Here is a 144,179-nt window from a genome sequence, read left to right as displayed (position 1 = left end):
ATGTATATTTTGCAGAATTTCTGCTTTCTAATTATGCTCTCTGTTGCGACTATAATTTCGGTGCAATCACAATACATGGCCAGTAACAGCTGCTCCTGTGCAATACATTGGAACGAAGGACAGCATCGTTGAGATTTTTCCCTGGCTGTTGGATATGTACAAAAACGTAAACAAGGTTGTTGAATGGCAAAGTTTCATGCAAATCTTTGTCCCCAACTCATTCATGTCATGGCCTTTATATTTTTCATATCAGTAGCATGCACTGCTTTGCTGGTTTGTAGCTGATACAGTTCTAAAGTTCGTGCGATATTTTCTTTATTTATGAAGTAGACAAAAAAATGGAAGCATTGATATCAGTTATTTCTGGCACAATTTTTGGGACACACAAATATCTTCTTTTATGAAATAATACATATTTTACTTGTCTTGATAGTGCGTAGCAGCGTTCAAGAATTCGTTTGCAGCATCTTTGGCAGAGGCAATGCAGTTATCATTCATGTATTTGATCCCTCGACAAATTCTATAAGGGGGAGGCCGAGCCACAAAGTGAGCCCCCCGAAATTTCTGGCTACGCCACTGCTCCAGCTTGTAATAAAATGCAATTATTAAGCTCATCCAACGCCTTTAGCGCAACAATATATATTGGGAGCGAGCTCCATCACTGGTGCAGCTGGCACCGCCGTCGGCGTGACGGTGTATGAGGGATCACGTCGACACAGCGACCGCGTCTTTCGGAAACTCCCGAAACGAGCTGAAAACGAAAGTTCCCCCAGGTGTTCTATGGTTCCACCTGCGCTGCGCTTCTGATTAAGTGGGGAGGTTTTCCCGCCTCGGTTGTGTGCTTGACAACACTTGGAAGCCATATAGTAGATAGGCGTCCAACATGATAGGCTACTGCTCGGCGCCGCAGGGCCGGACGTACTCAACAGCGCCCGGTGTCAACCTTACTATAGCCGCACGACAAGCCACCGGACAAGCGCTCGCAAAACTTAGAACTGGCAAACAGCCATCGGCTACAACTCGGGTATGCAGCAAGCACAGACGCGAGGAATATTTCTGCTACGGCGTCGGGACTATACGAGGTTGAGTGAGTTGCATAGAACGCGCACTGAGACGCTCGCCCGCGCCCGCTGCCCGGAGGCGGAGGAGTAGAAAATAAAATTTGTTCTGGTGCTGTACAAGGTGTAGCCACCTGCCTGGCTAGTCCCATGTTGGGACGGGGAGGTCAAGGCTGCTAACCCTATCACGGGCGTACTGGGAAGCCAGGACTTGAGGGATATGATCGTGGGATCTAATCATTCCTAAAAACCGATTCCGGGAAATGCCAGGGCCGATCGACCTACACTCCCAGAGCATATGTTCAAGCGTGCATATCTCTTTTTTGCATGCTTTGCATATAATATTCATGTCTGCAATGTCATACCATTCCTTTATTTGTGCAGGTGAATAATATGACTGAGTTTGTAATTGCCTAAAGCGTAACTGCTTGTGCTCTGTTTAGCCCATAGTGAGGGGGCGCAAACTCCCTCCTTCCCATGCGGTATTGTTTTGTAATTTCATTGTATGTAATGAGCGTATCTCTATGTACGTTCTCCAATCCAGCAGAATAAAAACCATATGTAAAAGCGGCCCGGTCTTTAAGTTCGCGGGCGACGCTGTTGGCCGATTCATTTGGATTGACAGTAATGTCATCAAGTGAACCAAGGTGCGCCGGGAACCAATATATGTAACGTGTAACATTTTTGTCTTATGTTAAATATTCTCGTAGCCTGTGCGGCAATCTTTCCCCTATTGAAAGATGTAATAGCCGTTTTCGAGTCACTATATATTTCTGTAAATTTATCGTCTGTTAGTGCCAATGCAATGGCAACTTCTTCAGCGACTTTAGGTTTGCTAGTGTAGACCGTGGCGCAGTTGGTGAATTTGCCATGATGATCCTTCATGAATTTACCGTCCTGATCGCTTCAGTCAGTGCGTCCTGTATGCGCCCTTCACTGCCACCAGCCCACCATACAGTGAGATCATCAGCATATATGATATGGTCAATACCCTTAATGTTGCCCAGTTTTCAGGACACACCGATCATGCACATGTTGAGAAGGCCGGCAGAGATCACGGATCATTGAGGGGGTTCCTCGATGGCCGAGCTCAACCACTTCCGAGTTTGTGTCTCCGACCTTTATCTTCGCCGTGCGTGCTTCGAGAAAGGATTTGATGTAGTTAAACATCCTCAACCCGAGTATAATGTCTTCTATCGTTTTGAGGATGTACTCATGCTTGATGTTGTCGAACGCTTTTTCCAAGTCTAATCCAAGTATGGCCTTGGTATTTCTAGAATATCCGTCGAGTATGTGGTCTTTGATTTGCTTCATGGCATCCTGCGTGGAAAGTGCGGACCTAAAACCCAGCATATTGTGAATGTATATACTAGTGTCCTCTAAGTGGTCTTTCAGCCTATTAGGGATTGCGTGTTCAGCGACCTTTCCCACGCATTATGTAAGTGATATCGGCCGTAAGTTGTCCAAGCTTGGAGGTTTACCCGGTTTCGGTATTAGTATAACTTGTGAGGTTTTCCACTCTTCTGGGACTTCGCCTGAGAGCCATCCTCCATTTATGAAGTCTGTCAGCTATTCAATTGACGACTCATCGAGATTGCTAAGTGATCTGTTTGATAATACATCAGGACCGGGGGCTGACTTTCGATTTAGTTCACTTAACAGCCTCCGAATTTCGTATGTGCTGAAGGGTTGGTCGAGTTCAAGTTGAGCGGCTCCCTTGTATTCTGATGGAAGTGGTTGGTCCTGCTCATTTCTCACTGGTATGTATTTGTGAATTAGTTGTTTGGTAACTGTTTGGATGGGCTGATCCTTAAGCAGGCTGATCCCGCTGCCCGGCTAATGTCATGACGCTTTGGCCTATAAATTTGTTGATGGTAGATACTGGCAAGTTCCCTGGCATGGAAAGGGAGTGGTAAGAAGTACATTAAAAAAAAGCATGCCATATGGTCATGTTTGTCTTATGAATGAATCTACTGGATTACCAAAAAGAAGCAGCGGGAAATCGCACGCGGAGAAGACCGATAAGCACTGCGACGCAACTTGACAAATAATATTGAAACGTCCAAGAATTTAGAAGAAAAAAAAAAGATTGAATGGTCGCGAAGGCATATCACAGTCGCAGTACACTCTAAGAAGAAAAAGAGGAAATGGAGCATTCAGGTCGCTCCTTTAGGGGTGGAATTGATCTGCCACAACCATTCCTCCCTTTAGGGGATAAGTGCGAGGGGATGAACTGTTACTCCCTATGCCCTTACTCCTCCGAGGACTAACAGTTGCTCTTTTCCGATGCTCCTCAAAGGAGTAACCATGGTTATTTCCGATGCTCCGCAAAGGTGGAATTAATGAAATTAGGCATTTATACCTTGATAAAAAATATGACCAAGCTAAAAGAAAGAGCGGTGCCTGAAAGTAGGATTTGAACTCACATAGCGCCCACAAGTCAGGTACGCTAACCATTGTACTACGCCAGACTTCTGTTCTTCGTTCTTTCGTGGTATTTATTATAGTAGTATTCAATTCGACATTCACCCGTTCTGTATAGTCAGATGATGGAGGGCACAATGAAAGTCATGTACCACGCCAGATCTGTGGACGGGACAGGAAACTGAGACAGGTTAAGCATCGGAACGCAGGCGCGGCAATATAAAAGCGACTCGGCATTTCGTGTATGCTGTGCGGGGAGAGTGTAACGTTGAGTGTACTTGCAACCATAAGCGAGTGCGAAAACAAATCTACTCGAGTATTAGTATGGTGATTTAAACTGAGCCTAGGCACTACGCGATGTAAACGTGTAGCGAGCTCAAACGGGGCACCCAAGACGACATAGAAGGACAATTTCTCTGTCGCTTAGTGTGTCCCGTTTGAGCTACACATCGCTTCAGTTAAGTTCGTAATCTCCTTCGAACGGAAGGAACTTAGTTACTATAGACCAGCAAAATCTGGCAGTCTATCAATGAGTTGCGCGTTTTAATGTGTATCCGCTAACTTATGGTGTGCGCACGAAGGGCATGGCTCTTCACATTACAGCTTTCAAATTTCACGCAATTTTCTCACGAAGAGGCAAAGTGATGCTCTGCACGTATAATTCAATAGACAGTGCACGAACTTCGAACTATTCACGATTTATAGACAATACCGCTTTTGCCGCGTCACTCCACGACACGGACGGAAACAGCGGAGCGCATCGTTCGTCCTCCCGTTTGCCCTATTTCCGACCAGGGACTAAACACTTACTCTCTGAAATTTGCACACGGCACGCACATTCATGCAGTTACTCCCTTCAGGGACGAAAGCACCCTTTTTAGGACTAACTGCCCAGTTACTCCCGTATTCCCCGAGATTTTTCTTAGAGTGTAGGCGTCGAAGTCTCTATAACGAAATTAGTTTGGAACAGCTATGATAGTGTCCACGAAGCAATGATTGCTTGTGTACTGTCAAATGCTCATACTCTGCGGCCCAAATCTCACGGCACGGTGCAAAAATGCGCACGCAGCGAAAGCGAAACATTGTGCGTGGACATGCCTGCAAACACGCAGTCGGTCGCGGCAAACCGTGCGATCGCACAGAATCACACAGAATCGTAGACTTTACACATCTGCCAGGTGAGCACGACTCTGTAGAAATTCCCGGAAACCCGGAAGTAGAAAGCGGAAGTGATTACGTCGCTAAAGACGTCACACACAAGAAGGTGGCATGATATTTAACCGGGTAATTAATTGAAAAGAGTTGCCTGGCATAGACTGAACATCTGCCTAGCAGAGCGGATGTGACGTCACTCCCTCCTCTCACGCTTCCCCTCTTTCGGCGCTCAGCTGCTCGCTTGCTCGCTCGCAACAGCTGCGCGCACGCGCTCGTTGCATGCTCTGACGTCAGCACAGGAGAAAGAGTGTAAGGTGTGCTTACTGCGCCGCTCGCTAGGGGGCTACGCCCCGCCATGTGGCGGGTGCTGCGCTTCCGCCTCGCCCGCATATCGTGCCAGGGGAAAGACGTTCGCTCGCTTAACCTAACGAACGCCAACGCCGAGGTGTGAGTGCCACTAAGAGACACCAAAGTCAAAGATTAGGATAGCCTACCATTTTTTTTGAAGACGGGAATTATTTTATCAGCTTTAAATCAGTTGGAAAATACACCAGTTGGCAAGATTTTGCCAACAATACCAGTGAGGAACGGTGAGACATCAGTGGAAAAATGTTTCATGTGTGGTGACGGAAGAAGTTCACAATGTTATTTCTTCCCTTAAATCGACTTCGCCAGTTTCGAGATATTAAATGTTAAAGTGTCTGACGAATTGCATTGGCGTTCCAGTTACTTTTGTACTTCAATGCATAAAACAGCGTTTTCTTAGAAAACTAAGTGGAAGAACAGTGAATTTTTACAGCAAGTTTTACGGCGCACCTCTCGAAACCGGTGCCGTCCTCCGAAATCGTTTCAAGTCGATTTGCCTTCAATACTCACTAGCTGCAATTCGTAGATTGAAATAAGGGCCGTAAAATACTTGATTAAAGTTTTCATTAGCCTAATTATGTTAATTGTTCAATAAAGCATTTTTATTTCTTGTAGAAATGATGATCGCCTCGTCGAGTAATCTAGATCAAGGGTTAGAATTGTAATGTCTGCCACCGACAATTTCTAAAACTTGGTGCAGCTAAAAAAACTCCCTTATATATTACCTGTTCGTATTTACTTCGTTTTGCTGCCCCTTTCTAGGTACTCTGCGGCGAGCAAACAAGATCACATCATCTGGGTCATCTTTAAAGGGCCCCTGAAACGGTTCGGACAAATTTTGTAGACGCGTAGGGCACAGCTGAAGTAGAACATCTGCACCCCAATTTAAGTGAAGTGTTACGTATTAATGAAGCTACAAGCGATCACAAGTTACCCTCCTCCCTAGCCATGCTTTTCCTCCTCAACTCGTTCGCCGAGTGGTCGGGGCTAAGCTCCGCCTTCACCGGTTCTGCGTCACGATGCGACGTCACATCGTCCACTTCCGGTTGTGTTGGAGCCCGCCCCCGCCCGCGCGAAACGTCTCTGCTAGCGGCTTGGCCGTCAACCCCAAGCGAGAGCTATAGAAGCAGCGTGCGTTGCGAGCATTCTGTCGTAGCGCCGAACGTGTCATGTATTCCGGTAATCACACTCCACCAGAACGTTTCGACGGAACGGTGGAGGCGTAAACTCAAGCTGATGAAGGAACTTTAGGGTAGGCGTACGCAGTGGCGTAGTTAGGTCGTCTGGCACCCTGGGCCCATAGGTCTTATGTCAGCACCCCTGGGTGTAACCGGAGGAAAGAAGGGTGTCTTCAGACGTATATGACACCCCCCCCCCCTCAACTGGGCCCTAGCACCCGGAGCCCGGGGCCCACGGCCCCCCGTTGCTATGCCACTGCACGTACGTGAGCCGCCTGATCGGTCTCCACGGTCCAGCCACTCGTGGGCGCAGGGCTTAACCAGCCAAAGAAATAGCTAATATTGCTCTAACCAAGTGTAAAACATTTTAAACGTTTACAAAAACAACGTGTTAACGATTACACTCCTGCGAAAAATTTACACCAGCAGCAAAGAAGAATACATTTTGTTATTGCTACTGTGTGTGGTTGAGCTATATGCCACCAGGCGGCTGCACCGTGAAGACCATTCACATTTGCGCTTCTGTTCATCCCCTGAAACGACACGCAAGGGGACACGGCCAGGCCCTATCCCCTTGCACTTGCGTTTACCCTAATACCGGACTCGCGAAACGCTATTGCGTTAGTAATCTTCCGTTGTAAAGTGCCGGCCGCAATGGCGCAAATCCTGGCGCCCATCGGATAGCGGCTGTCCAATGCGCTGCAGTCAGTCCGCTCGTCTACTGGCTTGCAGAAGGACACGATGTCGCAGCTTAACATATTGCCAGTCGCAACGTTTGGAGTCCACAACGCAACAAAGTCGAGCCATAGCGCTCGCGAAAAGACAGACCGACACTGACTGCGGAGTTCTCGTCAATGACGGAGCACGTTGTAGCACAAGCAGACGACACTTGCTGTGTGCCGGAAGTGCTTAAGTGTACTGAAAAATTGTTCTTGTGCATTCTCTTTATGTTACTTTCTCTTTATAAAAACAATTTAACTAACATTGCAACTATTACTACAAACATCATTTGTTCACCATAAAGTTGGAAAAATTATCGATCACGCCCCCTGGTCAGCCAATCGGATACCTCGCCCCACTGACGTCATGTGGGCGATTTCCGTCATATGGGTAGGGGCGGCTTCGAATTCCGCCGAGCCGTATGCTGCGATCGGCAGCGATCGCAGCACACTGCTTTAAAAAAAAACCTTATAATATATATTAAAACCTTATAATATATTACACGCTTGACGCGGAGCACTTAGATGTGTCAATTAATGCTCAGAAGGACCTACTCTAACGACTCAGTACGTTTGTAGACAATCGTCAAAATCGTTTCAGGGTCCCTTTAAGTCATGAAAGCTGAGTATCGAAGCTGATTGAGGACTACCCCCATGGCGTGGAAGCATGCTGTCGTCAGTGCTGATGATATACACAAAACTACGACATCTTTACCGGCTTTTAATGGGCCGAGAAGGTTTCAGAATTTATTCCGAAGATTTCGGCTGGTATGTCCAGCAAACATGAGAATACCAGCAGTCAGCGATATATTTCTTAGTCAAGTAAACCGTTCTATTAATGGTGATACTAGTGATACTGTATGAAATATTTTTCAATATGTCCATGATAATTTAGTTTTATTCAAAAGGACAATGAATTACAGTTTTTAGTGAACGTGTATTTCACGCTTCTCATGTTTGCTGGAGCTACAGGCCCACATCTTGAAAACCCTATCCGACTTCATGCGGCAGCTATTTGTTTGTTTGTTTGTTTGTTTGTTTGTTTGTTTGTTTGTTTGTTTGTTTGTTTGTTTGTTTGTTTGTTTGTTTGTTTGTTTGTTTGTTTGTATTGCAGCCCACATGGGCTTTATATATAAAGCAGGAGTCTGGAAGTTACAGACAAAATGTGAAAACATATTGTGCAAGCATTATAGAAATTGCTTAGAACGTACGAACAGTAAACACAAATAACGACTATATAGCGTAGAATAATAAATAGTAGATATTCCATAATGATAAATCTACAAACTGTGGGGCACAGCAACAAAGTACCAGAAGAAACGAAGTGTAAGTATATGCACTATAACAGCACAAAGCGTCTCAGATTGTGTGAACTAGCTGGCACAAAGGCAACGATAAACTGCTACCGATGCTAAGTTCCGGTGTGGAACAGTGCTCTGGAAAAATCTGTACCTGAAGATGTCAGTATTTGAGAAAAAATGTCTAATGTTAAGAGCGTTATGGCTTCTGGTTATGCGCTCATTAGCAAAAGTAAGGCTGCATGCTTTCAAAAAGGTGACAGAATGAATGCACAAAATGGCAGTTACCATGAATCGCCTTTCGGACTGTAGTACAGTCGACTCCCGTTAATTCGACCTGAGTTAATCCAACTTCTCGCTTCATTCGAACGCACTGAAAAGTTGCGGTAGAAAAACCATATGGAAGAAAAACTCGTTTAGTGCGAACTCGATAGCAAGCTGCTCCGGTTAATTGGACTCCCACCGGTGCCTCCTCAGGCGCGCAACGCTTAGCTTGAAAACACAAGAAATTCAGCAGACCGCTTCTCTAGGCGTGAAGCTGTTTCATATGAATACATGTCTATCTCTTAGTGGCTCCTTCTGCCGTGAAGCAACCAGTCGCCGCTTGTCTTGCGCCACGTCACGCTGAGCCAGTGTTTAAACATGCCGGCGCTCTTCGCTTGATGCTGGTTGAGTCGCTGCTGCTAGGGCAATAAACAAAGACATGAGAGACTTCAGGCAATACGAAAAATTTAATTCGTTCATTTCGCTGCTAATTGCACCTGTTCATTCGACCAAATACTGTGGCCCCGCAAAGGTCAACTTAATGGAAGTCGACTGCGTCAGCGAGCACACAGATAAAGTCGACAAGTCACGGTCGTAACGCCTACACATGACTTTTCTCTGGACTACTTCAACATCACTTAAATCACATTGCTTATGATGGTTTCAAACTAGAGAAGGATGTTCGAATATGGGACGAATCAATGTTAAATTTAGTTTCTGCAGAGGCTGAGATTAACGTTTCACGTATGTAATCTAGCTTTTTAAAGCAGCAAATGTAGTGCATGCGATTGGACCGACGTATTTGTAATTATGGACGTTCTTGAGTGATAGATCCACACAAAAATTTCCAAACCTGCCATTGATTGCTTCGTTGTAAAATACATTGCGACTATTTCTGCTAGGTTTATCTTCCTTTGCCAAGTGTCGCAGCGCTTACGGAAGCATTGAAAAGATTCATTAGGATGTAAATGGACAAACGGGTGTTCATTTCGCACAATATGCGGTCGGTTACAAATATCTGCGAATGAATGATTTATGGATTTAATGTCCCTAAACCCCACAGTGGGCAACGAGGAATGCCCGGATTAATTGTGGCCAGCTGGAATTATTTACCTTGGCCCTAAGCAAAAATTTGGAGGACGCTTAAGCTTCGCCTTTAAGAGTGGAACGCGAGACCATTCAAAGATCCCTGACTTCTCATCAAGCTTCCCAGCAACTGGAGCGCATGTAACCGTTATGCTTACCGAGAAACGCTGGCCGCGAACGCTATGCATGAAGGCGGCCTTTGTGGTAGAAACGCGGTTTCTTGAGTGGGGCGCGGTGCGACAAAGGCGAGCGCCAGCTGGAGCCAAGGAACCGGGAGCGCCGCTCCGTGGCCCCCAGGACACCCGCGTGCCGGCGCGCGCAAATGGCGGACGCCGCGGCTGTTTCGTGGATAGTCGAAACGCTAGAAAAGTGGTTTCTTTGAGCTTTCGAGCAACAGAATTATGTTTTCTCGTATAGTCAAATTACAATCCGAGAGCTATCATGCCTGTAGGTTTTGTGTAAGTCATAGTTTACAACTTTTTCAGGTATTTTAGCTTGAGAAATTAAATTAGTTCAGTAAATTCCTTGCCTCACATGGAGGGCCTGGGTATGGGTGGTTCGAAAATCTATTTGCCTAAACGACGTACGACGCGGAACGCTGGACGCCGGCGCCGGATTTTCTGCGACTCGGGCTCCTTAACGCTTTTGCGTTAAAAGAGCATCCGGCCGCCTCGCCCGGAAGTCCAACGAGCGACCTAGCGTTCAACGACAGAACTTCATAGCCACTGCGACGGGCAACGAAGCTGTAAATGTCTGTTTTAGTCAGCAGACACGAAGGCCAAGGAAATCATATGTAGAGCGAGTTACTTGTTTTCATTTTAATTCAGAAATGATAAAGAGAAATGAAAGTGGGCTTAAAAGACAACTTGCCACCGGTGAGATCTGAACCCCCATCCTCCCCATTACGTGTGCGATGCTGTTCTCAAGTCCACATTCTTTGGTAACGTACGTGTACACGATCTCAGACTGGGAACAGTGTTAGCCAGTGGATGTGGAGGGAACGTTTCATAGCTCGGTTGCCAGAGCATCACATGAGAATATTTCGGTTTGTAGTGTTCGTAGTGTCTTTTTAATGGAGCAACAAGTTAAGCAATTATAATTCACCATTGTCATGAGCACGGTGGAAGAACAGATAAGGTGTCTGAACAAGGCTGCCGCGGGGACGATCTTTTCGGTCGTGGTTTACGTCTGTCACGGCAGATGGTGCGGATCATTGCGGTGTCATCCGGTTGCCTAAGGACAAAACCGTACTGGAGGCAATATTCGTAATTAGATGAGGCATGTGTATGCTGCAGCAACGATCTGGAGACCACTCAGCACATCCTAATGGAATGCGAAGGGATTCACCCAGCGAGACCAGTACGTAACGTACAACTTCCAGAAGCGCTTGGATTTAAAGTGACGGAAGTATCAATTGGTCAGCAGTCGAGATAAGCAAGAAACGTTTGAGGTATTGGTGGAAACAAAGCAGGGAAGAGACTGACACGACGACATCCGTTACAGACGTAGGCAACAGTGCAAAATAGAGACGATTAAAGAGATGTATACAAGTTTGCTAGAAGGGGGAAAAGCATTCATAGCATACCTGAGTAAGTCAAGTAGGCTAGCTAACGATTTGTCCCCGCCCTGTCTCGAAGGGGATGCTAATAAACCATCACCATCAACAACAACCACAGCAGCTGGTCCGGCGCGCACGGTTCCTCAAACAATGGGCTCCTCCTCAGTATAATCGCTAGTAAATTGACCCATATATGCCTGTGTACCAGTCTAAGCGTCTGGCGACCCTTTGAGAAGCAAGTTTGGGTATATTCTTCTAAATATGTAAGCTTAGTAGCACTGTCCAGGCTTTATTGTGCCTCGCAAATCCTGATAGTCCACTGTAGAGACAGCGTGCTTACTAGTGCTCAACTTTGGTACAAATGCAAAACCATCCGGTTATTACAAAGTGCAGTGTTTTTCAAGATGTGCATACAAGGCGAGAAACTACGGCTTGCAAATTGCAGCGATGTTCGTGATTAGTAGGCATGCCAAGCACGCACATTGCTACTAGCCGTGCAAACACGGGGAAGGCGGGAGATGGAAATTCAAGACGATGAGCAAAACGAGAACAAGGTGAAAACCAGAACCAACGTTCCAACAAGTGGACTTGTCTTTTTCAAGGCGACATATGCTTTCCTCGGCACAATATATATAGGTACGAGTCATCTAAAGGGGAGAGGGGGATAAGACGAATGGATGAGGCAACTACCGAAGGTGTACGTGTTTGCGGCGAGGGTGTAGAATTGAAAGGAAAGGTGTCCTATTCAACGTCGGTAGAGGAATGTGAGGTAGCGTCATGGTGTCAGCTGGTTGACGCGTCAATATAGGCTCATTTTTTCGCGGAAGGGTTCTGGACGATGAACAGTGGGGAGGGGGAAGGGGGGATTATCTCCTCTGTTGGAGGTCAGTGAACTATCGTCTCTCTGAAAGAGGAAATAAAATTAGCGGCAGAAAAGGGTGCTCGTGGAAAAATGTACATATAAATAAAAAACGAAATAAAGGAAGGTAAAAAAATTAAGCAGCCCGATTAGATTTATAGATAACTACGTGATGTTGTTTATAGTTTGCAATTTAGCATAACTAATAGATTGTAAGGATCCCGTTGAAACGTTTATGCTTACTGGCTGTAGTGTATTGAGCTTATGGATGAGGAATGATTCTCTGTATCTTCTATCTCACGCAGAACGGAAATTTGACTGCAGTATGTAGAGATTAAGTTGATCAAAGTTGTGACCTGGTTGGTTGAAATTCTCGGCGACAGCCTTGGGAAGCTTTTTAGCTCTCTCCGAGCGATGTCCGTTTAACCTGATATTCATTAATTGTCAGTGAACCGCGCAAGTTATTTTTAAGGTTCGTTATTTTAATCCTGAGTATCTTGCAAGTTACTGTGCTCTAACCTTTTATGCACGCCGAGTAGTGTCCACCTAGTCTATTGAATCCTAACACAGCACGCTGGGGCGAAACTTCAAGAACCGCAAATACATGACTGTACAGATGTTTCCCAACGGGATATATACTAATGTCTGAGTTATGCACGCGAAAGCTAGAATACTGCGATAACCATTTTTCGTGACCAAAACAATGTTTAAAAGTATGCAGAAACTTCACTACAGTTGTCTATGTATGCGTAAGCATACCCCAAATTGAGTTGGCCCACCCACAAACTTAGGTTGGGTCACCCCCAAATTTCAAGTTGGCCCACCCACAAATCTAAGTTGGTCTACGCCTACAATTACTTTCACATGCATTTTCTTTGGAGTCCTATCCCTATCGGTATTATTTCTGATCAATTTTATTTCCTTTTTTCTTAGTTTCGATTGTTCCTTATCGCTATAAAGCTACCAATAATGTACAGTTACATTATTATAACGACGAAATGTCTTAATTTTGCGAATTACGTATTTATGTACAGATACAAGACATGGCATTTTTTGCGTGACAGGCTGGGGTGGCAGACGACAGGAATGGTGAGCCCCCAACACTGCAGCACTCCTGCCGGCAGATGGATGAACCGCGAACAGAGTTGTAGTCGGCTCGCTCTCTTTAGATCGCTCTCTGTTTTTCGACTGCGTGGTCATGAGCATATTGAAGGAGGCCGGCGAGCAATATTAGGCATAAATATTCGAGCCTTCTGTAGACATAAAGCACATCGAGAATGTTCAAACTAGGAATATCACACGCTTCGCGCTAAATATGTGCAAGTTAATGTTGTCGCTAAAAACTGCAATAGGCTTGCAACTCGTCAACCTTGTGGCAAGTTCTCGCTGCAGTTTTCATAACCGGCGCAATAAAGTGACTTTGCTCTTAACTGCGCCGATAAAAAAAATATTTGCCGGCTTGCGCAGACACGTACTGGCAACAGTTACTGAGTTGTGCGAAACGAAGGTCGATCTGATCTATTACGTCTGTAAACATTGTTTGACTCACATATCAGGGGGTTGGAAGATATACAAAGCGGTCCAGGATATTGCTGCTGGTTAGCGCAATCATTGGCTCTTGGCCACGGAGTCTGTTACGTTCTGTACTTTATATGACAGGCGATTGAGAAGTGCGCGACGCAATGGGTGTACAAAAACCTATATTTATTAAAAACTGGTAATCTGTTCCATCAAACCGAAGATACAAAGCGTAAACACGTAGCGCTATCGGTGATCTGCGCCAATGTCTCCTTACTACTTTGCAGCGGCGCTACAGGTGATTTGGCCGTGAGTCACATAGCAATTGCGCAAAAAGTCACGAATGTATCGAAAAATATTCCCCACGTGCGATCAGTGAAGAGGATGCGGTGCAAAATTCCCTCAGACATAGGCGGTGGTATCACTTTCGACGCAGCGGTGGCAGTTCCCAGCTCCGAGCGGCCGAGAGAAATGCACCCTATCCTGCAGGCCTCTTTTTGTGCTAATGGTTCATCACGATATCAGACTATGAGGTTTAACAGCACAATGAGTTTGAGAGACATTGCGGAGGGGGATTACTTTTGACCACTGGAGCCTTGTTTCTTTTTTGGCGTACTATTAAAGGAATCTAAGTACACGAACTTTCTTTTCCTTTTTTTTTCATTGCACCCCTAACGCAATGCGGCTGCAGCGGCCAGGTTTAGAACCTGCGACCGTTTGTTCAGCAACAGAACGAATGACACAACCACCACGGGGGGTAATTGGTGCATCTGGTGCATTGCACACGTCTTGTGTGTGTTCTCGTGTCTAGTAATAATAACATGGGCAGCTAATTAGTTTATGCATCAGATTTATTTTTTCCATGGCAGAGGGACGGGAAGCAGGCGCAGCCCTACAATTTTGTGGAAAGAACCCTCGAGGATTCATTATTTGAAAATATAGGTTTCAGTTTTCGACTGTGTGCAGGAAGGAATCTAATGTGCTTGAATCAAGATAGATAGAATAATGCTCGACCGTGGTGAATATCTGTTATAGACTGATTGGCATACACTATGCACTCAACTATTATTGCGAACGTGGAATAGTGAATAAACTATAAAATTAAGAGTTCTACGGAAACCCATCTTGCGAGGGAGAAAGGTGAAATCAGATAAACATTACCTAAAATGTAAAACAGAGATGACCTGTGCCGTCGTTGTTGGCCCCAAGAAGCAGCACGAAGCACGGGCTGCCTGTCAAGAATCGCTGCTCTCCGGCCAACAAAGGCAATGCTACAGCCGCTCTCGACCATACAGGATACGTCTGGAAAATGCAGAATCGGCTTCAGGACGCGGAAACATACACCATAATCACACTGGAATGATAGAAGGTCAGAGCTGCCGGCCTTCAAGTTGGTCGCATCTGAGAGCAAGCAGCTCTATGTCCAGCTGCTTCGCTCTGCCCCAGCAATCTATCCTGTGCAGATGGTGCATAAGCCGAACTTACCTGTGACACCGATTCAATTAATTAACAAAAAATAACTTATTCGCTTATTAATCACGTCACGACACATTGCAATTAATGAATTGTAGCCAGTGAGTTTGCAAGACGTATGTACTTTGATTGAATCTTCAGGATGGCACCAGTTTCGAGGTATTTCCCAAAGTGTGGGACGAAATAAACAGGCGCGCCAGTTACTTTTGTGCTTTACTGCATAAAAGACCCTTTCGTTAAAAAAGTAAGCGCAACAACAGTGCATTTTTGCGGTGAGTTTGATGACTCATATCTACAAACTGGTGTTATGAAAATTCATTCCAAGTGGATACGCATTGCTAACTCACCGGCTACAATTCGTAAATTTCAATAGCTGTTGTAATGTAATTAATTAACAAGCTATTTCTTATTCGATTATTGCTTGTTTCGACTTCTCGTGCAAGCAATGTCCACCTGTATGAATAATCCAGCTCAAAGTCTACAATTATGTTACCTGCAACAGGCGATTTTTAAAGATTCTGGAAAACTGAACAGTTATCGTATAGTTAACACCGTATAGTTTCGCGACATCAAGCCCCGCGATTATTGTTTTTTTCTTTTCTATTGCATTACCATCATATGACAGTTACAAGCATATTCCAGTGGGGGACAGATCGGTAGTTTATTGCCACCACGGGCATTTCGAAAATGGGTCTGCGCTTGCTCTGCAGCACTTTTCCATGAAAAAAAAAATATCGGAGTGAATTACTCTATAAAAGACGTAAGAAGAGAGACGAACGTGAGCACTACAGCTCTTTATTGACAAAGAGCGCCGCGCTGACCTCTTATCACGCATGCGCACAGAAGGACACCCAATCAGGCGTGTGCACCACAGCCATGGCGAGCGAAGCGCTCTCGTGTTGGGTTTACTTGTCCTGCGCCCATTCAAGTCGTGCAAGACCAACTAGGCCAATCCTCCTTTTTCTCGAGAAATGCGCGCTCTTGTGTTCATCGGAACATAGGCTGGGCTGTCTAGCACGTAGCATGTGCTGTGCCGCCAGTTTCTCTGTAGGTGAGACGACTCTTCTGACCTCTTACGTACAATGCTCACAGGCTGTGGCCCCATGAATATTTTAGAGGAGAAACCATACTTCCAGACGAAATAGCAGTTGGAAAAAGTTAGTCAGTACAAGTGGCACATTTTGCTTTTGAGGTCAGTTACCCTTGCCAAAGAAGATGCGCGAAAATTCAGGCGCTGTGTTTCTTTTTGTTGATACGTTAAAGGTCACGAGCTGTCTTGGACTGCGTCCGTTGGCGTCCATTTGCTCCTTTCGCTTCTCCCAGCCAGCGACTTGTCCCCCGGGGCCTCGCTCGGGGCGCCTTTCTAATTGGCGGGCCCCTAATGCCCCCCCGGGGAGCTGCTCGCGCGCCGCTATCCTCACTTTTTCTTGATGCAATCTAATTGACTTTTGACAGTTTTTTTCCGGTACCGTGCCCGGTAACGACTGCTGGGGGACTGCGGCGCCGCCGGCGCGCCATTAATAATGCGCCAGTGACAGCGCGGGCCGCGCGCGAGCCAAAAAACAGTGCCGCCGGACCCCGGGGCGCGGGCCTCCTCCTCGGCCACTAATGGCCGCCGCCGATTAGCGTCTTGGCCTTCATTTGTTTTGCCGCTGAGAAATGGAACGGCGCGCGATCCTCTCGAGGCCGCTAATGCCGGCGCCGAGGAGGCGACCGCACTGCAGATCCTGCGGTGCGCCGCACTGCAGGTCCCCACACGTCTTCTCGCGCTCGGCTCTGGTTCTTGAGCTGGGCGAAGCCGCATCCCTCCCGCGATGCACCAGAAAGAAACCCAAGCAGAACACGCGCACCGTTTACCCGTGTTGTCGGTGGAGCGCACCACGCGTCTTGTGGACTTGGTCCAAAAGTGGCCCAACGGATGGCAAGAAAGTTCTCAGTCCTCCCTTTCACAACGGTGGCGCATATCTGCGTCAGCCATGGCAACAAAAAGGACCAACAGGCGTACGAAAAAGGCGGCATGACAGTTGCGACAGCGGTTGAATTTCAGTGTGCTCCAAGTATGTCGATGAGCAAGCCAACCACAAGTTCCACGAAGCCGGGCAGCTTCTTCCGAGAAGTCCTTACTCAGATTGTCTCAGCGAATGCCCTTTGTAAGACCTGAGCGAGTACGCACCGCTGCGCAGTGACCTGTCATGTGCCACGTGGCTGGGTATAAACTGTGACGTCCAGTCTCGAACTATAGCAGCGCGACAAATCTTGAGCTGGCTTACGTGGCCAAGTTTTCTGCGTACCGGCAGCTGCAGGCTCCGCCTGCTTCGAAGGTGTCGTGCGACGACCTTGTGTGCTGTCTAGTTTAGCCGGGATGACACTGCGGGCACGTGTGGGCATACTCGCGCGATCTCCATATGAGACATGCACCAACGGCACTGTTTAACTTTGTCGTATCTGGTGAAGAGCGATTAATCCTTTTCGCAATCACCGGAGTGGTGAACGCACATCAGGATATCAGGCCACAAGGGAGACAAAGGAAGATTATGATTTTACCGAAGGGGCATAGTTGATTGATAAGCAGCTTTGATGAGGCTGCAAAAATGTGGAAAGTGTGGTTCGATGGTATCGTGTAAGCAAAGAAACTAGGTGAGTTTGTTCGCGAAAGTGTCTTTTTCTTTAGCTTACTCTACGCGTGTGCAAGCTTCCTAATTTTTCGCTGCTACTGTCGCTGCAGCAGAAGTCCAAATATAAAGAATCGCTAGAAGAGTGCTTTTCAGCCTATGCATTTAAGGAAGCGAAATAAGTCGCTTCGGATAGAGAGGCCTCTGTCGACCACGGCACACAAGAAGCGGTAAGTGCGACGCAATGTGCCTGCACGTAAAACAAGCGAGCTTTTCGATGGGCGCACTTGGCTTTGGCCCGCGGTTGCCGACCACGAGGGCACAAACACCGTCGCTCGGGTACCCATTGCGGCGCAGCTTTTTATTGCGACTAAACTCGAGGCGCGTTTTGGGCGTCGGCACCGTGCCGTCACGGCCTCCTCCGCGTGGACGGTTAGGTGCCCAGAAACGCGAGGGACGTGCTTTCCTGTAAAAAAACAGGGCAGGTGGACGCACCACCACGCTCTGCAGCGAAGCCAGGCACGAGCTGCAAACACACGCGTTCCAGCTTGTGTACACACCGGTCTGAGCGGACTGCAACCGTGAAGCGGCCTCGTGCACCATCGAGGTGCGCATCGTGTGCGTCATTTCAAGATTCTCACGTCTGAGGAGCGTCAGCTCAACGCTAAACATGACCTTCAATGCTTCGCCCGGCCAAAAGCTGGGCTTGCTGGTTATTCGTGACTAGAGCAAACAATTCATTAAAACTTCTTTCTGGGCGAGTTGGTGCATACTTGACATAAAAAAATTGTTACAGCGCAATCACATGCAACCACAAAGTATGAAGGACGGGACCCAAGCGCTGTGTCCCGTCCTTCATACTTTGTGGTTGCATGTGATTGCGCTGTAACAATTTTTATGTCAAGAGCAAACAAGGCGGGACGTGCATAGCGCAGGACAGTCTGGGCCCAAGAGCATTGGCAAGACACGTTGCAAGTGTCCACACTTTGAAACATCGCACCAGCCCCGTATCAAGCGTGTTAGTACATCGACACATATCCTAGTGTACCCAGCCCAGCTCACCAACAAAACTTTGCAGTCGTCAAAATCACTTGTTTCTTCCCCACGTGATGTTCAAAACTAGGTTTTCTGTGGTGTTAAACTGAGGAATTATATTTTTTCTTCGTTGCTTGCCATTCAGTCATCGCAGTACAAAACTGCTCCGGACTTGCGACTTGTGGTGATATCATTCATTCATTCATTCATTCATTCATTCAATCTTTATTTTCTGTACATTCATTCAATCCTTCATTTTCTGTACATGCCCCCTCACACAATACTCCTATTTGGAGCCTGTGAGTATTTTGAGAAAATAAATAAATAAATAAATAAATAAATAAATAAATAAATATTTTACAAAATACAAAAGCATTACTGGACCCATAGCCATTGGCTATTCCCGGGTCCATAGTCAACTTAGGGTATACAACGCAGCACGCGAGTAATCGAAAACAGCAGACATAATACATAATAGTAATAATACCATACATAACTCAGACACGAAGGTAAATATAAACTCAGTGTTCTTTTATCCGGTCACCTGGTCTGACATCTGGCCTGTCATGGTGAGGAGGTGCACATGTCAATGGTGGGCTTTGTAAGCTTAGCGTGTTTCTTTTATGCACGAGTGCGAGGTAGTGACTCTTCCAACACCTGACAAAACCACATAACACGAACGCACTTTGCAGGCTGACGTATGTTCCAAACAAAATTTTGCCCCCTTTCTTCCCCCCCCCCCCCGAGGGGAGGAAGGACCCAGCGGAGTTTGCGAGGCCTCACCAAAGCGCACACCCTGCAGAGAGCCTGGCGCCTGGCCGGGGTAAACCTGTACCCATTTTTACCGGTGGGTGTCCGGCGGTGGTTTTCGAACAAACCACGTCCGGCAGCGGAGTAGGACGCCTTGACCGTTAAACTTGGTGAATTTAATTGCTGCGGTCTTATTGTCATGCCTGGACGTGACATGAGCTCTGACAGGCATGCCGCGTACTGACTGCTTCCACCGATCTTTTCTTGGGAGGTTTTACAAAAGAGTGGAGTTCATAAGCATTCCACGATGAAGACATAAAACAAATTCATTAACAAACCAAGTTAGTGACCTTACTATTTGGCTTTATGCGTCCGATCCTTGCTCACAAGGAAAGACAAAATAAATTAAGAATTTTGGCCTAAACAGAGCGCACGACGTAACCGACGTGCCAGCTTCCGTCGCTTCCATTTGGAAAACCCGCAATGGCTTATGTTATAGCGGTTTCGGATAAATGCGCACAAACACCTTTGCAGATCAGTTAGTGTATGACAGCCTGACAAGTCACATTGTAAGCGTGCACAGATATTCGGCATCATCGAAGCTGCTTGCCAAACAACGTGCTATGGAGTCATTGGCTCCTATATATATATATATATATATATATATATATATATATATATATATATATATATATATATATATATATATATATATCCTCCGTGAAAGAAACGAGATTTTTGGAGCAGTGAAATTTAAGCAACAGCTCGTAATAGCGGAAAGAATGACTCGGCAAACTATGGCGTCTCACCGCATTGTCGCCGCCGTCCAGTGACCGATCAGTGCTTACAGCGGCGACACGCACTTTTGTTTAACATCTGAAGCCACTCCGTAGAATATTTCTTCAGAGAACGGAGCGCAGGCAGTGCGATCTTTTTTCAAGTTACGAAACTATTGTCTGTCATTGCGCTATCAGTCTTATATGTACGTTTCAAGATATGTTTTGCCGCGACGGTGGATGTTGAATGTTGGACATTCGAGAGCCAGTTCCGCGATTGCACAGCACCGCGCCCATCTTGTGCCAGTATGGAAGTGCATACATAGCAGTGCGTTGCCGCGGATAGCAGCTCAATCGGAAATTCGCAGGCAGCGCTCCAGTGCGAAAGAGGTGCAAAACAAAGGAAAATTGCTCGCAGACTCGTTGTTTCAAAGCACGCATAAACATGGCAAGGAGAAAGGATGGCACTTTCCGTTGAAAGCACGAGTATGGAGAAGAAATAAAAAATGAGCTCGCAAGGGAGCTCTAGCGACGAGGTGCTTACCACCCGTGCGAGGCGAGAGAAGAGCTCTCATCTGTCTGCTGCAGTGTCGCGTGGTGTGAAGACCTCCCTAGACGCTCTTACCCCACCTCATTTTTCCCCCAGGGCTCGGGGAAGGCGCGCAAATCGAATCGCCCTGCCGAGGCAGCGGCAACGGGGAGTTTTGATCTTACAAACCTCGGGTCGAGGCATTCCACTTGGAACGAAACTCGCCCCACTATGCCCCTGCTCTTTTTCTCCGTGAATCACTAGGTTGTGTGTGTATTCTTCTTTCTTGCCCTTTCTTTCCTAACGTGATATTTTCAAGTGTGACACGCCTTAAGCCTCTCCTTTCGACTGCAAGCTGAAAATGTAGCTGAAAACGATGCAACAAAATCAAAATGAGAATAAAAAACACCAAGTCATCATGCACCTCAGTCGTGACGAGTTGGGCGCTTTCGTGTGAGTTTATTACCAGGGCTGCGCAGTAACGTGTACATCGCCCCTTTTTCTTTCCTGCTCCCTAAAATAAAGAGAAAAGAAAAACATTCTACTCACAAGCAACGTAGCATTCTTCTCCACTATGCTGACGGGGCTTGTTGACATGTGTGGTGCAAAATAAAAGAGAAAGAAAGTCGTGTCCCCATTTATACGAACCTGGGAACAAAGAAAACAGTGAAATTATGTGCTACAAACAAAGATCTGGCTATTCTAGAACGTCTCAGAACTCCAACTCGATTCGAGGAAGCAGCGATGACGACGATTTACTAGCATCCCCTTTGAAACGGGTGGTGACGAAACGCCGCCCCTCAGCCGAAGTCGTAACTGCTCTGCACTGACGCTCCACGGCGATTCTTAAAAGCACAGCGTCTTTTTCAGTTCCGGGGCGGCGCTGTGCTCAAATCGGTCGACTCGTTTGATAATACGGTGGTTAGGGTAGACGCTACACAAAGCGACAGTAATGAGCTCAAAGTTAGCAGGGTTCAGCAGCGTGCCTGGTGGAAGAGGCCGCTAGCACCGAAGTTTTTCCTGAAGGAAAGAGCATGCAAGACGGGAAATTAGAGAGAGACAGAGACAGGTTTAATGATACGAAATGCAGAAAGGTCGGCCTGAGCAACATTCCTCTAGTCAGCTACTCTGTTCTCGGAGAAAGGGAAGAGGGAAAGAAAGAAGGAAGAAAAGGTGCATGATGGGTGGAAAGCATATAGTAAGCTATTTAGACTACTTAAAGTCTACAGTCAAGGCTTGTGCTTTTTGAAAAATCAAGTAAGGCCTGGATAGCCTTAAAACTTGATTTAACGTCTGTCCAAGGGAGTAAAATAACGTCCTCTGACAGACGTGGGCTGCCAAGGTGCGTAAGGGCATTGTTCAACTTCTGACGTTGTTCCACGTAATGAGGGCAGTCACACAGCAAATGAGTCTCTTCCACATTGCACAGTCTGCAGACTCACTGCGTCGCATGAGGTGCACTTTCCCATCGCGAGAGAGCAATACCGTATATGCGGAAAAGCGTCTCGCATCAGTACGGTAAAAATCTTTCTGCGTGGCAAAGCAGATTGTTATTGCGCGGCTGATACGCGCCACGGCTCCGGATTGTGCGCTGTGCATGCACAATGGGCGGCACTGTAGACACTTGCTCTCGTCCTGCCGCCTGTGAACTATTGCATAGCTTGGAAAAAGGCGGTTCAACGCATGAAGCTATTTCCCACTAATAGCACAGAACACTTGGCTGACGCTACTACTAGTGCTCATCTGTTCAGTGAACGGTGTGCACATGCGCAAAAGTAGTGCTGTGCTATTCACAAAAGCCGTGCGAGGTTTACTCCCTTTTCGGCTTCCGGGGCGCACTGACGACTGTTCTGTGGCCAATGCGCCCACAAGCATGTTTCCAGTTAACGTTTCTTTGGGCCGAGCAGTTCAGCGTGTTGTAACCATCCGATACGGTAAATTTTTCCTTGATAAGCATTTCTATTTTGTCTTCGATTCGCACTGTTGCAAATATGCTCGGCGCGCTTAGCAAGCATAAACTGTAGCAGCATTCTTGAATACTGCAAACTTACGCTTCTCCCAAGGAGTAGGTTCTACAAATAAATCTACATAGTATCATGCAAACACCACAAATTTCGCACAAGGTATGTCTAAAAATTTGTTTACGCGCTTTGTGTAACTACAGGAACAATGTCGAGCTGTAATGGCATTTTATATCAGCGATAATACATTTATTCAGAAACCACTGAACATACATAACACAGAAATAACTGCTGATGCATTTCATGCAATATTTCGAGCACGTGTTCCTCAAAGAAACGTGCACATTGCTTCGTAGGTTTAAGGACAAGTAAGAAGAGCCTGCAATATAACTAGCACGTGGCAACAGCCACAGGTGAAAACCGGGCTGTGTTACATCGACGAGCGAGCGTCTGCGCGTGTGCTATATCTGGCGTGCGCGCTTTTTAGCGACACTATTTAGTTTCTTGCGCAGCACTTCCGGTTCGCCGCAGTCAAAATCAAAATAAATCAAAATTCAAAATAAATCAGACAAAAACACTACAGTACAAATTTAATCCGTTTCATTATAGATATATCAGAGCGCAAGTTTAGTTGCAAGTTGAGTTACAGAAGTGCCTGAAATAATTCGAATTAATTAGGAATCACTGACTACCGAACACCAAAGCACAGAAATTGTAGAGATTAGAGACCGGCCACGTGCGCACGACTTTGGCGAATTTCCTGGAAATCCGGAAGTATAAAGCGGAAGTAATGACGTCACTGATGGTGTCCAACACAAGGTGGCATGATATTTAATCGGGTAATTAATGGCAAACAGTTGCCTGGCATCATGGAGGAAGGAAGCTGAGGAGAGGCTTGTGGTGTTCTTCCAGGCAGCAGGAACCAGGCGGTTGCAGTGAAAGGTACGCAAAGGCAATTGCTTTATTCCATTGACAAGGTGACTGGCGAGCGCCAGCACCGCTGGGCCGCCGGCTGGGATAAGGTGGGAAGAAGTGCGCCGGTTACACTCGGCGCCGCGGTATATAAGCTCTTATCAAAGGGGCGTGTCGCAGTAGCGCACGTGTAAGTTATCGGTAGACGTGCAGCCACTACAAGGCTCTACCCCCTCCGCGCGCTAGGACAAAACTGTGGAGGAAATGACGTAGTAGGTTCTCGTTTATTTTGCTGTTTTTTTTCTTTGCTCTAGTGGCCACAATGGCGGCTTTGGTATGCTTCTGTGCGCTGACACGTGCTGTTCCGTAGGTTTCGTACCGTGGCAAAAATGCCGTGCGGGCAGGATTGCGTTGGTCTCCGTGTTTTGTTGCGCTGTGTTATCTGGACCGTGCTCTCCCGGATGTTGCTGTGGCCAGGTGGGACAGGAGGAACTAAAGTTCGTGTAATGAATGCAACGCTGTACGCAATGTACCGCGCCACGGCAATGGCAACGGGAGAATCCCCGGGAAATTTTGCCCTCTTTGGCGGAATCATGCTAACGTGCCATCGCAGGCCGAAACCGATGCGTTCCAGAATCTGTACAATGAACGCCTTGCAAGTCAGTGATTCCTGCTTTTGACCACGTGGTGCATTTGCGGCACGTAGAGCGTACGTTATGAATACATATAATTCGTGTTCAGTAACAACTTGCTTTTGTGAATATTAAAGCAGATGCTGCTTAACTGTTGCTTGCTCCTCGCAGTACTCGCGACAGCACGAAGTCTTTTAAGCAGAGCGCGTTCGAGCTTCATGGGGCACACCTGCACAGGTGTGCCTCAATACACGTGCTCATAGAGCGTTACGCAGAATATGTGCATTTTGCTGCCCTCGGCACCGTGCGCCGGCCAGCCGACGCTTCATCCTGGAAGATGGGAAATAAACGGCTAATTTGACTAATTAAGGAACGAATCCTCCCTACCGCAGGCGTATCTTATCTGTGCGCGAGAGAAGCGCAGGGAAGTGAAGGTTAGCGGATGCGCGGCAAGAATGAGCAAGGCTCCACAGAACGTACGCTCGCGAACACATCAAACGGCTGTTCCTTGGGCGCACGTAGGCCCGTTCTACGCGCGTACTGTTCTGCACCGTGCGCCGGCTATCGCAAAACTTTGGTGCCATGAAGCTTCACTTACAGTGGGAAGAACGTGCCTCACGTCGCAGTCAATGAATCTGAACGCGGAGTCAGAAATGACATTCCGCTTCCTCGCCGGCGCGCTGTCATAGTGATGCGCGGCCACCGGAAGTTTGTTCAATAAACTACGACGATTCCTCAAGCCCCAGCGAGAATATGTGTTTGTGCTCATAAACTCCAAAGGGATCGCAAATAGGTCCGTGTGTCGTATACGTGTGTACAGTCCGTTCTTGCAGTGCAGTGAGAATGCGTGCATTTTTTTTCGTATCGCCAGACATCTAGCTCGAGAGACCGTCTGAGAGCCCCAGGAAGCCCAAGCACAGAAAAGCGAGTAGAAGGCAGCGATAAAAGTCACCTTCTTTTAAAAACACGCAATAACTGGGCAGCGGTCAGTAATGCGGTTGATGAGAACAGTTCAGTTGGCTGGCCTTATAAGGCATGTTTATTTTAATAAAAGCCGGTAAAAGCAGTCGATTCGACCTCACAGCCCAATTTGAGAAGTTCGTTATGAACTTCTTTCAACATGACTTCGGAAACGGTAATGCATTGAGACATCGCGATTGTTTAGTATTGCTGCGGAGCGCGCGCCCGGATGGGTGGATGGATGTTATGAGCGTACCCTTTGGACTGCGCCGCGAAGCTCTTGCTATTATACTGCCTAATGTCCTACCTAGGTTAAGAAAGAAAAAAAAATTGGAGGACGCTTAAGCTTCGCCTTCAAGAGTGGAACGCGACAGCGTTCCCGTCGACCCTCCAAGGGGTGTAAGACAATGGGCTACGGCGTAGCGACTACGCGCCCGCATCGGACGCGGTGAGCGTCGAGCAACGCAGCGTTCGGCGCGACAACGATATGTGCGCCTGAGCAAGCGACGCACGCCTGAGCCTTAAACAGCTCGTTTCTAAGGCAACACCGCGTTCACTAGAGGCGCTTTTGTACCGCTTTGAAGCATCGAACTCGTGGCTCAGTGGTAACGTCTCCGTCTCACACTCCGGAGACCCTGGTTCGATTCCCACCCAGCCCAACCTGGAAGTTGCTTTTTATTTATGAAGTGCCTGCCATGATTTATCGCTCACGGCCAACGCCGCGGACGCCGACGCCGACACCGACACCGACGACACCGGCTTTTCTGCGACACGAGCTCCTTAACGCTATCGCGTTAAAAAGAAAAGAAAAACCACTATGGGAACTCCCACAACCAAATTTTCTGATCCCCTATTGCGAACTATGTTTTTGTACGTCTCCGTTTTTTGTCGTTTCATTACTTTTCTTCCACCAATCCTCCAATCGCCTCTCACTAATCCCTATTGCGGAAATGTTTACTTTTCCACTGCTCTCGCTGAACCCAAGGGCTTCAAGCAGTCCAGTGGTGCCTAAATCGACCGCTGGGTAGACGTCTTCACATTCTAATAAAACATGCTCCATAGTTTCCCTAACTTTACCGCAGCAAGCACATGCTTCTTTTTCTTTCTTATATATCGCTTTATAGGTGCGTTTTCTAAGGCATCCCGATCGCGCTTCGAAAAGTAATGAGCTTCCCTTTGAGTTATCATTAATTGTTTCTTTCCCGATTTCTTTTTTGCCTCTTAAGTAGTTGCTCATGGCAGGTTTCTTTGCCATTGCCGCCACCCATGAAATTATTTCAGCCTCTCTGAATTTCCGCTTGACGTTCTTTGTTGCTGTGTTGCCCACCCTACAGGCCGCGTACTTGCTGGTAAGATTCCTAGTTCCTTTCCTCCACTGTGAATCAATGTTTTTCCTGTACAGATACCTCAACCCTCTCCCAGCCCATTTATTTTCTTCCATATTCCTTTGTCCTTCTTCATACTCAATTTTACTGCGAGCTTCCCTCACTTCAAAACTATTCCAGCCCATATCACCCTGCAAAGCTTCATTTCTAGTTTTCCCGTGAGCGCCCAATGCGAGGCGACCCACTGACCTTTGGTTCCCATCGAGTCCTTATTGTACCCCTGATTTAATGCACACAACCGCATTTTCAAAAGTAAGTCCTGCAACCATTACACCTTTCCACATACTTCGGAGCACCTCGTACCTATTGTATCACCATAGCGCTCTGTGCTTCATTATGGCTGCTGGCTATGGTGTTGGGCTGCTGAGCACGAGGTCGCGGGATCGAATCCCGGCCACGGCGGCCGCATTTCGATGGAGGCGAAATGCGAAAACACCCGTGTGCTTAGATTTAGGTGCACGTTAAAGAACCCCAGGTGGTCAAAATTTCCGGAGTCCTCCACTACGGCGTGCCTCATAATCAGAAAGTGGTTTTGGCACGTAAAACCCCAAATATTATTATTATTATTCATTATGGCTGCCATTACTCTTCCCCTTTAACGTTATTGTTTTTTCCTGTGTTTCCGCATATCTACTGCCTTCGTTTATCCATATACCAAGGTATTTATATTCTGTTACCCGAGGTATATGTTGGCCCTGTATCTCCACTGTCTGTTCACTGTTTTCATTGAATACCATAACACCTGATTTTCTAACACTAAATTTGAAACCTAAATTGTTGCCTTCCTGTCCACAGATATTAGCCAGACGTTGCAAATCACTTTGCTTGTTAGCTAGGAACACAATGCCGTCCGCATAAAATAAACCTGGAAGCTGCTGTTATACTACTGTACCCGCCTGTTTGTGTGAGAGATTAAAGCCGATATTACTTCCTTCTAGCGCCCCTCTCCATCCTCACCATGTACATCATAAACAGCAGCGGGGATAAAGGGCACCCCTGTCTCCGTCCCTTGTTGATGTTAATTTTCTCCTCGCTCCTCATCCCTTCCCATTCAACGCAAATGGTATTTTCTAGGTAAATCTCTCTCAAAAGCTGTAGACAATCGTCACCTAAGCCTTCCTCTTCCAGAATATCCCACAAAATGTTGCGGTCTACGTTGTCATAGGCTCCTGTAATGTCTAAAAAGGCCACATATAACGGTCTGCTTTCTACTTTTGATGTTTCAATACAGTGAGTAAGAACAAATAAGTTATCATCTAAACGCCTACCTATTCTGCAACCATTCTGAAGTTCTCCCAAAATGTCATTATTCTCTGCACACGCTTGAAGCTTTAATTTGATTGCCTGCATTCCTAGCCTGTATATTACCGATGCTATGGTCAACGGTCTATACGAGTGAATTCTATCTTTCTCCCCTTTACCTTTATAAATTAAATTCATTCTACTTTGTCGCCAACTGTCTAGTATTCGTCTATCTTTTCAAGTTTTTTCCAGTGCTTTCACCATAGCTTCCTTACTTTTTGATCCCAGTTCATTAATCAGCCTAACGGGAACATCGTCTAGCCCGGTGGCTGTGCGCTTAGGAATTTCCTCTTCGGCTTTCTTCCAGTTGAAATTTGTCAGCACCAGCTCTTTTTCCCACCTGGATCTCTCTCATGCTCGTTTTTCCTCAAATACAACCTCATCATTGCCTTGGAAAGATTCGGCTGTTATTTTTCGGGTGTAATTTATTGCCGTCTCTCCTTCCAGTCTGCTTTCATCTTCGTCTAGGATGTTGTAACGTTGTTGATTTCCTGCCTAATAATTTTATGTGGTTCCAAAGTATTCTAGGGGCGGCCTTCTTTTTCTCACGCATTTCTGACAACCAACGTTTATTTTCACCTTTTAATTTTGCTTGCACCAGTATTTTAACCATAGACCTTTTCTCCCGGTATATTTTCCATTTACTGGTTACTTCATCCTGCGGCAACTGCGCCTTCTTTGCCTGCCTGTGCTCTCGGGATTCTTTCTGTCGTTCGGCCATCGCTTCTCGTATGTCCCTGTTCCACCAGCTTTTCGGTTTCATTTTTTCCTTTCCAACGAACATGTTGTTACTCTTTCCATATTTCTGTCCTTATTACACTTAGAAGCTCACTATATTCCCACTCTTTATTTGACCATTTGCTAAGTTCTTCCTCGACTCTAGTGACTATATTTGTTATTTGTTCAGCGTTCAAACTTTGACTGGCCATTTTACACTCCTTGCACTCTTTCCCAACTACATATCCCATTTTCAAAATGATGCGTTTATGGTAACTCCCTATACTGCTATACCCTTCGTCATCAATGACCATTTCTCTCAACTTATCATAAATTCCTTCTGTCATCAGACAGTAGCCCGAGCAGCCCGGTTGCGCGCAGCGCGGCGTGGTTTCGCGATAAATGTAAACAAGAGAGGAGAGCTGGCCCGATAGGCGGAGCAACGCCAACTTCCGGCTTCACTTAGCTTCACAAAGAGTGACGTCAGGGCCCCTCCTGAGTTTCCTTCCTCGATGCCTGGCATAGACTGAACATCTGCCTAACAGAGCGGATGTGACGTGCTGACGTCCCTCCCTCCTCTCGATTCTCCCTTCCTGGCTCTCACGTGCTCACTCGCTCGCTTGCTCGCAAACAGCTGCGCGCGCCTGCTCGTTACTTTTTCTGACGTCATCATTGGAGAGGGAGCGTAAGGTGCGCTTACTGCGCCGCTCGCTAGGGGGCTACGCCCTGCCAGGTGGCGCGCGCAGCGCTTCCTCCTCGTCCTCGCTCGCTCCTCGCCCGCATATCGTGCCATGGGAAAGACGTTCGTTCGCTTAACCTAACGAACACCAACGCTGAGTTGCGAGTGCCACTAAGAGACACCAATGTCAAAGATAAGGGTTGCCTACCATTTTTGCATGTCAATGGTTGTCTTGCTGTGCGATCGTTTCCGATCTTGTTGCGAACTCCGTGCTGGCGAGATGTTTTACTATTTCTTACACAATCCACACAGACTGTTTCCGTTATTGAATAAACATTGTCGGAGCCATATTAGCACAACAGAATTTCTTGTGGAGTCTGAGTATGACTTATTTTAAGTGCACCTGTTATCTAGCTATTGAAGGAATCGAAATGGTGCGCTACAGCCTGCACGAAGTGAAAGTTAAGCTTTAAAAAATAAATTATTGAGTTTTACGGGCCAAAACGACGATTTGATTATGAGGTACGCTGTAGTGAAGGTCTCCGGAAATTTGGACCACGTGGGGTTCCTTAATGTGCACCGAAATATAAGTACGCGGGTGCTTTCGCATTTCGGCCCCATCGAAATACTGACGCCGTGGTCGGGATTCGATCCCGCCGACCTCGCGCTCAGCAGCCCAACACCATAGCCACTAAGCAACCATAGCGTGTCGAAAGTTAAGCGTCAGATGATCAACTTCTTACTTCGAAATGTCCTCGGTGTTCAGTCGTGTGGGCTGCGGTCGCAACTTTTGTTTTCCGTGCGTTCTCACAAAGCATTCAAAGCCCGGGTAAATGACGCCTACCACACTTCTGATTCGAACGACGATGCAAACGGTGGGCGTGAAGCGGCGCAAGGCGGGAATACAGACATAATTGGCTGGAGTACGGATTGGGCTTGTTTCTGCTCAGGACCACTAGCCTTCTGTGACTTCTTACTCACAACGTTATAAAGCGCTGATTCTCGGTTCTTTTTATTCCATATTCAATTAAAGGCTGTGCAACAGATATTTGTGAGGTTTGTCGTAGGTACTAGCATATATTTTTTTTAAAAGATAGCAGCGCTCCTGGCGGAAGGCGCGAAATGAAAGTTGCGACTGTGGTGCCATCACTGGCAGAGAGATGAAACTGACCCCTGTGTCCGGGACTTGCACATACACCCGAACCTCGTTATAACGAAGTTAAAGGGGAAACCAAAATTACTATGCTATATCCGTTATTTGGTTCGATCTATTATTGTCATTTATTGCAGTATATGCCCAATAGGGTGCACAATTGCAAATATCGAAATAAGAAGACGGCAATGTGGCCCCCGGAGCGGCTAAACGGCCACGCATGCGATGGAATTTGAATAAAACAACAACAGAACCTGCGACGTATGCAACATGCAATCCCGGAGGCTCGTGGTTTCCGAGATTGCACCAGTGCCAATGCGGTCTCGGAGGCCACGCCCCGCTACCTTTTTTTTATTGCGACAGCGTGCCTTCTGGCATAAAGAAATATTTAAACGTGTAGATACACTCCGGATTCGCGGAGGAAGTCCAGCAACGTCCGGTGGTGGGGCCCCAAGATCCAACTTTCTACATCTGGCGGCCGACCTGGGGGTGGTCCACATCGAAGCAGGTGTTTCTGGCGGAGTGCATGTAGAGAAGGGCAAGTCCAGAGGAGGTGCCCAGTGTCCACCTCGCAGACAGGAGCGGGACAGAAGGGGCAGGAATCGCTGATGAAGGCACGGTACTGTGCCGACCACGACCAGGTTACGGCAGGGGTGAGGGCGACACGGAGGCGTAACCTTCGTAAAAAGACCTCTTCCCAGCGCGCTAGGCCGCCAGGGAGGTCGGTGCCACACGGTGGGAGAAGTGCTCGCGTGGCGCGCCGAAGGTGTTCTTTTTCTGTGAGGAGCCTTGTCACCGGAGAGGTGGGGGCCAGTTGAAGTGGACGCGAAGGTTTGTTATGGCTCGCTGCATCCACTAAGGCTTGTGTGGGATGTGCATTGCGACGTATCCATTGTACACGTACTGTAACGGGTAATTTCTCCACTGTGTCCTGAATCTCCTCTGCCAAAACGTCGGAATTCAGAACACGCCGCAGACAACGGATGGCAGCTGAGGAATCGGAGAAGATGTCAATGTGTCTACTAGATGGCGGAAGCGGCGGACAGCGGATGGATATTGCGTCTCGGATTTCCAAGAGCTCCGCCTGTGTCGACGGCCAGGCAGGGGAGCAAGCGTGCGAGCAGGTTGCGATTTCTGACAATATTTCCGGACAAGCGATAGCCGTGGTGACGTGTTCATCACTCACACTAGCGTCGACATACGCTACATGTCTGCACGAAGAGCTTGCACTCGTAGCTGATGAGCTATTTCCTATTATACTCGACTCCCTAAGGTGGCCAATGGATCGTGTGTGTATGCGAGTCAGAAGCCGATTGTCCGTAACTTGCTGATAAAGCCATGGTGGTCGTGGCGAGCAGGAATCGCAGGGCATCACTGAACCGTCTGCCATATACTTCTCAAGAGCTGCAGCTTCAGGGATATTATGGCACTTGGCGGAACGAGCTTGGCGACGCTGGTGGACCAGTTCGTCTAGCGTATTTAATTGCGCTTCGGCCTGGAGTGCGTGAATGGGCGTAATTTGTGGGAGGCCCGTAATAACCCGCATTGCTGCTGGATTGATAGATTCCAAGCGGTCTCACTCTGCTCGTGCCATGTGATGAAACTGGGCTTGGTATATCAATCTTGGCTGTAGCACAGTACGTATGAGGAGGCGGGCGATGGTGGTTGTGGCACCACCTGACTTTTGAGAAATCATACGGATGAGTTGCAGCATTTGGGATGTCTTCTGACGTGCTGTGCGAATCCAGGGGCCGGCGGAGCCGGAATATTACAGGTCCAGGCCGAGGACTCGGAGTAAGTTGACGATTGGAATTCTGCTTCCGTGCAAGAAAAGGGCGATATGGGTGGTGTTAAACACACGGCGGCCGCGCGCATTCGCGACCGGAAGCAGAGCCGTCTTTTGAGGCGACAACTTGAGTCCCAGAAAAGAACACCATTGATCTGTAATTGTAAGAGCGAGCTGCAACCTTGTTGCTTGAATTTGGACAGACGGGTGGGCGGTCCAGACTGTGATGTCATCCGCATAAATCAGTGCGTGCAGGTCAGCAATGTCGCCCAATCTCCATGCCAAGGATAGGAGGCTAATGTTGAAAAGTATGGGGGCCAGCACTGACCCTTGCGGTACACCGCGACGTGGCCGAAAGGATCCCACATTCTCCTTGTTGATGCGGATGGCGAATTCACGAGATGTAAGAAAGGTGTGAATAAACTTGCATATGTGGGTGGGTAAGTGAATCCAGCGTAGCACTTAAACGAGGGCAGCGTGGCTGACGTGGACGTATGCTTTGTGCACATCCATGCCGAGCACGGACCTCACTCGGGTCGATCGGCCACCAATCAAAACCATAGAGGACAAGTGACCTAGGCTGTCTTCTACACCAAGGTGGGGGCGGAAGCCAACTTGTGACGGATGATACCAGTGATGTACGTCTAGCCACCACTGGAGACGGTTAGTCACCATGCGTTCCAACAATTTCCATAATGTACACATAAGAAATTGGTCGAATATTTGATATGTTGCCATGAGGTTTGCCGGGCTTTGGGATGACCATTATAGCTGCTTGCAGCCAGTGCTCCGGTACTTCTCCTGACAGCCATGCAGCGTTTAACGAGATAAGAACATCTTTCAAGGTGCCTCCTTCTAGGTTTTTAAACGCCTCATAGGTCACGCCGTCAGGACCCGGGGCAGTCTTCAATTTGGCTTGGTCTATTGCAGCGAGAAATTCAGCCACCTTGAACGGAGACTGCATCCCAGCGATAGCGTGAGATGATGGGAGTGCCCCTGCACTCGGCGGAAGCGTAAATGGGGCGGAGACCACAGGTGGCTGCGTATCATAACCAGGAAACAATGCCTGCGCTATGTCAAATGCAAAGACGTCTGCGGTTTTGCCAGGCGCGAGGCACGCGCTGGAACCAGGGTCAGGAGAGCGTCCACCAACTTCCATTGCTCGGAACGTTCTCCAAATTGAGGCGGCGTTGGTGGTTGGACCAAGCGAAGAACACCAGGCGAATCAGCGTTGACGTGAGAGGCGGCGTTCGTGGCGTCTAGCTGCAGCTATCAGCTGACGGTGGCGGAGTTGAGCCTCCACGGAATCTGGCTGTCGGCTGGCATGAACCTCTGCCTGGCGACGCTGTGCCCAAAGCTGTAGGAGTCGAAGATCTGGCGCCGGACGAGATTCCTCGACCCATGACGTTAAAGTGGCTCTTTCGACCGCCGATTGTAACATTTGGATGGGGTCGCATAGAAGGCGAGAGCGTCCCTTGATAACGAAGCACGAAACGTGTCCCATTCGATCACCCTACATTGGCGACGGAGGCGGTTGGTTTTCTGAGGGGCTAAGCCGAGCAGAATGGGATGGTGATCACTCCCCCAGCAGTCCGGTTCCCGAAGCCAGGAAACTCTGATGGTCCAACCACCAGGCCAGGTCCGGTGAATACGGTGGCATTCGTGGGTGGGTGCAACGTCGTGTAGGCATGGATACGTCATTAATCAGATTAAAGTTGTTCTGGGTGAGAGTATCAAGGATGAGATGTCCACGTTCACTAGACACAGAGTACCTCCACTCACGGTGAGGAGCATTGAAATCACCGACGATGAGAATAGGACAGCCAGGATGATGCCGACGAAGCCAGGTGTCCACCCTAGACGAAGACGGGGCGCCTGTCCCGAGTGAGGACGCACATAACACGACACAAGCACAACAGCACACTGAGAAATTTGCACCTTTACAGCCACGACCTCTTCCCACGCAGTGCACCATGTCACCATAGGTATAGCCGTCTGAACGAGGGAGGTACGAACATATATAGCTGCTTTGCCTAGTTTATCACCTGACAGACACGCACGGTGATCTGGGATGGAAGTTGTTGCGTAGCTAGTAAGCCCCGAGATTCGACGAAGAGAGTTCTGCTCCTGCAGGAGGAACGCCCAAGCTCGAAGTGAGCCCAAGCGAATGCCTTCTCGGAGCTCGCCAACCTTGTTAGCGAGACCCCGACAGTTCCATTGAATTACATACGAAGGCGGGTTGGAGGCCATTGTGGCAGCCATCATAATAAGTGCTCCGCAAGAGTGGCAGTTAGGGCCTGTAACTGTTGCACAACATAACGCAGAAGCGATGCCGGGTCGGAGGCGAGTTCAGGCGCAGGTTCACGCACAGACGCAATACCTGACGCCGGCACTGGTGAATGACATTTACGAGGTGTTTGTGCCGCCGATGACCTATTCGTTGTCGACGAAGTGTTCGCAGTTACAAGGCGGTTGCGGCGAGAGTTGAGTTTGTATAATTCCGTTTGCAATCTTTCGATGTTGCGATCGATGTCACCCAATTCCTCTTGAAGTTCCTTCTGGGCCATTGTAGACGCACGATGCCTGTGACAAGTCCGGCTAGTAACATCGCTGTAAGTTGCCTGAGGAGTAGATACCCCCTTAGATGATTAAGGGTCATCTTCCTCGATGGCTTCATCATGTTCTGTTAGCGGAGCGAAGCGGTTGGGAGACACCAACAGGTCCTGGGTATGTGGAGTAGGGCGAAAAGTGCGAACGCCGCGTTTACTTTTCTGAGCCTTACGTTTGGTTGGGCAAGCGCGATCCGTTATTGAATGGTCATTAGATTTGCATAGACCACATCGGAATGCTTGGAAGGCGTTTGGCTCATTTGTCTGCACTGGAGCCGGGTTAGGGCACGATGCACGCATGTGGCCTTGTTGTAGGCACTGGTAACAGTACACTACGCTTGGGCGGTATGAACGAGGTCGAAGGACGCACCCATTGTAGATGAACCCTTAGGGTGGGGTAGCGGGTCCTGAAACTGTTACCAGGCATGTGCGACCACGTCCTAGGCAGCGGGCTAGCAGCACATGATGAGTGTCACAAGTCAAAGAGTTTCCGACGGTTCGTCGGGATCGACTCCTGTTACCACGTAGCGAGAGATGTCCGTGCCAGAGAGCAGGTATGCTTGAACGGGCAAGACGCGTCCATTGGGAAGGGTGATTGCTGTCAATGTGCACAGGGCACACACTTTCTCTACGGACGGCACCCACACCGACACCGTGTTGCAGGCCCGGTGATATGTGTAGCCTGAGAAGCCCGTCGCGGTGACGCAAGAAGCGAGCGTTTTCTGAAGGGTCGTCGTAGGGATGTCTTCTATGTTGTAGCCTTCCTTTGGACGGATGGCAACTTTGTACGATCCAGGGGGGCTATTAGATGGGCGTTCCGGGAGAGCGTCTGGATTCAGCAGACACGGACGCTTCTGGACAGTAGCAACTGACGAGGCAAGCACTGGAGACGCGCCCGGTGATGCAGCGTTGCACAGAGACGCCTGTGTTCGCTGGTCCCCTACTTCGTCTTCCATCGTCTCTTCGTTGGTGGCGGTAACCGACTCAGCAGCAGGAGTAGTCGCCAAGATCTCCACAGCTAACTGCTGCCGCAGCTGCTCTTTCTTGTGTGGCGTTATTGCGCCTTGGCGGGATCGCTGTTCACGCGATGAGGCGGCTAAGCCTAAAGCATTCTGACTCACTTTAGGCGACGCTGTCTTGCCCCCGGGAGCATCCCGGGGGCCGTCGATGGCTCGGTTCGGTGCCACAGGTGAACTGGCTACGAGGAGCGGCCAGAAGTGGCGGAATTTCACAGTTCCAAAGGGAAAAAGCACTTCAAAAGCCGGAGCTGCAGGAACACACGTCCTACGAAATCAAGCGCTTGCAGCGCCCTCCGCCGCGCTACCTGCCTGCACGGCGGGCCGCACGGAGAGCGGGAAGTGAATGCACAAATCTTTTGCACCACATCGCGTCGTGGCGCGGCTCGCGGAGGCGCGCGCAGGCAGGGAGGCAGGCGCAGCGCGGCCTGGGCGTCACCCCCGAGATCGGGAGCGTCGGGAGATCTCGGAGGGCAGGCCCAGCTGCGGTTGCCTGCAGGCGGCGCCTCAGAGAAAGAGAGAAGTGAACGCACTCATTTTTTGCACCACCGCGTGACATCCGAGATTCCGGAAGGGAGGATGAGGAATGAAAGAGAGAAGACTGGGATGTTAACGAGAAATCCGTCTGGTTGGCTACCCTACACGGAGGGACGGGAAAGGGGGAATAGAAAGATGACATAGTTTGAGGAGTGGGGGAAGAAAAGCCGCGGTGAGTTGTCGAACACGCGCAAAGGGCTTCGCCAAGTCAAAGGTGTCCACAGAGGCCAGTCGCCCTCAAGAAAGACAAAAGTGCCTTCACAGCTATAGACTTCCGTGGCCACTCCCAGCTGCGCCTGCCTACCTGGCGCGCCGCCCAGTATTAGTGTACGCACTAGTCTTTCGCACCGCCGCGCGTAGCATGCGCAGCGTGCGGCGGCTCTCGCAGCCAGGCACGCGTCAAGTGCGACAGTGAGCCGCTGCTTGTGCGCGGCCGTCGGTGACGGAGGCGAGTGTTGCTCAACGCGGGGAGCTGGAAGTTTTGAACTGCGCGGCGAACGAGTGCCGAATCCCGTTGAAAGCGATGTACCAAGGTAAATTTGCCTGGTGGCGACGCTTCAAGGAGCCCATGCGTTCAAAGCATGGCGGTTCATGGGGCTTAGCGCCATCTGTGTGACGAGGGAACACTTCCGGCGGAAGAAAGTATAATGTGATGCCATATTCTTTAATAACAGCAGTGACGTCATTTTGATCTCAAAGACGCGAAATCTGGTTTGGTGGCCTGCCATTAGAGTTGTATACTTAAATGCCCCGCTATTCGACTCGATGGGCGTTTCCAGCTTTCAACGCGGAAAGCGATGCAGCTAAAGGTCTGCCGTACGAGTGTCGAAATTGCACCCCTGCATCAAAGGCCTATTTACCGGGAAACAAAAAGAGGGGGGTTCAAAATATGCCATTTGACCCCCCCCCCCCCCCCCCCCCACGCGCACATTCTTCAAAGCCGGCACTTTCGGCTGCTCACTGGAAAGTCCAATGAAACTATAGCTGAATCTCACTTTTCTTTCTTCATACAGTGGGCACGTAGTTGTGCTTTCTTTCGCCACCCATTCTCTGTTGCCAGGATTGCGCTTCCTCGGGACGCGCTGTGCTGGACGACGCGCGGGATTCGCCAGATGCGCTCACATTGCGGAGCCGGCCTGGCGGTTCTCGCCCTAGCAAATGCCAGCGTGCGCTGCTTAAGAGGAAGCTTTAGCTCGGGCCCAACTCCAACGCGGCCTATTCAAATACATGTAAAACGAAAAAACGTGTTTATGAGATAACCCCTGGACCGATTTTGATGAAATTTGTCGCATTTGAAAGAGCAAGTTAAATTCTAGAGACTGTTGGTAGCGGAATTTCGATTTAGGGCTTGAGTTTTCTTAACACGATTTTCAAATATTTGACCGTTTGAAAAAAATAGAAGCACGAAGTTTACAAATTCATAACTCTGCATCAAGAACCGATATCGCGGTTCTGTAAACGGCATCTATTAGATCATTCAAAGCAGACAAATTCAATATGTCATTTTACATCTTATGTGAATTAGTTACGTTGGGTACAACGGTTTTGCAAAAGTTCTATTTTCCTAGGATTACATTTTTTTATATTCATGTGTAACATATCAATTTTGTCCGCTTTAGATGTACTATTAGATGCAATTCACAGAATTGTATTGTCATTTTTAGTGGTTGAGTTACAGAGTTGTAAACTTGATAGTTTTGTTTTCTGAAAATTTTCGATTTTTGCCAATTTTTAATAAAAAGTAGACGACCTAACTCAACAATTCGAAACCAACGGTCACTAGATTTTAAGTTTGTCTTTTCAATGCAACAAACCTTGTCATATTTGGTGCAGTGGTTGCCGAGAAAAACGAATTCTCCCTTTACATGTATTTAGATAGCAGCACTCGAGCTAAAGCTTCCTCTTAAATCAAGCCCAGTTTTTGGGGACCGCGTAACTGTATTTTGAAACACAATCAGCTTGCTATATTTAACCTGCGGGCGAGGCGAGAGGTCCGGATGTATTATATTTCGCCGCGCCGAACGATTGTTATGCCTTACGGCGTGAAATCATTGGATTATGAAATGCTGGAACTATTGAATCTCCATCCAGAGATAGCATAAATAGTCATCATCTACGCAGTCATCATCTACGCAGTCATCAGCTACGCAGTCATCAGCTAAGCAGTCATCAGCTACGCAGTCATTATGATTATCAGCCTATTTTATGTCCACTGCAGGATGAAGGCCTCTCCCTGCGATCACCAATTACCCCTGTCCTGCGCCAACCAATTCCAACTAGCGCCTGCAAATTTCTTCATTTCATCACCCCACACTGTCTTCTGCCGTCCTCAACTGCGCTTCTCTTCTCTTGGCATCCATTCTGTAACCCTAATCGTCAACCGGTTGTCTAACCTACGCATTAGATGACCTCCCACCTCCATTTCTTTCTCTTAATGTCAATTAGAGTATCGGCTGTCCCTGTTTGCTCTCTGATCCACACCGCTCTCTTCCGGTCTCTTAACGTTACGCCTAACATTCTTCGTTCAATCGCTCTTTGCGCAATCCTTAACTTGTTGTCGACCTTCTTTGTCAGTGTCCAAGTTTCTCCCCATATGTCGGCACCGCTGGAATGCATTGATTGCACACCTTTCTTTTTAATGATGATGGTAAGCTTTCAGTTAGGATCTGATAATGTCTGCCGAATGCGCTCCAACCCACTTTTATTCTTCTGTGAATTTCCTACTCATGGTCAGGGTTCCCTGTGAGTAATTGACCTAGGTAAGTGTACTCCTTCACAGACTCTAGTGGCTGACTGGCGATCCTGAACTCTTGTCCCCTTGCCCGGCTATTTATCACTATCTTTGTCTTCTGCATATCAATCTTCAACCGCACTCTTATACTCTGTCTTTCCAGGTCCTCATTCATTTGTTGTAACTCGTCCCCAGTGTTGCTGAACAGAACAATGTCATCTGCAAATCTAAGGTTGCTGAGATATTCGCCGTGGATCCTTACTCCTAAGCCTTCTAAGTTTAATAGCTTAAATACTTCTTCCAAGCATGCGGTGAATAGCATTGTAGAGATTGTGTCTCCTTGTCTGACCCTTTTCTTTATAAATATCTTCCCTACTTTTCTTGTGGAGAATTAAGGTAGGTGTGGAATCGCTGAAGATACTTTCCAAGATATTTACGTAAGCGTCCTGTACTCCTTGCTTACGTGATGCCTCTATACCTGCTGGTATCTCGACTGAATCAAATGCCTTTTCGTAATCTATGAAAGCCATACAGAGAGGCTGATTGTGCTCTGCGTATTTCTCGATTACCTGATTGATAACAGGGATGTGATCCATTGTAGAGTATCCCTTCCTGAAACCTGCCTGTTCCCTTGGTCCAGTGCTGCTCTTATTCTATTGGAGATTATCTTCGTGAATATTTTATATAATATTGGAAGTAAGCTAATGGGCCTATAATTTTTCAATTCTTTAACGTCTCCTTTTTTGTTGATTAGTATAATGTTGGCATTCTTCCAGTTCTCTTGGACTCTTGAAGTCGATAGGCAGTTCGTATAAAGGGCCGCTAGTTTTTTAAGCAATATGTCTCCACCATCTTTGATAACTCGACTGGTAGTCCATCCTCTCCTGCCCTTTTTCCCCATTTCATGTCTTGCAAGGCCCTTCTAACTTCATCGCTAGCTATAGAAGGAGCCTCTCTAACCTGTTCATTACTACTTAGAATGGAGGTGTCGTGGCTCCTCTGGGTGCTGTACAGGTCAGTATAGAATCCTGCCGCTGCTTTTACTATACCTTCGAGATTGCTGATGAGATTACCCTGCTTATCTTTCAGTGCATACATATTTATTTGTCCTATGCCAAGTTTCCTTCTCATTGATTTCATGCTGCGTCCATTTTTTACGTCCTCCGTCTTTCTGACGTTATAATTTCAAATATCCCTTATTTTCTCCTTGTTGATCAGTTTTGACAGTTCCGCCAACTCTTTCTTATCTCTTCAGTTGGACAGTTTCATTCTTTGTCGTTTCTCTATTAAGTCCTTTATTACTTGGGAGAGCTTGCCAACTGGTTGCCTTGGTGCCTTACCTCCCACTTCAATTGCTGCCTCTGAAGCCATTCTAGTTACGGTTTCATTCATTACCTCTATGTCATCATCGTCATCTCTCTGTTCTAAGGCTGCATATTTTGTTTGCAAGTACCAACCTAAATTTGTCTGCTTTTACCCTTACTGCCTCTAAGTTGACCTGTTTTTTTCTTTCCCGATTTAGCTCTTTCTCTCTTCAAATTGAGTAGAATCGTAGCCCTCACTCGCCTATGATCACTGCACTTTACCCTACCTATCACTTCAACATCCTTCACTGTGCTGGGATCGGCAGTAAGTATGAAATATATTTAATTTCTGGTTTCACCATTAGGGCTTTTCCAGGTACATTTTCTGTTGCTACTCTTCCTGAAGTTGTTCATTATTCGCAGCTTGTTCCTTTCCGCGAATTCTACCAGCATGAGTCCTCTAGCCCTCCTAGAATCGACGCCGCAGTTGCCAATTGCTTGTTCACCGGCCTGCTTTTTCCCCACTTTTGCATTGAAGTCGCCCATGACTGTAGTGTACTGAGTTTGCACTTTTCGCATCGCTAATTCAACATGTTCATAAAATTGTTATATTTCTTCAACGTCGTGACTGGAGGTCAAAGCTTAGGTTTTTACTACCTTTATTCTATACGTATACTCCTATTTAGCTTTATTACGACTATTGCTACCCTCTCATTACTGCTGTAGAATTTGTCAATGTTGACCGCTACGTCCTTATCGATTAGGAATCCTGCCCCGTATTGCTTCCTATCTGGAAGACCTCTATAGCAGAGGACATGGCTGCTAGTCAGCACTGTATAAGCCTCACCAATTCTTCTAATCTCAGTAAGGACAATGATATCCCAAACAATGCCCGATAGTTCCTGAAAGAGTCCAGCTAAGCTAGCCTCACTCGACAGAGTTCGGGTGTTAAAGGTTGCCAGGGTCAGTTCTCTTTGGCGGCCTGTCCGGGTCCGGAGATTCTTAGCACCCTCTGCTGCGTTGCAGGCCTGACCACAGCCTTGGTCAGGTGCTCCGCAGCTGCTGGGGACTGAGGGACATTCCAATGATCGAATGAATCATTTGGTTGGGAGCACTGTCTTTTAAAACGAAAAGCCGGAGTGGGGGGTCCTAGGGTTATGCGATCAGGGGATCGATGATAGATCGTAAGGGGTCACGACTTTGCTTGATGGCGATATTGAGAAAGTCCGTAATGAATTGAACACATGCATCAGTGTCGTCGTCGGTGAGATCAGGTGGGCAAGCCGGGTGTCGAAACAGGCAGTGGGCGTCCTGGTGCAGTAGCCCTGATCTACGTGTCACAGAAAAAGTGTATTCCTGTAACCGTAATGCCCAGCGGCCGATGCCTCCCGTAGGGTCTTTTAGCGAAGATCGCCAACAGAGGGCATGGTGACCCGTAACAACAGGAAGATTGGTGGAAGAAAAGTAAGGAAACGACAAACAATGGAGGCGTACAAAAACAAAGTTCACACTAGGGGTTCAGAAACTTTGGTTATGGGAATTCATCGTGGGTTTTCTCTTTCTTTCTTTTTTCTTTTTGACATAGGGAAGACATTAGGCTATAAAAAAACAAGAGCTTGGTGGCGCAGCCCACCACCCCGTTCCAAAGGGGACGCTCATAACATACATTCATCCATCCAGCCACAGAGAAGTGTCGCCTGTAAAGGTAGGGGCGAAACTTCGCGATGGCCCAAATAAAAGCGAGGCATTCACGTTTGGTTAGGGAGCAATTCTGTTCAGAACGAGAAAGGAGTCGGCTAGCGTAGGCAATAACGCGTGCGGGACAAGCTGTTCTATTGCTGGGCAAGAATAGCGCCGATGCCATGACCATTCGCATCTGTACGAACTTCGGTTTCAGTGGCTGGGTCAAAATCAGCCAAAATGGGCGGATTCGTGAGTCTAGTAATACGTTCGGATAAGGCGGCGCCCTGATCAGACCCCCACGAAATAGAAATACCCTTCATAAAAAGACCAGTCAAGGGGCGGGCGATGTCCGCGGAGTTCTCGATGAAGCGTCGAAAGTAGGAACATAGTCCTATAAAGTACCCAGAGTGGAGGTCAGTGGAAGAGAAGTAACCGGCGCCGTGCAGACTAACGCGTCGTCGATCCGTGGAAGAGGGTACACGTCCTTCTTGGTGAACTTGTTGAGATGGCGATAATCCACGCAACACCTCAGAGTGTTGTCCTTTTTCTTCACCAATACGAATGTGGAGGCCTAAGGACTGGAAAAAGGCTCTACAATGTTCTTCTCAAGCATTTTTTCGACCTCGTTTTGTATGAGTGGCACGTTCGGGTGCTGACACACGGTAAGGTATCCGGTGAAGGGGAGAGCAGCGCCTGTGTTTAGGCGATGCGAAACCAGGGTGGCCTAACCCAACGGACGACCATCAATATCGAAGATATCTTGGTCCGAAGCTATGAGGGAGCACAGAGCATCAGCGCAATCAGGTCGTAGGTCAGAAGAAATGATTCGGCGTAAATGGTCCTCATACGGGGAAGTTGAAGTCGACTCTGCAGCAGTCAAGTCAAGCTGAGGATCATTAGCCAGTGTCGAAAGAGTACAGTGCTGCAAGGAATGCAGCGTCGCTAGTGAAATATTCAGCGGAAGAACTTGCGTCCATGAATTGAAGTTCAGAATGAGAAGTCCCGCTTGATTGTTCTGAACTGTAACAATGGTGTTGGCTAACATAACATGGCGGCTTGAGAGAACGTCTAGAGCAGGATATGCCACGTATTCTCCGTCAGGGAGAGCAGGGATGGGCACCATTGAGACGTATGTTGAGGCATGGGGCGGCAGACGAACATATTGGCCGCACCTAAAGCGGGGCTCGTCTGCGGTGTTGTCGGCAGTATGCTGGGGTTGATCTAAGAGCAGAACGCCGGAAGAGCAGTCGATAAGCGCAGAGTGCAATGTCAAAAATTCAATGCCTAGAATCAGATCATGAGGGCAATGGTCGATGACGTCGAAGACGACAGACGTAACGCGGCCGGCAATGTCAATATGGGCTGTACGTAGGCCAAGTACGGCAGTTATGCTGCCATTGGCAAGTCGAACGGCAGGGGAGGCGGCAGGTGTGAGCTCTTTCTTAAGAGGTCGGAGGAGGTTAGAGCTTATTGCGGATATCTGAGCACCTGTGTATATTGAAGCGGTTATGGAAAGACCCTCAATGAGAACTTCTTTACGGCTGCGTCGAAGAGCAGAGGTCAAGGGAGGATTTTCGGTCCGGGTCGTCAATGCAGCGTCACCTCCGGGCGCTGCATTACTTAGTTTTCCGAGTTGCAACGAGGATACGACGGAGACGGCGAACGTCGACGCGGCGTTGAGCGGGACTGTCGAGCTTGAGGCGAGGGCGAACGGCTTGGATTATACGACGTGGCGGGGACATCACCACTTGGAGGACTGGAGTGAGCCCGAAATTGGCAACGTGGGTTATATGCCGAGCTGCGATCAAAAGTGACTTTAGGACAAGGATATGAGTACCAGCGGCTGCGGCAGTACTGAGAGATGTGGTCGACAAGACAGCACGTGAAAAAGATGGGCCGGTCGTCTGACAATCGTCATTCAGCTAGGTTTAGATAACGCACTGGGGCGTACCGCAGGCTCGGTGCAGCTGCAGTGAAGCGACCACTGAAGCATTAGGGAGCGGGCGGCTGTTTCCTTGACTGGGGAGAGCCATATTGGCGATCTCTTGTTGGACGACAGACTGAATTTGTGATACGGTCGTCACGACATTGTCGAGCGGTCGAGAATAACGGATCGCTCGAGCTATGGCGTCCAGTTCCCGACGGACGATCTCTGTCACGGTATCTGTCACTTGACGGCTGACGAAACGCTGGAATGTCGATGCAGGAGGAAGTAGCCGCGGTGTTTGGCAGGTACACGAATCGCTGAGCAATGCATCGGCTTTTAGCTTGCTCGAAGCGTCAGCACGCCGCAAGGACGCCATCATCTGTCGCACAGTCCTTGCACAAAAGCAAATTGAATGCGTCATCTGCAATTCCCTTTAGCACATGGTCAACTTTATCCGACTTCGACATGTCTTTGTCTGCTTCTTTGCAAAGAGCCAGCACGTCCTGCACGAAGGAGTACTGCATATATGAATGACTCTGTGGATGACGGCACCCATGTCACAAGCTCTTGTCTGGATGATAGCTGACGTCCGGCAGGTTTTCCAAATACGTCACGCATCTTTTATTTTCAGACTTCCCAGCTAGTCAGGTCTTCTTCGTGTATGTCATACCGCACGCGAGTCGTGCCTTGGAGGCAGAAGATTACGTTGGCAAGCATGAGTGTCACGTCCCATCTGTTATGGTCGCTGACGCGTTCATACCAGGTGAGCCACTCTTCCACATCCATGCCATTTGTGCCGGTGAAAATCCCTGGGTCACGAGGGTGAAATAGCAGTAGATGTGATGAAGCCTAGGTGATCAAGACAGAAATAAAACAGATGGTAAAGAAAAAGACGGACACATAGGAAAAATCCGAAGCGTATGTCTCTCTGCCGGTTTGCTGTACAACGAATGTCCCCGAACAACGCACGGGTCAGAACAATGCCCACAGCCAGACCTATACGTCCTTGTTTCCGCTCCATGGTGTCGGTGGTGAGGACTGCTCTTCTTAATGGAACTTGGGATGCGGCTCTAAGGCGGAGCCCACACGTGATCGGCACAAGAGCGTGCATGTTGGCATTGCACGGTTAAAACGCGGAAGCAATGGAGACGCAGATACAGTTGTGCGACCAGTGGCGTCCTATAACGCAGATAATAAGGACGGGAGAGCTCTGACTACAGAGAGAGGCGGCTTGGCACCCTCGGGTCATCGCTCCGGGCTCGAGCGGGTATAGCGCCGCTGCCTCGTGTGTATCGCTGTGGACGGCGAGGCTACATCCGTGCATAGCGGGGGCCGCATCGTGGCGCTCTTGTATTGCGAACCGACATAACGGCGGTGGTGCCTGCGCGCGTGTATCCAGTGGAGCTCGTCTGCGTTTAGTTAAAGGCCGGATCCAAACCACGCGTGCACACGATAGCTTGATAACCTGGACATAAGGAACACGGCTAAAACGGATTATCGGATATAATAAAGATAAATATAAAAATACCTGTCTTGAAAGCAATCGTCTTGCGGCGCGGATGGATGGACGGAAGGACGGTTTTTCTCGTTGGGTGAGCATAGAAATGCTAACGCATCTAAAAAGGCGGGCTCAAAGCAGCCAGTTTATTCAATATAATGTTATGCTTTACGGAGGGTATCGAACCGGAACTGAACCGAAAACCAACTAAACCGTTATTTTTCTGCGAACCGGAACTGGCATATTTTTCCCTCTGGAATGAAACCGAAAAGAAGAAAATGATGGTCTTGGTTAAAGTTGGTCGCCTGCTCTGAAGCTTTTAATCCGTGCACTAGTGGCTCAAGTGCGCTACTTCATTTGCGAATGCCAACGGGTTTGCTATCATTCTGCATGTGTCACACCATCCTTATAGCGCCTTTCAGCGGGTCGTGCCTTGGGCAGCCGTGTTATAACAACGCGACATTGATAGACGCCAAATAGTGTTCCAGTGGTCCGAGGCCTACATACGGGGTAACAAGTTTTACCTTGACCGAAATTTTTAAAGTCGCCTGTGGCAGATACCATAATTCCTGTCCTTGAGCTGGATTATTCGAAGAGGTGGACATTACTAGCAAGCGAAACCGAAACACAGCTTCAACTAATTAACAAAAATACACTCATTACCTTCCTAATTAATTAACTTACGGCAAATATTGCAAATTACGAATTGTAGCAGGTGAGTTTGCAAGACGTATCCACTTGAAATGAATCGCGAGGATTACGCGCCGTGGTGGCTCAGTTGCTATGGTGTTGCGCTGCTATAAGGCCGAGGTCGCGGGATCGAATCCCGGTCCCATTTCGATGGGGGTGAAGTGCGAAAACGCCTGTGTGGGACATTTGATGCCTTGGCCAAGAGCGGCGCTGCCAGGGCTACATCTAGAACACTGCCAGGGCTACATCTAGAACAGTGCAGTACACGCGCCCAAGAAAGGATGGCCACTGTGTGTACGTAGCTTAATTGGCAACTCAGACGTGGCTTCGGCTACCAGTTTCGTTCGCTTTCATTTTCTGTATCAGTTATACATTTCAGTGAAACACACAAGTTTTTCTTTGCTTTTTCGGGCTTCATTGCCTGTTTCCTTCGTATGGTTGTGACTAAAAAAAAATCGAGTCCCTCAGATTCCGCTATTGTTATCGCTCATCATGACGGTTAATGGTGTAAGGTGAATCAAAGGGGATTGTCTTGAACCGACATAGACAGCCAGCTGTGTTCTCCCAATTCATAGCATATCCAGCGATCTGCTGATAGTCAGAAGGGCGCTCTGGAAGGTGTGTACAGAATTTATTTACAAGTCTAGTCCATCACGGACCAGAATTCTGGCCAGCACGCGCCAATAGAAATATTCCATCTTAGTCTTGACTGTGGCTGCAGTTGTTTTAGCCACCTCATGTTATGAAGCGAAATGAATACCCCAGGTTCTCTGTTTCATGCCTGCCCACCCATTTTATATTCAAATTATGCCTCCTGTATTTTTCGATGTTACAGTAAATACTTTCTATGGTCTATACTGTACCCTAATTAGTCAAATCTAACAATTAGTTCCTGCATTGTAATTGTGGATTATCTTAGCTTGTGAGGCACTTTTATTGTACGTAGTACATGACATGTGCCCTTCTAGGCTGTTGATAGTTCCGCCATGCTTGACTGTTTTTTTTCGTTTTGCCCTATCATCACCCGCCCACCCACTACACCCTGAAAGGTTACTCGCTACCCGAGACGAGAAACAATAACAGCACTGGATGCTTGGCTCCACGAGAGAAAAGCTCCGGGAAAACCTCCCACCGGGCACCCACGCAACGTACCAGCACCCAGAACGCACGAACAAACACGAAGCGGCGCGAACGACAGCGCAGGTCGGCTCGAAAGACGCGCCCGGCCGGACCAGGCCGGACTCGCGGGGCAAAGCGGCGAGCAGCAACTCAATAAGAGAGAGAGCGCGACCGCAGGAGCGTGTGAGGCGGCGTGACGGGGGGGTGGGGGTACAACACGGCCGGGCACCGCAACAGCGATTGGCCGGCGGTGGGCCGCGTTTCCGATCGGCTACGCCGGCAGCCCCCGCCATCGCATTAGCGCGCACGGCGGCCGCCGTGCCCTTGATTTCCCCCGGGTGCCTGCGCGCGAGACCGAGGGTTCGCAACCTCAGTTGGCGGCGGCGCGGCGTTGCCGAGCGCCGCCTCTTTCCTGCCGCGGCGTGTGCACCAGTCAATAATGCAGCCACCACTACCCCGTAATTAGCAACAGGGCCGACAAAGAGCCAACTTGTAGACAGGCCCAAAATTGCTTCCACTTGCTTCTCTAATTGAGAGACAGTGGGCGTCAAGCGGCGCCCAAAACGCTCCTTGCATGGTCAATGTCCACACCGTATAACGCCGTGGTTTTCCAAGTATTTTACCATCCTCCACGAGCCTCTCAAGGCGCCTAAATAAGTGCGACACGAATCAGTTGCTGTGAAGCATATCAATCTAATCATAGGTCCAGGACTCTCAATAGAAGCTCAAATCAGTTTCATGAGCTTCGACAAGTGGCATCGGCGCCGTGCTACTGTAAATGTATGGACCCAGCATACGGACCCCAGCTGCCGCAGAACTCGCTCTCTGATGATCCAAACGAGCCTGCAGTGACATGTATTTGACTAGGCGTTGCCTTAGATGTCGCCGCCAATGCCTCTCTCGGTGTGATTGACATTTGACGATCGTTAATTGACTAAAGCTATAGTGCGCGTTCTCTTTGTTCGGTTAGCATGATGTGCCGGGCACAGCGAGTCTTCAATTACCCGCCGCGGTATACCTGCCGCGCTTATGGCGTTGCATTCCTGCGAGGTCGCGGGTGCGACTACCGGCCGCATTTCGATCGGGATGCGGACTGCAACAACGCTCATGTGCTCAGGTGAACGTTAAAGAACCCCTGGTGGTACAGGGGGCCTTATATTGAGATCGTTGCTCTGGCACGTAAATCCCCAGATTTTCATTTAGAAGTCTCGTCAGTCATACTCATCAGCTGCATATTTTATGCTCACTGCACAACGAACCAGCAATCGCGACTTGCGCCTGTGCAGGGCCAAACGAGGTTGTGATGTGCCTGCAAATTTATATCTAGTGTAAAGAACGTTTCCTTAAAAACAAATTTTCTGGCAGCTGCCTTGCCAGAAAATGTCTGTAAAGCTCTAATTTCTATTGTTCTTTTTTCTATTATTTAACAAGTACTTTCTGTTCTACATTAACAGAAAACTTGTGTTTAAAGACAGTTATATGTTTTGTAATAGAGCAAAAGTTTCGTTTTCTTGTTCAAAAATTTTCTGTCATTTTAATACTATTTTTTGGTTTATGTTACAGAACATGTATGCGTAAAACAATTATCTATCTGAGGCACAGAAAAAGTTATGTTTTCTGTTTATATTTTTCTGTTCATCAACATCATCATCAGCCTGGTTACGTCCACTGCAGGGCAAAGGCCTCTCCCATACTTCTCCAACTACCCCAGTGATGTACTAATTGTGGCCATGTTGTCCCTGCAAACTTCTTAATCTCATCCACCCACCTAACTTTCTGCTGTCCCCTGCTACACTTCCCTTCCCTTGGAATCCCGTCCGTAACCCTCAATGACCATCGGTTCTCTTCCCTCCTCTTTACATGTCCTGCCCATGCCCCCCATTTCTTTTTCTTGATTTCAACTAAGATGTCGTTAACTCGCGTTTGTTCCCTCACCCAACCTGCTCTTTTCTTATCCCTTAACGTTATACCTATCATTCTTCTTTCCAGAGCTCGTTGCGTCGTCCTCCATTTAAGTAGAACCCTTTTCGCAAGCCTCCAGGTTTCTGCCCCGTACGTAAGTACTGGTAAGACACAGCTGTTATACACTTTTCTCTTGAGGGATCATGGCAACCTGTTGTTCATGATCTCATAATGCCTGCCAAACGCACCTCAGCCCATTCTTATTCTTCTGATTATTTTAGTCTCATGACCCGGATCCGTGGTCACTACCTGCCCTAAGTAGATGTACTTCCTTACCACTTCCAGTGCCTCGCTACCTATGGTAAACTGCTGCTCTCTTCCGAGACTGTTAAACATTACTTTAGTTTTCTGCCTATAAATTTTAGACCGGCCCTTCTGCTTTGCCTCTCCAGGTCACTGAGCATGCATGCAGTGAGTTACTAAGCAAGGCAATATCATCAGCGAATCGCAACTTACTAAAGCATTTTCCATTAACCTTTATCCCCGATTCTTCCCAATCCAGGTCTCTGAATACCTCATGTAAACACGCTGTGAACAGCAAGGGAGAGATCGTATCTCCCTGCCTGACGCCCTTTTTCTGTTACTTCACATTTTTTTCAGTTCCACTGAAATCCAATGTGTGTAAAGACAATTTTCTATCGTGTTAAATAATGGGCGAACCAGGATTTTCACTGAAACCAACGCTTTGAAAGGCCCTCACGAAGAGAATTTTCTTTGGCAAAACGTTGACTGCAGCTGATATTCCTTTTTCGACCACTGTTTATCACTTCTACCCTCCATTTTCATGTGAACTTCTCTGATGTTTGAATTTCCTATCGCGGGTCACATAATCATTATAAAATAACAAATATCATATAAACATGCAGCTGGACTCAAAACGAAAATTATCCTGTGTAGTCAACTCTGGAAATATTCAACTGTAGCGCAAGAAAGCCAAAGTTCACACGTAGCGCTTGTGTCTATCTCCGTTTTCACTTAGTTTTATTGCGCTGCTGTTAAATATGGTCAACACGTTTTCTCTCAGTGGTTGTAAAAAATTAATTGAAGATTATGACATTCAAGGAGAAAATGAATTTCTGTTTTATTTCATCAAAAGATCACTGGACAGATAAATATGAAAACAGGTATATATGCGCACTAGCTTCAGAAAACAAGCAGCGTGGGTTTCCTTCCAGGTGTTATAAGAGTTTATGTCAATTTCCCAGGCTATAGATAAGCTTCCGCGTGCCAGGTATCGCGTGCGTACGCAGAGAAGGAAGAACAAGAAAAAGTACGTGCCCTTTCAAAGAAAGGCAAGCGAAGTAAATGAATACGCACGTATTTGTGTAAAATAGGTACTGATGGACATAACTCCGCGGACCATGTCAGTAAATTTCTTTTGAATTAGTCACGGCATGCCGTCATGCACAAATTTGCGACGCACAATAGCATCAAGATGGATGTGCAGTGTGTATGAGGCGTCATGTCAAAATGCCTAGATATTGTGAAGTGCACATTGAAGGCATGTGCCTATGTTGGAAATGCAGATACAGTCGAATGTTTTTTATGCAAAAAGGAGCTGTTGTGTAAAGTCAGTTATTGGTTTAACGATCGTCCTGAGTCGCAAATTAGAAAAACTGTTCTCACCTGAAAATCGTTTAATCTAATTTCACTCTTACGCTTATTTTTTCTATGAATCAATTCTGGGGTGTTGCGTGCCAAAACCACGATGTTATTAGGAGGCAGGCCGTAGTGGGGACTACAGATTAGTCTTGATCATCAGGGGATGTTTAACGTGCCCCCAATTCACCAGACAGAGGCGTTTTTCCATTTCGCCCCCATCAAAATGCGGCCACCACGGCCGGGATTCAATCCCGCGACCTCGCGCTAAGCAGCGCAGCACCCTAGCCCCTTAGCCACAGCGGCGGTTTTTTTTTCTACATCAACCAAGGAACCAGATATTTCATGGAGTCATGCGTGACAAAGAGCAGGTGGCAGCACAGTAGTAAATGATACAAAGAAGAGCTGGCTACAGTTTGTTTCGTACAAAATTGTAACGTGTTTTATTTTAAAGCAAAAAAAACTGACGGCTAAATAACCCTCATGAAAACCAAACATAAACAGCAAACTTCTTACTACAGTGAAAGAAAACCAGCTTATATATCAAAGCCTAATGGTGCTGGAAAAAAAAACTCAAAGTGGCCTCGGCATTACGTTGGTAAAGACTTTTGCTTTAAACTCAATCGCGAAAACACCTGATTATGGAGACAACTTTTGATGCAAGGCCGTGCTGCTTGCATGAGCGCTGGGCCATGCTGGGCCTTGGTTCCTCTCTCAGAGTGTCATGCAGCGACTGACCTGAAAACAACAGTGGTGTTTTAGTATGCATATGACAGTAGCATGATTGTACAGAGAGCACAGTGAAGCCCTTTAGCACAAGACTTTTTTTTGGGGGGAAGAGTGACCAGCAAAGCCGTGGAGTGTGTGCCTATTTCAGTAGTCTGCTGGAGGCGACTTCCAAATAATGTTCATATCAGCCACACGACTATTTGGTTTCAGGTCACTGGAGAATACTAGTACGTGGCCAGTCAGTGGCACCGTTTGTACTTTCAAACAAACAGCACTCACCATGGGACAAAATGTACACACCCTTCCCCGCCACACAGCAAGATCAGATACTTCTCGTGCACGCGTAAGTGTTCACGCGCGCCCGTCACGCGGGCGTGCAGAGTCCCTATACTTCAGGACCTCACACATGGTACAAGTATATCATTACATTCATCCTCACCATCATCATCATCATCATCATCATCATCAGCCTGGTTAAGCCCACTGCAGGGCAAAGGCCTCTCCCATACTTCTCCAACTACCCCGGTCATGTACTAATTGTGGCCATGTTGTCCCTGCAAACTTCTTAATCTCATCCGCCCACCTAACTTTCTGCCGCCCTCTGCTACGCTTCCCTTCCCTTGGTATCTATTCCGTAACTCTCAATGACCATCGGTTATCTTCCCTCCTCATCACGTGTCCTGCCCATGCCCCCTCCCCATTTTTTTCTTGATTTCAACTAAGATGTCACTAACTCACGTTTGTTCCCTTACCCAATCTGCTCTTTTCTTTCCCTTAACGTTACACCTATCGTTCTTCTTTCCATAGCTCGTTGCGTCGTCCTCAATTTAAGTAGAACCCTTTTCGTAAGCCTCCAGGTTTCCGCCCCGTACGTGAGTACTGGTAAGACACAGCTGTTATAAACTTTTCTCTTGAGGGATAATGGCAACCTGCTGTTCATGATCTGAGAATGCCTGCCAAACGCACCCCAGCCCATTCTTATTCTTCCGAATATTTCAGTCTCATGATCCGGATCCGCAGTCACTACCTGTCCTAAGTAGATTTATTCCCTTACCACTTCCAATGCCTCACTACCTAAACTACTGTTTTCTTCCGAGACTGTTAAACATTACTTTAGTTTTCTGCAGATTAATTTTTAGACCCACCCTTCGGCTTTGCCTCTCCAGGTCAGTGAGCATGCATTGCAGTTGGTGCCCTGAGTTACTAAGCAAGGCAATATCATCAGCGAATCGCAAGTCACTGAGGTATTCTCCATTAACATTTATCCCCATTTCTTCCCAATCCAGGTCTCTAAATACCTTCTGTAAACACGCAGTGAATAGCATTGGAGAGGTCGTACCTCCCTGCCTGACACCTTTCTTTATTGGGATTTTGTTGCTTTCTTTATGTAGGACTACGGTGGCTGTGGAGCCGCTATACATATCTTTCAGTATTTTTACATACGGCTCGTCTACACCCTGATTCCGCAATGCCTCCATGACTGCTCAGGTTTCAACTGAATCAAACGCTTTCTCGTAATCAATGAAAGCTATATATAAGGGTTGGTTATATTCCGCACATTTTTCTATCACCTGATTGATAGTGTGAATATGGTCTATTGTTGAGTAGCCTTTACGGAATCCTGCCTGGTCCTTTGGTTGAGAGAAGTCTAAGGTGTTCCTGATTCTATTTGCAATTACCTTAGTAAACACTTTGTAGGCAACGGAAGTAAGCTGATCGGTCTATAATTTTCTAAGTCTTTGGCGTCCCCTTTCTTATGGATTAGGATTATGTTAGCGTTTTTCCAAGATTCCGGTACACTCGAAGTCATGAGGCACTGCGTATACAGGGTGGCCAGTTTCTCTAGAACAACTTGCCCGCCATCCTTCAACGAATCTGCTGTTACCTGATCCTCCCCAGCTGCCTTCCCCCTTCGCATAGCTCCCAAGGCTTTCTTTACTTCCGGCGTTACCTGTGGTATTTTGAATTCCTATAGTCTATTCTCTCTTCCATTATAGTCGTGGGTGCCACTGATACTGCATAAATCCCTATAGAACTCCTCAGCCACTTGAACTATCTCATCCATATTAGTAATGATATTGCCGGCTTTGTCTCTTAACGCATACATCTGATTCTTGCCAATTCCTAATTTCTTCTTCACTGCTTTTAGGCTTTCTCCGTTCCATTACATTAGCTCACATTTTAAGAGTGAATTGAACGCGTAAATAGGAGAGTAGATGCAAACATATGATATGAAAACATGAGAGTCATGAACTATGATTTGAACAAGTGAAAAAAGAACATGTTTGTCATAGGGAAACTGAAAAAGATCGCCTCTGGAAGAACAGGTATTCAAGTATGGTCGAAAAATTTTTGTCAGGTCATTACAAAATACATCGGATCTCAAGTGATATATAAATGCTCGTTCCGGGCTTCTGCATGCATCCAAAGTTGTGGCACCAGGTAAGCAGCAGTCGTTGCCGTACGATGCTCCACCGGATGCCATCAGCTGAAAGAAAGTAAATTACAAGCATGTATCATTTCGGTATATTGACCTAACAGGAGTATTGCGTGTAGAGGCGAAACGTGCGTAAGTGGTGAATGAGCGGCATTACAGATAAATTCAATTTTACGTACATTTCGCACCAAAGATTCCTTCCAAACAATGCCATAAAATCTGGACATCCGATTTTCAAGCACCCCTCCTTTCCCAGGCATTATTTCCTGCACTTTAAGAGCACAAAAACACGGGTGACTGCGCGTTTCCAAAACAACTTGGCCTCAGTCGACGCGATGGTACGCCAAGTACACAAAGGTGGCTACAACACAGGCTCAGCCAGACCATGTTACACCCTCGTAGAATGCCTTCTAATCGCACTCAAGTCAGCCTCGTGGGTACAAAGCCTGTTTTAAGTCGCTCAGAATACATAAATGTCATGTTCTTGAGCTCCTCCCTGTTATCTTTTACGCGTCCTGCCGGCTCATGCAACACTCCCGTGTTATCACTCTCGGCAATCGCTCGTCGCGTTTTCGACAAGCGTGAGTACCGAAATAAGGTATATGTTGTTGCAGGGCTATAAAATGCGTCGCAAACTTGTCCCACTAAAATTCAGTACACGCAAAACTAACTCACTATGGCCGGCTTGCTTTTTTGCTAACGGCTTCACAACCCCAGGTGCGGCAAGCAAGCCTCAATATATCCCAAAAAGTTACCAAATAAATTACAATACTTTTTCGGGTCAGAGAATGCGTCACGAACTTTTACCAGTAAGATTCAGTACACGCGAAACTAACTGCGGCACACAGCCGAGCTGCTTTTCGCTAACTGCGCCACTACGCCGAGCGCGGCCACTGTGCTTGAAAAGTACCCCAAAAAGTAGTGAAATTAGTTACAATAATGTCTTGGGTCAGAGAAGGCGCCAAAACTTGTCCCGGTAAGATTCAGTACACGCGAAACTGCGTCACACGGCCAAGGTGCTTTTCGTCAGAAAGCCAGGTGCGGCGAGCGTGCCCCAAAACTACCGAAATAGGTTATAATTATGCTTGGGCTCATAGAAAGCGTCGCAAACATCTCCCAGCACGAGTAATTAACTTATTAACTAGGCTCGGACTGCGGAGCTGTTTTTCGATAACTGCGTCACTATATAGGTTCAGTTTTGTGCAGTAAGCCTAAATGTGCTTGAAGTGCGTCGCAAACTGTCAAACAAAATTCCTCACCTTGCTGTAGTCCAGTAGTGCAGCGGTGCCGTGTCGAAATGCAGACGGAACACAAGAGAACGCCGGGAGCCCAAGAAACGGGCTACATCCAAAAGAGACGGGTCGCCGAGCACGCGAGTTTCACATGCGCAGCCAGCCTCGCTCAATCCTGCGGCTTGTCTGGCGCATGACGTATGCACGCGCGTCTGGCGTGCCGCTAGCTTGTAGCTAGGCAACACAAGAAAAATAAGACGCAAAGTATAAGTTCATTTACACGCAAAACTTTTTCACTTTTAGTGGGAAGGAATAAAAAAAAAATAAAACGTTGTCTGGAAGTTTATTTCACATTCTTTTTTTCTGATGCTCGCGTCAACTAACGGATGGTGTTCAAACTAGGCGTGACGCGTTTCCTGTTGCCAGTTTTCGAAGAGTGTCCCCTCTTGTTGAATTTCTTTCTCTATGGTATTGCTACTGTGTTCTTCAACGTCACCGTGCACCACGTGACTATATATATATATATATATATATATATATATATATATATATGGGGGGTAAATCTTTGCAGAATACAAATAGAATAAGTAATCATTAATAATTAAACACAAATTTGTTTTCGACATTGTGGCAGGCCGACGACCGGCCTTTATCAAACGTAAATTTAGATTTTACCAGTTGCAAGAAACTTATTTTTCAACTATATACATGGACGCACTTTAGGTGATACCGTTCAAACGGTGGGCACCAATAAATGTATGCCTACCAATTTGTGTTTGAATGAGTGTTGTGTTCCTATGTACATCTACATACGTTGTCTGGTAGCCTAACAATCATGTATATAGTACGTCCTATAAACAGCCACGATTTTTCTTATAAAAACGGCACGTACGCGAGACGTAACATGTATGTGACTTCAAGGCGTTGGCGTTTGGATCAATTATACACGTTTAAAAGACGTTCGTGGTTTACAGCGTACCTATTCATGACAATATTAGCATATCGTTTGTGCAAATATGGTTGAAATGTGTATTAAAGCATGCAGCCAGTTAGAAAGTGATATCGAAAACGTACAGTCGCGTTCATAAATTTGGAGACCATGCGAGCCCGTGGCCGTGTGCCCGCGCGCGCCATCTTGCGGCTTGGTGCCTGCTGTCAAGAGTATCGCAGTGCGCATGCGCGTCCACCCTATCTCGCTGGCCTGCGTGTTCGCTCGCTGAGCACCGGCGCGTGGGCCGATTATCGTAATTTGCGTTCGTTGTCACCAGGGGCACGATAAGATCTTTGTTCGTTTCGCGCTCTGTCCAGCTGGCGGCGTGCTTGCAGAAGACTAAGCGGCAATACGCGAAATGCGCGTGTACACTTTCACAGTGTAAGGCTTCTCAAACAACGTCTGTGTCCGCCAATAGGGAGGCGCGATAACGCCATGGAAATATTTGGGCATAGCAGCGTGAAAGCCTGACAATGAGTAGCGCTTCTTCGAACATGGTATTCTGCCGACGATAGCACTCTGTGCCGGGAACGCCCCGCTCCGCAGAAAGCGCGAGTGGTGTGTATCGGCCCCGGTGCAAGATATGTGCTCCTTAGGTGGGGAATATTCTCGGCTTGCTGAGACACGATCGACCAGCTAAAGTTGCAACGGCGCGCTTCCATCGGCCCGGTGATGGCAGCGAATCCCTATTGGTGCGACGACGCAACTTCAGTTAGAATGCAGGCGGTGGCTTGCGCGGACAAGGAACGCGCGCATAATACAACCAACCAGAGAACGGCGTCGGCAGGCGGCGACGCGTCGCCGTATCTGCTCATTAGCCCGGCGATGCCCTCTCCCCCACCATCTCCCCTCTCCATGGTGACCTATAAACATATATAATTATACTTTCGCGCGTCACTCAATCACTTCGGATTTTCCGCGAAGCGGCATTGCCATACCAACGGGACATAAAGCCAATAAAACATCTTCTGTCTTGAAGTTGCGTCGTACCGCTGATAGGTATCCGCGGCCATCGATGCGCGTGTTTACAACCATAGAGTTTCTCACTATAATACCTAGAGGGAAATCTGGCGCCACCGTCTATGGGAGTTTCTTAAGGGGGCACCGTGCCGTCATGGGAATGACGGTATATGTGTCTGCGAGGCTCGTGTTGGCTGGTGTTGTAAAAGGCTTCGTCTAAAACGTGGATATGGCTACATAAATAACGCGTTCTCAAAGTAAAATCTTAATGAAATGTTTCCATTCACGCATATTACATCTTTACTCACCCGCACTGCATCACCAAGCGAAGAAAAGCAAGAACAGACGACCAACTGTTTCAGAGCGAGCGCGAACCTTGTCGTCTGTCTTCCAACTTTAGCGGCCCACTGATATTTTTTACGTAACGTATAGTCGTACACGCAATAACAAGTTTTCATAGTTAAACAAAACATGTTTTCGCGTAATAATAAAGCTAAAACAGCTTTTTACGCGCTGTTTTAGTAGAAAATGAATCATTGTGACAGACTGAACGGTACTTGCCAGGCGCGTCTTCAAGGTGTCCTGTCTCTCCGAGAACGATGTCAATCCGAAGTCACAATATACCGGCATTCCCATGCATACCACAGCGCAGCAGCGCCAGATTTCCCTCTAGGTAATAGTGAGAAACTCTATGTTTACAACTAAAGAGTAGATATCTTACATCGTGGTATCGGCCAGACAGCCATGACAGAAGCGGGGAAAGCAGGCGCTTCTGTAGTTGAAAAACATCGCCGAGGTCGCACCAAGGGTATCGAAGATGCCGCGCCGCTGCTTCGCGAACAACACTACTGGCGGTGGCGGCTGCAAATTCCTGTGAACGGTGCGCTCGCGGGTGCGCAGGCCAGAGAGATAGGATGGACGCGCATGCGCACTGCGATACGCTCGACAGCAGGCACCGAGCTGCCAGACGGCGCGCGCATGCCCATGGCCACGGGCTCGCATGGTCTCCAACTTTATGAACGCGACTGTACATGCACATTCTCTCATGCCTTCTTCTTTTATAATTATTCAAATTTTCCTATTCACTTGAGGGCACATGTTGAAATTGCGGAAATGAGACGGATCAGTGCAGAAGTGATCCAACGACTTGATTACTTCTTGGCCTCAATTTCGGAATTTTTACATATGCTTCAAATAGAATACTTATGAAGTTGTGCAATGAATGTCTTCAATTAGCAGCCTGAACATAGCAATCTGTCGCTCAAGTCCACTTCATGAAAGTCATATCAATAGGCCTAATGGTGCTATATGCGCCACGCGCTTTTTCATTTTTCAAACTAAAGAAAGCAGTCGGAATTACGCCCGAAAGGCGAAGCATCGATTGCGATAGCAAATATTGTAGGCAGCTATACGAAATATCGATAGTAGTTTTAGCGACAGTATAAATGTGCAAACATTCGCTTGCTAACTGAATTAACAAGCTTGGCTCACACAAGCAAACGCGAGCACATCACACTCGATGAGCGCGGATATCACACTCGATGAGCGTGTCAAAACGCTGGTGCGAGCAAGCGCAGCAGCAGCAGCGAGCGAAGTGACCTTCGCGCGATCAATCGGTTCAACGCAAGAGCGGCGAGTACGCACAGCGCGCGCAAAGCAGTCTGCAGATCGCGTTCAAGCACGCACTTTGCGGAGCCGCCCCCGCGCGGCCTCCGTCAGTTGCACCCGGTCGCGAAATGCGCACTCGCAAACAAGTCACGCGCACCTCAGCTATTGTGTAACAATGTCAAGCATAATGACACAAGGTAGAAAACAGCCCTAGTAATTTAAGCGGTGGACACATTACGTTAGCTGTAAAGTATTAGCTACGTGAAACAATGACACATGCTGCCTTTTTAGTTTTTTTTAGTAAATGTGTTGCTGCAGCTCAATTTATGCAAATTTTGACCATTTGTTTTCGATTTTTGCAGTCCACCATTCATAGATTTAGTTATTTTTTGTCGGAGTGATAAAGTGAGGCTAGCAGTCAACATGCGAGTAATTCTTCGTGGCCACGAGCGTGATGACAACATGTCTTCGCTGCGCGGGTACTGGCCCCGTCCGCGCTGTGCTTTTAAAATGCGCAGATAGTATACAAAGCCACGCAGTCCAGTGTTCCCGCTATATTAAAATGAAGCGACTTATACCCGTGTCACACGGGCGTTTGGAAGGCCTTCCAACCGATAGTCAGTCGACTCAAATGTCAAGTTCGAGCTGCTACACGGGCGGTTTCGAAGGCCGCCGAGTCAATAGTCTATCGAGTCAACGGAGCACCTTACAACTCTATCGAAATCTCGATGGCCTTTGAGCAACGGAAACGGAAACAGCGCGAACATGCCCTCTCGTTCACAGTGTGCTCGTACTCACGGTTAGAAAGAACAAATCAAACTAAAATGCTCTAAAATACTATGTATGAGTGTTATTAATTATTCAATAAAGTATTTTTGCCACTTTATATGTGCGAACTGCACGTACTCTCGACAACAACGACGTGCAGCGACGCAAACGTTGCCGCCGTTTCGCTACTCAAGAACTTCAAGACTAAACATATATGTATGGCAATGTATGAACAATTTTTTGAGATGTATAAACAAACATAAAAGAAATTATAGTGCTTTTAAGTAGTTTTAATGTTGTTCAACCTTTCGTGACATGAAAACGAAAATAAAGATCCGCAGCGCCACACAATTTTGCGAGAAACGCCTGAACACCTCAGCGGCCTTTCAAAAGTGCCGTGTAGCAGCGTGACAACTCCTTTGAGTCGATGGAGTTGTGGCGTTTCGAAGGCCGTCGACTGGAAGGCCTTCCAAATGTGCCCGTGTGACACAGCTATTAGTCAGTGGCCAGGCAAAATCATTTCCCGACGGTAACGCACTAAAACACTCGAACTGCAGCTAACAAAGCAACAAAATCAATACTCGCTACCATGTGCCCTCATATGCGGCGGGTTCATATGCTAGTATCAAAACAAATAAAATATTACACATCAACCCAAAAAGCCGCGCTTTGCTGTCACACTTCAATAAACCAAACACTTGATCGTAGCTAACGTCGCTGAGTGAGTTTGTTGAGAGCTCACGCAAGCTTTTTTTTTTTCTCGCAGCCACAGCAAGAACAGGGTCGTCCACTCTCAGTACGAACACGGCGCCTCCACGGAGCGCCAGCGCATGCGGCGCGGCCGCGCATCGAAGCTAAGCGGCGCAGGTTAACAGGGGAGGGGCTCTGCGATTTTATGCGAAGCATATTACTAGAGCTCAACCCAGCTCCTCAGGCGCGGCGGTGTCGCCTTCAAGGCTGACCACGTGACACCGTGACGTCACGACAGAGGAGAAACGGGGCTCCAACTCGCGCCGTCGCTCGCGGCGTCGCGGCGGTATATAAGCAGCTGCGCTTGTTTCTAGGTGGCTTTGGCTCAACTCTTGCAAGATGGGCTGGGTGGGAATCGAACCAGGGTCTCCGGAGTGTGAGACGGAGACGCTACCACTGAGCCACGAGTACGATGCTTCAAAGCGGTACAAAAGCGCCTCTAGTGAATGCGGTGTTGCCTTAGAAACTAGCTGTTTCTAAGGCTCAGGCGTGCGTCGCTTGCTCAGGCGCACATTTCGTTGCCGCGCCGAACGCTGCGTTGCTCGACGCTCACCGCGTCCAATGCGGGGCGCGTAGTCGCTGCGCCGTAGCCCATTGTCTTACACCCCTTGGCGGGTCGACGGGAACGCTGTCGCGTTCCACTCTTGAAGGCGAAGCAGAGTAACGCATGAGTTGTTTCTTCGTCTAGCCGAACCAAATATAGCCAAGCAACAGCAGTTCACCAGGCTAAACAGTGGTTCAACAACTAAAATAAAGGCTAGTATGCTTCGCATCCTGGGCTTAACCTTAGCTAAGCCACAGCCATTTTTTGCGCTTGGTGTGTGTTCTTCTCTTACGTCCTTGTCTCTTTTGTTACGCAATAATGCTTGAGTAAGGGGCCCTGAGGTGGGGCTTCGCGTGGTGCGTCGTCTGCTAAAGCACGGCACGCTCCCTCGCTTTAGCAGACGACACGAAGCCCCGCCTTCAAGCTTCTGTGCGCCTGCGCCGCTTATCTTCGATGCGCGGCCTAAAACACCTTGATAGTTTGAAAGTAGCGACACTCTACTCCCCGCGGCGCTTTCCTTCTCGATTCTCCTCGCCCGCCGGGTGCGCATGCTGCGCACGGCACGCTTTTTCTCCTGGGTTCCCGCGGACGGGCCACAGCATTCTATGAAGGCGCGTTATTTTGGGTTAGTTGTGCACCCCAGTGGCGTTGAAAATTTGGAGAAATGCTTATAACACCATCGATAATGCTGAAGGTAGCTTTCATAAGCCGGGTTTTTTTTTCTTAAAGCCATATGAACGCGGTATACTGATGTAAAAGGAGCTTTGAGGGAAGTTCTACACTCCTGACAATTTTTCTGCCACACAATGAGATGCTTTACTTTGTGCGTCTGATCTGGTATTGGTCCTGACACATTCCTCTGCGTATGGCTTATTAAGCGAAAGCCTTAGATCTTTGTTTCAAGGCTGCGTTGTGTGGTATAGAAGATATCACGTGACCCGAGGAAGGCGGGAAGTGAACCAAGGCATGTCCAGCCGTGTATAAGAGATTACTGATTAGCAATGTTAATTAACGATTGATTTGTGATTGCATTAAGATGAATTAAGTTGTATTCCCTATTGCCAAACCCACTACCCAGTATCCAGTGCCACGCTGGATTATGGGCCCAGTGTCGCGCGCTGGATGCTGGGGCGCTTGGTAGGCGCGGCGCACTGGGAGGCGCTGCGTACTGCTGCGAAAAACATCTCTAGCGCGTTAAATACGCGGTGCCTGGCCACCGTATATATATATATATATATATATATATATATATATATATATATATATATATATATATATATATATATATATATATATATATATATATACATATATTTGAATACATGCAGAAAGCAACGTTCAGCAAGCGTTTTAGTGCAATAAAAAATGCTTTGACCTGGATTCGATCGCCGGACTTAAAGAGATCCCTTGCCCGGTGCTTCACCACTACGCCACGCCAGTAGATAGACGTGCATGGATAATTTGCCAGTCAAAATCGAGAAGCAGTTTTAGTTTCGCAGAGATATGTCTCACACACACATGGTAGATGCGCTATCGCCCAGCAACTAAAACTCACGCCTGTACCAGAAAGAAAAAGTTGCTGTCCGTATTCAGCAGTATGCTTGGAAGTGCCATAACATCGATTTTCACTTGCGATTGGTATTTTAGCTTCGAAAAAATTCCTAAATGAACCGCCGACCCGAGATGCTGTATGGGCTGTTACTGCCGATTTCGATAGCCCTTTTTTGTTCACGCAAAGGGTATGCAACGTTTTAGTTCAGTGATGCGTTTCAATCGACACGTCTGTCTAGTCATATGTCTTCGTCAGAGAAGCGCAGGCTAGTGCTGGGAGCCTTCGGCGATAGCCCATATACCTGTGTTTATGACGCGTCACATCGGCGCTCATCGCTCCTTTTGCTGGCACTGTAGACACGAAAAATATGGTTTAAGAACACCGGTGCGAAAGCTGAAATATAAAGCGATTTATCCTTGTTAGACTTGTTGATTCCTGAGCCCAGACGCGCCGATAGCGTGCAGACGGACTCGGCGGATACGCTAGGCCAAAGCTTCGGTAGGGACCGATCTCGGCGCGGGTAGCTGGCGAAAGCTAAAATGTGTATTTGAGCCTCAGAACCTTTTTTTTTATATATACAATAAGGAAAGTGGAAGCGCACGAATCGCCTCAGCTTTGTTATCGGTACGATAATATCAATCAGCGGTAGGCCTCGAACTCGGGGTCCGTTCGAGCGCGTCTGAACGACTTCTGGATTTCATGTCTACTCCACAACACTGTGACAACGGCCACAACTCCCAGTCAGGTTACTTTCAAATTACTAAAAAAACGTGGCGTCCTCTGCGTTTGCGTGGTTTGGTTTAAGAATTTACCTATCTGCCCAGTCAGAAAGGAAACTGCAAAAAACGAAAATGATCTGAAGTGTCAAATGTGCATGCATAAACAGGGCAGCTTACGCACGTTTATTCCAAGCTGCTACAGAAAATAGAGTATTATGACTCCAAAATATAGTCTTATTTAGGACAAGAGACTAGCATCAAGCGATGAAATTGTATAAAGCATTTAATTTTCAGCAGCGCTCGTCCTTGCGTACTGGAACCAGCGTGGCACAAGCCCAACCAGCGCAGTTTCTCAAGTGCGAACCTGCGAACTGCAGCGAGAACCAGCGTCTGTACAGCACAAACCAGTGCGCCCCAGCGTCATGGCAGTGGAACCAGCGTCTCTTCCACTGTGACCCCGCTCTTATCCAGCGTTCTCACTGGTGTCCCAGTGAGTCCCAGCGAGCGCCAGCGTCTCCAGTGCGATGCAGTGACAAAAAACGCGCTGGTTTCACACTGGAAGGCACTGGAAGACGCTAGTTTTTGCAATAGTGTTAAGGCGGATTAAGGTGTAGTAAGCAGAATTAAGGTGTAGTAAGCAGAATTAAGGTCGATAAAGGTGGATGAAGGTCATTAAGGAGGATTATGGTGGATTGGGATGAATTAAGGAGGATTATGGTGAAATGAGGAGTATTAAGGTGGATTAGGGTGGATTAAGGTGAAGTACGTTGCAGTGCTAAACAATATTGACTGCAGAATATTCTCTGCATTACTACATCATGACCACAATCATGGTTGATTGTTCAACCTTCGTAATCAAAGCGCCTTAATGCAATGATTTAGGCTTGTGTTAAATCAATGGAAAAAGTTTCCCCACAGAACAAAACAGCAGAAAGGTGTTTTAAAACATTCGCTTTTAAAGCGAAGATTCCCCGCCTCCTCCTACATGTCGATATAAACAGCAAGCGTGCGCGATCATGTGAACACCCACTGCACGTTGCCTGCACCCGTGAGAAAATCAAGTAATAATTGTCGCCCACTCATGCGTGCTTCGAAGTGCAGAGGGGGGAGGAGCATTCTGTAAGGGTCCACCTAATGGACTGTCCATTTCGGCCGCTGCTGATTGGCTAGGGCCGCTTGTCTCCTCCCCTCTCGTAGAGCTGCATCCAATCAACTGTGGCCGAAATGGAGAGTCCGCTACGTGGACTCTTAATACCCCCCCCAGTTCAAAACAAATTCCAAAAATCCAAGCTGTCCTTAGGTATCGCCTAAGTGGCACGAATGCGAAAGCTTTGTAAAGACTACTGTAATTCACCTTAATCCACCTCCATCAATCCCAGTCCACCTTAATCTACCCTAATGCACCTTAATCCACACGAATCGGTCTTAATCCTCCTTCACCCACCTTAATCCACCCTAATCCTACTCAAGTCCTGAACTTATTACTATCAATAGACACAAAAAAAGGAAACGGCCCGGACAATATTCCCAACACTTTTCTTCAAAGATATGCCGAAGTCAACGCGAAATATCTACATCTAATATTTAACAAATCCTTATCAACATGTAGCCTTGCAAAGGAATGGAAAATAGCGAAAGTAATCCCCGTTCATAAAGCAGGAAGCAAAAGTGATGTTGGTAATTACAGACCAATATCGCTAACGTCCACTGTAGGTAAATTATTAGAGCATATCATATTAAAGCATATCACGAACTATCTAGAGCAAGCAGAAATATTATCGCCTATCCAGCATGGCTTCCGGCGGGGACTTTCAACAATAACCCAATTACTTGAAGTAACGCATGACTTATCCCAAAGCATTGATAATCAAAAACAAGTTGACTTAATAGCATTAGATTTTTCAAAGGCGTTTGATAGAGTAACCCATCGAAAACTAATCAGCAAACTGAAAACAACTTTAGGCGATGGTTCTATTGTCAATTGGATTGAAGATTACCTAACCAACCGGTTTCAGTATGTTGTTGTTAACAATGAAATTTCTTCCATTGTACCAGTTACATCGGGGGTGCCTCAAGGGTGTGTCCTTGCTCCCACTTTATTCCTTATATTTATTAATGATTTACCCTCTAACATCCGCGTTAAAATGAAGCTTTTTGCCGACGACTGCATTCTTTATAATGAAATTAACTCTATGAATGACCACGTTGATTTAAACAGCGCCCTTCACGAGGTAGTGAAGTGGTGTAAAAAGTGGCAGATGGAGCTGAACATTAAAAAAACTGCCTTTTTATCTATAACCCGCAAAAAACATAGGTCAGACTTCGAATACACAATCAATAATATACCGCTCACCCGAGTTCATGAGCTTAAATATCTTGGCTTGATCATTTCACATGACCTAAGATGGGAATCTCATATTAACAGTATCATACCATCTGCTTTGAAACGGCTGTTCTTCCTCAGAAGAAGACTTCGAGCTGCGCCACCGGAAATTAAACTGCTATCATACAACGCATTTATTCGCCCAGTTCTCGAATATGGTAACACAATTTGGTTTCCTTATACACAACAGCTTATTAACAAACTAGAAGGAGTGCAGCGAAAGGCAATTAGATTCATCTTTAACAAATACAAGAATAGCGATTCACCTACCCTACTTCTAAAACAAGCCGGTATTCCTACTCTGCGAAACCGCGCCAAGCTAGCAAGACTAAAATTATTGTTCCAATTGATACACAATGCATTACGAATAAATACTTCGTTGTATATATCCCTAGCTGACACCAGACCTTCCCGCCATAAGCATTCATTAACACTTAAAGAATATGCATTTCGCACTGACTGTTTTAGATATTCGTTCTTTCCTCTTGCAATAAGAGAATGGAATAGCCTGGACCCCTTCATAACGACTAACACATCGTTGCCGAAATTTATAACCCTTGTAGAAGAGCTGTTGTGCAATAATTAGATTACGTTAGCCGGAAATAACACCACTCAAGTCATTGTATAAAATGAAATCTGTATGAGCATTGTATCTGCCTATGTAATTTCAGCCCCTTTTGCCAAATGAAATGTACCCTTGTTTTATTTCCTACCATATGTGTAAATCTGCTTTGTGTCGATTGCAAATATTGTTGAAATCATGTAAACCTGTTTTTATCGCTATTTGTGAGTGTATAATATATGCCCAACCTGTAAAAATCCCGCTGGGATTGACAGTATCTGAAATAAATAATAATACGCCTGAATCCTTGTTTATGACTTTAATCCCCTTTTTACACCTTAATCCCCTTAATCCAGCCGAAATACAAATGCACCCTAATCGTTCTTAATACTCCTTCCCTAACCCTAATTCTCCTAAATCCACCCGAATCCTCCTAAATGCACCTTAATCCTTGTTCATGCACCTTAATGCTCCCTAATATACCCTAATTCACCTTAATACACCTTAATCAACCTTAATTCTCCCTAATCCACCTTAATTCAATCACCAATGAATCATTAATTTGGCTAATCATTGCTCTCTTTACACGGCTGGACATGATTTGGGTCGCTTATGGCCTTCCTAGGTCACATGGCCTTCCAGGTCACAACGCGACCTGGAAGAACGCGATGTGGACTAGCAATCGTACATCACCTGCAATACCACAGGTATCATCATCATCATCATCAGCCTGGTTACGCCCACTGCAGGGCAAAGGCCTCTCCCATACCCGGTCTCCAACAACCCCGGTCATGTACTAATTGTGGCCATGCCGTCCCTGCAAACTTAATCTCATCCGCCCACCTAACTTTTTGCCGCCCCCTGCTACGCTTCCCTTCCCTTGGGATCCAGTCCGTAACCCTTAATGACCATCGGTTATCTTCCCTCCTCATTACATGTCCGGCCCATGCCCATTTCTTTTTCTTGATTTCAACTAAGATGTCATTAACTCGCGTTTGTTCCCTCACCCAATCTGCTCTTTTCTTATCCCTTAACGTTACACCTATCATTCTTCTTTCCATAGCTCGTTGTGTCGTCCTCAATTTGAGTAGAACCCTTTTCGTAAGCCTCCAGGTTTCTGCCCCGTAGGTGAGTACTGGTAAGACACAGCTATTATATACTTTTCTCTTGAGGGATAACGGCAACCTGCTGTTCATGATTTCAGAATGCCTGCCAAACGCACCCCAGCCCATTCTTATTCTTCTGATTATTTCCGTCTCATGATCCGGATCCGCCGTCACTACCTGCCCTAAGTAGATGTATTCCCTTACGACTTCCAGTGCCTCGCTGCCTATTGTGAATTGCTGTTCTCTCCCGAGACTGTTAAGCATTACTTTAGTTTTCTGCATATTAATTTTTAGACCCACTCTTCTGCTTTGCCTCTCCAGGTCAGTGAGCATGCATTGCAATTGGTCCCCTGAGTTACTAAGCAAGGCAATATCATCAGCGAATCGCAAGTTACTAAGGTATTCTCCATTAACTTTTATCCCCAATTCTTCCCAATCCAGGTATCTGAATACCTCCTGTAAACACGCTGTGAATAGCATTGGAGATATCGTATCTCCCTGCCTGACGCCTTTCTTTATTGGGATTTTGTTGCTTGCTTTATGGAGGACTACGGTGGCTGTGGAGCCGCTGTAGATATCTTCCAGTATTTTTACATATGGCTCATCTACACCCTGATTCCATAATGCCTCCATGACTGCTGAGGTTTCGACTGAATCAAACGCTTTCTCGTAATCAATGAAAGCTATATATAAGGGTTGGTTATATTCTGCACATATCTCTATCACTTGATTGATAGTGTGAATATGGTCTATTGTTGAGTAGCCTTTACGGAATCCTGCCTGGTCCTTTGGTTGACAGAAGTCTAAGGTGTTCCTGATTCTATTTGCGATTACCTTAGTAAATACTTTGTAGGCAACGGACAGTAAGCTGATCGGTTAATGATTTTTCAAGTCTTTGGCGTCCCCTTTCTTATGGATTAGGATTATGTTAGCGTTCTTCCAAGATTCCGGTACGCTCGAGGTGATGAGGCATTGCGTACACAGGGTGGCCAGTTTCTCTAGAACAATCTGACCACCATCCTTCAACAAATCTGCTGTTACCTGATCCTCCCCAGCTGCCTTCCCCCTTTGCATAGCTCCTAAGGCTTTCTTTACTTCTTCTGGCGTTGCCTGTGGGATTTCATATTCCTCTAGGCTATTCTTTCTTCCACTATCGTCGTGGGTGCCACTGGTACTGTATAAATCTCTATAGAACTCCTCAGCCACTTGAACTATCTCATCCATATTAGTAACGATATTGCCGGCTTTGTCTCTTAACGCACACATGTGATTCTTGCCTATTCCTAGTTTCTTCTTCACTGTTTTTAGGCTTCCTCCGTTCCTGAGAGCCTGTTCAATTCTATCCATATTATAGTTCCTGATGTCCGCTGTCTTACGCTTGTTGATTAACTTACAAAGTTCTGCCAGTTCTATTCTAGCTGTAGGGTTAGAGGCTTTCATACATTGGCGTTTCTTGATCAGATCTTTCGTCTCCTGCGATAGTGCTGCATTAAACCTGAATAAACAGCTGGAGACGTGCGAGGTGATGGAGTCCCAGCAGAATATTAAGCATACTGAGGACAACCCAATTTTTATGCAACGTACAAACTGCTGCAGTAAAAACGCTGGTGAGCAGGCCTGAAGAATTTTAAAAATGCAGCATTCGGAGATGTTTTGATACGAGCAGTAAGAAAGACACCCCATCCCGCAAACAACAATGTCCTTTGTCGGAACAAAGTTCTTTCGGCCAATGTTATGCGGCCACTTCTTCCTGCGCAAGCCGTCACGCTTTCCTTGTGCTATCATAAAAACTGCATAACCATTTCCAGGCTTGTTGCTGCAGGTATGTGCGCAACAGCACAGCATAGCGGTAGCACAGAGGGCAGAAAGCACAGCTTACAACGTTCGCTACGCCAAGCTAAAGCGCCAAGGCAGCCGAGCTGAGGAGAAAAATGGCGCGGACGAAGAAGAAGAACACAAGCAAAACGCAAGATCCGCGCAATTCCAAGGGTAATGGCAGGGAGACCAATCGCCGTGCAGAAAAACGGGCGCAAGATGGCTTCCCGCGGGGGGGGGGGGGTGACACGCAAGGGGCGAGGAGGAGGCGAGAAGGTCGCGCGGCAGCGGCAGAATTCAAAGAGTGGCGGTACTTCCCAATTATCAAGGGACTAGCACGGCCGCACCGCTAGCGCTGGCGCTCCGCGGAGCGCAGCCACGCTACACCATGTCCTTACTAAGCGTGGACGACTCTAAGTCCCGAAGACCCTTACTATAAGTGGAGATTGCGAAAAGGAAACAATGGACAAATACATTTGTCAAGCCCACTGGCTATCCCTTACGTGTGCTATAACAAAAAACTAAAGCTAAATTTAGTACCCAAATCCCACGTTACCTCACAAAGCGCAACGTACGCTGAAATGTTGGAACTCGTAGTTGTTAAATTTTGTCACTGTACGCCTGAATTTCCTTTGCGGTCAACATTGTAGTCCTGTTCTATGTCATGAACACGCGGAAAATATTGGTTAAAAGAATAGGTCTTGCACTGTTTGTAATGCACGTTATAATAAAACCACTCACCTCTTAAGATTTTTGAAAGCAGAAACGGAGCAGTGCCGACATGCGCTGCCTCGAAGGGCAGCCATTTCGATTATGGCACGGGGCATTAAAGCAGTGCCGCAAACAGTGCGTCGTGCGTGGTATAAGCGAAAAACGGCGTGTACGAAAAGAAAAAAAAAACTAGAATTCTATTTTATAGTTTTTTATGCAGTTACAATAATTTAAAACGGTTTATTTTAGTTCTGACCCGATTTATAGGCTATAGATCATCATCATCATCAGCCCATTTTATTTCCACTGCAGGACGAAGGCCTCTGCCTGCGATCTCCAATTACTCCTGTCCTGCGCCAACCGATTCCAACTAGCAGCGGCAAATTTTCTAATTTCGTCGCACCAACTAGTCTTCTCTGCGCTTCTCTTCTCTTGGTACCCATTCTGTCACCCTAATGGTCCAATGGTTATCTAATCTGCGCATTACATGACCTGCCCAGCACCATGTTTTTTCTCTTAATGTCTTTAGAATATCGTCTATACCCGTTTGCTCTTTGATCCAAACCGCTCTCTTTCTGTCTCTTAAAGTTATGCCTATCATTCTTCGTTCTATGGCTCTTTGCGCGGTCCTTAACTTGTTCTCAAGCTTCTTTGTTAGTCTCGCAGTCTCTGCCCCATATATGAGCACCTGAAATGTACTGATTGTATACTTTCCTTTTCAATGATAATGGTATAAGCTCCCAGTCAGGAGCTCACGATGTCTGCCGTATGCGATCTGCCGTAGGCTATAGATCAAGAACCGAAAGTTTCTATTTTTTTTTTCTTTTAGCATGTTTCTGTCATAGGGCATTCACAGAAAATTTCTTTTGCTCTACAGAAACTTTCTGTAAATTTTCTTTAAATTAACAGCTTTCTTTTTTTACAGTGCCTGCATGAGCAAGTAGGCCGAGTCAGCTTGTCGGGCTGAAATCGTCGGCGTTCCTACACGATATATAGGCCTATGGCGCGGCCCGCTTCCCAAGATCACTTTGGCGAGATGTAGCGCTGGCTGCGTCGGCGACGGCAGTCCAGGCACTTTTTCATAACACAGTGCCAAGAACGCTGTCGCCCGTATGCGCCGACAAGTCCAGTGCCAGTCACGCCAGACCTCTCCATGGTGATTTTACACCCGAAGGCAATTACGACTGAGAGAACCTCTCGTGTCGTTTCGTTTTAAGCTTGATTGTGCCAGAGACCATGGCCCGCCAGGAACGTGCGCGCTTAAGGCAGTCGACTCGGGATGTGACAGCGCTGCCTTGATTCACTCGCGTCGTATTTCTGCAGAGAATGCGAAGCAAACAATCACACCACCTCACGCCTTCCGTACGTGCGATGTAAGCCTCAGCTAGTGCGCTTCTTTCAAGGACAAATGAAGCACGGCAGGCGCCGCTGCTCAGCAAATTCCAGTGCTGAAGAGCCAAAAACAAAGCACTACAAGACTGAGAAAGTTGCCGTCTCTCTCTGACTGAAATCGAAACGCCTGCAACGCAAAGCAGACGCTGAACGATACTCTCGATATAACACGTAACGCCTTATCGTATTATATTTCGCCGCACCAGTTGTTGCATTACCTGCGCATATCGATGCGGCCGGTGTGTTCTGAAACTGCGCTCTTACCGCCGTCTCTGAGTTTGTCTTCAACTCGAGGCCTTTGAGCCCTTCACAGACATTCGCTATGCTATACCCAGATGACTAAGAAATTTCTGCGTTATGCATAAATTAGTGGCCGGCCGAGAGCCGCTTTAGTACAGATTAGTTGACGGCTACCATGCCTGGCGCGATTATCGGCGGTGAGTTGGTTATTTTCATAGCGGGCACAAGTTCACCCAATAAAGTGTTTCAGCGAAGTTTTCTTCGCCTACTTCCCGGATTTTTGGGGCGTGTCGTCGTCAGTTGTTTCACCGAGTGCAAACACTCGCTAGATTAAAGAAAGAAGGATTCCGTGCCCCATTGTAGATTTCGAACCCCCATATCGCACAATTCATTTGCAAGTCTCAGTTCCTGCCCTCCCGTATAAAAAGGAAAGTAATCCTTCCCGAAGCCAGAGCACTTTTCGGTGTCCTGAAATCACCGTGGGGTCGCGCCGAGCGCGTTTGCAACTTGCGGATCCCGGAGTCAAGCTCTCTTCTATTTGGCCTGGCTGCGAATTTCAGACCAAGAAGGTTGCTACTCTAAACGGAACAGTTCTCGCAGTGGAAGAAAACGGTGACGGGCGCAGTTCCTGTGGCAGGGTCTTACCGAAGCCACTTGAGCAGGTCAGGTACAGCGAAGCTTCCTGCAGCAACTGAACGCGTGCCGGAGAAGCGCCCGAAGTGCAGCTTCCCTCCAAGCTGATGTCTCAGCTGCGTCTATGCTCCGTTCCATAGCTATCAACGCTGTGAAAGCTACGCAAGAAGTTCGCTCAAGAAAAGTTGACTCCGCGCGTTCCGTCCACGCTTCGCTGCACGCCAACAGCGTTCCCTCGCGCGAGCATGCGTGGGAGGCTCCCCTCTGCGGGTTGCAAAAAAAAAGAACAATAAATAAAAATAATATAAACAACGCATTAGCAGGCGTATGTGTTTGTTTCTAAGGATTAAAACTTGTTTCGTTCAATACTGAGCCTACACTAAAAAAGAGTTGCGCACACTTGCGGTCAGGATAGGATAGGGATAACTTTAATAAAGTGCCTGCAAACGACGGTTTAACGCGTCGTGACGCTGGCCAAGCGTCGACCCGTGGTTATACCCTACTCTGCACTACCCGAGTTGGGCCCGTTTGTAGTGGGTCATGAGGCTTGTGCTTTTCGAGCGCACCCCAGGCCTGCTGGACGGCCCATAGTTGTGAGTCCTTGTCTGCAGACTGCAGTGCACCTTGAAGTTCGGGCGGGTAAGTCCTGGAGGTAGCTGCCGTCGGAAACCTGGCACAGTCCCACATGATGTGCCATTGGTCCGCTGGACCCGCTGCACAAACACCGCACAGCCCACTCGGATAGAGCTCTGGGTGAAGCACGTGCAGCATTGCGGGGGCGCGGACTGAAGCGGTCTGCATTTGCCTTAGGATTACGGCCTCCTCCCGAAAGAGTGCCGGGTGGGGAGGCGGCATTGTCCGCCAAGCTAAGCGGTAACACTTGGTTACTTCGGCATGACTGATCAATCTGTCCTTGGTTTCCAACCACCACACGGAACGGTCACTCTCGGGGGCGCGGAAGGTAAGCGCTCGCGCCGCCGAATGGGCCATTCGTTGTGGTTCGGTGAGGATGCACACTCGCCGGCGTGCGCCGGGAACCACTTGATACGGACGGTGCTGCCGCGGTCTTGAAGTTGGAGCTTGCCGATGATGGCGGCCGCCGGCGCGCATATTAGCCCCTTGGCAAAGTTGCGCACGGCATTCCTCGAGTCGCTGAGCACGGTGTGACACTCGGCCTCTGTGATCGCCAGAGCGATGGCAACCTCCTCAGCGTCTGTGGCGTTCGTGCACCGCACGCTCGCTGCCGTTGTCTTGGTGCCGGTAGCCGCCGCAACGACCACTGCCGCGAAGCCTTCCCGCTTGTATTCCGCTGCGTCCACGTACCGGGCGTGCGGGTCTTGGGCATGTTGTTCGGTGAGAGCCTTGGCCCACGCCTGCCGCCGTTCTTGGTTGTACTCTGGGTGCATGTTCTTCGAGATGGGATCCACGTAAATGTGGGCCCGCGCCTCATCTGTGATCTCGCACGGTTGCCGGCTTGGAGCTTGGGGGTTGTCACCCAGGGACGTTAGTAAACTGCGGCCTGTCTTGGTGGTAGAGAGGCGCTCGAATGGCGCGGTGAGCTGGGCCTCGGCTATTTCTTCTAGGGTGTTATGGACGCCGAGCTGCAGGAGCCGAGCCGTACTCGTGGTCTCCATTAAACCCAGCGCCGTCTTGTAAGGCCGTCTGATCAGCGTGTTGATCTTGGTCCTGTCAGTGACGTTCCAGTTGAGGTAGGCTGCAACGTAGGCGATGTGACTGATCACGAACGATTGGACAAGGCGCACTAGACTGTCTTCACGCATGCCCGCCCGTAGTGTAGAGACCCGGTGTATGAGCCGGATGGCGTCCATTGCCTTGATGGTAAGCTTGTTGATGGTCTCGTCGTTGCGGCCGCTCTTGTTGAGCAGCAGGCCTAGGACTATGATCTTGGGAACTTCGGGGATGCGTTGCCCCGATGCAGTCACAATCTTGATGTGGTCACACTACCGAAGGGGAGCGCGCTTCTGTCCCGGTCGAAGCGGTGTGAGGACGAACAGCTCGGATTTGGCGGGCGAGCACATTAGGCCTGTGCCATCAAGGTGCTGCTCGATGGCGGTAACCACCGCTTGCAGCTGTTGCTCGATGCTGGCGTCGGTGCCGCCGGCCGCCCACAGGGTAATGTCGTCGGCGTAGATCGTATGCCGGACGCCGGTCCCCGCTACTGCCCTCGCTACTGCGATCATGACGAGGTTAAAGAGCAACGGCGAGATGACCGAACCCTGCGGAGTGCCCGTACTGCCAAGCTTGCGTTCGGGGAGTTTAGGTCTCCGGCGTGCAGTTCCACCGTGCGGTTGGTGAAGAAGTCTTGAATATAACTGTAGCTCGTTACCCTCATGTTGAGTCTTGATACTTGTGCTAATATGGCTGAGTGTTTGACTTTGTCGAATGCACTTTGTAAATCGAGACCCAGAACTACTTTGCTGTCTTGTGTCTTGTTGTCGATGATTCCTTGTTTGAGTTGTAACATGGCATCTTGTGTGCTGAGTCTGCACCGGAAGCCGATCATCGTGTCAGAAAACAAAACTATATCCAAGCGCGAACGAAGTCCTTGAAGAAGTCTCTCTAGCCTCCACAGCGTTGACTGATATGTATGGAACGGAGTAAACGTACGCAGGACCAGCAACGGCCATCGGGGATGGAGCTTGATGCGGCAATTCTTGCTGCTTGGCTCATTGTATATGGAAAAATTAAAAGAGCACAGAAAAGGACACGGGCAAGACTGAACACCGCTCGTGAGCGCTTCTGGTCTGCAGTCTTGTCCGTGCCCTTTTTCGAGCTTTTTTTATTTTACTATATGCTTGATACGAACCAGGACTCAGAGGCCCAGGCGCCCTTTACATTTTGTCGTCAGTGCACTTGAGGCAGAAAAATTGATGACGGGTGAGATCAGACACAGACTTTGTTGGTTTGCCAGAAGGACTGTTTCAGGTAGAAGCGATAGAAGCCGTGTGAACAACAAAAAAAAAAAGTTAAGAACGTGCTCTTTTGCCAAAGCAAGTGCGCGATGGCTGCACTGAATCTACTGAGAGAAACGAAGCCTCCCAGCAAAGCCATTGCAACAACAGACAGGGTCGCTCTATTCATTTTGCACTTATAATATCCTTTACAGACGGGCAAAAGTAAAGTCATTTGCAGTTAACCCCTTGTGTTACACTGAAGGACCGTTTGCAGAAAGGAGCTGCGCCGATGACACATGGCACTGCACAAACTTCCTCAGGTGGTTCCTCAGACAAACGCTGCAAAAAAAGAAAAAGAAATAGTGCTGCTTGTTAGAGCAGGAAGCGAGAAAACATTTAAAAAAAGTTGCGTCTGTAGATTACATTTACGATTGTAAAACCTAAAGAAAATTTTTTCAATCGTTGATGGTTGATAATGCGCCGTATTCCTTTATTTTCCTCGAGTTTACGTTCAGCAGAAATTTAAATTGGCCCAGCAACTATGGACAGCGGATGTTTGCTGTGCATGCTGTTTATCATGGTGCTGCCCACGTTTCTGCGTCCTTTTCCAAGGTTGTGTTGTGGTACGAGCGTCATGATGCGAGCGTTTGAGAGTATAACTAGAGTAAATCTTCACTGTTCGACAAATCGCATAACCGCTAAAAATTAATACATTTTCGCAAGGTAAAAAAAATACTTATGGGGGACCGTAGCTTTGTGACCGGTTTCCTTCTACTGACGAGTGCGCACGCTGTATGTGAGAGTACGCCCTATCCGCTCCAAAAGTAGATGCGCATTCTTCGTTCCAGTAAAGGAACTTTGCCGTAAGGGAGATACTCTGTTATCGTGTGTCACTGCTCTTAACGCCTTTCCGGTAGATATCCCCTTACCCAAAGAACTTTAGAGTGCCCGCGTGTAGGGCGTATTACAAGGTCGCGTACCCGTTACGCCTGATTGCGTCCAAGAATGACAGCTGACAAAGGATGGTGCCACGCTAACTGCAGTTCAGTTGAGCTGTTGTATATGTCCCTTTCTTGGTTTGAAGCTCCTTAGAAATTATTCCTGCCTTGGAAGAAGGAATTTCAGCTGCCTCAAAGCTCTTCTAAATTGACAAAGAAACTCTATTTTACTTAATTCCGCATGCAGATCTTTGTGAAGCCAACAGGGAAGCGATTGACGAATATGAGGAGCTTAATTTTCAAAATGAGTTTTGCATCTTCACCACCAGCTTCATGGAGCTCCTCAAGTTTTATCTCGATTGAACAGTCATTAACAGCCTTTGCTTCGAGTTGTTGATAGATTCGACTTCACCCTGTCATCTGGTAGCCGCCTAGTTAGCCTGGCTAGCCTAGTTAGCGGCTGCCCCAGAAAGGCGGTGGTCCCGGGTTCGAGTCCCGGACGAGGACGAATTGTTTCAACTGTGAGGCTTTTTCTTTCGGGGAACCCATATGGGTTTCCTTTGTAGCAATTTGCTACGTTTGGATGGATGTCTCATTTTCCTTTGATTAAGTGATTAACTACCAGGGCAATTTCCGAGTCTAGAAAGCCGCTATTTGCAGCGGTTCTTCTATTGCGCCAGTCTTAAAAGATATCTTTTTCGGCAGCCTAAAACCTCAAAGAATGCAGAACATCGACGTCATGTCACTTGGGGATGAGTTTACAGGGTGATACGCAGCAACGACCCAAAGCCCACCGAATACTTGAGAATGGGCGTGGACTTGACAAAAGCGAAAACCTACGCTCTGAGAGAATGGCGTCTATTCCCCTCCTTAGAGCACACTGTCGGACTTCTTCATGGGGCAACTCCAAACTGGACATTGACTCTAGATTTGTTAACTTCCGCTTTATGAATTTTCTAAAAAGCTCACAACATTTGTCTCGCTTTTTCGGCGCTCCTACTTTAAAAGTTTGCCAATTGGAATTGTGTCTGCTCCGGAACACTTCAACAAACAGATGTCTCCCGTATTACAAGGCGTCAACAGGGTTGTGTGTCACATCCAAGGGCATCCTTATCTGTGGTTCGAACGAGCGTGAGCACAGTGAGACAGTCAGAAATTTTCTTCAGCTATTTCTCAAGGCTTTAGTGATACTAAACGAAAGCAAATGCTTGTTTCATGTTCAAGGCTTCACGTTCTTTAGGCAGTACCTAGACCGTGATGAAATAAGACCCGATTAAAAGCAGGTTGAAGCCTTTTTTTAAATGCATAGCCCGAAAAACTGGGTCCAGATGCAGAGAATACGGCGACACACCTTGTCAAATTCGTTCCAAATCTCTCGGTCTTGCAACCACTTACTCTCTTGCTATCAAAGAAGGAAGAATTGTTATCAAGAAGCAAGAAATACAAAACAGCGGCATTTTAACGGACGGAAGACAGTGCTCTCATCTCGCGCTGTCCTTGACGTCCACGATCCATCCAGAGAGACGACCGTCACAGCTGATGCATCCTCCTTCAGTCTCGGGGCGCTAACCCGCCAGAAGCAAGTGAATGGCAAGTTTTCTGTCATCGCACATGCCTCGAAATTGATTTCGGATACAGAGAAACGTAACGCGCCAATTGAGAAAAAAGCCTTGGTAGGCGACATTTTCAGCGATGATCTTGTCGGAAACCTGTTGAAGCTTGAGACGGATTATAAACAACTGGTACGCATCTTCACTTGGAAGAGCGTCGATCACCTGATACCAAGATTGCAGAGGCGAAAGGTGACACTGATGCAATACCGGTATGAAATCGCGTACGTTCCAGTCAAAGACCTTCTCGCTGTAGGCGCGATTTCCAGAGCGCCTCTACGAGCACCAGGAGCTCTAAGAAAACGTTCAATCTTTCGCATGCTCTTTGAAAACCTGGGTGCTATAACGTAAAACTATTCCAAACTTTTCTATCCCAATTCTGTAATGAGCCTTCCGCGATTGGTCAAAAACTTTTTTGGACCATCCCCACTTCACCTGTCTGACACGCGACGTCACGAAAACCGCTATAGCTCCCCATCTAATATGACGTGTACAGACTGATTATGTATTATTTGACCGAAAAAAGAAAAATAGTTATTTCTGATTTGACGCCTTTCACCATTAGCCCCCGGCTATTCGTCAAAAGTTTTCGGTCTGTACCCACTTCACCTGCCTGTCACGAGACGTCACAAAACCGCAAAAACCCACCTCGTCAAAGTGACGTGTACGAATTAAAAATGCATTAATATGCCGAACAAAACTGAATTTTCTTCTGAAAAGCCGCAAGCTGCTCCGTTCCGAAAGGAATAAAAAAAGGTGCCTGCCGCCGATCGCTCATGCACTGGCTACTCGCAGCTGCCGGAGAGCATGGGTTTATTTGCGTATAATAAACGTTCTTGCGTGGCCATGTAACGTTTTCGAGCACTTTCGGCACGTTTGCGAACTCATTCTGTCAACTTTTCTTTGCTGAGAATCCGTTTTAGCGTCATTCTTAAGCTTCCGTTGCATACCGCCGTGATTTTCGACCAGCCACTGCAAGCTAAGTAAGGGAAAGCTGAACAATCGCAGACGCCGGCGCCACCTGCTTCATCTGGTTATCGACTTTCAGTGCAGTGGCTCAGCCCTATCGAATCCCTCTCCAATTGAACGTGCTCCTTGCCTCTTGTCAGCCAGTTAGATAAGACAAGCCGCTCAGTGTAGGCAATGTTATTCGTTTTTCAAGCAAACAAAAGTTACCTCCTATGAACGAAGAGAGCGTTTGATTAATCTATTCAGACAACCCTGCGGGTGACCGCCGGGTGCTTGCGTTGGCGGTTACGCAAATTTAACGTCAGGAGATTGTAATAAAAATTGGCAGTGGCTTAGCTCGGCTATGCCAGGATATACGTAGCGAAAGCTAAGGCATAGCATGGTTAACCTTGGTTAATCTTGATTGCAAGTCCAGGTTAGTCTGGTTGTCTAGCTATGCTGCGGCGTTTAGCCAGTTCAGCGCGCTGTTCGTCTGTTTCCTGGGCGATTCGTTTCCTCATAATCTCGTTCCGATGTCGATTCCAGGCGTCCTCCTGCTTATCAGAATTGTCGCCGTCCATACTGCCGCCTCAACTGTGGTGTCGGCGCACGCGAGCTCTCCTTTTCAATCCTCCGACGTTATCAGGCATGCGACGCAGCTGGCGAAGCCAGCGAAGGCGAACGCAACGACAAGGAACGCGGTGTGACCTCATTCCAAACGGCAATGCGGAAAGGCGCGGCGCTGCGCTGCGGCGGAACACCTGTGGCTCGGTGCTACTAGAGAGACAGAGAGAGAAATATCCGTGGCGAGGCGCGCGTTGTGACGTCATGTGCCTCCTCGGGGCACCGCCACGGCAAAATCGCAAGTTCGTGGCCATTAAAGCTTTCGCTTTAAAATATATTGGAATAGTTTTACGCTATAGGGCCCCTGTATAGGCCTGGAGTGCGGCCTTATCCCGGTGACCAGAACCGGTAACGCACCCTCACACCAGAGCAGGATTGGCCACCCTGGTGCAGTACTTGGTCACAACCTCCTATATGAATACAAAAGTCAAACCCCGGCCCTCAGTCCCCAGCAGCCGCGAAGCAACTGACCACGGCGGCGGTCAGACCTGTGACGCTGCAGAGGGTGCTAAGAATCCCTGGGTCCGGACAGACCGCCATTGGATTCTGAAGCTGTCAACGTTTAACGTTAGAACGTTATCTAGTGATGCGAGTCTAGCAGAGTTATTGGAGGAATTAAAGGGTAGTAAATGGGATATAATAGGGCTCAGTGAGGTTAGGAGGACAAAAGAAGCATATACAGAGCTAAAAAGCGGGCACGTCCTGTGCTACCGAGGCTTAGCGGAGAGACGAGAACTAGGAGTCGGATTCCTGATTAATAAGGATATAGCTGGTAATATACAGGAATTCTATAGCATTAACGAGAGGGTCGCAGCTCTTGTTGTGAAACTTAATAAGAGGTACAAATTGAAGGTCGTACAGGTCTACGCCCCTACATTCAGTCATGATGACCAGGAAGTCGAAAGCTTCTATGAAGACGTGGAATCGGCGATGGGTAAAGTGAAAACAAAATACACTATACTGATGGGTGACTTCAATGCCAAGGTAGGCAAGAAGCAGGCTGGAGACAAGTCAGTGGGGGAATATGGCATAGGCTCTAGGAATAGCAGGGGAGAGTTATTAGTAGAATTTGCAGAACAGAATAATATGCGGATAGAATACCTTCTTCCGCAAGCGGGTTAGCCGAAAGTGGACGTGGAGGAACCCAAATGGCGAGACTACAAATGAAATATACTTCATACTCTGCGCTAACCCTGGCATCATACAAGATGTGGACGTGCTCGGCAAGGTGCGCTGCAGTGGCCATAGGATGGTGAGAACTCGAATTAGCCTAGACCTGAGCAGGGAACGGAAGAAACTGGTACATAAGAAGCCGATCAATGAGTTAGCGGTAAGAGGGAAAACAGAGGAATTCCGGATCAAGCTTCAGAACAGGTATTTGGCCTTAACTCAGGAAGAGGATCTTAGTGTTGAAGATATGAACGAAAATCTTATGGGCATCATTAAGGAATGTGCAATAGAAGTCGGCGTTAACTCCGTTAGACAGGACGCCAGTAAGCTATCGCAGGAGACGAAAGATCTGATCAAGAAACGCCAATGTATGAAAGCCTCTAACCCCCCAGCTAGAATAGAACTGGCAGAACTTTCTAAGTTAATCAACAAGCGTAAGACAGCTGATATAAGTTACTATAATATGGATAGAATTGAAGATGCTCTCAGGAACGGAGGAAGCCTAAAAGCAGTGAAGAAGAAACTAGGAATAGGCAAGAATCAGATGTGTGCGTTAAGAGACAAAGCCGGCAATATGATTACTAATGTGGATGAGATAGTTCAAGTGGCTTAGGAGTTCTATGGAGATTTATACAGTACCAGTAGCACCCACGACGATAATGTGAGTGAGAATAGTCTCATGCTCACTAGAACATACTCACTGACCTGGCGAAGCAAAGCAGAAGAGTGGGTCTAAAAATTAATCTGCAGAAAACTGAAGTAATGTTTAACAGTCTCGGAAGAGAACAGCAGTTTACGATAGATAGTGAGGCACTGGAAGTGGTAAGGAAGTACATCTACTTAGTGCAGGTAGTGACCACGGATCCGGATCATGAGACTAAAATAATCGGAAGAATAGGAATGGGCTGAGGTGCGTTTGGCAGGCATTCTCAGATCATGAACAGCAGGTTGCCACTATCCCTCAAGAGAAAAGTATATAACAGCTGTGTCTTACCAGTACTCACGTATGGGGCAGAAACTTGGAGGCTTACGAAAAGGGTTCTGCTTAAATTGAGGACGACGCAACGAGCTCTGGAAAGAAGAATGATGGGCGTAACGTTAAGGGATAACAAAAGAGCAGATTGGGTGAGAGAACAAGCGCGAGTTAATGACATCTTAGTTGAAATCAAGAAAAAGAAATAGGGGCATGGGCAGGACATGTAATGAGGACGGAAGGTAACCAATGGTCATTAAGGGTTATGGACTGGATTCCAAGGGAAGGGAAGCGTAGCAGGGGGCGGCAGAAAGTTAGGTGGGCGGATGAGATTAAGAAGTTTGCAGGTACAACATGGCGACAATTAGTACATGACCGGGGTAGTTGGAGAAGTATCGGAGAGGCCTTTGCCATGCAGTGGGCATAACCAGGCTGGTGGTGATGATGATGATTGCCATTATGCAATACCGCTTTCAACTGTTAAAGGCACCTAATCAGACCCTACTGGTTTATTTATTTGTTTATTTATTTATTTAGACCCAGATGCTCCTGGTACAGGATATTAGGTTAAGTGTGGCTTGTTACATTTTTCTTACCTATTTATTTAGCGATACATTGTCCGAGATGAAAAGACTAAAGGCAGATTAACTCTGACCCGTACACTAAGGCGGTTCATTCGTCATTACAAGTCATTCGTCTCCGATAGGTGACTTGGAGTGGTTAGGATCGTAGTGGTGCGCAGCGTCGGTGGGCCGATGATTCTAGTCGTTCGCTGTTCGAATGAAAAAAAAAAGAAAGATTCCAGACGGGCGGCAGTGTGCGCCAGCTGGTGGGCATGCAGCTTTAGAATGACTGTTTCGAAGCGTAAGGCGATGAGCAGGTATGACAATCTACTGAGCAAGATACGAGTGATCAAGCGTGTTAGAGGTATGAGGGAGCTATTTTCTTGCGTGAAAGATTACTTGTATTTTTACCTTAGAGACGCTAGAATAGTATGAATAGTCCCAGCTAACGAATTTAATAGCACGGCTCTGGATGGATTTCATTAGGTTAGTTTGATGGCAATACCAAACTGCGCATATGTAGTCGAGCGTGGGACGAGCAAATGTTTTGTATGCTGCCGACTTTAATGAAGAAGGGACATGCCTTATATTACGCCGCGCATAGCCAATAACAGCTTAGCTTCTTTTGTCAGATTTGTTACGTGATGCGACCAGTTGAGATCATGAGACACTGGGATACCCAGGCATTTGCATAGCGATACTGAATATAAAATGTTACTAAATGTTGCTAAAATATACCTAATGTTACACGTAACGTTAAGAGACAGGAAGAGAGCAGTGTGGATCAGAGACCAAACGGGTATAGCCGATATTCTAGTTGACATTAGGAGGAAAAAAAATGTGCCTGGGCAGGTCACGTAATGCGTAGGGTGGATAACCGGTGGACCATTAGGGTTGCAGAATGGGTGCCAAGAGAAGGGAAGTGCAGTTGAGGACGGCAGAAAATTAAGGGGGTTGATGAATATAGGAAATTTGCAGGCGCAAGACAGGGGTAATTGAGAACGCTAGGAGAAGCCTTCCTCCTGCAGTGGATGTAAAAATGGGTTGATGATGATGATTAAACATAACTTCGAAGCAAAGCCGACGTACGCATATGTAATTGACCAGAACGCCGGCGGTGGATAGGTGGTCGGTGGTTTTACGCCAGTTTTCGACAATTAGTAAGTACGTTTAAAGAGTCCTGGGAGCTGTTGATGGCACGGCATAGAATACAGTCATCTGCAACGATGCTTAATAAAGGAGGAGACAATAATAATAATCAGTCAATCAATGATTTATTTACCATGTCCAGGAACAACCACGCGGCTTAAGTGCTGGAGCACACGCACGATAATAATAATAATAATAATAATAATAATAATAATAATAATAATAATAATAATAATAATAGTTATTATTATTATTATTATTATTATTATTATTATTATTATTATTATTATTATTATTATTATTATTATTATTATTATTATTATTATAGTGCCCTGGAGCAGCTACGGAGCCTTCGTACTGGTGCATTTAAATAGTAGTACGCAAGACAAAAATGTACAAATAAGACACATGCGGTAGACAAAACAATGAAAGATTGAGAAACAAATAGGGAAACAGAAAACTAGGAGGCGGACGTAAATGGGAGTTAATCATACAACACAATTATCTACATACATACAAAACACAGAGAATGAACTCTGAAATATGTCAATACAGAAATGCTCATTAGATGTTTTTTGGGAGTCGAGCCATAGAACAGTCTCTAGTGCAACAAGGCCGCGCCGAAAAGGAGCAATGCTGCCTGGTATACTTTTCCGGCACGAAAAATATCATATGATCAAGAACCTTTGGGCAATGTGTAATACTAGTGACCACCTTACCGACGAACGGAACGCCTAATTTAATGCGTCTTGATTGTAGAGCTGTGAGTTGAGCTATATTTGAGAGGGATGGACTATGGTCGCCAGAAGGTTGCTTGTAAATATGATGTCAGAATTAGATAGCTAACAGAGCTCTGTTCATTAATGTCAGCAAGGCAAGACCTATTGCTTACCTAATTAGATAGCATAGCAGTAATGGAAGAAAATATGTTCGTTTGCGTTAGCCTTGTAATAAGGAGCTCATGGCAAACTACATCAAATGTTTAACTTGTCTCAAAGTAAACAGAGTCTAATTGGCCCCTAATATGTACTCCACTGGAAGCATGGGTCATAAATGCGATCAAGTTTGTTGTTGTGTAGCGCCCTGATACAAAACCATGCTGTTAGTCCATTAAAATGTTCTTGGCACTAACAGAAACCAAGGAATACACTACAGATTCAAACATCTTAGACACAGCACAGAGGATAGATATAGGCCGGTAGTTAGTGATTACATTTCTAGTACCCGACTTGTGCATGGGCACTACCAGCGCTATCTTCCGAGAACTACAAAACATGCTAGACTTTAGGAAACTATTTAAAATGCTTATGAGAACAAAGTCAAAGCCAAAGTGGAGTTTATTTACATCGCCAAAAATTAACGATGCGGGTAGGCCTAGGCAAAAAGTGAACAAAATCACTTGAGCGACGCCCGAGCCCCCCTGTACAAGGCATACAGCGAAAACGCACAGTGTAAATGACATGGTATTGTTCTGGCTATTTAACAAGACAAAAACATCTCGTATTCACATGAGTTTGTGAACAAAGTATAAAAACAAAGAATAAACACAGCATAATACATGCACAAAAAGGAAACACAGAAATTCATTGCAGAAAGATAAGATACACAGGATACATCGCAGCAAGATAAGAAAAAATACATAAATGCGGCTTTAAAAAAAGAAGATATTAGTCAATTAATGGACTTCTCAGGTCAACTAGTCAACATGTTTCCGGAATTATACCCCTAGAGAATAATTTATTCAAAACAGTGGGCAGGGTGTGTCGGAGCATCTGTTGCCCGTACATTGTACGGGAGAAGGGAATGTGCCAGATTTCTTTCTTGAGAAAGGAATATTCTGAAAGATTTTGACAAATATGCTTCTTACGTCTTAAAGGGCAACTCCGGTGATTTCTTATGCATGTTAGGACAAATGGCATTGACAGTCCTGTCGCCGGTGAAGTGATTCAACTTTATTAGAGACTCGTTAATAATTTTAAATACACAAATAAACGGGGTGCCGAAAACGAAACGGGTAGCTGCTTCGAGTGTCGTCAACAATGAGTCGATGACGTCCGAGCCTACACAACCGCAGAATGCATGGTAAACCCGCAGCAAGCGTGGTAATAACGAACGCGAAAAAAACAAATTGGCGATGTCTTCCGACGATAACCTTGTATAGTGAATGTTAAGAAGGGCATAGTACTTTGTTGCAAAAAAGGAAACTAGTGCATTACAGTTTCGTCTGCCTTGCATCGTTGAAATTTTAAACTTTTGCAAGTACAAAGCAGCCGACACTTTCACGTTTCATTCGAATACAATATGCTGCGGGGAATTCGTGCCAACCACTTCATTTGTAGAAAACAACACGAGTGAAGACGAATTGGCTTTTCAAGTTACATGAACACTAGCATGCAGCCCTGTCCAATTTAAATCTGCTGAGATTTCGGCTGCAACATATAAAGCCATGCTTGCACCACAGGCTATTTTTAAAGGTTACCTACCTTGACGTGCAGCAACAGGGATGTCGACGATGAAGGTCCGACCACCGACCACAAAAATGGGCGAAAGAGCTAAAGAAAGCCATTCGTTTGCCTGTTTTTGTGATTGGTAGTCGGTGGTTACATGTTTACAGTAGTGAACGAAAAGATATATGTTCCATTTTGGTCCTTCGAGCTAAACAGCTCGCAAGGTTGGTGCTGTGTTATGGCACCAGCTCGAGCCCTATATGGCACTGTCAATAACCAAAATGTTATCTGTCTTTAACCTTTTGGCCTCCACCACAATGATGGATAACATATCGTTTATTGACGGTGGGCCATAAAGCTCGACTTCCCACTTTATTTCACGGTGCTCACAGTTGTCTGTTTCAGAATTATTGTGCGACGAAATAAATCTACCTTTAACGCATTATACAGTAAACCTGTAGTGGCATGCCAAACCTTGTGCTCCGCTAACCTCCCCTCCCATCATTAAAACTTATCTCCCCAGCACGTATGTAATTTCACACTGGTTAATACTATAGTTTTCTTGCAATGCGTTCTTGTAATAACCTGTATCGTACACGGTGGGTGGGCTATGCGATGTGAATAAAGAACGATGGCAGTGCGTGTTCAAGAGACTATTGCCCTAGCTTAGCGGTCTAGCATACGACAGCTCCAACATTCTGAGCAGGTGATCATACAGGATATCAATAAAAATATATCTTTTTCTACACTACTGTATATACTAAAACCTGAACTCGGTAAGAATATCACCCCAAAAAAAATTCCAAGCATAACATAGAGCTAACTTTGGGCACACCCTAAACAAACAGCTGACTTTATCAATTCGTGAGCTTACATCATTAAGACTCAACGAATTGACAACTAGTACGTTCTATTACCTTGCCAGCATGCCTTGATAGCTGAATCTCCTACTCTTTGGGGCAAAATGGATGAGGAGGCTGTGAAATGCTTCGAAGCCAAAAGTCTGCGTGGTTGGTGATGCATTTGGCTGGTTCCGGAAAAGTCACGTAGCGGCCAGAATTGATCTTAGTCTTTGAAATGGCTCTGATCCTAAAAGCAATAATATTCGCATCAGTGCATGTAGACACCAGCGCATCTTCATGAAAAGCCTGTGAGCTGCAAATGCCTGAGATTACACCATATATCATAACCGTGTTACAGAACAACTGTAAAAAAAAATTGAAAACCATTCAGACATTACCTTCCAGCAACCAGTCACGGTCTGACAATAGTCCAGGAAAGCACAAAGGATGCAGCGGGTCGAGGTGCTCGTGAACATTCACCATGTGACGAAGGATTGAGAGCCACCTTGCTAGAAATAACTTCTCGTCACCATCGCTGCTGACTGCGCACCAATATAAATGGTGGATGATAGTCCTCCTCCCCCCCAGCACAATCTCGAGTTGCTTTGTACGGCTAAGAGCGCAAATATTCTTCTTCAAGCCTATTAAAAAAACTACATTTCAATGTGAAGTTTCATTGCATTCAGCAGCACATAAAGGCGTGAAACCTTTATGCATATTGAAATTCTGCACACTGTACTAAGAGCATATGACGACTTGCAACTTGCCTTTTGCCACAAGTCGGACAGATGTCTCATATTGAGGTGGCGCTTTTTCATAAACGCCTTGATCTCGGAGTGCCTGTCAGTCACAAGTGATGAGATGAGCACATCTTGCTCGATTATGTGGGCAAGGGCTCTCTCTAAACCTTCTTTCTCCATCTTATTGCTGGATGACACTTCAGTGAACTGGAGGAAAGTTAAAGGTTATTAATGAATAATTATGGCGTTTTACGTACCAAAACCACTTTCCGATTATGAGGCACGCTGTAGTGGAGGACTCCGGAAATTTCGACCACCTGGAGTTCTTTAACGTGCACCTAAATCTAAGTACACGGGCGTTTTCGCATTTCACCCCCAAATAAATGCGGCCGCCGTGGCCGGGATTCGACCCCGCGCCCTTGTGCTCAGCAGCCTAACACCATAGCCACTAAGCAACAACAGCGGGTTTAAAAGTTACACAATTATACAACTATAGCAACTATACAATTATAGCAGCTAAACAAAGTACACCCAGTGGGTGTGATTACACTTTGCATTCCGCTTCATGCTTCATGATGACGTAAAACAGTAAACGGCATACAAATGTATCTGAGCTGAAGAAACCGGACATTGCTGTCTCATTTAAAAAGGTTTAGAATAAATGTCAGCACACACTGAGTTTTTCCACATTTCAACTGAATAATTTTTTAATAAAAATAAAATACTGCACCTTGACAATTTCCATGAGTAGGACTTTATATAGTAGTGTCCAGTAAAGTACATGTACCAAAGTCAGCAGAATGACCGGGTGTGTCACACCTGTCATCACCTGCCAGGGAAAGTGGCTGTTGTTACCCTTTGTCAACAATGCCCCTTTGATGTGGCATCCATGCCTGAAAAGGAAGCACAAAGCACTATTCTTAACTGTTATACTGGATAAAATTTCAAGAGCCTATAATATGAGATTGTCTTATTGAAATCTTTGTTTGCGAGCTCATCTTCGTGCCATGAAAGTGACTATACTTCCTTGCAGGAAATTTACTGCCATAGAGTTATAATTTTGTGAACTGCGGCTACCGCTACTCCTCAGCACAGGTTTTATTGTAAGTGCATGTTCAATGTGCTGAAACATCCATACCAACATTATATGCCGTGTGGCCGAATCAGAAAAAAGCTACTGTGCACATACCTGTTTTAAAACATTCTAGTTGTGTTTCCACCAATATTGCATTCATTAAACTTAAGCTTAGCTGTGACACGCTTCCCTACAGCTGTTGCTTATCATTTTAATAACATATTTACGAGTACAAACCTGGTGTACTGCTGGGAGAAGGTAGCACCTCTGGTACTGAAATTACTGGGTTTTTGTAATGATTGTGCTCCCATCACAGACAAGAGCCGGATAACTTTCGTTGGGCTGCTACCAGTGAACAGGATCACACAGCTTAGGACCTCGTGAGTCCAAAAGCTTCGCTCAAGTGCACGCTGTCTTTATAGCACTCCGGAGTGAGGTGATCCGCGCATACAGACGCGTTTTTACTTGGGGACCAGTCGGCGACCCGAACAGCACAAAGCCACTTCTTCTGAAGAGCGCTGTTGGAAGGCAACCTGTCATAACAGACACCCTTCGTCTTCGTTGCTGTGTCCTTGCAACCCTAAGCACAATACCAGCTTCCACCCATCGCTTTCCCGCTTACAATGCCTACAGATCGAAGAAGAATGCTTGCAACGACGAGCGTCTATAAAAATGATGATTGTCGGCCGCCGTCCCGCAGAAGACGGAATGCGGTTTGTCGAGTGGCGCTGTAGGTTCACACGCCACGAGAACAGGGTGGCCAGTAAAAAGTTCTACATTCGTGGGCATGAGTTGGGAACACGTAACCAATCTTTAAAACTCCATTTCAGGAAAACTAAGTGACTTGTAGTCGCATCGTTTGGCACAGATAATCAGAGTGCCGAAGAGCATATACGTTCAAAATTTTATTGAGATCGGCGGACATCAAAAAATCGCCGGAGTCGCCCTTGAAGCAGTGCGGGAGAGATACCATCAGTGCCTCAAGAAATGCAAAGTAGAAGCGCGTCACGCACTTGAAGACAAGGTCTTCGTTTACTGATACTTTACATGTTGTACCAGACTGAGAATGATGGTGACTTGAAGTAGAAGCATCTTTTACACCAAATACAGACGAAAATCTTCTGCAAAGGTATCAGCAACGTTCGAAAACATCCCCATTTTCATCAACAAGACGTACATATTTGGTGCTCTTTTTAAAAGACTAAAGGAGCGAGAGTATAACGAGAAATATATTTAATGGCATGTCTTGCTGCCTTTACAATCTTATGAGTGTTATGTGAATAAAATTTGTGAATAAAATTTTCAAAAAAAAAAACAACGCCTAAATTAATGTTGCCGCTTATCCAGGCCTGTTTGGCCCGCTTTTCTGCGTGCATGGTTTTTTTTTTTTAGTACGAAGCTTCTAAAGCTACGCCTGACATGCGCGTAAACAATTTGTCGCCTTAAGGATACGACAGAATGGCGGATCCATAAAGAGAACGCTCTTCCGCAACCACATTCCGCGATGCTCCGCGCTACCTTCAAAGTACAGTGGTTCGAATACGTACAAAGCTGCTAATCATACACGCGTACCTCCCCGTCATCAAATGTGCTAGGTGGAATCCTGCGCAAACAAGCGAGGTAGTGTACGAGCTGGTAGCAGACTCCGACTGCACTCAGTGCTGGCGCGGCGGAGGGCTCGCTAATCTACGAAATCAGGAGTGGCTCTAGGCGTTGAGGGACTACAGGTTAGAGCAGAATGTACCTGAAGCGCGCAACAATCGGCGCTTCGAAACGCGAAAGTCTAAAAAAAATAATGCGTAAAAAGAACGGACCAGTTCCGAGACAGCAATTTAAGAAAAAAGGAGTGACCCTCGCTTTATTAAGAGGAAGCTTTAGCTCGGGCCCAACTCCGACGCGGCCTATTCAAATACATGTAAAACGCAAAAACGCTTTTATGAGATAACCCCTGGACCGATGTTGATGAAATTGGTTGCATTTGAAAGAGAAAGTTAAATTCTAGTGACTGTTGGTAGTGGAATTTCGATTTAGGGCTTGAATTTTCTTAACACGATTTTCAAATATTTGACCGTTTGAAAAAAATAGAAGCACGAAGTTTACAAATTCATAACTCTGCATCAAGAACCGATATCGCGGTTCTGTAAACGGCATCTATTAGATCATTCAAAGCGGACACATTCAATATGTCATTTTACATCTTATGTGGATTAGTTACGTTGGTTACAACGGTTTTGCAAAAGTTCTATTTTCCTAGGATTACATTTTTTTATGTTCATATGTAACATATCAATTTTGTCCGCTTTAGATGTACTATTATATGCAATTCACAGAATTGTATTGTCATTTTTAGTGGTTGAGTTACAGAGTTGTAAACTTGATAGTTTCGTTTTCTGAAAATTTTTTATTTTTGCCAATTTTTAATAAAAAATAGACGACCTAACTCAACAATTCGAAACCAACAGTCACTAGATTTTAAGTTTGTCTTTTCAATGCAACAAACCTCGTCATATTTGGTGCAGTGGTTGCCGAGAAAAACGAATTCTCCTTTTACATGTATTTAGATAGGGGCACTCGAGCTAAAGCTTCCTCTTAAGGGAGAAGCAGCGATTTCCTTTATGTTCGTCTTTAAATGGAGCCAGTTTCCTCCCTCATGCATGGGAGCAACGGTTCTTCTCTCTCCACAATCAAGATGGCTGACTCCAAGCAAGCGAAGCGATGGACGCGACTAGGCCCATGAACTGTGCTAGTTCGCAGTTGAAAAACAACGTACGCGTCATAAGCATAGTGTACATTATTGATATTTGCGATAATTTATTGCTGAATTACGTATAACAGAGAGTCACTCACTGGCACCACAATAGTCGAAACATTATGGTATATAACAAGGTTCCAAGACATACGGATGTATAAGCAGCTCGAGCGGTGTTTGTGTATGTCTCGTGTGTTGCGGTTGCTCTGTTTTGCGTTGTTTACTATCTTGTGTTGCTTTGTCGTGAATCAAGCAGTGTATGTGTAGCTGTGCTGTGCATAGTATGTCTGTGTTGTGTTACTGTATATGCTACCAAAGGTAGCATATACAGTAACTCTAACGAAAAAGAGGCGATGGGAGGATTGGTGGAAGAAAACTAGAGAAACGAAAAAAACGGAGAGGTACAAAAGCACAGTTCGCAATAGGGGATCAGAAAATTTGGTTGTGGGAGTTGATCGTATTTTTTTTTTCTTTTTTATTGTTTAACCTAGGTAGGCCATTCGGCAGTATAATAGCAAGAGCTTGGTGGCGCAGCCCACCGCCCCATTCCAAAGGGGACGCCATTAACATCCATCCAGAAAAGGCGCCCGTTCTATTTTGCATTTTCCGTTCGACAAAGTGACGACAGTGCAACACACAACACAAACATACTATGCACAGCACAGCAACACATATACTGCTTGATTCAGGACAGAGCAACGCAACATAGTAAACTGCGCAAAACAGCAACCGCAACACACGACACATACACAAACACTGCTCGAGCTGGTTATATATCCGTATGTCTTAGAACCTTGTTATATACCATAATGTTTCGACTATTGTAGTGCCAGTGAGTGACTCTCTGTTATACGTATTTCAGCAATAAATTTCGATAGAATACTTGTTTGTGTATAGTCACCTGATAAGCACGGCAAATCCACACAGACCTGTTCAAGGGACCCGGAAACGATTCGGACACATTTTGTAGACGCGTAGGGTGCAGCTAAAGTTAATCATTCGGACCAGTATTTGTGTGAAACGTCTCATATTAAGAGAGCTACGGCCTAGTACAAGTTGCCCTCCTCCATGTCCATGCATTTTCTCCTCAACTCGTTCGCCGAATGATCGGGGCTAAGCTCCGCCTTCACTTCTTCTGCGTCATGATGGCACGTCGTGTCAGCGACTTCCGGTTCTCTAGGAGCGAGCGCGCGAAGCCTCTCCAAACTCTCCGGCAGCAGCTTGGCAGTAGATACCGAGCGAGAGCTATCGAAGCAGCGTGCGTTGAGAGCATTCTGTCGAGCGCCGAACGTGTCTGGTATTCCGGTAACCACACGCGGGCTGGGCCTTTCGACGGATAGTTGGAAGCATGAACTCAAGGTGATGAAATAACTTTAGCGTAGACGTAGGTGAGCGGCCTGATTGGTCTGCACGGTCCAGCCACCTCCTAGCGCAGAGCTTAATCAGCCAAACAAAGCGCTTATATTGATATAACCAAGTGTAAACATTTTAAACATTTACAAAAGCAACGTGTTAACGACTACACACCTGCGAAGAATTTACACCAGCAGCAAAGAAGTATACATTTCGTTACTGCAGCAGTAACGAAATGTATTCTTCTTTGCTGCTGGTGTAAATTTTTCCCAGGAGTGTAATCGTTAACACGTTGTTTAGTAGCAGTAACGAAATGTATTCTTCTTTGCTGCAGGTGTAAATTTTTCGCAGGAGTGTAATCGTTAACACGTTGTTTCTGTAAATGTTTAAGATGTTTTACACTTGGTTGGAGCAATACAAGCGCTTTGTTTGGCTGGTGGTAGAGCTCTGTGCCACAAGGTGGCCGCTCCGTGCATACCATTCACTTTTGCGCTTCTGCTTATCCCGTGAAACGACACGGTCAAACGGCCAGTCCCTGTCCCCTTGCGCTTGCGCTTACCCTAATACCGGACTCGCGAAACGCTATTGTGTTAGGTTCCGGTGTAAAGTGACGGCGGCAAACGCGCAAATCCTGGCGCCGATCGGATAGCGGCAGTCCGATGCGCTGCAGCTACTCCGCTCGTCTGCTGCCTTGCAGAGGGACACGATGTCGCAGCTTGACGTATTGCCAGTCGCTACGGTTGCAGTTCTCAACGCAACAAAGTCGAATCATAGTGCTCGCGAAATGACTGAGACCGAATCTGACCGCGGAGCTCTCGTCCAAATGGAGCATGTTGTAACACAAGCAGACGACGCTTGCTGTGTGCCGCAAGTGCTTAAGTGTAGTGAGAAATTGTTCTTGCGCATTCTCTTTCTGTTACCTTCATTTTATAGAAACAAATTAACTAATATTCCAATTATTACGAACATCATTTGTTCACCATCAAGGTAGAAAAATTATCGATGACGTGCTCTGGGCAGCCAATCGAATAGCGCGCCCTACTGACGTCAATTGGGTGATTTACGTCATATGGGTAAGGGCGGCTGAAAATTCCGCCGAGCAGTGTGCTGCGATCGGCAGCGATGTACATATTTAAAACCTTTGAATAAATTACACGCTTTACGCAGAGCACTTAGATGCGTCAATTAATGATCAGGAGGACCTACTCTAACGACTCAGTACGTTTTTACAAAAACGTCAAAAACGTTTCAGGGTCTGAATTAAAAACGCAGGCTGAATTAGCCGAAGAGTACGCAACGCGTAGAAAGTTGAACGCCTAGGACGGAAATTGGGACGGTCGAAATGAACCGCGGAAACCATTTCCGTTCAAAAAGGGTTCGCAGACTAGACGATCGGAGCCTGTAGACGTGGAGGAAAAGCCCGCAGAAAAGAGCGAGGAGAAACCTAACGGCGAAAGTGCACAAGAAGAGCAGAAAAGAAAATTGGAATCTTTTAGACCGATCCGCTGCTATAAGTGCCACAAACTGGGACATATCGCTGTGGACTGCGGAAAACCTAGCGTAGTTTTTTCCTACGTAGATGAAAAAGACGAGAATATGGAACTTTTAAGCCCATATCTTCACGACCTGCAAGTTAATGGCAAACCATGCCGGGTAGTGCCGCCGCAAGAGGCAGTGCCGCCGCGATGGACATTGTCCATCCCTCCTACGCGACGGTAGATGACTTCACCGGAGAAGTAGCATGGATCAAACAGGTTGTAGAAGAACACAGCGTGTGTCTGCCCATTGCCAACGTCAAAATCAGTGGACCACTCGGGGAACTAGTGACCGAAGCTGCAGTTTCCAAATTTTTGTCACTGCAGTACCCTTAAATTTTTGCGCATCATCTGAATCGCTTACTGCGTGAAAAAGGCTTAAACTTGGAGAGGGTGTAGTACAGGCATTGACGCGAGGCCAAGCTCGTAAAATCGCGTCGGTTTCGGCTGAAAATGCACAAGCTGCTCCAGTGGAAGCAGCCACAGGGATAACTTTAATAACCGAATCCGAGCTAGGCTCGAAGGATGAAAAAACAGTTGAGGAAAGCCTGCCAGCTGGCCAGCTCAATGAAAGCGTATCGCCAGGGTGTCAAAGTTTACCCCTGCAGGAAGAGCCCGCTGATGCACTCGAAAGCGAGACAGGGTCATTACTATCACCGGCTTCAAAGAACTTTGATCAGCTCTTACGTGTGGATAGAGAGTCACTGGCAGCCGAGCAAAAGAAAGATGAGAGCTTAGCTAAATTACATCACACAGCTAAAGAAGGCATTGCTAGGCGCAACATGACGATACATGAGAGAGGAGGATTGTTGTATCGGCACTACAGAGATCGAAAGGGTAGGATTTTAGATCAGTTAGTCGTACCTACTAAGTACAGGGAGGACCTTTTGAGTCTCTGTCATGGAAATGGTTTGTCCGGCCACCTAGGCATAAACAAATCAAACGAAAGATTGCTTATGGAATACTACTCGCCTGGTTGTTTCTAAGACGTAGAAAACTTTGTAAGATCATGCGACGCCTGCCAGCGCTCGGGTAAATCAGGAGAGACATGGAAAGCTCCACTAAAGGTAGTGCCCTTAATAACAGAAGCTTTCAGACGACTTGTGATAGACGCGATAGGGCCTCTACCAAAAACAGAATCGGGTTACAGGCACTTGTTTACCATGCTGTGTCCGCCTACAAAGTTTCCAGAAGCAATCCATCTGAAACAGCTCAGCTCCACCGAAGTAGCAGACGCGCTTTTGACAGTGTTTGCACGAGTCAGGTTTTCAGCCGAAATTCAGGGGGATCAAGGGTCAGTATTCACCAGCGCACTGACTTCCACATTCTTGCAAAAGTGCGGGGTAAAGTTAATACACAGTTCCGTCTATCACCCTCACTCAGTGTAGAGAGGTGGTATTCAGTGCTTAAGCGAGTTTTGCGTGCGCTCTGTTAAGAGCACAAGGAGGACTGGGAGAACTGTCTGCCGGCAACTTTGTTTGCTTTGAGAACGGTTCCACATGAGGCTACAGGGTTCTCGCCACCAGAACTAGTGTATGGGAGGACACTCCGTTCTCCACTGAGAATGTTAAGAGAGATGTGGGAGGAAAGAGGAGAGAGTCCAACAGTGGTTGAATACGTGCTAAATCTGCTGGAACGGCTAAGCGCAACCCAAGAGCTAGTCGAAAAGAACATGGGAGTGGCGCAAAAGAACGCCAAATTTTATTATGACAAGATTGCGAGGCTTCGTACGTTTAACGCCGGAGACCAGGTAATGATCCTCGAACCTTCAAGAAAGAACAAGCTTGAAGTTCACTGGGACGGGCCCGTTAAAGTGCTGCACAAACTATCAGATACTAACTATGCTCTGAAAATGCCCGGCCGCAGGAAGGAGGTGAGGATATATCACTACAATTTGATGAAGCCGTATGTAGAGCGGAGCGGAGTCGTTAGCTGTACCATCAGAGAGAAGGATGACACTAGTACCAAGTTTAAGGAGTATAAGGCGACCTCCAACTCTGAAATCGGCCTAGAAGAAGTAGTAACACATTCGGTAAACTCGCACGCTCTCAGACCCGAGCAGCTAGATGAGCTAAAAGGGGTGTTAGAGGAATATCTCGACAGATTCAGCGATCGCCAGGTAGAACCGAACTAATAACGCATGAAACAGGGCTGACATCGACCGAACTCGTAAGATCAAAGCCCTACAGGGTGTCTCCAAGACAGAGCGAAATTATGGAGGCAGAGATACAGCGCATGCTAGAGTTGGGAGTTATTGAGCCCGCTGAGAGTGACTACACGTCACCGCTAATACTGGTAGAAACTCCTAACAAGGACCCGCGTCCGTGTGTTGACTACAGGAAGTTAAATGCCATCACTAGGGATCAGCTGTACCCGATACCCAACATTGAGGAACGAATTGAAAGAGTTCGCGCTGCTAAATACATTTCAACTATAGATCAGTACCCTTTTCAGAAAGTGCCAGCCGCTATGCCGCATTCATCTCACCTGTAGGCACTTTTCGCCTTCTGGCACTCAGCTTCGGGCTGAAGTTAATGGATATTGTCCTAAAAGACTTGCAGGAGGTCGCCCTGCCATATCTTGACGATGTAGCAATTTCTTAGGACAGCTGGGAAAAATACGTATCACACTTCAAACACTTGTTCTTACGGTTGAGGGAAGCCAGTTTAACAATGAAAGCGGAAAAGTGCAGATTTGGCTGTTCAAAGGTTACTTATCTGGGCCATATTGTCGGCCAGGGCACGAGACGGCCGGCCGAGATGAAAATAGCTACGATTGGAAAATTTTCTCAGCCGCGCACGAAAACAGACCTTCGTTCATTTTTGGGACTTGTGGGGTACTATCAACGGTACATTCCGAATTACTCGCAAATGGCAAGCCCATTAACGGACGCCCTCCGAAAGGGAGTACCGAGTAGCGTACACTGGGATAAGTACAAAGAGAACGCTTTCCAAGGTTTGAAAACGCTATTGGTTTCTCGTCCTGTGCTTCGCGCGCCAGTCTACACAAAGGAATTCATATCATAGTTAAGTGCGACGCAAGCGACAGGGGCATGGGCGCGGTTCTTAGTCAGGTCGGCGACGATAATGAGGAACATCCTATCCTCTATGCCAGCCATAAACTAAATTAAGCGGGGAAGCCTACAGCGCTTCAGAGAAGGAATGTGCTCGTTTAGTTTGGGCAGCCCAGAAGTTGTCGTGTTACTTGTACGGAGCGAGGTTCATCATCGAGACTGACCACTGTCCTCTGACCTGGCTCAATCAAATGTCACACAAAAATGGCCGCTTGCTCCGATGGAGTCTCACTCTCCAAGAGTACATCTTCTCCGTTAGATATCAGAAGGGAAAGTTGCATAGCAAAGCGGATCGTTTGAGCAGGCTAATTTTAATTATGCGTTTAAAGGTCCAGCCTAAATTGTAGGGTTATTATTGTTAATTTTGTTAAGCCAAGAAGATCCCCTCTCATTTAGCTGGATTGCCTCCATGATTGCTGAATTTGTCAGCACGAAATTGCTTCAAAAACTGGCATAGCGAAATGCGGTATTTTTTGTTTCTGCACATATGTCTTCCTTGAAGCCTAGCGGGTCTAAAGTGAGTTCCAAGGTACGTCATCTCGGCGCAGAGCCGTGTTGTGGGGTTCGTTTTGCAGTTGCCTGTCCTTGTTGGATGTTTTGGGGCGGTGACATCATTACACAAGTGGTCGCTGCGAGCCAAGGCTTCACCCCTTGACCACCAGCCGTTCTCTTCCTGCCCAGCGGTAGTCAGCGCTGGACAGTCGAGATTTTCCGGGCCATGGAGGCGCTGTTAAGAACGGCCCGCTGACGTGCAAGTTTTGCCAGCCAGTTGCGACAGCGGGCGTCAACTTTTCCTGGAACGCCACCGCAAACCTCTAGCCACGGAGTGACTAAGTCGACTGTGTGTGGATAACAATACGCGCGTCCTCGACTGTCCGTCGCTGGAGCCAAGATGAGTGCGACGAAGCAGGCTTTGTGCCTGAACCCGCCACCGCCATCCTGGTCTGCTGTGAACGAGGGAGTCCCCGAGGGAACGTAGTTCAAGGCCCCTTCCCACGCGCCGTTCGAGGCGCAAGACAATGGGCAACCGGCCGCGCTGCGGGGCTCGGCTCGGGGAATAAAAGTCACCTTTCCTGACGTAAGCCCCAAGTTCGGTGGAGACCGCCTGACCTCGGTTGGGGACCGTGAACCTCGCGCAAAGAAGTGTGTGTGAGTGTGCGTGTGTGTCCAGCCTGCAGAGAGGCGACTCGTTTACGATGACTGTTCGAACGTTTCCCTCACCTTGGGATCAAGGGAGGACCGAGTGTTTATAAACCGCTGTTGTGCGGCCGCTCAATGTAGTTTCTCTCGTAGTCATGCTAGACTGATGAATGCAACGTCCTCATGTAGATAGTGTAAATAAACCCATATTCCTCGTTCTCGATGAGAAGCCGTCCTTCCCTTCAACAACGTCCTCAGCGTGGATAAGTTGGACGACGGCATGTGCCAGCTACCTTCTAATTCATACCCGACTCCAATCTTGACAACTGATTACGAGCGATGGGATTGAGCCCCCAATCCTTAAAACTGGATGTCAGCGCTGAGATCGTCCTACAACCCTTAGGAGCTGTGTCTGCGCCGTACTAGCCGTGCTTTCTGCTAGAGAGAGGCTGGTGTCGCTTCGTACCGACGTTCGAGTTCGACAGTGCCCTCCCTGGAGCTTTCTAGAATCCCGGCACTCGACACAGTGCACAACGCTGGCGTACTCATGTGTGTCCCATTGACTTGGTCTCCCGTTCACGTCTGGGCATATCCGTTTGCCCCGTACCCTTGCGCCTTTCATGAGGCTTTTCGTACTTTATAGTTGCAATCGTCCCTCTACATGTTATATTCGGGTGTCTCCTTTTCTTCGCAGACGCCGACAGCCGTATGTGCAAAACTGCAACGCGGAAGTCAGCAATTTCTAAAAGCTTTGTTAAAATTTATTTTCTGGATACTTTTTGTTTGTACGTTTGCTTGTAACCAGCGTTTTAGGAAATACATCTTCTATTGTTGGTCGGTGCTTCCTGTCACTGTAATGTAGTGGGCGCTACACGATGCATCACGGAGGAGCCGCCGCTGGCGAGCGGAGACGCAGACGAACCGGCACGCAAGTGACACTGGATATACAGCTGTATATCTGGTTGCATGGTGCGCTCGAGCACCTCCTTGCTCTGGTTGCAGGGTCGCAGTTCCAGCTGCGGATTTGATGGCGTCGCTTGCGGCGCCCAGCTACGTGCCGACGGCGCCAGCAAAGGAATTTTGCTTTCGCTTCGAAGCCGTCGCGGAAGGCGCTTCAAAACGGCCACAAATGCATACATTCGAGATAGCTTAACCTTGTCCCCATCCTAATTTCACGCATAAAAATGAGAAAGGCTGTCTGATATCTGCGGCGTCTAGGCCGAGATGACTGACTACGAGATGTCTCGCTGTGCGTCAGCAGCTGGGCGCTGCTTTGGGTTGAACTATTCTCGTATCGCAGCTCCCGTTCGAACTGGAGGTTTGACCCTGGCGTTCGCTTGTCACGAAAAGTTTAAACCTCAGGTTTTGCTACTTAGCATTACTTTCCGTAGAAAAGAACTTATTGCAGCCGATGTTCGGGTCACCGGCGCCGGCGACAAACGATACGCACGCAAGGGAGAAACATTCCTCCCCTTTTGATTACCACAAGAGGGTTCGACATGTGAAGTGCGTGTGAAGGAGGAACTCACCGGCCTGAGAAAACGGATACTTTTTCTCGCTCCCTTTTTTTTTTAAGAGTCAGTGGCTAATACATCAACTAAAGAAACGGTGGCTTAGCTTATTCCTTTTATTCGCGTAATCGGTTTTTTTTTTTCATTGCGGCTGTTCCTCTAACGCGGCGAAACCCTTCTCGCCGCTTCGATCTGATAATGGTAAATGACAGCAACTGCGCGTCCTCATTGCCGCTCGATCGACATCCAGGTATATAATGCGCCGTCTGGTAGTGCGTACAAATACGGTAGGTTTATTGCATTGTTTCTACACAATTTTTATTAACTCGTGGCCCACGGTCTGATGCGTGTTGCCCTCCGGCAGCCATGAGGCCTTACCTGTTATCCTGCCTTGTCAGATGTACACAAGTGGCAAAGAAAGTTTTCGCCACGTGAGGCAAACTGCCGAAGACAAAAAAAAAGAAACGATGGAAAAGAAATTTTGAACTGGTATCGAACCAAAGTACCCAGCGAAGCAATGGCTGATTTTACCGCAACGCTGACAAGACGGCCTACTCAGAATCATTTGTTCCCAGGTTTCTGCCACATAATTTGACAATTTCGGCGTTTCTAAAAACCAGAATTTGAGCGCTTCCTCTACTTTCTACTCTAATCTTTTACAAAATAACGAAAAGAAACAACCACTGCATGTTTCGTTATATATGAAAGCGAGTGATCAGATGAGTTGGCACTGGTTCCCATTGAAGTGGGATATTGCACGTATATTCTCCATTACGTTTACGGAGACCCCCATCTGTAAATCCTTCACTACTTGAAGTAGACGGAACAGAATCAAAACAGACGTGGCTATATGCGGACGCAGCCGAAAATGCATTTAAACGTATGCACAACTATACGACGTCTGGTGTGACGCCGTAACTTGCGTTACCCACATTTAAGTCTTCATCAGTGGTCTGCAATTGCATAGTGGTACGATTAAAGCAGTCTCTCGGAAAATCGCCAAGAAAGAACTGCCTTGAGCGACAAAGCAAAGGGTGGGTCACTCGCGCCTGTTCGCAAACGAAAAGGCGACTTCAAGGGTGGTCGGTGGCGACTGTGCCGCTCAGAGGAGAGTTGCGTTTCTCTAGTTGCTTCGGCTAGTTACCATTTTTGTTGATTTGGGAATCGCAATTTCTACTTGAATATCTTTGTATAATAACGAAATGATGCAACGCAGACGCATTTGTATCAATCAATTGAGTAGATCGGCAGCGGGGCGTAATGATGTCATTAATCTGTTTGCGAGCAGCACACATTGTCGGGGTATCGCGTCAATGATCACCGAATGGAAGGTTTTCCTCGGCGCACATCGGACGCTATGGAAGCAGACGCAGCAGTCGTTGCATGAAGACGCCGATCTGCGCCGCGGGCTGCCCTGCCACACACGCGGAACGAGCGCTGACGCGAGGGGTTCCTCATGCGCATGCCGGACGATCTTCGTGTGAAGCATGCAAACACCAATAAAATACGCCGGATGTACTCCCATGAAAACGCTGCCTGTCACGCCTAACGTACTTGCAAAAAAAGTTGAAGGTAGACGTCGGATGTACCTTTAGCCGCAGCCTTCTTAGTTTTATAGCCGTTTTTAGCGTTTTAGAAAACCCACAAGAAAATTTTGGCCTTTTGACTCTTTTCGTAGGTATGAATGTGTGCATATGATCTTAATAAATTTTGTAAATAAATTAACCTATTCATAAACCTCAACTGCCCGTCTACGAACAACCAGTCACCGTTTTCAACATTTATTTATTTATTTATTTATTTATTTATTTATTTATTTATTTATTTATTTATTTATTTAGTTAGTTAGTTAGTTAAGAATACATGGTTTTCATGATTCTTGGGGCGAAAGTTGACATTCGGTAGTCACCTGGCCGGCCCTCTAGCGCCATATTAGCATACATCGCACAATATATTCCCATAAAAGACTGAAATTGACATACAGGACGTACATAGCAACCGGATTTCTTCTACTACAATAGGCACTGACAAGTAACTGTAACAGCATATACAACCAGTATTTCAACTACAACCATACAATCTACAACCACTATACAACTACAATAAACATTCAGTAATCCTTCCTCGAAAATTCAGAAACAACGCCAGAGTCAAGAAAATATACCTTCGATTGCTTGTTAAGTCGTGCTAATGAAGGATAACCTGTAAATAAAAACAGTATATTACGGGTGAGTATATAACAGATTCTGAATTTGCCAATTTAATAACTGCAGTCCGTAATTTGTTGTTGGCTTGGTAAACATCAACTGCCTCAAATCATATTTTAAGGAAATGTGCGTGTGCGTGGATAGAAGTAATTGACAATCACTTATGTAATGAATAAAATAAGTTCATAAAGACAATGACTGTGTATTGCGTGAATACGAACAATACGGTCCACGATGAAATAGGAGGGAAAAAATAAATTATAGGGTTTTACATGCTAAAACCACTTTCTGATTATAAGGCACGCCGTAGTGGGGGACTCCGGATTAATTTTGACCATCTGGGGTCACTTAACGTGCACCTAAATCTAAGTGCACTGGTGTTTTTGCAATTCATCCCCCATCGAAATGCGGCGGCCGTGGCCGGGATTTGATCCCGCGACCTCGCGCTTAGTAGCACAAAACCATAGCGACTAAGCAACCACGGCAGGCGAAATAGCAGGAAGCATGTTCATGATAGGTTAAGTTGTAGTAAAACAGGTAGCTCATTTTTGCATGTGGCAAGGTTATTTACATTGTTTTCACACGCAACTCGATCCCCAAACGAGGATACAGTAATGAAGGCGGGAATTAATTAAAGAAAAAGAAAACTGGCATCTGAAATGCATGGGTGGTAAGGTACGGTGTCTGGTTAATATACCTTTCGTTTTAGAAATGCTATGTATCGCGAAATCTACATGTTGCGTCCAACGCAGATTATTGTGAAACTGAACTCTTAAAAATTTGTATTGCGTTACACGCTCTAACACCTCAGATAGTAACTTAATTGAGCTGTCAGATATAACTGGTTTATTAATGGCATAGAATAACATAAATTTGGTTTCACTTACATATATTTGTAGCTAATTGACATACAACCATTCTGATGAATACTGTAACCAGGAGTTTACCAAAGGTACGAGAGTAGCTAAGCTAGCAGAAGAAAAGGAAATGCTCGAGTCGTATGTATATATCAGGGGTGCGGGGAACAGACGCATCAGTGAGAACGAACGTAGCACCTAGCGTTGACCCTTGCGGTTTTCATCATCATCATCAAACTATGTTATGTTCACTGCAGGGCGAAGGACTCTTCCTGCGATTTCCAATACCTTTGTCCTGCGCCAACCGATTCCAACTTGCGCCTTCACATTTCCTAATTTCATCACCCCACCTAGTTTTTTGCCATCCTAGACTGCGCTTCCCTTCTCTTGGCACCTATTCTGTAACCCTAATGGTCCACCGGCTATCAATCCTACGTATTACATCGCCTGCCCAGCTCCAATTTTTGCTGTTAATGTCAACTAGAATATCAGTTTTCCCCGTTTGCTCTCTGATCCCCACGGCTCTCTTCCTGCCTCTTAATGTTACGCCGAACATTTTTCGCTCCATCAATTATTGCGCGGTCATTAACTTGTTCTCGAGCTCATTTGTCAACCTCCGAGTTTTTACCCCATTTGTTAGCACCGGTAGAATGCATTGATTGTACACCTTTCTTTTCCATGTAGTGGTAAGCTCCCAGTCAGGATCTGGCAATGTCGGCCGTATGCACTCCAACCCATTTTTATTCTTCTACGAATTTCCTTCTCATGGTCAGGGTCCCTGTGACTAACTTAGAGAGATAAACGTGCTCCATCAAAGGCTCGACAGGCTGACTGGCGATCCTGAACTCTTGTTCCCTTACCCGGCTATTGATCATTATCTTTCCCTTCTGCATACTGACCTTCAACCCCACTCTTACACTATCTCAGTTAAGGTCCTCGATCATTTGTTGGAACTCGTCCCCGGTGTTGCTGAACAGGACAATGCCATCTGGAAATCGAAGGTTGCTCAGATATTTGCCGTCGATCCTTACTCCTAAGCCTTCCCCCTTTAATAGCTTGAATACTTCTTCCAAGCACGCAGTGAAGAGCATCATAGAGATCGTGTCTCGTTGTCTGACCCTTTTCTTTATAGGTATCTTCCTACTTTTCTTGTGGAGAATTAAGGTATCTGTGGAATCTCTGTACATATTTTCCAAGGTATTTACGTAAGCGTCGTGTACTCCTTCATTACGAAACGCCTGACTGCTGGTATCTCCACTAAATCAAATGCCTTTTCGTAATCTATGAAAGCCATGTAAAGAGGTTGATTCTACCCTGCATATTTCTCGATTACCTGATTTATGACATGGATGTGATCCATTGTAGAGCATCCCTTCCCGAAGTCAGGCTGTTCTCTTGATTTACTGAAGTCAAATGTTGCCCTTACTCTATTCGAAATTACCTTGCTGAATATTTTATACAATACTGGAAGTAAGCGAATGTGCCTATAAGTTCTCAGTTCTTTAGAGTCTCCCTTTTAGTGGATTAGTATAATGTTAGCATTCGTCCAGTTCTCTGGAACCCTTGAAGTCGTGATAAATTTCATATACAGGGTTGCAAGCTTTTCAAGCATGATATCTCCTCCATCTTTGATTAAATCGACTGTTATTCCATCTTCTCCTGCCGATTTTCCCCGTTTCATCTCTTGCAAGGACCTTCCAACCTCGTCGCTAGTTCTAGAAGGGGCGTCTGGTTTAATTGGTTGTAAGTCGGTGCAATAGAAGTCGGTGATAACTTCCTTAGACAGGATACCAGTAAGCTATCGCAGGGCACGAAGGATCTGATTAAGAAACGCCAATGTATGAAAGCCTCTAACCCTACAGCGATAACAGAACTGGCAGAACTTTCCATGTTAATCAACAAGCGTAAGATTACTGACATAAGGAAGTATAATATGGATAGAATTGAGCATGCTCTCAGGAACAGAGGAAGTCTAAAAGCAGTGAAGAAGAAACTAGGAACAGACACGAATCAGATGTATGCGCTAAGAGAAAAAGCCGCAATATCATTACTAATATGGATAAGATAGTTCAAGTGACTGAGGAGTTCTATAGAGATTTATACAGTACCAGTGGCACCCACGACGATAATGGAAGAGGGAATAGTCTAGAGGAATTTGACATCCCACAAGTAACGCCGGAAGAAGTAAAGAAAGCTTTGGGAGCTATGCAAAAGGGGAAGGTCGCTGGGGAAGATCAGGTAACAGCAGATTTGTTGAAGGATGGTTGGCAGATTGTTCTAGAAAAACTGACCACCCTGTATACGCAATGACTCATGACCTCGAGAGTACCGGAATCTTGGAAGAACGCCAACATATTCTTAATCCACAAGAAAGGGGACATCAAAGACTTTAAAAATTACAGACCGATCAGCTTACTGTCCGTTGCCTACAAAGTATTTACTAAGGTAACTGCAAATCAAATCAGGAACACCTTCGACTTCTGTCAACCAAAAGACCAGACAAGATTTCGTAAAGGCTACTCAACAATAGACCATATTCGCACTCTCAATCAGGTGATAGAGCAATGTGCGGAATATAACCAACCCTTAATATAGCTTTCATTGATTACAAGAAAGCGTTTGATTCAGTCGAAACCTCAGCAGTCATGCAGGCATTACGGAGTCAGGGTGTAGACGAGCCATATGTAAAAATACTGAAAGATACGTATTGCGGTTCTACAGCCACCGTAGTCCTCCATAAAGAAAGCAACAAAATCCCAATAAAGAAGGGCGTCAGGCAGGGAGATACGATCTCTCCAATGCTATTCACAGCGTGTTTCAGAGACCGAAGCGTGTTTCAGAGAGCGTGTTTCAGAGACTCACAGCGTGCTATTCAGAGACCTGGATTGGGAAGAATTGGGGATAAGAGTTAATGGAGAATACCTTAGTAACTTGCGATTCGCTGATGATATTGCTTTGCTTAGTAACTCAGGGGACCAATTGCAATGCATGCTCACTGACCAGGATAGGCAAAGCAGAAGGGTGAGTCTAAAAATTAATCTGCAGAAAGCTAAAGTATTGTTTAAGTCTCGGAAGAGAACAGCAGTTTACGATAGGTAGCGAGGCACTGGAAGTGGTAAGGGAATACATGTACTTAGAGCAAGTAGTAACCACGGATTCGGATCATGAGACGGAAATAATCAGAAGAATAAAGATGGGCTGGGGTGCATTTGGCAGGCATTCTCCGATCATGAACAGCAGCTCGCCAATATCCCTCAAGAGAAAATTGAATAACAGCTGTGTCTTACCAGTACTCACCTACGGGGCAGAAACCTGGATGCTTACGAAAAGGGTTCTACTTAAATTGAGGACGACCAATGAGCTATGGAAAGAAGAATGGGGGGTGTAATGTTAAAGGGGGGAGGGGGATAAGGTAGAGCCGATTGCGTGAGGGAACAAACGCAAGTGAATGACACCTTAGTTGAAATCAAGAAAAAGAAATGGGCATGGGCAGGGCATGTAATGAGGAGGGTAGATAAGAGATGGTTATTAAGCTTTACGGACTTGATTCCAAGAGAAGGGAAGCGTAGCAGGGGGCGGCAGAAAGTTAGGTGGGCGGATGAGATTAAGAAGTTTGCAGGGACAACATGGCCACAATTAGCACATGACCGGGGTAGTTGGAGAAGTATTGGGGAGGCCTTTGCCCTGCAGTGGGCGTGGGCAGGTCGATTATTATTATTATTATTATTATTATTATTATTATTATTATTATTATTATTATTATTATTATTATTATTATTAAGTAAGACTTGATGTCATGAATACCGACTAACTCTGCTCGATCCGACAGGTAGCTACTGTTTCTCGTATACCATGTTTCAAAAAAGGCTAACACATCAAATTCGTAGTTTAGAGACGACAAGAACAGTCCATTTCTTCCTCTTTGTTTGTCAGACTACGCAACGTTTAAATGAAAGAAAATAAAAAGCTCGACGAATTCCTATCCTTAAACGCGGTACTGTGGAATGATTGAAAATTGAGCTAGCCATTGTGAAAGAAAAAATGCTACAGAAATTCTGACAATTGTCTACTAATGCGTAAGAGTTCTTTGGCTCGGCTGTTGCTTCGCTTTTGTTAACTTATCTTGCGAGCCTATGCATGTCTGCTCATCGCTTTTACCGGAGCCAAAGAATGCTTGCGCATTAGCAGACAATAATTTCCGTTGGATTTTTTTGTTACTTATGATGTCTGTACTGCTTAGACCATAACATAACCTTCCAAGCACAATTCCATTCCATACAATCACGGAGATTATAATCTTCTTTTGATGCGTTCTGTACAATGCTTTATTCTAAATCAGACGATCTGCAATTCTTCTTAGGAGGTTGGGAACCTGCTTCTTCTATTTGAATGTCTCGTTGTTCCTGCGTCGCCGTAGTTGCTTGTTCTTCGTCTCCGTCATCTTCTTCATTTCTCTTCTCGATTCTCCGCTGAGCATCCGGGTACTGAACGGTGTGGAGATGTGTTGCCAGGAACTTGTATGGGTTCTACTTCAACACATGTCTGTGTACAGTCGCGAAGTCATCTTCATTCCTAAATTCTTTCATCATGGCAACGTGACCGATTATTTAATACTTTTGTATTGCATCAAATTACTATGTCGAGGTGACGGCGAGGTGACCAATTTTTTTTATCGATTCTAAGGGTGCCATTCAGCTATAAGGTTGCATTATTATAATGATTAAATGTCCCTTAACTTGACCCATTACGCACTTACTTCCCAGTTACGAGGCGTTACGGGACAGACATGGTTTCTCCGGGGTGCACGCCAAAGAATGCTTACGCATTAAAACCGATTAGGTACGACGAGCACACTTGTCAATGACGTCACGCTACCTTTTCAAGATCACTCTCATCTCGAATCTGAATGGCCCTCTCGACCTGTCATTTGCGCATGTAAATGTGTCTGTTTTTCTGCCAGACGAACCGATAGTCTTCATTTTTCTTCCCCTTTTGATCGAGAAAGCCACAGAAGCCGTTTGTTCATAGGGGCCAGATTATTGAAAATCCTTGGCTTAAATTGTTTCTTTCTCAGGCGAGAGGGACCTTTGATCCACTTTTTCTTCTAGAACTTTAATGAAAATCGTGTGACAACAATGGGTTCTTTTCCAACGTGAGATGGCATTCTGTGCAGAGCTTCCAAGTGTGATTCCTCAAGAGTGGGAAGCTTAAGATGGTGGGCTAGCTTATTCAATCAGCAAGAACGTTTTCCTCTAGATGCAGACCATGAACTTGAATGTTCAGTCGCTGACTATGCTGCAACTCACTGAGGTGGAGCTTGACTTCATTGCCACCGGTGGTTGAACCTGACTCCGTGACTTCGACTCGTTTCTTCAATGTTAGCATATCGCTGTCTGATTTATTTATTATTTATTTATTTATTTAAAGATACCTTACAGGCCCCTAGAGGCGTATTGTAAGGGGGGGAGAGTACACTTAAAGATTATACAACAATAAGAATACATATGTCAATACACATACAAAAATACAGTGTAAGAAACGCGCTAATATGCTGTAATATGGTGTTAAAAATTGTACAAAAGACCAACCGAATGCTCTTGAACGTGAGAGGTCAGTGAACAAGGAAATTTTCGCAAAGTAAAATATGACCAATAGAATTACAGAGCGAGTGGGGCAATATTTGGCTATAATAAAACAGTATTTAAGGGGTAGTAGCACAATAATAACGCGAAACTCGAAAAAGAATAACACGTTAAGTTTTGTAGAGTTTGAAAAATGCGTTGCTAGAAGATGACGGCATTTTTCCTGGTCACTCTGATAAGCGATGGCATTAGGAATGATTGTATGGCACTTGGAAGAGCGGAGTAGTTAAATGAATTAGTCCTTCCGTAGATGCGCATGAAATGAACTGATTGTACAGCTTGTAACTGATTCTAGGCATATCGTGCTCCGTTTTCACCTGTCCCTGGCCCGGTCCAGGGCCTTGCCCGCCCCCGGGTTTACTCTTCATCTTTTCACGAAGACTTCCGCGACCAGTGGACACCATTCGTAACCCGGTCCGACACCAGGCTGGCCCTCCAGGCCCCTCCAAAACTCCGAAGCGGCGAGGCGCCGTGCTAAGCTAACTCGCCGCGCCTGTACCTCTGGAATGAAGCGTCTCACGAAGACCCTGCAGCCGACACCCACCAATGCGCCGCTGGCCTCCTCCTCGACCGCCGCCGGTGCCACTGTGCCTACTCTGCCAACGCTCAATGCTACTAGGAACGTGAACATTTCCAAGCCGGCAGCCCTGTCTCAACCGGCTGCTTTCTTGCACTCCACGCACGCCACTTGCCTATTCCGGTCGCATTCGACGCTGTGAGCAACGCTGAGAGCTCTGACTCGACAGCCGCGTCGCAGTCAGCGTTCGTCGCCTCAATGTCTCCTAGGACCAAGCTCCAAGCTGTCAGCGACGCCAAGAGTCTCGGATCCCTAACCATGTCGCAACCAGCAGCGTTCACCATCGCCAGCACAGATGCAGCCGCGTCTATTCCAAACACATTGGCGCCTGTTGCAGAGCTGCAATCAGACATCTGAATCGCAGCTGACTGCGCTTGTTGCAGCCGGCTCCACCGGATTCACCACTTCTGCCGTGCTGGACAGTGCAAACATTCCCAATGTTTCGAGCTGTGTTTCTGTCACCCCTACCTCCTTGACCACCGTGTATCCGGCTGACGACTCGTCGGCGGAGATGGATTTCACGACGTCCCCGGACAACGACCATAATACGCCATCATTGGAGAGCGGCAGGAGCTACGTCAGTATCAGCCGTAAACCTGCCTCCGCCGCCCGCCCTCGCACCGAGCTCATCTCAGTTGGGATCCAACTTCCGCCAGGTACCCTCACTCCCAAGCTGCCTCTTTCCGACTTGCTCGCCGCCATCATCTCCGCCGCACATCCCTCTTCCAAAACCAGTGCAGAGGTCACTCTTCAGGACAAGCCAGCTCAGAGTTTTGTATTTCTGAAAACAAACTCCCCTCTCACCGCTCAACTCCTACTCTCTCTCACGCACCTTCAGCTCCACGGCAAGCCAATCACCGTCAAAACATATGCCCCCAATCCTCCCATTTCATGCCTCGGCGTCATTCATGACGTCGGCGGTCACCTTACTCCTGCTCAGCTCATGCATGACCTTGAATCATTCACGACAGATATCCTCGCTGCTCGAATGATGGGCAGCACTGAATCAGTGCTCATAACCTTCGCTGGCACGGTCATACCCCACGTCGTGTATTTTAGACGCGTCGCTTTCCGATGCCGCCCTTACCACATGCACACGTTGTCTTGCTCTGGGACACCGTGCTCACCAATGCCCTCAGCACAACGTTCTGGCCAAGTGCCGCCGCTGTGCTGCTCCTCTACCCGCCAATCCTACCGCTCACGTGTGTGCCCAACCATGGTGCATTCATTACCAAGTAAACACACATCCCTCTCTCGACCCCACCTGCCCGTTCCTCCTTGCTAAACAACGCGAGTGTGCCAAAGCAGCGTTTCTCCGTCGCACAGCGTTGCGCCGGGCCACGCACCCCACCCCTTCCTCCGCCTTTTTCGCTAATCACGCATCTCCTTCACCTCAGGCTCCATCACCTCCGGGCTCCTACGCCGCTACAGTGAAAGGACATTCGGTACCAGCGTCCCTTTCTTCCACTACTATACCCTCCCCATCGCTGATTGACGAGAACCGCTCATTCGATCTCCGGCTCACAATGCTGGAGCGTCACCAGCGTGAACAACAGCGAATCTCCCAAGATTTGCAACAGCAAATCCACGCATTGACACAAACCCTCGACAACCACCTCTTCTCTTACATCCCAGCTTACCAAGCTAAATGAACATCTTGCCACGTTCATCACCCCGTCCTTTAATGCCCAGGTCGTCCCATTGGCTGAGCTGGTAGAAACCACCACCAACGCACACCACACTCGCTTGATTCAGCTCGAAACTTCGATTGTCCAGATCCTCACCACCCTCCTAGCCCAATCCAAGCAATTGGAATCCTTCGCTTCTATGCTGGGCTCCCTCCAGAAGTCACTCCCCCCGCCCAACAAGGAACGTGTCACCGGAAACTCTTCTACCTCTAACCTATCGTAGATGGCGCGTGGAAAGGACATCGAGATTGTGTAGTGGAACTGTCGAAACCTTTGCCACAATAAGACCCCTCTACACCAGTATCTCCTCACCCGTTCCTCTCTGCCCCATTTTCTCCTTCTCCAGGAGACGCGGACGGCCCGCAGCGTCCCAGGTTACCGCGCCTACCATGCCACAACGGGCACGCCGCTTGCGTCCATTTATGTACGCAGCGACGTCCTCGTCGAGCCACTTGATATCCCCTCCAGCCTCCATAAATATTTAGTTGGTGTGGTGTATTACCAACCTTCTTCCCGCATCTCACTCGCCCTTATGTCTTTCTACAATCCACCTGTCCCATCCTCTTTCTTCCCTGCCTTGGGCAAGTTCCTTTATTCTCTCCCCTCCCCCACCCATCTCCTCTTTGGGGGCGATTTTAACGCCCCTCACACGCTCTGGGGCTACCCCAGACCCTCAAGCCCGGCCGCCTACTCCACCGTCTTGCCCAAGAACGCCACCTCACCCTTCTTAATACTCCTGGATCCCCTACTCGAGCGGGCACTGTCCCACGGCGCTCCACGACATCCGACCTCTCTTTCTCTCCAGAATCCCTTTCCTTTCACTGGCAGGTCACAGTTGAAACCCTTCTCAGCGACCGTTTCCTCATTCATATTAGCGCCTCACTTTCCCACATCCCTCGATCGCACTCAACCACTCACACTGACTGGCACGCATTTCGCGCTAATCTCCTTTCCGCATCCTTTGAATCTTACGACGACTGGACGTCGCGCATCTCCGCAGCCCTTTCGACCAGTAGCTGTCGCGTTAGCTCATGTCACCCTATCCCAGACCCGGATCCTCATTTTCTCCGTTTATGGCGTCGACGGAAGCGTCTCCAACGCTCCTTGCTCTCCTAACCCCAAAATACCCAACTTTCCTCCCGGATTGCTGCTCTGCTGGCCGAGATGGTCGCCCACGGCGCGTTCCTCGAGCATTCTCGTTGGAATGCGCTTTGTGACGGCCTCGACTCTGCATTGCACTCACCATCCACATGGTCTCTTTTTAAATCTTTCTTAGGTACGAAGCCTGCCCTTGCTCCCACTCTAGCAAAAGCCCTCACTCAGGGGACTCCCTCCGATGTCTCTGACAAGCTCACTTCTTTGTATCTCCCATACCTTCTCACACCTTCCTACCTAGCCTACTCGCGCAATCTTAACCCAGAGCTCGAGCGCCCTTTCCCTCTCCGGGAGCTAGAATCTACCTTGGCTGCTAATGCTACTCGCTCGGCTCCCGGTGAGGACGCCATCACATACACCACACTCCGCAACCTCCCCGACCACGCCAAGGAATTCCTCCTCCAGACTTTCAACAATGCCTGGGACAGCGGCTACTTGCCGAGCTCTTTGACATCCTCCCTTATTTCTATGATACCGAAGCTGGGCAAACTCTCTCCCTTTCTAACCTTCCCCCTATCTCCTTGACATCGTGTGTTGGCAAGACCCTTAGCGAATGGCTTAGACTCGCCTCTCCGATTTTCTTGAGGCGAGAGAATTCTTCCCCCATTCCCTTATCGGCTTTCGACGCCGCGTCTGTGCACATGACATGTGCCTAATCCTCCAGCACACGTATTCTCTCGCCCACCCCCAGCCAGATCTACGCTCTTGTGACTGCTGATGTCCGCAAGGCCTTCGACAGTGTGTGCCACGACCACATCCTGTCTCAACTCTCCTCCCTAGACTGCGGCAACCGCATGTACTCTTATCTCGGCTCCTTCCTCTCTAACCAAGTGGCTCGCTTTCGCGTGGACACCCCCCCCCATCTGTCCGACCGCCACCTGCTCACCCGTGGCACTCCTTAAGATGCTCTTCTCTCTCCTACCCTTTTTAATTTTGCTATGACCCCTCTCGCCTCCCAACTAGCCCGAATTCCTGACCTCCACCACATCTTTTATGCCAACGACAGCACCCTCTGGTGTCCGTCTGGTTCTCCCGGTCACGTACAGGACACCCTGCAACGTGGCCTCGATCTCATTAACTCCTTTCTCTCCACTGCTGGCCTGTCTCCTGCTCCGGAGAAATCCAAGCTTCTCCTTCTTAACTACTCTTCATACCAGCCCTCCCACAACGCCCTAATCTCCCTCCATATTTCAAGCTCTCCCATTCCTGCTGTCCCCCAATGCAAAGTTCTTGGCTTCCCGTTGCATGCCGCCAAGAATGTGGAAGCCCTCCACCATGCTGTCAGGACCTGTCACTCGGTAACTCACCTCCTGCGGCGCGTGGTCACTCGGCGCTCGGGCCTCGAGGAGGCTCACGCGTCCCGAGTTTCCCATGCGCTCGCCCTCAACAAGTTTCTGTACTTTGTACCTTACGTTTCCTTCACCCACACTCAGATTAACACCCTCGAAACCGCCCTTGTGGGCCTGTATAAGGCAGCTCTCAACCTCCCTATCACCACCTCTACTGCTAAGCTCTTTACCACAGGCCTCTTCCATCCTCTTTGTTCTCTTCTCTCCCTCCACCGTGACTCCAAGCTTGCCCGGCTTTCTCTTACCCGTCAGGGTCAGTGGTTACTGGCCTAGGCGGGTATCTCTCCCATTCCCGTTTCCACCCTTTACCTCACCAAAATCCACCCCGGCTCCCAATCTCCGCATCCTCCCCCTCCCGTCCAATATGTCCCGTGTCCTGCGTGCCGGCCGTCGTCACGCGGCCGCGCAGCATCATTCCCCCCTCTTTACTAGCCAGGGAGTAGCCTACGCGGACGCTTCTTTCATAGCTCCTCGAGGATTCTGCGGCTACGCAATCTACCATCCCCACCTCCCAGCACCTTGTTGCGTTTCGCCTGCGACACGTGGTTTTGCCGGCGCGACGGCGGCGGGGCGGCGGACATGTTGGCCCGATCGTCGTCACCGCAACACTCATCGCCAGGTGTTTCCAGGCGCGTCTGCGGCGATGCGACCGCCTAGGGATTTCGTTCCAGTCATTGTGCCCGAAACAGGCGATGCCAAAGCAGGGATCTCATTCCAGTTATTGGGCCCGAAACAGGCGATGCCAAAGCAGGGATCTCGTTCCAGTCATTGTGCCCGAAACAGGCGAAGCCAAAGCAGGGACCATCTTCTCGTTACAGTCATTGTGTCCGACCGGCAGCGCCACGACAGTGTGCTGCGCAGCGCCACGACAGTGTGCTGCGCAGCGCCACGACCAGGTGCTACGAGATCGTGCGCAGCGCCACGACATGGTGCTACGGCGTCGCTACGACAGTGTGCGTCACCATTAGCCCATTGTACATTCACGTGCTCGTCTTTTGAGGGGTTCCTTCTTGCCCTCAACTGCGAGAGTATAAAAACAGCTGCCCCCGGACGCCAGAAGAGGGCTCCGATTTCTTCCGTTGAGTGAAGTGCTCTCCCGTCTCTCTACTTCGGTCAAACCTCACCGCCAACTCTTTGCGATGTTAAAATAAACAAGTTGTTTCGTTGTTACCAGTCGACTCATGCTTTGCCGGGACCTTCGGATGCTTGCAGTTGTACCCCAGGCCGCCAGGCCAACGCTACCCTTGGGGCTTGCGACCCAGGTACAACCACGGGCGTCAGCGCCGAGTTCCCAACAGATCGTACCAGCAGACCGATCCAAACATCTGGTTGCCAGCGGTGAGATCGCCTACGACTTCAAACAACTGTCTGCCAGCGGCGAGATCACGACAACGGAGGCCAGCAGCAAAGAGATGCAGTTGACAGTATGCTGAGCAGCTCAACGACGATCCGGGAGCAGTGCAACGAGCCCTGTGTGACGACTGGTTGCCTGCAGCGGAACGACTGCGCGGAATTCCTGCCTGCGAGGTTTGGTGAGTGCGGGACTTTCTTCTACTGAGCTTTGCCAGGCTTTTTGTTAGTGTCAGAAACAGAGCTGGTAATTGTGGTTGTCGTTGCTGCCGGGTTAGTTGCGGCAAGACAATAGTAAGCAGTAGAGAAAGCAGCATTCAGAGCAGCCATGGATTTGAAGTCGTTGCGCAAACCGAAATTGTTGGAGCTTGCAAGAGAGTTGGGTCTGGATGTCTCGGACAAACTCAGAAAACCAGAACTGATAAAGGCTATTCTTGAGTTAGAGGCTGAGGATGACGAGCTGTCGGAATGCCTTGAGACCATGGAGGAGAGGGAGACTGCAAAAAGACAGGAGCGCGAACTTAAAGAGCAAAAAGAAAAAGAAGAGCGCGAACTTAAAGAACAGAAAGAAAAACAAGAGCGTGACCGTCAACACGCTTTGGAAATGAAGCGTCTTGAGGTAGAGATGGAACGCGCTCGTAATGGAAGTCAGGCACACGGTGCAGGAGAACGCGTATTGTTCAAAATGACTGACCTGATGCGGCCGTTTAAGCTTGGAGAGGACATTGGTTTGTTCCTGGTTAACTTTGAGCGAACGTGCGAGAAGCAGGGGTTCTCTCGGGAAACGTGGCCACAGCGCTTGCTCACTTTGTTACCCGGCGAGGCGGCCGACGTAGTCGCTCGCTTGGATAGAGAGGAAGCAGAGGATTTCGACAAAGTAAAATCGAGTCTGCTAAAAAAGTACCGGCTGTCTGCGGAAGCGTTCCGTCGGAAGTTTCGGGAAAATGAGAAAGGCAAAAGTGAGTCATATACAGAGTTTGCGTATAGGCTTATGTCGAACATGCAGGAGTGGCTCAAAGAAGAGAAAGCGTTTGGTGACCACGATAAAGTTCTGCAGTGTTTCGGGCTAGAACAGTTTTATAGTCGGTTACCGGAGAACGTGCGATACTGGGTCTTGGATAGGCCAGACGTGAGTACGGTGGCTAGAGCCGCTGAGCTAGCCGAGGAGTTTGTGACGCGTCGAGCTCGCGGAGCTAAGGACGGTCAAAAGGGTGAATTTGGCTCGAAGTTTGAGAGGCCAAAGTTCACACCCATGAGATTAAAAGGGGACACGCGTAGTGCGGATGCGAGCGAAAGCAGTCCGACCAAACGTAAAGAGACGGCGGCAGCCAAACGCAGAAAGCGGTTCGAGATGAGGCGAGCGCGCTTGTGTTATACGTGCCAGAAGCCGGGTCACTTTTCGGCGCAGTGTCCGGAAACAACACCAAAAGTTGTGTTTTTTTCAATAGGCAGCACTGACGAGAACATGAAGCTTCTCGAGCCTTACATGCGAGACCTCCTCGTGAACGGGAAAGAGTGCCGAGTGCTTCGCGATTCCGCAGCTACGATGGATGTAGTTCACCCGTCTTACGTAGAACCCCATATGTTCACGGGCGAGTGCGCATGGATCAAGCAAGCCGTGGAAGCTCATAGCGTGTGTCTGCCGGTAGCAAAAGTGCTTATTGAAGGACCTTTCGGAGCGCTTGAGACAGAGGCGGCAGTGTCATCTATGCTGCCACCCCAGTACCCGTACCTATTTTCAAACAGGTCCGATCACCTCCTGCGCGAGAAGGGGCTTTTGTTTGGTGAAGCTAGTGTTCAGGCCTTAACCAGATCGAAGGTTCGGGAGCTCGCTGCAAGGGCGGTAGTTGCGGGGCCGACGTTATCAAACAACGAAAAAGGGTCAGAGGCGCAGCAAGCTGATATTCAGAGCACGCCCGAACAGAATAAAATTGAGTCTGTAGCGTTGAAGGCGCCAGATACTGGAGAGGAAAATCCCGACGCGGGAAAGTTAGAAGAGCTATCTACTGATTTGCTCATCGCGCCTACGTCAGACGGACTTGATAGGTTGCTAAAAGTCAGCCGGACGGCTTTGATAGCCGAGCAAAAAAAGGATGGCAGCCTGGAAAACGTGCGCTGCAATGTCAAAGAAGGTATCGCCAGGAAAACTGCGCGTTTTGTGGAAAGAGGTGGAGTCCTGTACCGGAAGTATCTAGACCGCCGAGGAGTGGAGTTCGATCAGCTGGTCGTGCCTCAATGCTATCGTCAGGATCTGTTGCGCTTGTCACATGGGGGTTCGTGGTCCGGACACCTAGGAGTTAAGAAAACTAAGGACCGTCTCTTGCAAGAGTACTATTGGCCAGGGTGTTTTCGGGACGCAGACCATTTCGTGAGGACATGTGACACTTGTCAGCGGGTGGGCAAACCAGGGGACAAATCGAGGGCGCCGTTGAAATTGGTACCTATCATTACGGAGCCTTTTAGACGGCTCGTTATTGATACAGTGGGACCTCTGCCGGTAACAGCCACGGGGTACAGACACATTTTGACTGTGATCTGCCCAGCGACAAAGTTCCCTGAAGCAGTGCCGCTTAAAGAACTCAGCTCAGTTGAGATAGTTAATGCACTACTGTCCATATTTGCGCGAGTTGGTTTTCCTGCAGAAATTCAATCAGATCAGGGCACAGTGTTTACTAGCGCTTTGACGACAACTTTTCTCGAAAGGTGTGGGGTAAAGCTGCTACACAGCTCAGTGTACCACCCACAGTCGAATTCCGTTGAGAAGCTCCACTCCGTCATGAAGCGCGTGTTGAGAGCCTTGTGTTTTGAACATCAAACTGACTGGGAGCTGTGTCTGCCTGGGGTGATGTTTGCTTTAAGGACCGCGCCGCATGCGGCTACGGGGTTTTCGCCAGCTGAACTGGTGTACGGTCGCTCGCTTCGATCTCCGCTTCGCATGCTTCGAGAATCATGGGAAGGTAGGGGCGACGACCCAGTCGTGGTGGAGTACGTGCTTAAGCTCCTCGAACGCTTAAGAAGGGCACAGGAGTTGTCAGGTGAAGCAATGACAAAGGCCCAGCAGAGGGCCAAGGTTTATTATGATCGGACAGCCAGGGCCCGTCGTTTTGAGGTTGGCGATGAGGTCATGATATTGCGCACATCGCTAAACAACAAACTAGACGTGCAGTGGGAGGGCCCAGCGCGAATTGTTCAGAAACTGTCGGACGTTAACTACGTGGTAAGTCTGCCAGGAAAGCGGAAAGCACAGCAAGTTTACCACTGTAATCTGCTCAAACCTTATAGACAAAGGGAAGCAGTGGTGTGCATGATGGTAAACGTTCCTGAAGAGCTTCCGGTCGAGCTTCCGGGACTAGGCTCAGTGACGAACAGGGAAGACACCGGTCAAGTCATTAGTGACCTTATCAGTAAAGCACCGCTGTCGCCTGAGCAGAAAACCGAACTACACCAGCTATTACAAGAGTTTCAAGGTCTGTTCTCTGAGAGGCCTGGTAGGACTTCTGTACTTACTCATGATATAGAACTTACCTCCACAGAGCCAGTACGATCCAAGGCGTATCGGGTGTCACCCCGCCAGAGCGATATTATGGAGGCTGAGGTAAAGAAAATGCTACAGCTCGGTGTTATTGAGGCAGGTGAGAGTGATTATACCTCCCCTTTGATTTTAGTTGAGGTACCGGGCAAGGAACCTCGTCCTTGCGTCGACTACCGCAGGCTTAATTCCATCACTAAGGATCAAATTTATCCGATCCCTAACATCGAGGAGCGCCTTGAGAAAGTTAGTAGCGCTCAGTTTATTTCCACCCTAGATCTTGTCAGGGGTTATTGGCAGGTTCCACTTACAGAAGAGGCTAGTAGGTATGCGGCGTTCATTTCACCAATGGGAACATTCCGTCCTAAAGTGTTGAGTTTTGGTTTGAAGAACGCGCCATACTGTTTTTCAAGTCTCATGGATAAAGTGTTGCGGGGACAGCAAGAATTCGCTTTACCGTATCTAGACGACGTAGCGATATTCTCCGCATCCTGGTCTGAGCATATGACACGCTTGCGGGCAGTGCTAACCCGCCTGCGCGAAGCAGGCTTGACAGTCAAGGCTCCTAAGTGCCAGTTAGCACAGGCCGAGGTTGTCTACCTCGGTCACATGATTGGTCAGGGTCGTCGCCGCCCCTCTGAAATAAAAGTGGCCGCTGTGCGAGACTTTCCGCAACCGCGCACAAAGACCGATATTCGGTCGTTCTTGGGTGTCGCCGGCTACTATCAGAGGTACATCCCTAGGTACTCTGATATTGCGGCTCCCCTGACGGATGCTCTAAGAAAGACAGAGCCTCAAACAGTCGTCTGGGACGAGACAAAGGAAAGAGCTTTTAGCGCCCTAAAGAGTGCCCTAACAAGCCAGCCTGTGCTACGATCGCCAGACTATACAAAAGGGTTCATTGTTCAGTGCGATGCTAGTGAGCGAGGCATGGGCGTTGTACTGTGCCAACGGGAAAATGGAGAAGTAGAACACCCCGTCCTGTATGCTAGTCGTAAGCTGACCAGTCGTGAGCAGGCGTATAGCGCCACCGAGAAAGAGTGTGCATGTCTCGTGTGGGCCGTTCAGAAATTGTCATGCTATCTAGCCGGCTCGAGGTTTATCATTGAGACAGATCACTGCCCTCTCCAATGGCTGCAGACCATCTCTCCCAAAAATGGCCGCCTCCTGCGCTGGAGCCTCGCTTTACAACAATATTCCTTTGAGGTGCGTTACAAAAAGGGGAGTCTCAACGGTAACGCCGATGGCTTAAGTCGAAGCCCCTAACGTAGGAATCAGCCTCAAAATTGTTTGTTACTGATGTTTTTCTTCCTGAGGCAGGATTTTTTTTAACATATTGCTTTTGTTTAGTGTTTCAAAGTGATGATATGCTTTCTAGTGCAATTTTTCAATTTGTGGACGCGTTCTGAGTGATGCTAGACTACTGTAAGGAACTAGGCAGTGGTATAAAAAGGGGAAAGAGCCTGGCAGGGCTTAGTGAGGGTTGTGCCGTGCTTGCTGACTGAGCGGTTGAGTTTTCAGCGTAGTTCTAACGCTTGCCGGGAACGAGAACAAAAATGTGAACTCTCCCGAAGTCACTTTGCAGTGTCCCGTGCGAACCTGAACGAGAGAACGAGGCCTTCTCTGTGCGCTGCGCTCAAGAAACGTCAAGGGACGCCCGACTTCGGTTATGAGCATCATCGAGCGACATCCCTCCGGACAGCGGATGCAGTCCCCTGTCCATCGGGATCTCCTTTCCCCGGCGGGGCGGTCTGTTGCGTTTCGCCTGCGACACGTGGTTTTGCCGGCGCGACGGCGGCGGGGCGGCGGACATGTTGGCCCGATCGTCGTCACCGCAACACTCATCGCCAGGTGTTTCCAGGCGCGTCTGCGGCGATGCGACCGCCTAGGGATTTCGTTCCAGTCATTGTGCCCGAAACAGGCGATGCCAAAGCAGGGATCTCATTCCAGTTATTGGGCCCGAAACAGGCGATGCCAAAGCAGGGATCTCGTTCCAGTCATTGTGCCCGAAACAGGCGAAGCCAAAGCAGGGACCATCTTCTCGTTACAGTCATTGTGTCCGACCGGCAGCGCCACGACAGTGTGCTGCGCAGCGCCACGACAGTGTGCTGCGCAGCGCCACGACCAGGTGCTACGAGATCGTGCGCAGCGCCACGACATGGTGCTACGGCGTCGCTACGACAGTGTGCGTCACCATTAGCCCATTGTACATTCACGTGCTCGTCTTTTGAGGGGTTCCTTCTTGCCCTCAACTGCGAGAGTATAAAAACAGCTGCCCCCGGACGCCAGAAGAGGGCTCCGATTTCTTCCGTTGAGTGAAGTGCTCTCCCGTCTCTCTACTTCGGTCAAACCTGACCGCCAACTCTTTGCGATGTTAAAATAAACAAGTTGTTTCGTTGTTACCAGTCGACTCATGCTTTGCCGGGACCTTCGGATGCTTGCAGTTGTACCCCAGGCCGCCAGGCCAACGCTACCCTTGGGGCTTGCGACCCAGGTACAACCACGGGCGTCAGCGCCGAGTTCCCATCCGATCGCTCAAGTGTCGCGATCAAAACAACCTGAAACTCACACGAGTGGGCCATACCTACGCCCCCTGGACGCAATCTCTCTCTCGAGGTCCTTGCCATTGTACATCCCCTACAATATTTTCCCTCCCTTCCCTCGCTCACAGAGTACACGATATACACCGACTCCCAAGCCGCCATTCACCACATACAAAACCGCACCCTACCCCATTCACTCCAACAGGAGGTCGAACGAGCGGTCTCCGCACTTCAAGCTTCCACTGTTTTCCTCCGCTGGGTCCCTAGGCATTCGGCGATTGACGTCAATGAGCTGGCAAATCAGCTCGCCCGTGACGTTTTTAACCGGGCACCTTTGATCCCATGGTCCAGGCCCTCGGAGGATTCTGGGGGACTCTCCCTGCGCCGCACTAGCAAGGGAGTTTACCTCCAGCTCCATCTCCATAAGCGTCTCTACCCTCCCCCTCATCCATCACTCAATGTGCCGGAGGCTCGCCTTCTACGGCACATCCAAATGAATGCACTGCTTACCCCTTCCCATCTCCTTCTCTATCGCTATCACTCCGACATCTCCTGTCCCAACTGCCCCTCTACTTATGCAGACCTATCCCATTGCCCATTCTGCGGTCCGGCTGCTCAGCAATCAATTTTCTATCCTGCCCCTTCCCTTTCCATCGCCACCTGGCTCGACTGGCTTGGCTCTGAAGGTGAAGAACCGCGTCGACTGGCCACCCGGGTGGTCGATATGCTCGGCCTGTAATTTTGGGCTGAATAAAAGTCTTATACTACTACTACTGATTGTAACAGATTGTAACTGATTGTAGTTTTTTTCATCTAGTTTAGCTAACGGTCTAATACTTCTTAGAGAGAAGCGCGATTGGCTTTTCAATTCCATTCACCCTTTTCATTGCCTCAGTGAGAACACCAACCTTAGCCACAAGCGGGAGAAGCGATACAATTTTATGATTCAGTTCAGTTAGCTTTCCATTAATATTTGAAATCTGGGAATGACCTGTCGCCACAGCAGGGTGCGAAAACTCCCAATACCTCCCTTGGGACACTCGGTCCCATGCCAATACGTGGCGGCAGCGACGCTTCAACCACTGGCGGTTGCCGGATATCCAACTGGATATAATTCTCATACAAAACAATGTCTTCATGACGTCACTGATCAGGTGAGAAGGTAGAACGAGAAGGCGGACCGCCGCGAGGAGGAGGCTTGCCGCGAAGCCCTCCTTTCCCATTTCGCATGCTGCGTTTGCGCTCTCTTGCAGGTCCGCTGGCCGCGCGGCGACATTGGCCAAATCACGGAGCATAACCCACTCAAGTGTGCCGTGTTTACGAAGCGCTTTTTGGGGGGCCGCGTTTACACGGAAGCTTTCATTCAATTTCTTAAAGCACTGGGACAGCGCTCGTACACACCAGTGCCAAACAACTATAATGAAAAATATTTCTGTAGCAAGCTGTATTCGCAGGTAATGCATTGCATTTCGTCATTTCGTGAACGTATTTGCATTGAAATTTATAACTTGTGGTTAAGTTTAGGGCTACAGTCCAACTAGTCCGGAGATATAGGCGGGGGTAGTAAAAGAAAATAACTTCCTGGCACCATCAATGGTTCATTTTGTTCGTGTGTTCTGAAGTGGATCAACTAAAGCAGGCCGATTTCTCTCTCAGACAAAACTTAACATAAGTAAAAGTTGAAAGTTTTTGTTTTTATTCACACATTCCGTACTGGAAACAGACTGACCTCCACGCGATGCGAAAGCGTCAATCCGTGGAAGGAATTTTCATTCACAACTAAACTTTGTACATAATGAGCGAACATAGATAACAGAAGATCCAAACCAATCCAAAAATTAACCATCACTGGCTGGTCACACGAAACTTGACTATCACGTATAACAGCCACACATTTTGTGGCGCACAGAAAAAAAGGTAGAGTGCAATACATGTATTTCCTTGTTAGTATGTGAAGTAAGGACCCACAGAATTTTAAGCTGGCTACATGCTGTAAAAGTTGGAGGACAATCCTCACCGCTGATGATCAGTTGTAAGATTTTAGATGTAGCTGAAGGGCGGGACTTCCCATCGCTGGCTACCAGTTTTACGGGTCGTAGTTGGGCATGAAATATGTGGTAGCTAGCCCATGCGGTCATCCATCTCACTCACGCTTGAGACGTGGTTGTAGGGAGGAACTAGCTCTGATCGAGAACTAGGAGTACGGGATTTATTTACAGTATTTACATAGCATGACATCCAAGCGGAGCACGCAAGACGAAGCCCGAAGCCCACGAACACTCAAGCGCATGAGCACGACTAGCAGCAGGCCAAACGGCTGCTTAAAAACCTTCTGTCCTCCCTAGACACCTAGGGGACAGAAAACTGCTGTCCAACCTCCGTCCAATCGGACCGTCCAAAGTCGTCGTTAGAGGCGTAGTCGACCCGCCTTTGAGGGGGAGGGCTCACACACTCACATCTGCACTTGAAATTCCCAGAACACACCGAGTTGAGCGTGTCCTCGTAGACAGATTGTCACGCTTGACCCCAGAGGGCGCCTCTTGATTCCAGAACTGACTTCTCAGGTAGCCGTCACGACTGTCGGCAGACTGTGCCGAATTCTGGGGCCCGTGAAAACGCACCGCAAAACACTCTTTTCCAGCAGCTCTCTTGCTGCCAGTAGACCATGAAGGCGACAGCTAATCAAGTAACAATACTCGGTCCGCCGACCGTGGCTAGCCTTGCTGGAGTCGCCGACTCTCGGAAGGAGGCGCATGATTGATTAACTTTGCTGTGGTCTCAAGTTCTCCGAAGGAGTTGCATGGTCGGTTAACTTTGCTGGCTTCGCCAGTTCTCCGAAGACGCGCATTGTTGGCTCTCCAAAGCCCCTCGTCGCAGCGGCCGAGAAGGGTTCGAAGGTCGCTTCTCCTAAGGACGCCACCCCCGCAGGCCAATCGTAACAATGCATCTCCATGAACAACAAGTAGCCTATAATTGCTCTCATTATTTGAACTACATACCGAATGAGGGGGCATATTTATATAGTGCTTACAAGCACATATAATCTGCCTGTCGTCATACTATGCGTCATTTTCATGTATACAGAAAAGCACTGCGAGTATTAGGACACTATCTTAGCAAAACCGCAACGCATGTAACCAACCATTCATAAAAAAAAACTTAATAGCACTCTTCATCACAAGGTGGATTACCAGTTCGTGCTTAATTAGTATTAAATACTCTATACTTGTATTACTGATATTATTAAATACATTTCGCCCACAAAACAAATAACTAAAGAACATATAAAACAGGTCTATAAAACAGGTGCTCAAAAGCTTCCGCCCACCGAAGCTGAGCCTAAAGCAAGGTAAGTTAGAGCATGGTACCATGTACGCTCCAAAATTCAGCTAAAATACAGAGCTTCAACCTTCGTCAGTACAATATCTCTGTAATGGTGCACCAGAACGCCGCAAGAAATTTCATGCGTGCATCCTTTTGCCACCATTACTCTTGATACTTGCTAAAACATCACGGTTGTATCTTTTTTTCTTCACTTTAGCCGTGGCTGTATGTGTCGAGCGAAGTAAAGAGAGCACAAAATGTGTAGCCCAACAAACACGCACTCAAGGCCTTCATTACAAGTATTGCACCGACAGCAGATGGGCTGCCGTCATGACGAATGGGTCGAGCGACAGTGCTCCTTGTCAGTTCCTTCAGGCTTGCACAGAACTTGTTTACTCACGCAAAATGAAGACCTGCTCAAAAGATAAAGCGAAATAGTTGTGCTTACCTGCTGTTATTAGGAAACCTGAAAAACTACGAAGAACTGGAATTGCCGGTGTTAGAACACCACAGAGCCGCGCAACACATGTGATGCCCCGTTTAGCCATCTTCGTTTAATGCTTGGTTGACCTCCTTTCCCGCGTCTTCCGTTCGTTGCACGCCTGATCGAGCTTCTGTGTCTTATCTTTCCCATCTTCATACTTCGAACGACAGCCGAAGCAGATGACAAAGCACAATCCGACTTGTGATATCGCTGAGCGAGTGGCAAGGATGAGCGGAGGTAAGCTCGACGGACGCACGAAGACGACCACTTCTCGCGCTTCGCTCGATTTAAAATTCTCAAATATAGAAATAAAAAAGTAAGGATGTCCGGCAACCGCTGGAATTGTGCACGTTCCTTGAAACCGAAACTAGCACTCGCCTTCTGGGGCTTGGCCACAGCACCTCTGTTCTTACCCGCGGTACACATCACACAGACCCAAGTGTTACTAAGGGATTCACCCTTACTGCGGAAAGTTGGCAAAGACACACCACAGCGCTTCCCAACGTGGTAAGAATACTTGCATCAAGTACAACCCAGGGATATCGAGTCTTCAGTGACCAGTTCATGACAAGACAAACACACAGCTATGTTTGTGGCTGCCATTACAAGAGCCGTAAATATCTCAGCACAGCAGTAGCTTAGTACGAGAGCATTATCAAACTAATTAAAAATACTCTGGAACACCCGCCGTGGTTGCTCAGTGGCTATGGTGTTAGGCTGCTGAGCACAAGGTCGCGGGATCGAATCCCGGCCACGGCGGCCGCATTTCGATGGGGGCGAAATGCGAAAATACCCGTGTACTTAGATTTAAGTGCACGTTAAACAACCCCAGGTGGTCTAAATTTCCGGAGTCATCCACTACGGCGTGCCTCATAATCATAAAGTGGTTTTGGCACGTAAAACCCCATAATTTCGTTTTTAATACTCTGGAACGAAACCAATATGGAAAGCCGATCAGTAATGCTGCTGCGTCTCATCCACCACCCACCGCTGAGGTGCGAGAATACGAGGGTCCCTGTAAAGGCTCTACTTCATGCTTGGATGATGTCGATCGAAGTGCTGAAGTTGGTCCAGTAGAATTCCACGAAGCTGCGTCTTATCACCCACATGTGCAAGCACAGCAAGGCTCAGGGCAGGCGCACATCCCGATCTGCAAAGACAGTATGGACCTTTTCACTGTTTATAAACATAAGCACTGGACGGTTTCCGGTTTTGCTAATGGACGTAGCCCGCTAAATTTTGCGAGCAAGAAAGTCATTGGCTGCGATATTGATTAGCAAGAGTGCGTTAAAATCTAAGCCTGCAGATTTTCAACACTTTTCCTCTGTACATAAGAACAATTTTAGAAGTTAATGTTGCCCTAAGTTACGCGAAAATTTTTTGGATTTGTCTTGAGGCGTATTGCGCATCTCTTTTATCTGCAAACATAAAAATAGACTTTCCGCCAATAGAACAACTTAAAAACGCGTTTTGTGTTCCGGCGCAGTAGTCTGATAAGGCCCGTGACCGGAAGTTTCTTGGGGGCGCACTCTCGCTGCAGTTATAGCGCGAGTGAAACCGTCTATAAGGCTGCCGGGTCGCGTCCACTGCCGCCGCTATGCGACAATTAAGATTATGGTACAGTCGCCGAGGGAAAAGTTGAAGGTGCGCTTCGTGCTGTCATTGGAACGAATGCTGGGTCCCTGTAGTGCCAGAGCTAAGGAAAGCATTAAAGGAGAGCGGAACTTGTCTGGCGCAATCAAATGAACGTTGCCTTGCCACGCATGGCACTAACGGCATCAAGATTCGTGAGTCAAAGTTGTAAAGCGAAGTTTAGCTGATGCTCGGAATTAAAAGAGCTCAGGGCAGGCAAAACTCAGGACACGACAGCGATATCGAACAGCTTTGCAAGAGGGTCGAGACACTTGAAAACAGCCAAGACAAATAGAGTTGAAAAGCTAACTTCAAGAACTCAACGATCTTCAACAGTACACTAGGCGGAGAACATGGAAATTCATGGCCTGCCATTCGCAGAAAAAGAAAACGTGTTGGAAAAAATTAACAACATTGCACAGAAGCTCGATCTTCCACTCTTGTCAGATAGTAAAGTTTTCAGTGTGTCTCACTTCCCGCCGCGCCCGAACAAGGTACCGATCCCGCTGATCAGATTTTCCGGGCGAACGGTGAAAGCAGCGTGACTGGTAAAATGGGATAAACTGAAGGAGTGAGCAAGCGATTTACGCTTTTTCGATAACCTCATTGCCATGAATAAGAGCCTTCGGTGGTTTGCTAAGGCTAAGGCACGCGAACTGAACTACACTTTTGTGTGGTGTTCTCAGGGAAATGTCTTTGTAAAGAAAGAGCAGGGCACGCGAGCCATACGGATTGTTTCTGAAAGTGATCTTGAAAAAATGGTTGTGTCGGTGTAGACGTACTGCCTGCACACCTTGTTTGTAACCTGTCACTATGATGGGATCCTATTTTACACCGACTTCCTTCAATAACTTGATATGCAGCAACAATTATTCTTTTTAACCAGCACTTCTTCTATATCACCTCAATGCACCAAGTCTACGAAACAAAGTACATGAAATTGAAGCCCATCTTCAGCAAATAAATGACACATTTGACACTGGTTTTTCCGACACTTGGTACTCCTGTGATGCCGATATTACGCAGTTTCCGGGCTATGAGATGGTTGTTTTACCAACCAGCGCAAGCCTATACTCTTCTGAAGACTATGAGAACATTTATGTGTTGAGAGAAGATAAACGTGGACGAGCAGTTACTTTATATGTCAAAAAAAGCCTGCCCTGTGATGTTTTGTTTGATTACACTATTTTACGGGGAGATCTTGAGGCTGTCGCTGTATTACACCGTATTGCCGCGATACTCCTAATCTACTGCCCCCCTAGTAGCATAACAGACGTAGTTTTTGAATTCATAGTCTTTTCTTGAAGGCGGAAGCATTAATAACTGGGAAGCAATAATCTCTGGTGATACAAACATTGATCTCATGAAAAATAACTCAAACCAGGTAAAGTAGCTTGAATTAACACTCTTATACGGTTGGGAAAATGTTATTTATGGTCCCACGCGAGTTCCAGAGCATTCTGAAACGTTAATCGACTTATGTTTTACAAGTTTTCCCTTGGACAACATCTTGTCTGGGGTACTTATGTCTAAAATAAGTGATCGTTTTCCCTTTTTTTGTATAATTCCAACTAAGAAAACATTTGAATGAAAGAAAATATAAGCGACAAATCGTGAATGAGTTCAGCGTGGCCAGATTTTCTTCTTTGATGGCTGAGACTAATTGGACTGAGGTGTACAGAGAAACGAATCCGTCTAAGGCGTATGATGTGTTCTTCGAAAAAAAAATCCTCCATAATTATGGCCAGGCATTTACACACGTTTTTGTCAAAAAGCACACAAAAGCGAAAAAGGCATGTATTACCAAAGATTTGTACAAGCGTATTAATAAAAAATAAAAGATTACCCGCCGTGGTTGCTCAGTGGCTATGGTGTTTGGCTGCTGACCTCGAGGTCGCGGGATCGAATCCCGGCCACGGCGGCCGCATTTCGATGGGGGCAAATGCAAAAACACCCGTGTACTTAGATTTAGGTGCACATTAAAGAACCCCAGGTGGTCAAAATTTCCGGAGTCCTCCACTACGGCGTGCCTCATAATAAGAAAGTGGTTTTGGCCCGTAAAACCTTAACAGGCTCAATATCGACCTCAAGAAAGCAAGATCTGAGCATTACGAAAACAAGTTTTCACTAGTAATGCACAACCCCAAATTGCTTTGGCAAGAATTTAATAAACTTGTAGCCAGAAGAAAAGCATCACTGCCTTTTGGGTTAATCATAAATCACACTGTTTGCTCTGGCCAACTGCTTGTCAAGCGGTTTAACAAACACTTCTTGGACGCCGGCGCTATCAATAACTCTGAATGTGTACAGTCATCGAAGTCTATCCACGCGTATATTTTTCCAACTTACAGTGATTCGTTGTTTCTAACGCCTACATCTGAAGAAGAAATTGCAGGCCTAATAAAAGCGTTAAAGTAGACTTTTTCGCCTGGAGACGACGGTATTAGTCCCATTCCAATCAAAGCCGCTATTGATTTATGGTCAGCCCACTTACCTATATATGCAACAGAATGCTCCTTACTGGCATATTCCCCGACAGATTGTCGCTTGCACGTGTTACAGTAATTTTTAAAGGTGGTAACAAAAACTTTAACAATTATAGACCAATTTCTGAATTGCCACTTTTTTCTAAAATTGCTGAGAGAGTAATTTACAAAAGGATCAACCGCTTTTTAAAGGATAAAAATGTAATCTGTAAACAGCAGTACGGATATCAAACGGGAAATCAACTGAAACAGCTCTATTATATATTAAGGATAACATACTTTCAAACTTCGAAAAGAAGCTGTATACTACTGGTATTTTTACTGATTTCCACAAAGCGTTCGATTCCATTAAACATGACATACTACTAAAAAAAAACTAGAAATTTACGGAATTCGTGGACTGTCTGGCAAACTTATAGAAAATTACTTGAGTGGAAGAAAACAATACACACAACTTCACGAAACTCGGTCTGAGACCGCCAATATAAAATATGGTGTTCCTCAGGAATCAATTCTGCGTCCTTTGCTCGTTATTATCCACATAAATAATATTTTAAATATACCTTTAACCCCAGATATCGTTATTTATGCAGAAGATACAAATGGTTTTCTTTTCCGGACCTGATCGTCCCTTGCTGAAATCACAAGCTATGCCTGGCTCAGCGAGTTATATGTATGGCTGAATAATAATGAAATCGCACTTAATGTAAACAAAACAACATAGATTATTTTCGCTCCGAAAAATAAACCCATACACGATAATGTCAAATTACGCATCAATAATTCCGAAATCATGTTAACAAATGCCTGTCCATTGCTTGGGCCGGGTTTGCTTCAAATATGATTTAAGCTGGTCTGACCATGTCAGCCATGTACGTTTGAAGGTATCTAGGTCCATAGGCTTGATGCACCGGCTGAAAGAGCTTATACCGATCCGTTTGAAGAAACAATTATATTTTTCACCAATTCATTCACATCTTGTGTACTGTCATTTAGTTTGGGGATCAGGCAACAATACTGATTCGGACCGGCTCATCGCACTCCAAGAAAGAGCTTTGCGTTTAGTATGTTTTTTCAATATCTGTACCAGACAGCTGTATATTCCAGATTCTAAAAATATTACCTTATTCCGACCTCTACAGTTTCTTCCTAGGAATTTTTGTTTATAGTCAAGAATAACTTCACATTTTTCTTCGAAAAATGTTTATAGCGGGATGTAGTATATAATTTACGTAGGAATATCTTAGTTGGACATGGGACCCCGGACAAACTATCGCACCCAAACAATACATTATCAAATAATATCCCTTTGTAATATACATTCTTCTGTAATTGATCACGCTCTCAACAGTAAAACTATTTGGCAATACAAAAGGAAAATAAAACTACTATTATTAAAAATACCCGATCCTACCTGATTTTATTTGGTGCTTGAACTGCTGTGCAATAGGTAATTAAATTCATCGTTGTATGTAGCACATATCTTGACTTGTGATTATAATCTCATCCCGTATATTCTTATTTATATAGTGACACAACGTATTGCCCTATCTTGTATGACTTGGTACTCTATGTGTATTATTTAGTTCTTTATAATCCATGTCAAGTGTACAATAAAAATATCACGTTCTCGTGACACCGGCGGCAGAAAGGATGTTCGACATCCGCCGCCAAGGTTTGTGAGTGGTAGCGCTAGCTAACACTCCCAGGGTTCTACTAGGAAACCCAAGAAAGTGGATGGGGAAACGGCGCCGCGGTAGCTCAATTGGTAGAGCATCGCACGCGTAATGCGAAGGTTGTGTGATCGTTCCCCACCCGCTGCAAGTTGATTTTTCACCCATTCACGCACTTTCATTTCCATTAATGTCTCGTTTCTTTTTTTTTCATTTATTAAGCACAAGTAATCTCCCCTATGTTGTCCTTGGTGTCAGTGCTTGTTGGCGTCTTATGATATGACTGATAAAATCGGGCCCCTCGGTTAACCCTTTTTCTTCTCGTTTAAAATATGTGGGAGCATCTACGACGAATATGTGAGCGGCAAGGTTAGCGGAAGCTGATCTCCGAGTTGATCTACAACTTCACTATTCAAGGATTGTATTCCAAACGATTCTGAGGCTTCTTTTCGGGACCGCTGTTTGGCCTTGGAGCACTTGAATGGTGATATACCTCCACCCCCTCCATGCCTACACGGATGGATCGTCCGATAAGCGTGATTCTTACATGGGAGTATCCAGAGCGGGGGGCGGCACACCGGGCACGTGACGTCTCCTCCCTCCCCTCCAACAAACCTCGGTCCACCCCCTGGTGTCTTGGATATTCGAGGGTGTCGCTATTGCTGCTGTTCTTCGCAAGCTCAAGAATGGATGCGCACAGGACGTCGTTACACACTTGGATTTGGCAATTCAGCAACTATATAGTGGCGTGTCTCCGAACAAATTCTACCGTCAGTCACTGGCCTCCGTTAAAGATCGACTTCTTTCAATAAAGAGCCAAGTATCATCACTGAGCTTTGGACGGCTTTGCGCAGGGCATTTTCCTACAATGCGCCGCCAACCAAGGCCATCAGTATCAGATTGGTTCTAACAACGCTGATCAATATAACGCCTCGACTGTCCCCGATATCTTTCTTTGAAGCGTCTCTGCGGAATCTTGACAATGCGCGCAGTTTTCTGTTACCACGAGGTTTTAGCTCGCCCCAGTTGCGACACATTTAGGGGTTTTCCTGAAGCGTGAACGCTGGGGAGCGCCAAATCACCACGTTATGGCTTCCACAGCAATTTAATAACAATTAATGTTGAACAAGTTTCCGCAATCATCGCTTCCAGGGAGTGATAACGTCTACTGCTAAATCAGACCACAGTTCTTTCTGTGCTCTATTTGCTTTCATTCTTGAAGAGAGCACGCGACGTGGTTGGCTGTTTCGCCGTCTGAAGAGCTTATAGGAAAGTGCAGTTATACGACTGAACTACAGAAAGTACATTGAAATTACCTCATTTGTGCTTGAAAAAGATTATACTCGCTCAAACCAACCATCATCATCAGCCTGTTTCATGTCCACTGCAGGGCGAAGGTCTCTCCCTGCGATCTCCAATTACCCCTGTCCTGCTCCAACCGATTCCAACTAGCGCCAGTGAATTTCCTGATTTCATCGTTCCACCCAGTCTTCTGTCGTGCTCGATTGCGTTTCCCTTCTCTTGGTACCCATTCTGTAACCCTAATGGTCCAACGGTTATCTAACCTGCGCATTACATGACCTGCCCAGCTCCATTTTTTTCTCTTGATGTCCATTAGAACAACGTCTATACCCGTTTGCTCTCTGATCCATACAGCTCTCTTTCTGTCTCTTAACGTTATGCCTAGGAATCTTCGTTCCATCGCTGTTTGCGCGGTCCTTAACTTGTTCTCAAGCTTCTTTGTCAGTCTCCAACTCTCTGCCCCATATGTCAGCACTGATAAAATGCACTGATTGTACTCGTCCCTTTTCAATGATAATGGTAAGCTTCCAGTCAGGAGCTGGTAATGTCTGCCGTATGCGATCCAACCCATTTTTATGCTTCTGTGAATTTCCTTCTCATGATCAGGGATTAATTGACCTAGGTAAATGTACTCCTTCACAGACTCTAGAGGCCGACTGGCGATCCTGAAATCTTGTTCCTTTGCCCGGCTATTTATCATTACCTTTGTCTTCTGCGTAATCTTTAATCTCACTCTTACACTCTCTCTGTTAAAGTCCTCAATCATTTGTTGAAACTCGTCTGCATTGTTGCTGAATAGAACAATGTAATCGGCAAACCGAAGGTTGCTGAGATATTCGCCGTCGATCTTTACTCCTAAGCCTTCCCAATTTGATAGCTTGAATACTTCTTCCGAGCACGCAGTGAATAGCATTGGAGAGATTGTGTCTTCTCCCTGTCTGAGCCCTTCCTTTATAGGTATCTTCCTGCTTTTCTTGTGTAGAATTAAGGTAACTGTAGAACCTCTGTAGATATTTTCCAAGATATTCACGTAAGCGTTCCGTACTCCTTGATTACGTAATGCCTCTATGACAGCTGGTATCTCTACTGAATCACCTATCACCTACATGCACCAATCACCTACATGCAAAAGCCAAGTTTTGTAACACTGGAACCGTAAACAAGGAAGTTGGTAGTTGAGAGCGCTTTGTAAGATCAATCGCTGTAGCAAACATGTTAATAGTAAAGGCGGCCGTCCAGTGACACATAGTTGTTATAAATGAAAAGTTGAGTTAGTTCAGTTCTATTCGTAAAGCTTTTCACTTTCAGGATCAGTTTGTTTGTGTCCACGATTAAGCCGCTCAGTCCCCGGTTCCGTGCCGACACAGCCTGATGCTGCTGCAGCACGCACAAAAGCTTCCAGATCCATCCGAGCGGGACAGACTCCAAAAGCAAGAAATGTGCGTCAGAAGACGTTCCTGCGGACGTTTCCCGATAGAGCGCAGAGTTCGCGGCCGCTGCGCCAATACTCGTTTCCACGAAGCCGCGCTGTCCTATCACCAGGCCGGAAGACACGGCGAGTGAAAAGTTAATACTATTTTCGGGGCCGCCAGAGGAAGGAAAGTCATTGCGCGCTCTGCTGCAGCGGCAAGTTGTCACGAAGGGAAAACCAAACACCATCGCCAGGGACGCAATTTCTCAGCAGGAGGCAAAAACGAGCGCGGGGAAAGAGCGCAGCGGCGACGTGACCAGGCGCAGTAAGCAACACGGTCGTCAATCCAGCGGACCATTCCAGTCAATAACGCTGTCACCGGAAGCGCCTGTGTGCGCTGGCTCGACCGCCGCTCGACTCAGCGGCCGGCAATTAAGAGGCCCAGCGCAGATATTGGCCGCGCAACCGGCGCTCGTCTCCCCGCGCGGGCCGGTAATAAAAAGCCCCGACGGCGGCGGGTGGCTCGCCGAATACCTGGTGGCGCGTGTGACTCTGGGACATTTCACGCTCAAGAAAAAACGTCGCGAGCAACGCATGCGGGAAACGACGGAATGGCGTTCGCTCTCACAGTTCGTCCCTCGGTTTTGGCATCAAAAGCATTGCTTACGAAATGAGTGAAAAGGCGTCTTCAACGGCTGCGCATGCTTCTCGACGCAACATGTTGCGTCGAGAACACCGGGTGCGGCCTGCTTGATTATCTTATCAATGCGTCAATGTACACAACGCCTTCGATACCGCCTGGCGCTCCACAACGCCAGTGGTTATCACAAGACGCTGCTGATAGACAGGAATTTCTCTGCACCCGAGTGAATCGAAAACTTTCAAGATATCGCCTCTAGGCTCCACGACCGCTCGACTCGGCAGTGATGAGGGACAGGCCTAATAAATGGATCGAGCGCAAGTTGAACACTTGTTTCACACGCAAACACTTATGCGGGTTAGTTCAGCAACAGCTGTCTACCACGATCAAAAACAGGAAATCTTAAATTTTTTGATAGTCAACGATAATCAAATAAAATCTTAAATTATGGGGTTTTACGTGCCAAAACCACTTTCCGAATATGAGGCACGCCGCAGTGGAGGACTCCGGAAATTTCGACCACCTGGGGTTCATTAACGTGCACCTAAATCTAAGTACACGGGTGTTTTCGCATTTCGCCCTCATCGAAATGCGGCCGCCGTGGCCGGGATTCAATCCCGCGACCTCGTGCTCAGCAGCCCAACACCATAGCCACTGAGCAACCACGGCGGGTCAAATAAAATCTTATTTTACTAGTTAATGATTTGAGAATTACAAGATATCATGTACGGTAGCAGGTCCCGCAGTAGGCAGAATTCGGACCAGAAATATACGAACATGAAAGTAATTAAGCACTGGTCAGTAAATATCAAATAATATTATAACAGTGAAAATAACAAACATGCTAAAAAGATTGCCGGCTCACGAAAAACTACTAGAAACAAAGTTGTAAAAAACAGCTTAAGAATATATAAGTATCAAGTACGAAATCAAACAGGCAAGTATATAAAATACAGCGTTCTTGTAGAAATGCAAGAAAGCTGACAAACGTTACGGTTTGTCAGGTGGGTAGTAATCAGAAACTTCTTAAGTTCTTTTTCAAATCTATGAAATAACTGACAAGATGTAATGTGGAATGTTATGGAATAGAAGTGGAGGGCTTCAGAAATTGTCCGATAGCATTTGGCATGTATTGTTTTGCAATTTTAAAAGTCAAATCAAATCAAACTTTATTCCAACATTGGGGATGCTGAGGGCGGTGGTCAAAAAGCCGCTACACGGGCTTGACTAGGACCACGACCCTAGCACAAATCGCATGGACAGGCAAATACAGCAGTGCAAAGGTGCATTTAACGCCAAGAAAACAAGGAATTGTGCATAATAAACCGAACAATAATCTCTGACATATTGTGAGTACAAATCCAATAGAAACATAATTACAATGCATGGTGCCTAACATTAAAGGCAGGTGAGGAATACACTATAGCGCAATAAATGCGTGTGTCATAGCACGCGTCATCTGTCTGCGACGTTAGGGTGGATTAAGGTTGGCACAAATTAGAGAAAGGTGGATTAAGGATGGATTAACGTGAATTGAGGTTGGTACAAATTACAGCAAGGTGGATTAAAGTGAAATAAGGTAGTTGTGAAGGGTATGTCACAATGTATGACGTCACGTATCATGGACGTAACCAATTAATTAGAGAAGTCATAATGCTTTTGCATTCAAATCACGTAAGGACACTTAAGTCACTGTTAAGTTTTGCTGCTCCAAGCTAATTCTTATTTATTCCTTACATCAGTGTTCAACAAGTTGTTTAGGTATTTTCTTTTTTCATAGCGTAAGAGCCTGTCAACTTTATTCCTCTTTGGACTTTGAAACGTGATTTCGTCCTTATATTTTAGAGAGAGTTCAACTATATATATATATATATATATATATATATATATATATATATATATATATATATATATATATATTACGTTTCATTTCCTCGAGGCAAGTCTTAGTCAACCAGCGTTTCTTGGCTCTTCGCGCATGCTTAATTTGCTTGTACGGAAAGCACTTCTTGTAAGCCCTTTTGAACTTATCATGAAAACAATTATACGCGACGTCTCATTTCTGCTGGCGAAATACGTCTGACCAATCGATTAACGATATATCATTGCTAAATGCAGCCAATGTGTGTTCACTGATATCATGAATAACGGTTGATTCCTGTAGTTGGGATTGTGCATGAGACACTGTTTCGTTGATGAACATAAATAATGTCATTAATAGGTGCGCTGAGCAGCCAGACAAAAGTTTCATAGCTTCTATGTTAATGATGAACGTCGCGACGTCTTTCTCAATGCGGGTTGGGAGGTTGATAACATTAATAAAACCCTTCAATTCAATAGTTTGACACAATTCAAATTTATGAGGCGAGGGTTTAGCATGATGAATATGAAAATCACCGGCAAGGACTACCTTATAACAATTGTCATTTAACCAACTTAAATACGTATCTAGGAATGCTAAAAAATTCGACCTGTTAAGGTTGTGGGATCGTTCCCCATCTGCGGCAAGTTGTTTCTTCATCTACTTTCATTTCCATTAATTTATCGTTTCTTTATTCCATTTATTAAGCGCAAGTAATTTCCCCTATGTTGTCCTTGGTGTCAGTGTTTGTTGGCTTATTATGATATGACTAATAAAAATCGGGCCCCTCGTTTAACCCCTTTCTCGTTTATTACATAACGAGGGTCTCGAATCCGGCAACATTGATGCCTTCAGGTAGCATGTGGGGGTTTATTGACCGGTTGCCTTCACCCAAAAAAGATCACATTCTCGTGACACCTGTGGCAGAAAGAATGTTCGACATCCGCCGCAAAGGTCTGTGAGTGGTGGCGCTGGCTAACACTTCCAGGGTTCTACGAGGAAACATGAATGCTCAAGAAAGTGGACGGGGGAACTGCGCCGCGGTAGCTCAATTGAAAGGTTGTGGTAGCTCAATGCGAAGGTTGTGGTATCGTTCCCCACCTGCTACAAGTTGTTTTTTCATCCACTGTCATTTCCATTAATTTATCGTTTCCTTATTCCATTCATTAAGGATAAGTAATTTCCTCTACGTTGTCCTTGGTGTGAGTGTTTGTTGGGTTCTTATGATATGACTAATAAAAATCGGGCTTCTGCGTTAATCCCCTTGCTTCTCGTTTAAAAACATAATGGTCACTTTGTAAAGTCAGAATTTCATAATCACTAGTAATGCCGGAAAATGGCTGAACTAAACAACATTTCATCGAGTTCTTTGCCATCAATCTCCCTTCTTGTTGGACGATGCAAAAAATAGGTTACGTGCAAGGAGATTTTAGAACAGTCTCCTTCCGATATCAAGTTTCAGTAACCATAAGAACATCACGTTTAGAGCCAAGAGTTGAAAATAGCACAGTTATTTGGTCATCTTTATTACGTACGTCATCATCATCATCATCAGCCTGGTTACGCCCACTGCAGGGCAAAGCCCCCTCCCATACTTTTCCAACTACCCCGGTTATGTACTAATTGTGGCCATGTCGTCCCTGAAAACTTCTTAATCTCATCCACCCACCTAACTTTGCCGCCCCCTGCTACGATTCCCTTCCCTTGAAATCCAGTCCGTAAGCCTTAATGACCATCGGTTATCTTCCCTCCTCATTACATGTCCTGCCCATGCCCATTTGTTTTTCTTAATTTCAAATAAGATGTCATTAACTCGTTTGTTCCCTCACCCAATCTGCTTTTTCTTATCCCTTAACGCTACACCCTTCATTCTTCTTTCCATAGCTCGCTGCGTCGTCCTCAATTCAAGTAGAACCCTTGTCGTAAGCCTCCATGTTTCGGCCCCGTACGTGAGTACTGGTAAGACACAGCTGTTATACACTTCTTTCTTCAGGGATAATGGCAACCTGCTGTTCATGATCTGAGAATGCCTGCCAAACGCACCCCAGTCCATTCTTATTCTTCGGATTATTTCACTCTCATGATCCGGATCCGCGGTCACTACCTTCCCTAAGTAAATGTATTCCCTTACCACTTCCAGTGCCTCGCTACCTATCGTAAACTTCTCTTCTCTTCCGAGACTGTTAAGCAATACTTTAGTTTTTTTTTTGCAGATTAATTTTAGACCAACCCTTCTGCTTTGCCTCTCCAGGTCAGTGAGCATGCATTGCAATTGGTCCCCTGAGTTACTAAGCAAGGCAATATCATCAGCGAATCACAAGTTACTAAGGTGTTCTCAATTAACTCTTATCCCCAATTCTTCCCAATCCAGATCTCTGAATATCTCCTGTAAACACGCTGTGAATAGCATTGGAGAGATCGCATCTCCCTGCCTGACGCCTTTCTTTATTGGGATTTTGTCGCTTTTTTTTAGGACTACGATGGCTGTGGAGCCGCTATAGATACCTTTCAGTATTTTACATACGGCTCGTCTACACCATGATTACGTAATGCCTCCATGACTGCGGACGTTTCGACTGACCCAAACGCTTTCTCGTAATCAACGAAAGCTATATATAAGGGTTGGTGATATTCCGCACATTTCTCTATCACCTGATTGATAGTGTGAATAAGGTCTATTGTTGAGTAGCCTTTACGGAATCCTGCCTGGTCCTTTGGTTGACAGAAGTCTAAGGCGTACGTACGTATTGAGCGTTAAAATGAACTAAAGACTTTCTATTCTTACATGTAGAAAACAACGTGCCTAATTTATGAAGTGTCACATAAGCATCGTTTGCCATTTTCATTTGAATAAGCGTCGTTCAGTTGATTATCAATTACTATTCCTTAATCACTGACAGGTGATTAACGATTAGTGATGACGTGTACCCGGCGGCCCTCAGTCGTTCTCGCTTTAATGCGGCCATTGTCAACCCAGAGAAATTTTCATTTATTTTCCCCTCTCCAAGGATAGGGCTTGTGGTAGAGGTCAGGGGTAAAATGGTCATTCACGTATAGACTATCCTCTTGGCACTGAGCAAAATGAAGTGCTCGGGCTGTTAGACGGGCTTTGCGTGCTTTACGCAAGAATTTGTCCTTTTCGTTGCGGGAATAAAATCTAGCAATCATGTTCGTATCCTTCTTTCCAGGTACTCGGTGCACTGCATCAATGTCACCTTCATTTACGGGACAGCCGATAGCGTCGCCCCTATTCTGAAGAATGGCTTTGCAGACTTCGCCTTTCGCACATGGTACACTCTTTATTTCGACGTTGTTAGTTCGAGAACGCTGGCGAGTAACCTATCAGTCAATAGATCATTAGATCTATGTACAGGCTTGTTTACAGTTGTGGCAAGTTCCCGTTTCTTTTCTTCATAGAAAGTGTCGTTGACAGAAACACTGTCACGAAGCTGCTGAACTTCTTCGCTAAGGTCACATGATTTCGATTAGCGAAATCGTAACTTTCGCATTATTCAGCCTCTTATACTTTTTAACAAGTGCGTAAATAAGTTCTTGACCTCCATTTCGGCCTTGAAACAAAGCAATGGTGACATGTTAATATGCCATTGCGAAACTTGGTTCATGCTCTGTTTCTTTACTAATTGCAAGATGCAGCCCTGACAATAACCTGCTTTTTAATTGTCAACAAATACCGTTGGAAGACGCAAGACTGCTCGATTTTGTAAGCTGGAATGTATGGTGGCAATTCTTTTCCAACACTAAAAAGAACTTCTGGGGTGTTACGTGCCAAAACCACGATCTGATTATGCCGCACGCCATAATGGGAGACTCCGGAATAATTTTGACCACCTGGGCTCTTTCACGTGTACCCAATGCACGGTACACGGGCGTTTCTGTATTTTGCGCCCCCATTAAAATGCGGACGGCACGGGTGGGATTCGATCCTGCGACCTCGTGCTCAGCACGAGGTCGCAGGATCGCCACTAAGCGAGCGCTTACTGCAGTGCAGTACCGAGACGGCGCTAGCATAAACTTGTTTCGCCACCTATCGGCCACAGCGGAAAACAGCCATCCTGGTGTCCACAGAAGCGGGAGACACTCGGCAACCCTCCCGGAACGGTTGCCAATGGGCGCCGAAGCAAGTTTACGCTAGCAATGGCTCGGCAGCAGCTGTTCCAACATTTATATTGAACAATCCGGACAATCAAATGAAATCTTTCTGCAAAATTTCAATAAGCGGAGAGCAGCGGTAACAGCAAAATTATTTTTCTATGATTGTAAGAGAAAAATGCCTGCCCCTGTGTTAACAGGTCACCATGGGCTAAGAGTATACATGCCGCTCAAGAGTAACATGAGAACCTGTGAGATTTCTTTCCAGCAACAGCCATTGCATAAAGTGAGTTTCATAACAGAACAACAAGCATTGCATCAACCACGACGCTCACGACTGCCGGCCAATGTAGCTCCCCCTCCCCCCCCCCCCCCACCAGCGTGCTCCGCTGTGGTCACATTGTTGATGCGTTCACTTCACTTCTTCTACTAAGGGACGGATAGCGAGTGTCCTTCAATATTTGCAGTCTGATGCAGTGCTCCCACTTGTTACTGTCATATATATGGTTTCCGAGGGCACAACAGAGCTGCACCTTCAGGACTGGAGTGACCAAAAAGTGGTTTACAAGCGTCTCGGCGTCGTCTGCTCACGCTGTGCGTGTATATAGAAATAGGTGTTGGCAACTATTGCGCGCAACGCTCATTTCAAACCAGTGCAACCCTGTTTATGCGTAAAACACGCGTAAACGTGGGTATAGTTCACTGTGACGTGGGGGGGGGGGGGAGGCGAGCGGGTTCTTATCTCGAGACGCATCGCGGCTCCATTATCCGTCACGTTGACTCTCTGATTGGCTGTCGAGAGGTCACGCTTTTTGACATTTCTGCCGGGAAGCGGTAGTTTTGCAAAACGCAATTTCGCGTTCTCATTAAGATGACGAAACATGGCGCGGAGCTGCAACTTTTATCGACTAATACTTCTTTCTGGTCCTCCGCAGCTTTATTGCGGCGTTAGCGCGTCAAAAAGAAAGTGCGCGGTAGCGTGCAGACGCCCGCGCAATACATCTGCAATATCACGAATATGGGATGGCGGTCCAAGATAGCCGCCATTTAAGCTTGTTGATTTGCTGAAGGAATATCCCGTGAGGAGCGTCACAGGAAGGGCTGTTTTGTAAACGTGAATTCTGCGTTGCGTGACGTGGTGCTGAGCCGCCTTTGCTACTATTTTCCGCCATAATCTGGGGTGCGGCGAACCGCGCGAATTATGCCATATACAATTCAATGCCGGTCGAGGGGCATGCGTATCGCCGCACTTTCCCCTTCGTTTTGGGCAATGAAAATCTTTTGTTCATAACGCGTGCTCGCAGCATTTGCATCGCTCTCGGGTGGTGTTGGCATTTGTGATATGGGCAATCATTTTTTTTTTCAAAGAAAGCTTTTAGTTTAAATAATAGTGGTTGAACTTTGCAAACCTTCTGCGGCGTTTCCCACTTTTCACTGCTGCGTTTGTATTGCAATCAATATTGATGAATTTTCACAACATCAGACGTTAGGAAAATGACGGTGTTAGACAGACGCTCGTCGTCCCATGACCAAGAATGATCCCTTTTAATGTACAGTCGTGAAATATATACAACCAGAATGGTCACATGACTTGTGTGAGAACTGGTTAAAGGAAATGAAAGCATAGCGCTTATCTAAGCGCATGTCTGTGGCTCAGGCACACACAGGGCGTATAGGGATGACGTCACAGGCGGATTTTTAGTTTATAAAAGTAAATGCACAGTGCTCGGAAAATGAAACGCGTTGCTCGAAGCGCGTGGCCGCCGGCGCTTGTTGCGCCACCGGTGACCTCTCGGCGAGCTGGTGCCGCGTGCCGAGGGCGGCGCATGGAGGCCGCAACCGGCCGGCCTTCGCGGTGGCGCCGCCGAAGCGCTGCAAGCCGTGCTTTCTACACCGCTCGAAGCGGACGTGGTGCGGTCGTACTTCCGCGGGAAGCTGGTTGTGCGTGCATGACAAAGAATTTTCATTCCCGTTTTCGCGACGTGCTAGCGTGGCGTAATGTTTCGGAGCAGAGTTAAGGTTCTCGCTGCATATTTCGTGCCCAGGAAAACGAGTAGAATTGGCAATAAGAACCATCTCAGGGACTTACAACAAAAAAGGGAAGAAAATAAAACGCAGGAGAAAAGCAACAACAAAAAAAAAGAACCGGAGACTGCGAGCGCTTTCAGCATTGACCCTTTTGTATACGGTTCTGTAGCTTGTGGCGCTATAGGTAGTCGAACAATTCCTTATATCAACTCCAGTGGCCACGTTGGCCAACATCCTTAGGGGCAGGGATTTAAACAGGCCGGCTGCTCAAGTCGTAGGCCACGCCGTTGCGCTGCTGAGCTCGAGGCTCCCCTTTCCCAAATGATGCTGGGCCTCATAATTTTATTGAAAAGATAGAGCCAGAAATTGTACCTTTCTCATGACTGAGCATTTTAGATCCAAATGGTATTTCAATTTACCTTCCTTATTCTTCATTGTGGGCACTGCATAATTATTGAAAGAGAAGTATTGCACAGTATCATAATTTGCGCCATGCCTTCGAAGCACGTGTTTTGTTGTAATCTCATGTTTTTGTGGTTTTATGGTTCCATCACATTTTTAACTGTATCCTTGTAGTATTTTTCTCTGTGCGAAATCTGAAATATGCCTGATAAGTGTGAGCGATTCAATAAATAGTGCTTGGTGCGCAAGATTTCTGTTCGTTTCTTGTACTTGCGTAATTGTCTGCGTGGGCGTACAACACACCGTACGCAGCCTCGTAAGTAGATCGTTCTCTTGCAGTGACAAATTCCTTCATTTTCACAGATTTGAAGGAGGAAATCTTGAGCGATTGGCCAGCAGCGGACGCTGCTCCGTCGGCGTCCGGGTAGCCATATTAAAGGACGAATTCAGGCCCTTGGTGCGCCTCAAAGGCCGGTTCAATGCTGCCGCTTACAGAGATCTCCCAGACAGCACCCTGCACCCCCACGTCACGGATGGGCTATTTCCGGACGGCTTCTTTTACTACCAGCAAGCCCTGTCCATGTGGCAGTGTCGGTGACTCGGTCTCTGGAGCAAAGAGACATTATGGCTCTATAGAGTGGCCAACGCAAAGGGCCAGCATGAATATACGCTTTTAGAGAAGCTTGAACCCTTTGGGGCTTATCTTGTCCAGCACAAATAATCATCATTTGCCAAGCTTGCGTTTCCGACAGGAAAAGCGCTCGCTTTTCCTGTCGAGAATGATGTGTCAGGCTGATAACGCACAAGCCGTTCGTGACTTGGAAGTGCCGGGCTCACAGCGTTAAAGAAAGGAAATGCGGGCAGGACAGATGACGATTATTAGCTCTTAAAAAGTTTACACCCTTTAGGTCGTATTTTGCCACACAACGATAAACGTCATCTGTCTCGCCCGCATTTCCTTTCTTTAACGCTGCTAGCCCGGTACTTCCAAGTCACGAACGGCTTGCGCGTTATCAGCCTGACACAGCATTCTCGACAGGAAAGTAGCGAGATCTGAGTTTTCAAGAAAGGAAACGCAAGCAAAGCAAATTACGATTATTCACTCTAAAAAACGTTTACACCCTTTGAGGTGTATATTTGCCACACAACAATAATCGTCTTCTGTCTTGCCCGCATTTCCTTTCTTGGAGACATTGCACTCGTTACTTTCCTGTCGAGAATGCTTTGTCATGCTGATAACACGCATGCCGTTCGTGACTAGGAAGTACCGGGCTCTCAGCGTTAAAGAAAGGAAACGCGGGCAAGACAGATGACGATTATTGTTGTGTGGCAAATATACACCCCAAAAGGTGCAACTGTTTTTAGAGTATAATGGAAAATCTCTCGAGTGTCATAAGGCGGTCCATGTCTCATCGACCGCTTCACGGAGCCTCGTTTGATGAACTGTGGGCGGCCATGGAGGCCGAGTGGAATCGTCTGGCGCATACAATCTTCGCCGTCCACTTATTCAACAGCCTGCCCCGCCGGATGGCGGCTGTCGTGGCTGCTCTAGGCGACATGACGAAGTACTAGTATAATAGGATGCCAAAGCCAAGTGGGTAGATCTAGCCTGCATAAAACCACGAGCGAGGGAAGCCTTTTTTTTTCGGGCTACATTTTTTTAAAGAATAAAAGTTAGTATTTATCCCTTCTGCGATCACTCATCTCTCAGTTTTAGTGAGCGCGAGGTATGTTTCAAGCACCTTGGCCCTACTGCGAAACTATGAGCCATGCTAGCACATCGCGAAATAATACTCATTCAAGTGCTGCGAAACACGCGCGCTTTCAGTTCCTGCTACCACGTGAGCGCGGTGCAGAAGAGTACGCATTTGGGCTGGTTGGTTCATGATTACGAGCAATAAAAACAGCGCTAGACGACGGGACGAGCGAGGGCACACAGACAAGAGCGCTGACTAACAACCAAAGTGTCTTTATTCCTTCAGTCAGCATATATATGCTCCGCCGCTATCTGAAACCACAGAATCTACAAAATTGGGCATGCGCAGGGGGAATTGCAATTAATGTGATAGGAAAGCAATCTCCTTCGGAAGGAGAGAAATGGACGGAAGGCTCACACATGCTTCGCCACTAACGTGAATGTGGAATGCTTCGGATATAAGGCGTGCGCGTTCATCACGATATTTTGACAGGTAGGTTACACCTTCGAAAGATGGCTTGCAGCCGCATTCATTGCAATGCAGAGACAACTGACTATCTTTTGCCCGTTCTTGAAATTTGTTGAAGTGCTCGCGCATGCGGTCATTGATGCAACGCCCCGTTTGGCCGATATAAAAACGCTTGCATGAAAGGGGGATCTTATACACCACACAGTCACAACAGTCACCAACAAACCTCTGCCTGTGCTGTTTTTTACAACTTTTTTTGTTGTTCTTGCTTACCCTATTCACTTGGTGGCACAGGCTACCTAACTTATTTTTGGCAGTAAACAGCAACCTGACGCCTGCCCTGCTGACAAACTTTTTGAGATTGTGCGCAACCTGGTGAACATATGGTATAACCGCAACCGTTTGCCGTGAGCGATTCTCGGGTAGAGCAGCTGCCGACTGCTTTCCTTTAAGGTTC

General features: G+C 47.1%; 1 pseudogene; it reads right to left on the bottom strand.

Moving 5' to 3' along the window:
- Positions 1 to 86,202: 86,202 nt before the first annotated feature.
- On the bottom strand, positions 86,203 to 112,968 carry LOC142566241 (uncharacterized; annotated as a pseudogene).
- Between the last annotated feature and the right edge of the window lie 31,211 nt (positions 112,969 to 144,179).

This window comes from Dermacentor variabilis, unplaced genomic scaffold (genome assembly GCF_050947875.1).
Source record: "Dermacentor variabilis isolate Ectoservices unplaced genomic scaffold, ASM5094787v1 scaffold_12, whole genome shotgun sequence".
Taxonomy (NCBI): domain Eukaryota; kingdom Metazoa; phylum Arthropoda; class Arachnida; order Ixodida; family Ixodidae; genus Dermacentor; species Dermacentor variabilis.
Note: the sequence above shows the minus strand (reverse complement) of the source record. Positions and strands in the feature narration are given on the sequence as shown.